Genomic DNA, 139,224 nt, shown 5'->3' with positions numbered 1-139,224 from the left:
AGGTAGCCAATGAATTTCCGAGATGATCACGTCGCCAGCGAACGGTGCCGACACGGTTAGCTAGGACCATGCAAAATCAAAACAAAACAACTAGAGTCAACCCTTACCTCACAGAACCAGAAAGGCTCCCTTGAACTGGGTCGTAGATCCACATGTGAATGCTAAAAGTATGAACCTTCGGAGATAAATAATAGAAGACAGCCTTGGTCGCCTGGAGTTAGGCAAAGATTTCTTAATTGGGCCCCAAAAGCATAAACCATGTATTTTATTTATTTTTTTTTTCAATGTTTATTTATTTTTGGGACAGAGAGAGACAGAGCATGAACGGGCGAGGGGCAGAGAGAGAGGGAGACACAGAATCAGAAACAGGCTCCAGGCTCTGAGCCATCAGCCCAGAGCCCGACGCGGGGCTCGAACTCATGGACCGCGAGATCGTGATCTGGCCGAAGTCGGACGCTTAACCGACTGCGCCACCCAGGCGCCCCATAAACCATGTATTTTTAAACTTAGCAAATTAGATTTTGTCAAAAATTAACAACGTTTCCTCTTCAAAAGACACCATTAAGCCAAATGAGAAGACAAGCCATAGACTGTGGGAAAATGTCCGTAAAACATACCAAGGCTTTCTGTCTAGAATATGTAAAGAGCTGTTACAACTCAATAATAAAAAGATAATCCAATTTTTTTAAAAGGAGCAAAAGATTTGAACAAGGGGTTCACCAAAGTAGCTGGGGCGGCGGTGGGAACAATAAAAGATGCTCAGCGTCATTCACGCGACAGAAACGCAAAGGAAAGCCACAGTGAACTACGATTGACAAGAACAGAAGCGACGAGACTGGACGCAAAGGAAAGCCACAGTGAACTACGATTGACAAGAACAGAAGCGACGAGACTGGTCATACAAAGCGTCGGCGGAGGTGTGGGAAGAGACCGGAGCCTCAGACACCAGCAGGAGGACCGGAAAACAGCCGCTTTGGAAAAGCACAGTGCAGAGCAGCACGTCCTGATCGGCTGACTGAGCAAGCACACGCCGTGCCCTTCTCAGGAGAGATAAGACACGCGTGTCAGCACCAGCATTAGGCGTGAACATTTAGTGCATACTCACTCATAATATCCCAAAGCGAGATACAGTGCGAATGCCCGATGCCCGCCCCCGGGGGTGAATGGATACACAAATTGTCGTAGATCCCGCAGAGGAACGCCCTTCCAGAAGGAAAAGAAACAATGTCTGAATCGCTTGCCCGCACGAAGGATCCTAAAAGCATTTTGTTATGGGAAAGAAGCCCGAGGCGGACTGGACTGCACACGGCTCGGGTCGCCATGGAATCACCGAGGAGGAAAAGCTAAGGGCAAAGCAGATCCGTGGCTGGTGGTCGCAGGGAGAACTGGCTTCAGAAAGGCAGGAGGGGGCTCACTGGGGTGATGCAAATGTTCCCCTACAACCTGGGGCTGGTTACAAGACTATAACGCTCTGCACTGTGTGCTTAACATGATGCATCTCATTGTGTGTAAACTATACCCCCATAAAACTGACCAAATAAAGAGGAGAAAAGAATTATCTTTCTAAAGTATATTCTTTTTTTTTAAGGAATTTCTATGCCCAAGGCGGGGTTTGAAGGCAAGACTCCCAAGATCAAAATTTGCATGCTTTACTGACTGACCCCGCAAGGAACCCCCAAAGCATATTCTTAATTCAGGGCCACTTTGGAGAAAGTTAAAAGGAGGACAATAGTTTGAAGATCAGATTACATTTGGAAGGTCTAACCTAACAATGAATCAGCAGTAATTCGATGCTGGAGGGGGGAGGGGGGGGGAAGGGGGGAGGTGTCCAAAATTGGGGCTGCAACACCACCTAGTGGTCCGATTGTGCATTTAAACTTTGATAATCTTGTGAAAGATACATATAAATGTTACAGACTTGTATTGGCTTGTCTAGTCAAGGTCTACTAAAAAGTATTTCTGGTAAAAATTTTACCAAAAGTAATTTAATAACATTTAATATATAATAAGTAAAAAGTCGAGAAACCTAAAAAGAAGAAAGTATGACCTACCTTTGAGCAACAACCAAAACCACACTTCAGAGATATTCTCACTTTCGTTAGAAACAAAACAAAATTGCCTGTCGCCACGACTACTTAACATTTTTCTGGAAGTTTTAGCCAATGCAGAAGATTAAAAAATAGATAAAGCAGGAGCAAGACACAAAATTATTTTAAATGTATTTAATTTAATTTATTTAATTTTTTTTAAATTACCACAACGGGAAGGTGATGGAGTAATGCACTTAAAACGTAAGATGAATTCTCTTAAAATCCTTACAGTGCGTTAGGTGATCAGGTTCTAGAATAAAGGATAGAAAGCAATAGCTTTTCTCCAGCGGCAATCACAGAGTATAAGTTATACTGAGGGGAAGATTCTATCAATGACAACAGTAGCAGCAGCAAAGCGATACAAAATGCCCTCAGAGGATCCCAAAGCCAACGTCTGGTGCCTAAGGAAGAAAACTGTCAGCCCCTACTGAATTGAACATAAAAAAGCTTATATGGTGAGATGTACACCATTTCTTGATGGAGAAACTTCCAGCATATGCATGTCCTGTCTCTTCAGTTTATCTTATTTATTTTATGGAACTTCACTCATATATACATACGTAGGATTTCGATTAACTTCAATGATACGAACAAATTCCCAAAGCAATGCCATAACCTGAAGTTCCATGTGACTGAAGTTAATCCAGATGCCGCACGTGTGTATGTCCGTAAACAATGCTTGAACCCAGGAACCGTGAGATCGTGATCCGAGCCAAAGTCGGACGCCCAACCGACTGAGCCCCCCAGGCGCCCCCTGACTTGCCTTCTTGTGCACGAAATCACCTTTTCGAGATGCAGTTGTGTAATCGTGTGTGGTGCTGTGCTGGGGGCGTGCACCCCCATTTATCCACGCTCCTATGGAAGGACATTCATGTCACTGCTGGCAGTGCAACTGTGACCACTCCTCATGCCTCCAAGCACAGGTGCACACATGTGACAGCAGACGCACTGGGACGCGGGCACGCACCCCTTCACACACCAGATGTGGGGAGACAGTGCACGCCAGCCACGCAATGATCCCCTTTCGGGGCTAAAACTGTGCGATGGGACTGAACTGTGTCCCCCAAATTCACATGGAAGCCCCAGCCCCAAGTGGGATGGTATTTGGAGGTGGGCCTTTGGGAAGTGAGAAGGATTACTGGAGATCGTGAGGGGGGGGCCCCGTGACGGGATTAGCCCTTTATAGGAACTGACACCCGACAGCTTCCTTCCTCTCTCTTCCCCTGTGTCAACGCACAGCAGAAGGCGGCTGTCTGCAGCTGGGAGAGTTCTCGCCAAGGTCTCAATCCACCGGCACCTCCCAGCCTCCAGAATGGAGAGGAATAAACGTCTGTTGTCTGAGCCGCTCAGTCTGCGACGTTCTGCCGTGGGGGCCCCAGCAGATTACTGCAATATACCTCAGCTATGAAACCATGCATTTTGTTAGTAATAACTAAAATGTTACTGCCTCGATTAATAATGCTTTCCAAAACTGTTTGCTTGTTTCAGCCAGATAATTTCTTTTGCAAGAAGTTGATTCCAGGGGCACCTGGGTGGCTCAGTCGGTTGAGCGTCCGACTTCGACTCAGGTCACGATCTCACAGTTCGTGAGTTTGAGCCCCGCGTCGGGCTCTGTACTGACAGCTCAGAGCCTGGAGCCTGCTTCGGATTCTGTGTCTCCCTCTCTATCTGCCCCTAACCCACTCGCATTCTGTCTCTGTCTCTGTCTCTGTCTCTGTCTCTGTCTCTGTCAAAAATAAATAAACATTAAAAAAAATTTTTTTTTAAAGTTGCTTCCAGAAATTAACAATGTGGTGACATGTCCGTATCAATATTTTTTAAAGCTCTGTTATTAAATAGATCATGTATGAAAATATTCAGTTGTTTTCAACGATGCAGGAAAAAGGTTGCAGATTCTGGTAGGTTTTTCTTTTTTTTTCTAAATTTTTCATTTCCTTTATCAATATCCTTCCATAATTTTTGTTCCCAGGAGCATATGTCAAATGTTTTAGCATATGTAACTGATCCATAATGTTATTTTATGTTTCCTCATTGATGATTGCAAATTTTATTTGCACGGCAAATTTACCAGGAGTTTATTCACCATTCTAATAAAATGTCAATGCTTTCTACTGTTGATGACTTTCAGGTAACATTTGCATGCGACATTTACATCATTAACCATAAAAGTAAGCCCCTCATTTTTCTTGAAATTAGCAAGTCATTTCCAGGGCCAGGGAGGACGGTCTGGGAGCAGCTGGGGCGGGGGGAGGGGCTTGAGGGTTTGACACCACGCTTCCCTGCGGCACCTGCTTCCTCCACGACCGGGGATGTCTCTGCAGGTCCCAGGCCCTCCGCATTCTGCCCTGTGAACCCACCAGGCTGGCTGTCCTGGCCCAGCAAGAACACAGCCCCCTGAGACTGCCTGCCCCTCGTCCCCTCCAGTCTTACGTCCACCACTCGAGACGCACAACTGCCATTTTCCTGCTGGTTTCTCCCTTCTGGGTTTTCACCCCCATCCGTCCTTTTCTTTCCTGCCTTTGGGGAGAAAAAGAGAGGCCGAAGTAAGCCTATCTTTTTCTGTACTCTGGGTGAAATGATTTGTTTTTCCTGAAATGAAAAGGTACAACTTGTTAGTTTCAAGAAACATAAGCTTGTTTTTTGTTGTTAATGATGCTGTTGCCAGATGCAAATGTTACGCAAAGTGGTAAACATTTATTTTATCAGAATGGGCAGGGAGAAAGTCCCTGGTGCAAATAAAGACCATTTGTAACCATCAGCGAGACAACATGTAACAACATTATGAATAGATTACACACGGTAAAGCATGTGGGGGAAAGCTCGTCAAATTACATTAATAAATCAAATTACTTTAAAGTTTTATTTGAGAGAGAGAGAGCACGAGCAGAGGAGGGGCAGAGAGAGAGGGAGAGAGGGAATCCTAAGCAGGCTTCGTGCTGTCAGTGCAGAACACGATGTGGGGCTCGATCTCACAAACCAGAGATCGTGACCTGAGCAGAAAAAAACAGGAGATGGGCACTCAATCCCCCTGAGCCACCCAGGTGCTCCCCACCTTTTTAAAAATTTTTGTAAAGTTTTATAATAAATCAAAATACTTTAAAAACGCTGTTGCAAGTTAAAAGTTCCACTGTGGAGAAACGTCGTACATGCTAATTTATGAGGGTGAGCATTGCATAATGTATAGAATTGTCAAGACAGGGGCGCCTGGGTGGCTCAGTCGGTTAAGCGTCTGAGTTCGCCTCAGGTCACGACCTCACGGTTTGGGGGTTCGAGCCCCGCGTCGGACTCTGTGCTGACAGCTAGGAGCCTGGAGCCTGCTTCCGATTCTGTGTCTCCCTCTCTCTCTGCCCCTCCCCTGCTTGCACTCTGTCTCTCAAAAATAAATAAACATTAAAAAATAATAATAATAATTTGGCACTTTCAGATACTAGACATTAAATAGAATTTACCAGATAATAGGCACGTGGGTCTATCACCACAACCCAAATTCATGGAATCACTTTGTTGCAAAATTTATACCTGACGGAAATAAGAAAATAATTCTGGAGAAAATACATAAAGCAGAAAACCTTCGGTCCCATCCAACGAAGCCGCCACCTTTTGAAATACAAATTCCCTTAACAATTTCCTCAAATGTAAACTCCGAGATTTTCACGGTGATGAATGGTTTTGCGGCACTGTAAGATATCTGAAACCATGTATCGAGCTCTGTCGTCAGTGCTCATAAAATTTGGGCTCAGGGACCAGTGTTTATACCTGTGCCATGTCTGCCGTGTGGATGCTGGAGCACAGGACTGCAGGGAAAATACAAGTCCCAGCAGCGGTCGGAAACACGATGATGAGTTCATATGGCGTCAGCCACAATGCTGTTCGTTTACCTCTGAAAAATGCCATAAAAACTATAAATCGGGTAACTCACTTTATCTTTTCTTGATAAACTTTATGTTTTCTACCCCATATATAGTGAACCCCAGGGGGTGAGGGTTAAATAATATGTGTGGCAGGAGCGTGTTAAGGTCTTGAAAGCAGGAAAGCCGTCCTGGGCGTGTAGGTTCAAGCCCACAGAAATGTGAACCCACAGTGGTCGAGCACCAGGACACAAAGCCTCTCTTTTTTTACTTTACCGGAGGAAGGGCCGGCTGGTGGGGGCGAGGGGGTGGGCCTGTACCCAGAAAACAAAACATGTGCAGGGAAATGAGGCAGGACTGGTCAGAGCCCCGAGGGACCATGATACTCCATTCGGAACAAAGCGAAATGAAATACCGTTCCCAAGAGGAGAACGATCAGGTTGTCCATTACACAAAACTACACGGGTTGTTACTGTTACAAAGGTAGAAAAACACCGAACCAAAAGTCCTTTCACGCTTCTGAATCATAAAAGTAGGCCACCTTAAGGATTGCAGATTGGAGGTAACAGAAACGGGGCAAATCAAGCCAACTACATAAAGCTTGTGCTCTGATAAGTGGGGTCCCCCGACGTAGGCGCTCACCTGCCAGCAGCCGTGCTGGACATCAGCGGGTCCGGGCGGGGTGAGGTTGGCCGGTCAGGTCTCCAGAGGTGAGCTAGCAGCCTGGGCGGGGGGGGGTGGGGGGGGGTGGGGGAGTGGGGCTGGAAGACAGGAGGTCGGGAAGCCCCCCCCCCCCCCCCACCGTGCTGCTCTGAGGTGTGGCCGCCAGCCCACAGCCTGGGAGGAGCCCGATGTGCAGGACCTCTCTCCCTCCACTAGGGCCTGGAGGCCCCTCTGAACGAGCTCAGTCCCCTCAGTCCCCTGAAGGTGGTGCCCTTGACCTGCATTCCCCGTATCCGTCCTGTCTCAGAAGTTACTCTTGGACACACGGTCCTGACTCTGACGTTCTAAGGGCACAGCAACCAGACCAGGATACTTGAGGCTCCCTGAAGACACACGTGCTTCTGTGCACGCTTTTCTTGCCCAGCTGGGATGCTCGGCCCACTGCCCTGCCCAGGGCTAACCCCGACTTGTCTTGCAAAACCCGTGCTGAGAGCCACTGTCTCTGAGACGGCTTCCTCGGGAGGCGGGGGGGGGGGGGGGGGGGGGGGGGGAGGCTCTTCACTAGGAAGGGAACATCCATGTGACCTTTCGCATGCAAGCAACAGAAACGGAATCTGGTGAACGTAAAACACACAAGAGCTTCCGGAAGACCGTCGGGCAGATTGCAGTCCCGGAAAAGCTGGGCAGCCTCAGAAGCGTGGGGTTGTCAATAGAAGGGCCACAGATACCAGCTCTTTGGAACTTTCTAGAGCATGGCTCAGCTATAACCCCTCTCTGCTGTGGCCTTAGCCCAAGATGCGAATTTCTGAAGAAGAATCTGACTGGTTGCGTGGGGTCCTGTGCTCACCACCCCCCATTAGGGTCATGCATGGGGACAGGGCGTTTCTCTTGCCCGAGGGTCTGCAGACGTTCACTGTAAAAGGGGTGGGTTTGCAGGAGCTTCCAGAAGGGGTTCTCCAGCTCTCCCGCGTCTCCGCCGAGAGCTTATAGCGCCTCTGAGTTTCCGTTTCTGCAGGTGCATCGCCTGCCTCGCGGGACGGGCGAGGGAAGCAGAGAGGAATGTCAGCTCTGTTTCTTATGACGCCAGGGTGGCCTTGCCTGGGCCTCTGCAGGTGGGTTCCCGCATTGCAATACACAAGCCCTTCCCTTCATCCCGGGGAGGGGGGGAGGGGACAGAGACCCCGCAGCAGAACCTCAACAGCAAAGAGAAGACGACCTGGGGCTCATTCTTACACAGCGGAAGAGTTGGAAAATCACGAGAAAGTCAATGGATATGACAAACAACGACGTTCATCTTGATTATTCTTCAATTACAATTTGTTTAGCAATGTCACACAGCATGAGGTAGAGGTCTGATTCTCCCGTGTCCCTGGCTCGTCTCAGAATTACTTGAGGATCTGCTCCTCCCCCACCGGTAACCAGTGTCTCCATCTGAGATGGTTTCGGCCACGAGGAACAGAAAACCCAGAGCAAGTGGGCTCTGTGAGTGAGAACGCGCTGGGGCAGGGAGGCTTGGGGCCAGTGTCGCACCGAGAGCCACGTCTCCTTGGACTCTGCCCCACTCCCTGCCACAGCGTGGCTCACTCAGACCACGTGGCCCCTTCTTCCTCCAGATGCTGCGTCCTTGGAGCAGAAGTGGCAGCCGTGGCCCCAGAAGGCACAATCCTACCAGCGGCATCCGGAGGACATGGGTCTGTGTCACAGAACTCCCCGACCGCCCCCCCTCGGGCTCTGTGCCAGGGGACAGGGACCACGTCCACCTGTGAACAGTCAGCGTGGCCACCAGCACGAATCTGCCGAGAAGCGAGGTCTCCTTCTCAAGATGAGGACGGCTTCACCCTCCCCATGACCCCTGGTGGAAGAGGGGGGTGTTAACAGGTGCTGAGGAAGTACACAGGTGCTCACAGCACTCTTGCTTCCCAGGTGAGGCCTCGGAACCCGCCGCAGCGTCCCGCTCACCCGGGAACTCGTTGGACCTCGGAGTCCGGACGCCCACCCTCCACCCCGGAGCTCGGAATCTGCATTTGACGAGATGCCCGGGGTGTGGGATGGCGGCCGGCCCCCGGCGGGGTGGACGGCCATGCGCAGAGGTAGGCTGGGTGCGCCACGGGGGAGCAGGAAGCCTATCTTCACGGCACCAATTTGCCACTGGGAGTCAAAGGCAAGGTCGCCAGCCAAGAGAGGTGTAAAGAAACAGGGTGCGGCCCTCGAGGGGAGTGGTTTAGACAGCAAGGGAGAGAGCGGACCATGGCCGCGGGTGTGGATGACTCATCCTTACTGAGGACACGTGGCGGAGAAGAACACGAATGTGTCCCCCACCCATAATGCTGGCGATTTCATCCACCTGTGCATACATTGTAACCTAGACGTGACAGTGGGGTGTCTGTTGCAAGCTTGGGAGGGTTGCACAGCCTGTGTGGTCAAGGGGAAGAAGGCAAAACAGCGGCTGAAATTCTGCATGAGCTCTGCGGGGGAGGAGCTCACTAGGGGGGCAGGGGGACCGGCGGGAAGGACCACAAGACTCAGGGCTCAGCGCTGTCGTGGGTCCAGGGACGTGGGAGGGAGCACCTGAGCACGGGGGAAGGGGGGGTGACACAGGACGTGGTGCACTGGAAATCCAGCTCAGAGACAGTGCATCTGCAGGAGGGGGGGCCACCGCCCTAAAGCCCTGGCTGCCACACTGCGATCCTCAGCGCCTGCTCCTGACCCACTGCAACCAACACACATTAAATCCGGGCTGAGCCATCTCAGAAAACAAGCCAGACCACAGCCGCATATCCCGCTAACAATGCAATTATTCACCTGGCGGAGAAATAAAAACCTAATTACGTACATTAAAAGAGAGGCGAGAAGGCCCCTGAATAACGTTAAGACGGTCCGCAATAGAAGATGTGATTTGACCGGACACGAGTGGCAGGTTTTCTGGTCGTTGTGTCCAGATTTCTAACTAACATTTTAATTATTTCTGAACAGTTAAATGAGTGTACGTTGCCTACACAAGCAACCAGCTCAGAAAGAAGCCTTCCTGGAGGAGGCCATGAAAACTCTGAGTAAGTTAGCCTGGAATTTAAATACTGGGGACCAAGAACCACGTGGTTAGTGCTTAGCCCGGTCTCCGTCCAAGGCAACAAGATAGAATGTAGCCGAGTGGAGAAGGGAATTTGCTAAAATGGTAAGTACGACCTTCAGGACTCCTGTACCCACAGCACCCACCTCACGTGGCATCTGGCCTTCAACGCCCTGTGCAAACAGGTCATTCGTTCTCCCTGGGGCCCTGCAACATGGGAAGTACAAGAGCTACTGTGGAGTCAGCACTGGGGACTGAGGAGCTGGAGGGCAGGTCTCCCCGGGAATTTCAGCTGGCGGGGGCGGGGGAGGCCAGGCAGCCCCGGGACAGGAGCGGCCAGCAAGCCCAGCAGAGAAGTTAAGGGACTCACTTGCTCCTGCCCATTGTGCAGGTGCCCAGGCCCAGTGGGAAGCACGACTGGGCAGCGGGGGCGGGGAGGTGTAACCCTCACAGGCCTGGCGGGTGGAGGGGGCCTGAGTCCACATCGGGCCCGCCCTGCTCCAAGCAGGCAGAGCACCACAAACACCCCCTGGATGACCAAGCCTGTTCATTGAACTGAAGACGTGTCGGAACATTCCTGAACGAAGCTTTTGAAACCGTGAGGGTCGCGGGCCCGAAGAATCCTCTGGGCAATCGAGAGCAGAGGCACCGATGGCAACGGGACTGCTGAAGACAGTCCCACGGAAGTCTGATTGTTGGGAGACTCTTGTAGGGGCTGATGTCACCGTCAGCTTGACTGGACCACAGGCGACCAGCTGTGTGCCAAACAGCATTCCGGGTGCATCTGTGAGGGGCTTCTGGGTGAGGTTCGAACCTGAATCCGCCCTCCCCCGTGAGGGTGGGCCTCGTCCAGTGCGCTGAGGCCTGAATACGGCAGAAAGGGGAGTGACCCCTCTCCTCCTGGCTGCTGAGCGGGACCCGGTCTCTCTGCCCCAGGACCAGAATGTGCACCTGCTGTGCTCGCGCTCTAGGGCCTCCCGCTCGGGTTCCGACCCACACCACCAGCTCCCGGGTCTGTGGCAGGCCAGCCGCAGGTCAGGGGGCTCCCAGCCTCCATAACTGTGTGAGCCGATTCTTTGTAATAAATGTTGCATGTTATGCTTCCCGGGAAAACCCACACTAAGACACTCATGTTCATTTCAAAAGACAAGACTCAAAATTACATTTGCGTTACTTTCCCAATTTTCACACTTGATGTACATAAATTCACACATACACACATGTGACACAGTTTGGGAAGAAATACAGCAAAACAGCCTGGTCGTTACAACTGAGTACTGGGGACTCTGAAGAAATATTGCCTCTTCATCCTTTATTCTAATTTCTATGTGTGGTACGAGCATAATTTACTTTCTTCAGACCATAATAAATATCCGTTTTTCTACACTCACACTACCCACTGTTAAAGGCGTTTGTTTGCAGTCATCACAAACATGGAAACCACCCACGTGTGCCTCCAGTGCCACCAGTGCCCCTCTACTGGTAAATGAATAAACCAAGAGGTAGGACCGTGCATACGAGAGGCCACATAGGAAGGCGACCGCAGAGATTCATAGCTGCCCGCCATCTATGTCGGGGAGCTGAGGCCACAACGCGGGGCTCAGTCTCGTCCAGAGGATGTCTCTGCCCCCTGTGCTCACTGGCCGTGATGAGTGGCTGTCGGCAGTCGGGTCCCAAACCGGGACAAAGCCGTAGAAGAGGCCCCACTTTGCGGGTGGCAGACAAGCCTCTGCGGGGTGGTGAGCGATCAACCGATGTCCCTCTCGCTTCCTCTCTTCAGAGCCAAAGAAAGGGCCGGGTCCTTGGGCTGTGAGCGCAAGCCGTTTGTGGCCAGGACGGGAAGGAGCATGTGCCGGCTCAGGCTCCCCGCGGCCGGCCCGCTGGCCACGTCCTCTTTATCACAGCGCCACTGTGCAGGGGACAAACGTGCGGTCCCCGCCCTTCCAGTCGCACACGCTTGTGCTTTTAGGCCCTAAAGTCGTTCGAAATCCGCATTTTGCCCCTGGAACCTAGAACCTGCAGCGGGTCGCGTCTCCGAGGCAACTGACTCCCACGTGCGGAGAGCGCCCACACGGACGCCTGGTTTCCCCTCTGAGCCTCGTTCCACAGTCATTGGTATTGTCATTAGAGGGGTGGGACCCTTTGGAACAAGAGGGGCTTCTCTTGTTGAATTCGGCCAGCAGTGAGCGCGGAGATGCCCGGGGCCGTGAGCCTGAGCTGCAGGCCCCCAGCGGCAGGGGCGGTCCCTGCAGCGGCCGCAAGCCCCCCGGAGGCAGGACCCCTGAGAGACGGTGCCCGACCATCTGGGCCGTGAGGCATATGTGCTGTCTGCTGCTTCCTCGCTCCTCTGGGTACTGCCTCCTCTTTCTCAGACCCGAAGCCCCAGGGAAGCAGACGCCTGATGTCCCTGCACACCCTCGGGATCCCAGGCTCCCCCAACACGGCGGGTGCACAGAGACGGTCTCCCCCCTGCTCATCGCTCCCCCTCTGCCACTCCCCCATGCACCTGCTCTCCTCCAGCCACCCCGGCCCCACAGTACACTTAGCCAGCGGTCATTACCTGTGGAAGCGGATTTTCACAATAGCAGCTGTGGGTTTGGTCTTTTTTCAATTTTACCACTTACGCTTTGTATTGTCTGTAATCTTTTTCCATGAAGAAAATAGCTTCTCCTCTGATGTCAGAGGCCTTGGTCCGTTAGCTTGTCCCCTTGAGGACAACTAGAAAAGCTGAGAAAACTGAAAAGTGGGGCCCGGGCAGCACAAAGCAAACGTGTTGGTGAACACCTCGATGGAGCTCAGCCCGCAGGAGGCTGCCCATAGTGCTGGGCTCAGCTTTTCCACCAGGCTCTGCAACCCCTCGGAGGCAGCGTATCCCGGGTGGGGTGTAGCATAGCCCATGCCTTGGAAGGGACCCTCCCAGGCAGTCTGGTGCCCCTCTAGACCTGGACCCCAGCTCCCAGTACATCTCAGACCCCGCAGGACACCGCGATCCCTGTCTTCAGAGCCAAAGAAAGGGCCAGAACGGAACCTCGGCCAGTAGTCATGAGAGAGACATCCTCTCTGCGGGAGGCTGGTATCATCTTCTACCTCTGACTGTGTCGATTCTCCGGTTTCCAAATAGAGAATTCAGCACACAGGTGCAGCAGCAGCAGGGGAGGGAGGGGTGAGTCCCCGAAGGAGAGGGCAGGGGCTGGAGCACCAGGTGAGGCTGTGTGCCCACTGGGCTCACAGGAGGACATTCTCTGCGCTGGGCTGTGGGGTGTGGGGGGTCGTGTAGGGTGGTCAGCCGGCCCTGAGTTCCCCGACGACTGGAAAACCTCCTCCCAACTCCTGATCAATCACATGTCCTTGCTGTCACCTACACAGGTGACCAGAGGAAACCACTGTCATCCTCTAAGGCATTAGCATCTTCAGGATGAGGCGAGTCAAGGTAACGGCGAGGCCAATGGCTGCCTTCTTACAAATCCTCAGGACAGCGTGTTGATGAGCAAACCCCTCGCATGTGAGTGTGGTCAGTTCCTGCCGACCTCACCGAGAGCTCTCACTGGGGCTGCGGGACAGGACTGGGGCTGGGCCCCACGTCAGCCAGGCTCATGGTACCTGGAGCACGTTAGCTTATTAACTAGCGGGGAGAAGAGTCGGGGTGGGGACCCTCCTCGCCAAAGCGGGAGCGGGTGCCACAGCCTGACTGCCCACGGCCCCTGCCCTGCCTGCTTCTTTCCCCCCCTCCCCCACCTCCTCCATCTCTCCGTCCCTCTCTAGAACGCTTGTGTTCTGGCCCTTGCCCTGGTGTGAGTCAGAGTGCACGGCCAGGCAAGTCTGTGCCTTGGGGAAGGGGTGGAGGGTGCTGTCCAGGAGACCGTGCAGGGCACACCCCTGAGCGGGCAGGGTCCTTCACTGTCCTGCTCCCCGACAAGTTCTAAACCCTGTGAGCAGGACCCAGCTCACCGTGAGTGCTTAAAGATTTTTGGTGAATAGATGAGTATATTATTAGATCAATCTACCTGGGTCATCAGCTCAGATTATATATATTTACTAGTTTCCCTTTATATGTACTAATTAAACATACTTGCTAATTTATAATTACTAGCCAAACTTTATTATCTCTTCACCTAAGAGTGTTAACCCTCATAACATACCTCCAGTGGTCGATACAGTAAGATTTGATTTGGGGACTTGCAATGTTAGACTAGGACATTCAATCCAATCTTTCTAACGAAGGCAAGGGGAAAAGCTGGGCCAATTATTTCTAAAGGCCTGAAGGCATCAGAGAGCTGGCCAGGAAGGGAGCAAGCAGGAGACAGAGTCGAGAGAAGCCATATTTGCAGGGACATAGGCCTGGATTCGGGCGCTTTTGCCCCAGACGTGACTGAGTGGGTCAGCAGTGCCTTTGACCTGTGGGCCTCATATTATTTCTAGAAGGAATTTTTAAGGCAATGTCTAGGAAACGCTCAAATCTAGCCCGACATGGGAGGAGACCAGATGACATTAAAAGAACAAGCAGAGGGGCGCCTGGGTGGCGCAGTCGGTTAAGCGTCCGACTTCAGCCAGGTCACGATCTCGCGGTCCGTGAGTTCGAGCCCCGCGTCGGGCTCTGGGCTGATGGCTCAGAGCCTGGAGCCTGTTTCCGATTCTGTGTCTCCCTCTCTCTCTGCCCCTCCCCCGTTCATGCTCTGTCTCTCTCTGTCCCAAAAATAAATTAAAAAATGTTGAAAAAAAAAATTTAAAAAAAAAAAAAAAAAAAAAGAACAAGCAGAAAGAACCAATGACAGAAATAGGCCCCCGGGGGATCAGAGATTAGAATTCCAATATGCAGGGACACCTGGGTGGCTCTGTCGGTTGACCGCGTGACTCTTGATTTCAACTCGGGTCATGATCTCGGGGTTATGAGGTTGAGCCCTGCGTCCAGCTCCACGCTGAGCACAGGGCCTGCTTGGGATTCTCCCTCTCCCTCCCTCTCTCTCTGCCCTTTGCCCACTACGCACGCGTGCACGCGCATGCCCTCTCTTTCTCTCAAAATAAATAAATAAAATATGAAAATAACAGGAATTAGAATACGCGTCCTTGACTTCAGTCCAGGTGTTTGCCCCCCTGGACAGGACAGCCTGGCGAGACAGTCTATGGACACCTAGTAGTGGACCCCTTCACACAAAATGTGAGCAGGTGTAACTTAGCAACGACATTCCACACCACTCCCCTGCTGTCTCTCACGCTCCCGTGACCATACGCCTATCTTCTACAATAGCTGAGCACTTCTGCAAAGGGTTTATGCTATTCTTCTTTATCTCTGCCTTTCTCCTCCTTTATTTCTCTTTCTTTCTGCCGTGAACTGAATGTTTACGTCCCCACAAATTCCCATGTTGCAGCGCCCCCCCCCCCCCCCCACCGCCAAGTGGGATGGTGTCCGGAGGGGCCTTTGGGAGGTAATCAAGATAAGATGAGGTGTGCCAGCGGGAGAGCCCTCACCAGAAGCGACCCTGCAGCACGCTGACCTCCAGGACCAGGATGAATAACCGTGTCGTCTGACCAGCTCAGTCTGCGGTGTTAGTTATGGTGGACTGAGCCAAGACACCTTTTCAAACCTTTCTTTCTCTCCTTCTCATCTTTTCCCTTCTCCACCCTTCTTCTCCTTAATATTCCATCTCGCCTTACGCTCCCTTGCTCCTAATTATCTCAGCATGTTTCCACAGGTACGGCCATCTCTGGGCCTGTGTGGGCCGGGGGTGGGGGGGTCCCCCACATGCATGCACCTCCTTGGCTTCCAGAATCTGTCCCTATTTGGACTGGACCTGACTTGCTTTAACTCGAGTGTGTCCCATCCGATTTTCTAGATCGGACCCTAGCTGTCCAAGCATGATTTGCTCCGGGCGTTGAGTACTGCCTCCTTTTTGAGCATGGCTCCAGTCCTAACCAACGTCTGCGGTCCACGTCTGTGTCCTTGTTAGAAGGTGGATTTTAAATGGGCGGCGACCACTTTAGAGAGCATCCCACCGTTTGCCCATTTCTTCTCTCACTTGGACTCGAAGACCAGGGTGTGAGAGAGGCGCCGATATCCTCATTTCCAGGGCGGGAGCGCCAAGGTTTGCAGACCTGAAGGGCACGTGCTCAGGGTGAACGGGCAGCTCGGGCTGGAGTGGGAGGGAGCACCGGGTCTCCTCCAGTTGATGAGGAAGAAGCGTCTCAGTGAATCACACTGGTCCCCCCAGAGCCAGCATTGGCCAAAAAAGGTGCGATACTTGCCTATATTTGCCAAGAGCCTAGAACGTGGAGTTTTCAAGAAGACCTGTTGTCACGTTGTTCTGTGACCGGAGGATCAGTGCTGTGGCAGTAAAGCTCCAATAACTGCCTGGACGGGAGCCCTGACGCCCAGATTCCTGTGGTGTAAATGCTCCCTCCGTGGCCCACCCCAAGCTGCCTTCATGACGTCACTGGGGCCAAGGGGGGCAGAGACGCAAATAGCCCATCGTTATATTCTTTCTATCCCACTAATCCAACGGAGGTGAACATCCCCAGGAGCATGGATAATAGTAAAACAATTGCGAAGACATGTGAGTGTTTATTACCTTGGTTTTCATACGATTTAATTGTAAGTTTATACCATCTGTTTTTTCATGACGGCTGTGTGTAACAGCCGACTGGTGACTTTCCTGATAATTCCACCACGAGCCGGCCCCGGCACGCCATTGGCTCTGAGGTCAGCACGAGCCAGCCCCGGCACGCCATTGGCTCCGCGGGCAGCACGAGCCGGTTCCGGCACGCCATTGGCTCTGAGGTCAGCACGAGCCGGCCCCGGCACGCCATTGGCTCCGCGGGCAACACAAGCCGGCCCGGCACGCCATTGGCTCCCCCGGCAGCACGAGCCGGCTCCGGCAGGCCATTGGCTCTGAGGTCAGCACGACCCGGCTCTGGCACGCCATTGGCTCCGCGGGCAGCACGAGCACGAGCCGGCTCCAGTGCTCTCTCGGCTGTGTTGTCAGGACGAGCCGGCTCCAGCGCTCCGTGGGCTGCGTTAAGGTGCTCGGAACCAGGAGACACGGGAGCAAAGGTCAGGTCACAGAAGTCGACACCAGTCCAGTTGTTTGGGTTGGTAGTTTGGGCGGTTTCTGCTGCAGCGCACCACGTGTAATCGCACAGGGCGGGCGCTCCTGCAGGGGAATGGCTCAGGGCGCCTCCCAGGCGACACACGCCCAACGCCTGCACAGCTCCCCCTGGGAGCCTGGGCGCCACCCGCAGCCTCTCTGGCCTCAGGCTCCGAGGTTGCGCCCCCTCGCTCGGGAAAAGGTGGAAAACTGCGCCCCGGGGGAAAATGAGAACAGAAATTATCGACGTAGAAATCAGACCTGGAATAGAAGCTTATGAAAAAGCCGATTGAGAGGCATGAATTGCCACTTAGGTAAATATTTACCCATCGTGCGCTGCTTATGTTTGTGATCACCGTGATTGCGTGTGGAAGGGCTTCACCGGGTGTTTATGTAAAACACTCAAGAGCTAGTGATACAGCCATTTGTGATTTTAATGAAGTGTTCAGAAGCGTTTGAGTTTGCAATCAGCGTTTCAAATTTTAGGGACACCTGATCTTTGATGCACCAGCTGGAGAGTGGTGCGTATGGAGAGAGGTGGTTCTCAAAGTCTGGTCTCCGGGCCAGCAGCGTCAGCATCACCCGGGAACCGTTAGAAATACAAACTCTCAGGTTCTGCCCCAGACTTGCTGACTCGGAACCCCCGCCGGTGTGTTTCAGCGAGCCTTGGGGGTTCCAGTGCATGCTCGAGTTTGAGAACCGTTGCTCCGTGGGGGGGTTGATGATGACTTTAGGTAAGTAAACTAGATGTTAGGTAAAGCGCAAAAGGTACAGGACGGCCCTTTTCATGCACTTAGCCTCTCGGACGTTAAGGAGTCTGCTATGGTCACCTGGAGATTTCTCTCCCAAGCCTTTGGTTCTCTGTTAGCCCTCATGACATGTTTCCTGACATCCATAAAGTGCAGGATGGAGCACATACCACAGCGGCTTCCTCCCCAGCTTTGGGGAGTGGTGGCGCTCGGCCGGGAAGGGCCAGCACTCAGACTCCCTCAGGGCTTGGTCCCTCTCCACCTCCCTCAGCCTGTTCAGAGCCCGGCGAGCCCTTATGTGTCCTCAGCACTTCGCAAGGGGCACCGGGCACTGTGGAAAGTCGGTGTTTCACTGTGTGCAAAGGGTGTATAGCTGTTTTGTGTGTGAGTGCGCGGGGAGGGGTGTGTGCATGGATGTGTGCGTGGCTCCTGGTGCATAGGATGGTGTGTGTGCATACGTGCGTGCATGCGTGGCGCGTGCATACACGTGTGTGGTGTCTGTTTTAAACCCTGTGTCCTTGGAGAGGTGCTGCTGGGCAGACTGGTGGAAGGGGAGACCCAGGACAGAAGAGGACACAGCGGGTCTGAGGGCCGTGATTCGGTGACCACCGTGCTTGCCGTGACGGTGCCCTGCGGAGTGACACGGTCCCCAGGGGAGCGTCCTGTGTCGCGGGCAGACGGCTTCCATCCTCAGCCAGGGGCCGGGGTGGGTGCTGGGCAGGACATCCGTGTGTGCCCCAGCTTCCCCGAGACCTCGACACGGCCCCACGTGGCAGGAGAGGGAGACTGAGGGCCGGTTCGGGGCCAGGTCCACGTGGTTTCCTTGCATGTCTGTGAGGGCATCTGGACTTCTGCCAGCCTTGGTTGGTTCTTGGGGCCTGGCCTCCTCACGGCCACACACCCCGTCTTGCTTCTCTGCCCAAAGCGGGCACCCTGGGCATGCCCTGCACCGGGCGGCTCTCCTCCCTCTCGTTCCGGACGGAGCACCGCAGACTCACGCGTGAGTGAAGACACCCTTTGTGGCTGCAAACCCCGCCCTCAGCGACTTGCTGCTTCTCCCCTGCAGGTTGGTGGGACAGAGTGCTGATTCCCAGGGTGAGGGTCTCCGGGAGAGCACGGACCCCGTGGCCAACAGCCTCGGGGCTCGTTCCCACAGCCCCGCACGCGGTGTTGGCTGAGCCCCAAGTGACCTGTGTGTGTGCAGGAGACTGTGGGCCCGCTAGCGTTTTACTCATCGGTTCCTATCCTTACACTTTGGAGAAGTGAGCCCCCCCCCCCCCCCCCCGCCACAATCGGAGCAAAATTCTGTTTGGGGCTTGCCCTCTGTCTTCTCCCCGGATTGGCTGTGTTCTGAGTGCATGGGGCAGACTAAGCCAAATCAGCCTCGCTTTCCCTGCGTGGACTTTCCCACCGCTCTTGTCCTCAGACAGCCTTTCCCCACACCGAAATCGGTGATCTATTAACTGCTTGTCCGTCTAATCGTTTTGTGGTGTGGCTAATACACAACTAGGTTTATTTTGGTGTGCGCAGCACAAGACAGAACTCAGACGGATCTCCTTTGCCTGACTACGTGGCCGACACCCTCACATCATTTGTCAAATGATCCAGTTTTCGTTCCTTTCTGTACCATTTTTTTTTTCCGGAAGACCAGCATAACGCACACACCACACAGTTCACCCGTGCCAAGCATACTGTTCAACGCATTTTAGTACGTTTGTGGATTTATGTAATTCTCACCACATTGCAGGTTCAGAACATTCCCCCCCCCCACCAGACATGCCCTGTGTCCACCTGCTGCCTGTCCTCGCTGACACCCGCACCCCCAGGCAACCCCTGGTCTGCTCTCTGTGTCTGTGAATCTGTCTTTTCTGGGCGTTCTGTGGCCGTGCAGTCATGCTGTACCCAGCCCTGTGGTCCTGGCCTCTCCCACATTGCATTACCATTTTTCAGGTTTATCTGCGTTGTAGTGGTCTCTTCCTTTTATTTTTTTTTTAATTTTTTTTTTAATGTTTATTTATTTTTGAGACAGAGACAGAGCATGAATGGGGGAGGGTCAGAGAGAGGGAGACACAGAATCCGAAACAGGCTCCAGGCTTTGAGCAGTCAGCACAGAACCCGACACGGGCTCGAACTCATGGACCGCGACATCATGACCTGAGCCGAAGTCGGACGCCCAACCGACTGAGCCACCCAGGTGCCCCGGTCTGTTCCTTTTATTTTTTTTTATTTATTTATTTTTTCAACGTTTTATTTGTTTTTGGGACAGAGAGAGACAGAGCATGAACGGGGGAGGGGCAGAGAGAGAGGGAGACACAGAATCGGAAACAGGCTCCAGGCTCTGAGCCGTCAGCCCAGAGCCCGACGCGGGGCTCGAACTCACAGACTGCGAGATCGTGACCTGACTGAAGTCGGACGCTTAACCGACTGCGCCACCCAGGCGCCCCTGGTATGTTCCTTTTAAATGTGGAGTAGTATTCCAGTTTTTGGATAAGCCAGATTTACCTCCTCATCGGTTTGTTGGACATTTGGGTCGTTTCCGCCTTTTGGCTGTTGTGAATAGCGATGCTGGGAATAGTCACGTACAGGTCTTTGCGTGGACGGATTTTTTTATATCTCTGCAGTGAGTTCCCGGCAGTAAAATTCCTGGGTCATATGGCAAGTTTATGTTTAACTTTTCACAGGAACTGCCAAGTTGTTTTCCAAAGCCTCTGCGCCCTGCTACGTCCCTGCGTGGGTGAGGGCTGGAGGCGCTCTGTGTGCTCATCGGCACTTACTGCTGTGCACCTATGAAAAACGTTTGCACCCGGGGCTCCTGGGGGGTTCAGTCGTTTAAGCGTCCGACTTCAGCTCAGGCCATGACCTCATGGTTTGTGAGTTCAAGCCCCGCGTCGGGCTCTGTACTGACAGCTCAGAGCCTGGAGCTGCTTTGGATTCTGTGTCTCCTTCTCCGTCTGCCCCGCCTGTGCTCACACTCTGTCTCTCTTTCTCTCTCTCTCTCTCAAAAATAAACATTGAAAAAAATGTTTGCACCTGTTTCTTTTTTATACTTTTTTTTTTAATTTTTTTTTCAACGTTTATTTATTTTTGGGACAGAGAGAGACAGAGCATGAACGGGGGAGGGGCAGAGAGAGAGGGAGACACAGAATCGGAAACAGGCTCCAGGCTCCGAGCCGTCAGCCCAGAGCCGGAGGCGGGGCTCAAACACACGGACCGCGAGATCGTGACCTGGCTGAAGTAGGACGCTTAACCGACTGCGCCACCCAGGCGCCCCTCTTTTTTATACTTTACGTTAGCGTGAGGGACGTCGATTTCAAGTTATGGTCTGAGGGGTCCTGTATTTTCAAATCCTTCCCTGGCAGGGCACCAGGGGCCTTCCCCACCTAATGCATTCTTGTCTCGGGCGGTGCTAACTCTCATGGAGTGTATGTCCCTTAGAAGATGAAGAAACGTTAAGTATTTATTTCTCACGCCTTGCCCAATGCCTAAAAACATAATTTGAATTCGGAACCAAGGACATTTTGACTTTGACCCTTGAGCTTACTTCTTTGGGCTCTGGAGATGACAGAAATATCACCAAAGTATCCTGAGTCTTAATGCCACAACGTCCTTTTGGACACTGGGGCCTGAGCAAGACGTTCCTCCCTGTTAATCATTCAGGGGGTGCTCCATCGAGCATATTGTTCTGGGACCTTGACCCCAGCTTTGGAGCTGCCTGCCAGGCCCTCGGGCTGCTCGGAACAGGTCCTGGGAGGCTGGTGTCCACGCAGAGACGCGGGCGCCCTGGCCACACCCAGCTCCCAGCCAGCTCTCGGCATCTGCTGGAGTGCCTCGCCTGGGCTCCGCCACGCTGTCCTTTAACAAAACAGTCTCTCCGGCGAGGGATGGAACTTTCTGTTCCCTTTGATCTCCCGTCCACAGACTATGTGCCACCTGACTGGAAGGGTCAGGCACAGAGCGCCCTGCCCGATGCCTGTCCCTTGGTCGCTGTTTCTTGCCGAGAGCTGTCTCTCCAGGACGCGTAGGTGTCTCCCTCACAGCAGGCTCGCAGAGAGCGAGGCGGATCAGTCAAGAGCAGGCATGTGTCACCTGGGAAGCTGCTCTTTATTTCTGCAAAGTCCTGTGAACACCAGTCAGACGGCATAATGGGGCAAGAGGTGTTGAACGGTGGGTCCTCCCCCTGCGTAGCCCTGAGCTGGAAGCCCGGGTCCCTGGATCGCACAGTGGGCAGCCCCGCTCTTTCCAGAGCATCCTGTAGGCAAGTGTTAGAGACAGTGAAGAAGCTTTTCTGCTCTTAAAAATACAGCTCTTGGGGCACCTGGGTGGCTCAGTCAGTTGAGCGTCCGACTTCGGCTCAGGTCACGATCTCACGGTTTGTGGGTTCAAGCCCCGCATCGGGCTCTGTGCTGACAGCTCAGAGCCTGGAGCCTGTTTCAGATTCTGTGTTTCCCTCTCTCTCTGCCCCTCCCCTGCTCATGTGCTATCTCTCTGTCTCAAAAATAAACATTTAAAAAATAAAAAGACAGCTCACTTATCATTACCATCTATTTAAAAACAATAAACCACTTCATCCATGGTTGCAGGATTTTTTAAAGTATCATACAGCTGACCCTTGAAAAAGACGGGTTTAAATTGCATGGGTCCACTTCTTTTTTTTTTTTTTTTTTTCAACGTTTATTTATTTTTGGGACAGAGAGAGACAGAGCATGAAAGGGGAAGGGGCAGAGAGAGACGGAGACACAGAATCGGAAACAGGCTCCAGGCTCTGAGCCATCAGCCCAGAGCCTGACGCGGGGCTCGAACTCACGGACCGCGAGATCGTGACCTGGCTGAAGTCGGACGCTTAACCGACTGCGCCACCCAGGCGCCCCATGCATGGGTCCACTTCTACACAGTTGTTGTTTTGATAATTACAGGACAGTACTGTAAATGTACTTATTCTGATTTTCTTAATACCATTTTCTTTCCTCTAGCTTCCTTTATTATAAGAACACAGGACATGTACAAACTATGTGTTAATCGACTGTTTATGTTAAATCAGTAAGGCTTCTGGTCAACAGTCAGCCATTGGTAGTTGAACTTCGGGGAAGTCAAAAGTTATACTTGGATTTTTGACCACACTATGGGGGGCGGGGGGCGGCTCCCCAACCCCTGGGGTTGCTCAGGGGTCAACTGTGTATGTATTTTCACATCTTCCTGTTGGGGAATAAGATACGCATCCAGAAAAGTTGAGAACACTCAGGACCTGTGGCTTCACCGCTTAGTGTAAACCGACCCCCTGTGTCAACACCTCCAGTTCGGGAAGCTGCAGGTGGCCAGCGCAGTGCCCCCTCCGCGTCCCTGGCTCCTGGTTACCCCGCCGGCTGCTCAGGTGGATGTGGCGATGACTTGTCACCTCCCCAGCTGCAAACTCCAGTCGCCCGTCGGTGCTTTCTCAGTGGTCAGTACTGAGGACCAGAAGGCTTTATTTCAACACAGGGAAGATTTCTCAGCATCTTCTCTGGTGCTTGCTGCTGCTTCTGTGTGGTTCGAGAAGTCCTTGCCGACCCAAGGCCTTGAAGGTAGGCCCACGACCCCTAGAAGCTCCCGTCGGGCCCCTTTGCAGGTGGACACCCGCCCCCTGGAGGCACGTGAAGCAGGGGCCATGGCTGGGGCTTGATCCCGCCGCTTGCTGCCCCCCCCCCCCCAGCGCTCTGTGACCCCGTGCCCGGGGACAAAGTGTGGCCTCACTCAACCCTTCTGTCTCTTCCAAGCCCCAAGCTCATATCTCAAGGTGTTAGTTCCTGAGCGCTTCTCACAAATCCCGCGGTCTTGTCAAACAGGTTCTCCCGCCCGCAGGCCCTGCCGCTCTCCTTCCCCACACCACTGCTCTCCTTCCTCAATTCTAGAACCAGCCCGGCAAGTGCCACACGCAGGTGGTGAGGTGGTGTGGAACCACGCTGACTTCACAGTGTGTTGAGAACTGACGTCTTTACCCAAAACGTCAATCGGTGAGTGGGGTAGATCCCTGCACTTACTTAGGATGTCTTCAAATTCGTAATGTTGGTTTTGCTTCACTGTCTAGATTCTTGCTCCTCGGGGTGTGTCTACGGGTGCCCTCTGGGGGCTGAGCGCGGCCCCGGAGCCCCCACCCCACTTGCAGGGTTGCCCCTCTGGTTTCCTTCTCTCCCCTTCCCACCCTGACTTGGATATGAGTCTTGACTGAGGAGGCTGAGGACAGGGCAAACTCCTGGCCCCTCCAGGCCTCGGTTTCCCTGGCTGTAAGATGCAGCACCTAATGCCTGAGTGGCGGACACGGGAGGGTAAGTGTTTAGTCCAGAGTTTGGAATGTGAGACGCATTCAGTTATTGCTAATCAAAATAACGCAAAACACGACCAGGGAAACAGGCAGTCTGTAGGGCAGGCGCCATTCAAAGGGAACCGGCCCCGCGTGAGGACACAGAGATGTCTGGGGGCCGCTTTCCAGAGGACGTGGTCCCGGAAGGATGGATGGATTGGCACGTGGGACCGAGGGGGGAGCAGTCCAGGGCCAGGGCCCCCAGTCCGCACCCTCAGCCCTGAGGAGGGCTGTGGCTGCGGCCGCCGTGGCGAGCGGAGCCGTGGGGTGGGTGGGTTGTCCCGTCGCAGGAGGGTGGCAGCCGGCGCTGGGCGTTCTGACCCTGCGCAGGTCGGGGACCTGCTGATGTCGCCGTGCACCCCCTTAGTCCTGCAGGGGCAAGGAGGGTTTCGATAACCGCAGGGGAACCGAGTCACGGACTGTCTGGGACGCTCGCAAGCCCCACTCCTCACGCAGAGAAGGAGCCGGAAACTCTGGCCTGGCTTCACGGCATTTCCCAACTTGCCAGGGAATTTTACAGGCAACGCTTAAACTCACGGTCATAATGATGATTCTGAAACGGAGGCCGTTTTATAGCAGGAGAAATGGAAGGGCGCGTCGTGGGGGCGGAGCTTGAGTCGGAGCTTGTGAGTCCAGGGTGGTCCCCTGACAGCGCGGCTGCCCAGCCCCAGCAGACGTGTGCCCCCCCCAGGGCAGGCCCTGTCCCAGCAGACCCCTGCCTGTGCCCCCCCAGGACCCCTCCTGCCCCCCACAGAACCCCTGCCCCCAGCCTCCCACACAGAACGTCCTACTGCTCCCCACGGTGTGAAGGTTCCAGGCACCCCATGGTGTCGAGGGGTCTCAGGAGTGGCTGCTTTGGCTTCCAGATGAGAAATGTCGACTCGGGGACAGTGTGACCCCCCTGAAATGGCGCGGGGAACGCAAGTGACTTCCCATCCAGGCGGGGGGTGGGTTGGGGTGGGGAAGCTGTCTCAACTCACTCCTAGGGACCTGAGGCTGGCTCAGTGTGTGAGAAGAGGGACGCGGCGATGCTAAGGGTTTAGGGGGAACTTGGCGAGTGGGCCAGCTGGCCTCGGGCAGCCATCCCTGCACCACAGACCCCCGGGTACCCCCGTGCCAGACGGGCTGGTGAGCACTGGGACGCGGTCCCCAGTCCCCGGCAGATGGCCACCCCGTGCGTCCTGACTCCTGTGGCGCGACAGCTCACAGAACAAGCGACACAAGGGCAGATGAGGAGAAAAACAGCCAAGGGAAGAGGCCAACGGTGTGCCGAGTTGCTATTCAGGAGCCCCGACGGGGCAAATTGACAAGTGCGCGCACTTGACACAGAGCCCTGAGTCTGTTTTCCGGTCTCTGGACCCGGGCATCTCTCCCAGGAGAGGCACAGGTTCCGGCCATCGGGAGCCTGCAGGGGGAGCCTGGAGAAAGGTGAGTGCACAGGGTCCACGCCAACGTCCCCGCTGTGTGCCGAGGGGTCAACACGCCTTGGGAAGCCAGTTCCCTCCTTTGACACATTTACAAACAAAACCCAGTTGCGGACAGATGCCCACGTCCTGGACTCAAGGTCGGAAGGGACCAGAGAAGCGACTTCATTCTCAGACAGACGTCCCCGGAATCTGTCTGACTTTCCGAGCCAGGCAGGACACCAGACAGCCTCTCAAGTCAGCAGACACCGAGGGACCGTGGGATCCAGGGGGGATGGCGAATGACACAGCAGATGTCCTGCCCGGGGCTCAGGGAGCCCCCCCCCCCGCCTCGGAACCCCCCCGCCTCGGAGCCCCCCACTGAGCTGTGACATGTAGGCAGGCGTTCTTGACATATTCTTGAACACAGTCCTTTGTCATACGAAGGATCCTCACTGTGTGTGGATTCCACATCTGAGAGTTCACTTGCTCACTTTAACGAATCTAACCCCAAATTAATCCCTCGGGTCTTAGCGTAGTCACTTGTGAACATGCGCGGAGCAGGGAAAATCGGCCCCTTGACACGCAGTTCATGCTGCCTGTGCCCCTTTCATGGTCTGTTTATTGCCTCTGTGTGTGTGTGAGATTTTGTGCTTTTTCTCGGTGACACTCGGAAACTCAAGGACTGTGCTTGCAGTGCTGTCCTGTGTCCCTAAGCTCCAGAAGGCTGTGATGGGTCTCGTGCAGATATGTGTGTTTCTCACATAAGCTTCCTGCGGGCATGAGTGTCGTGGGCCCTGAGCTCAACATTCACAAATCGTCAACAGTCATTAAATCAGGCGTCCTTAAACAGAAACACACATGAAGCGAGGCCACACGTGTGAACTCAGCGTTCGAGTGACCTGATAGACCACAGCTACTGTGGGTCCCAGGAATCAACTGTGTTTCCCAAATGTTTTCTCCCCATAGGCGACTTACCTGTTCTTTCTTTACTGATGTCCCCTGATGAACAGTGGCTTTGCATTCTGATGGAGGCTGACTCACCAATATTTTCTTCTGTGGTTTTGCTTTGTGTGTCTTGAGAGGTCTCTCTACACCTTCTCTTCTAGAAGCCTTATGGTTTCAGTTTTACTTGGGACCTAGAAGCCATCACACGCTTACCATCGTGTGTGTGTGAGGCAGTGTCCACACTGAAACAATGCCATGATCCCACTCTTTCCCCCGGACACATGAGGACGCACAACCCACTGAATGCACCTCCTGTTACTGAACGCCTCTGACCGTGGCCTCTGGGATCAACAGCACATTTCATTGGGAAGAGCTGGGCCACATGCTTGTGACGTCCCCTTTGCCAGACATTAACCCCCCTCTAATATGCACGCTGGAATCAGGCTGTTAACTTGTTCATTGATTTAACCAATATTTATTCATCTCCTACTACGTGCCAGGCACTCCACTGGTTCTGGGGGTCATCTAGGAGCTCCCATTCCTGTGGGAGGGTGAGACACCAGGTGGTGAATGGTCTGACTTATGATCTATGTTAAAGTAGTGATAAGTGGTTTGGAGAAGCACAGAGAGCCACGTTCTGGTCCTGCGGGGAAGGCAGGGGAACCTCAGAGGCAGTGACACCAAAACTAAGATCTAAAGGGAGGTGAGGGATTAGCGAGATAGGGAAGAGCATGTGCAAAGGCCCTGGGGTGGAAAGGGATCCTGAGCACTAAGGATTAGGGTGCTAAGGAGGAATGACGGCTGTGGGTGTGAGGAGCACTGGCGGAGGGCGGCTTGGAGAGGCTGGTGCTGTCCGGCAGAAGGGAGCGGTCCACATCAATGACATCCAGCACGGTAGCCATCAGCCACGTCAAGCTGCAAGCCCTCAAGGTGTGGCTAGTGGGACCGAGGAGCTGAGGTTTCGATTTTAAGTAAGATTTAAGGAGCGCGCGTGATGCGCTGGTTTCCGAGCAACAGCGGACAGTCCAGAGCTCAGAGCGGGTGGATGACACGATCTGACCCGCACCTCACGTGTTGCTTGTCTCTGGCGCCAACGTGAGCAGCGAGCAGACCAGCGGGAACGTCACTGTGGCTGTCCGGGGAGAAACGGCGGCTTCCTGACCTCAGAAATGGGTAAATAGGTTCAGGGGTGGATTGGAGAGAAACGGGTAGATTCACGCGTGGACACGGCCCGCTGACCAAACGGCAGGAGGAGGGGCTGTCCGACCCCTTTCCAGGCTGCTGACCCCGAGGACCAGGAGATCCCCGTGGGCCGGGACACTCGGTGTCCACGTGGAACAGGCTGTCGAGCTCTGAGGCAAGGCTGAGGCTGCAAACTCTCTGAGCGTTCAGCGGAAGCTCGGTGCTGATGCATCAGCGTGGAAGTCACATGAACACAAAAAGGTGCACTGCAAAATCCAGACGCCCTGTTCCCCGGATTCCTGGGCAGCGCCGGCTGTGTGCTCACATGCTTTGCCCCCGGCTCCGTGGTAGGCAGGTGCCAAAGTCCTGTTCGAGGCTCAGAAACACCCAGACCCACGCAAGAGCCTCACAGTGCTAACGGGCACGTTTCCACAGAGCTGGGCTCCACACCGCTGCTCCCTTCACGGTGTCCGAGTCTCCCGGGTGTGCCCATCAGATTGCCTTGGGCTCCTTCTCCCGCTGGGGTGCTTGACTCTCCCCAGCACCGTGTCCCCACACGGGGCAGGCAGTTGACAGGGCAGTCGGCGAGCACGTCATCCACAGCCGTGGGCATCATTCACAGTGGTGACCCCTCAACGCAGGGCCAGGACATCATCCCAAAGACCAACGGGAAGCGAACGTCGACTGCAGGCAGAGGCTCGCCGTGGCCCGTCTGTGACGGGGACGCTTCCAGCGGCCGGCCCAGCATGCACTGGGGCAGCCCGAGTGCACACCGGACTGCAGGGGACAGAGGGACTTGTAGGGCCCTGGAACCACATGGCAAAATGCCCTCACATCGCCGGGGACATGGGAAGCAGCCCCACGATTACAACGGTCTCTCAGGGGTCCTGCCTCCCCGGGGGCTTGCGGCCGCTGCAGGGACCGTCCCTGCCGCTGGGGGCCCGCAGCTCAGGCTCACGGCCCCCCAGGCGTCTCCGTGCTCACTGCTGGCCGAATTCAACAAGAGAAGCCCCTCTTGTTTTAAAGGGTCCCACCCCTCTAATGACAATACCAATGACTGTGGAACGAGGCTCAGAGGGGAAACCAGGCGTCCGTGTGGGCGCTCTCCGCACGTGGGAGTCAGTTGCCTCGGAGACGCGACCCGCTGCAGGTTCTAGGTTCCAGGGGCAAAATGCGGATTTCGAACGACTTTAGGGCCTAAAAGCACAAGCGTGTGCGACTGGAAGGGCGGGGACCGCACGTTTGTCCCCGGCACGGTGGCGCTGTGATAAAGAGGACGTGGCCAGCGGGCCGGCCGCGGGGAGCCTGAGCCGGCACATGCTCCTTCCTGTCCTGGCCACAAACGGCTTGCGCTCACAGCCCAAGGACCCGGCCCTTTCTTTGGCTCTGAAGAGAGGAAGCGAGAGGGACATCGGTTGATCGCTCACCACCCCGCAGAGGCTTGTCTGGCACCCGCAAAGTGGGGCCTCTTCTACGGCTTTGTCCCGGTTTGGGACCCGACTGCCGACAGCCACTCATCATGGCCAGTGAGCACAGGGGGCAGAGACATCCTCTGGACGAGACCGAGCCCCGCGTTGTGGCCTCAGCTCCCCGACGTAGAGGGCGGGCAGACAGTCCCCCTGAAGGGTCTGCATCCTCCCAGACCCCGCACAGCCTGCAGGCATGAGGCAGCTGGGGGCTCAGAAATGCCCGGGTAACGGGGCTGCGGTGTCCCTACCGTGTGGAGAGGACACTGAGCTGGCCTTCTCCTCAGATTCTCCCCCCTCCCTTGGACCTCAGACCTCCTCAGACCCTGCATCTCTTGTGGTTCTTTGAAGTCAAACACGTGATGACGTCCTGGTGGCCACTGTCACCACCTCCTGCCTGCCATGCTGAGGGACAGCCTGTTGGCCATTTGGGGCTCCCTGGGCAGGTGGGCATGGGTGTCCCTGGGGGCTCACGGCCTGCAGCCCGGGCAGGAGTTCCTCACACCCCTGAGCCTGCCCTGAGCATGACACGGGCTTGGCCGTGACACCAGCGCAGCTCCCCGGGAACAGAAATGTGCCCGTTATCGTTGGAAAAACCGTCAACAATGTGTCAAAGCTCGGTGTCCAGTGTGAGGCGTACCGAGAGTTCTATACACACGCACACCCCCTACACACCCATCGTGCCCATTCCAGGCTCGTGCTTCCCGCAGTGTGAGCATGGTGTGCAGCCCATGCCCCGTCGGGAACACCCGGGACCCTCAGGAGCTGCCCCCGTGGGCCCGAGCGTCACTGACTTGCTCCCTGTGACTACAGCCTGGAGGAGGGGGCGGGGCTGTTCCTGGTGGGGGTGAGGGTGAGCCATCACGAGGGCGCCTGGAACAGGAAGAGACACTGTCCTGACCCAGGGGTGAGTGCTGGGGGCCCAGGAGACTGAGGCCTTGGCGGAGATGGACATCTGGGTGAAACGGAGCCCGAGAGATGAGGAGTGTGTTGTGAGGAAGGCAATGTTTTCGGTCTCCACCATTGTCTCTGGCGTTGCCCGTATGACCCGTCATAAATTGTGCAAACTTGTGCAGGGTTATGGTGCAAACGTGTGTTTATGTAGATCCTGGGAGGACCACACACACAGGGAGAGATGAGCATCTACGTAGGGGGCTTTGCTTCCTTACCATCCTATTCCGGGAGACTCTGATCTAGGCAAACGGCTTCATCATTCATGACGAGAACTTGCCACAAGACCCATCGACTCTTCAGCGGAAAACATCCAGACATTTGGACACGAAGATCCTGAGATTGTTCGGCTTGCTGTTCCCCGGATCCCTGCCTGTCACCCAGTCCTAACCGAAGCCACCTTACCCTGGATGACCGATTCTCCACGGACTCTGACCTCACCGCTCCTTGGAGGCATCTTTGAAGCCCTGGGGTCTCCTTCCCCGAGCAGGACGCTCGGCTCTCCTCACCTGCGGGTGCTGGTGGGACATCTGGGGTCTGGCCCCCAATGCTCGCGTGCAGATCAGGGGCCTGGCTGTGGCCGGCTGTCTTAGGATCCAGCGTCACCATCCTGGGCTGCTGGGCGTGGAGTACCGTGTGCCCCACATGAAGGTGACCCACCCCGCCTGACCCAGTGCCCTGGGGGGGTGGGGCAGCCTCAGGGGTGATGGGGGACACTTGCTTCGCTAACTGCCTTCCAGGTGTGTGCATGCCCATGGCAGGTGGCCGTGTCGATGACATGAACACTCACGGAGGGCTTGTGTGCCAAGCAAAACTTCCAGGTCAGAATTCAAATTACAAGTGGCCACCTGTGTCGTCAGCATCGTGACAAGCCATCCTGTGCCTGCTCAGATGGGCGGTCGTGTCCCACTGCCCTGGACCGCAGGATCTCCCCAGGAGCCCAGGCTCAGCCGGGACGTCCTCACCAGCCCCGTGTTACCACCGTGACAGCAGGGTCCTACCCAGGGGCCTCCGTCCCACATCTTCCTCTGGGACCCCCTTGCTTGGTTACAGGGCGCTGCAGTTGGAGGGAAGAGATGCGAGGCCGAGCTCTGGCGGGGAGAGCCGGTACACCTGCAGGGAAGGACCCCGGGCACCACCTCCCGGGGAGGAAGAAGAGGTGCCCAGGCCTGCGGCAGGTGCGGCGAGCCCCTGACACCCTGAGAGGCTGCACAACACGACTGGAGCCGGAGAGGCTCTCATCTAAGTTGGATCATGACGAGGAGAGTTTCCCTCGGGATCCTTCTGGATTCAGGCCCTACGTTGCTGGAGGTTTATCTCAGCGGAGAGCCCGTGAGTGAACTTGTGACTTGTCCCGTAACGTCCTCCCCGGAAGAGCGGTCTGGACGGGTGACAAGCTGGTTCTTCCCCGCGGCGGTGGGGGCTGTGGGGCCTCCAGGTGGGCGCTGCTCTGCCCTCGTGGTGTCCCTGCCCCCTCCCGTCCTTCCTTCTCCTGGTGTCCGTGCGACAAGCAGAGACATGGAAGAGGCCGCGTCCCCTTACGTGCTCAGCGCCGTCAGACCTGACGCACACGTGATCGCGACCGTGCGTGTGGTCAGAGGAAACGCCCACGGACCCTCACGGGCTGTGGCGCGGATCATTACTGACGATCAACCGTCGGCAGCTTCAGGGTCTGGAGCGGGTCCCCCTGAGACACACCGACGTGTCTGATGGCCTGCTGCCCGCCAACGTTCACGGCGGCTGGGAAGGCGCACGTGGCAGGGGCCCGGGAGGAAGCCTGGAGACCTGGCGCCCGACTCGGCGACGTGCCGACGGCCCTGGACCGAGTGTGCGTGACCTCGGGTGCCGTGACCCCACGCAGACGGTCACCGAGTGGGGAGAAGGCGGGTCCAGAGCTGGGCTCCAGCCATCACGTCGCTGGTCCGTGTGCCTCCCATCACTGTACGAACACCTTCAGCAGACGCGGTTCTCGCTAAAATGTTTTAAGCTTTCAAAGTGAAATGAACCAAGCAGCCTGTGTGGGGATTTTAGGGGCACGGGTGCCAAGTCCAAACGTCAGGCCCACGAGAGTATGTCTCTCGCGCTCACTTCCGTGCCGAAGGTGTCCCGAAGAGGTGGTGCCGTTGCCGCCCTGCAGGGACTCCAGATAGCCAGGGAGACGTGGGTCGATGCAAAGGCAGGGCCGTCACCTCCTAGGACTGCAGTCACCCGTGAGCCTCTGTATGCTGAGCTGGGGGTGACGGGAGGGAGCAGGCACCCCATCCCGGCCCTCCTGGAGATCCACCTGCGCTGGACCAGATGTGGACCAGATGGGCCGCAGATTCCGCCTCAGCAGGTGCGTCACCTGTGCTGGTCCCCACACTGGCTCCTCGGATGGGAGGGGGCCCAGGGGAACCCCCCCCCCGAGACCCCTGCTGTGTGGGGAAGCTTGGAACTGGAGACCCCTTGTGGGGAGTTCCTGACATGTGCGGGGCCCCTGATACCCCACTCAGGCCTGCCAGGGTCTGAGGAAAATCAGCGGGGACCCGCTCGCCACATACAGAATCGTGCAAAACAGATCGTGCCATTTGCTTCCATCTGGGCATTTCGGTGGCTTGGATGCCGTGGTGAGTGACCCCAGGAAAGCCCAGTTCGGGGGTTCCAGCTCAGCTGCCCTTGATGGCATACGTCCCCGTGGCTCTCTCACCAGCCCTGCCCTCCCCAGGGCAGCTTCCAGATGCCTAGAGGGCGGGCTGAGGGAGGAGGGCCGCGTGATGGATCAGCTCTCTTTGCTCCACTAACATCGGGACCCCCAACAGCCCGAGATGATTCTCGGTGCAGTGGCCCCAGCAGCCCCCCCGGGACACAACAGCACGTCCCCAGTCAGCAGGGGCGGCCACCTGTGTGTCTCTCTCAGTCTGTCTCTGTCTCTATCTCTCTCCTTATGATCCCTCTGCTGGTGCCCGCAGAATCCAGCTTGTCACATGGACAACTACCCGATCAGGTGTCCCAAAGGAAGCAGGCACAGCCGCAGGGCCTTGTCGATGGAGCCTCAGGAGTCCCACGGGCCACAGAGCCCACCTGGGGAGCTGTGGGGGATCCAGGAAGAGGTTGGCCGTCCCAAAACCCTGCCCCCCCCCCCCGCCCCAGCACACAGCTGTCTGGTTACATCCTCCCCCACCTGCAGGTGGATTCTGCAATCCACAGGGCCCGCGGACAGCTTCCCGGTCCTCCTGCATCTGGAGGTGACACCCCCAGGTCCCCTGCTCCTGGCCTGTCTGCTGACAAACGATGTTTACAGGACGAGGGATGGAAAACGCAGCAGTTCTATCTGGTTGGACAGGGATGAATACGTCTGTGTGAAGCAGCACGTACTCAGGCTAATGTTTTGTAAAGCCATTTCCAAACGAGAGGTTTGGGCTGCAAATACGAGAAAGCCCATCTCAGAGGGGCTCTTACAGCAATGGCATTTAGTGGTGTCGCAGAAGAAGCAGAGTGAGGTCGGAGATGAACGACGCCCCACAGCCGGACACGTCCTGACCTTCTGTTTCGATTCCTAGCACGAGGACTTTTAACCGTCATGCTGGCTGCCTCCTAGTTACAAAATAGCTACCAGAGTTCCAGGCATGACCCCAACATCCCACACTGGAAGGAAGGGGCAGGGGGAAAGTTGATGGAGTCCCCAGGTGATTTTTTTTTTTTTTTTTACCTCGCTGGGTCCCTTTCACCCCTGGAACGATCGGTGGCAAAGGAAAGGGGCATAATTGCTGTGACTAACTTATACTAAAGGGATGTGGGAACCTTCTCTTCTCTGAGCTCAAGGGCTCTTTGCCAGCTACATAAATGCAGAATTGGGTTCTTCTGGTAGGTGAAGAAGTGAGGAGCCAGTGAGTAGGAAAAGGATGGTTCTTCCATGAGTGTAGAGTTGGGTGGGGAGGGTCCCAGATATGGCTTCTTATGTTAGGCAGGGCCTATGTTCAGAGCTCGTAAATAAGGTCAAATCTCGACTCTGTTTGGATTAGAGAAGGAAGAACGTGGAAACGTGAGCAGTGAAGCCAACGGTAGCCTCTCATTTGAATCCCGCATCCCGCGCTTTGTCTTTGAAACAAAAGTGATCCAAGGAGTTCGTGCCCAGTCTCCCCTGACCAGAATCCTGCTGAGGCATCAATGGCCTCGCAGACCCTCTCCGGAGGGTAAGATGAGGCCAGGTGGATGCAGGCAGGGCCAGCTGCGAGGACAGCTTCTTCGGGAGCTCCCCAAAATGGGGATCAGCCCGCATATCAACTTCCAGCTAATCTGGGTCAGAACCCTGTGCAGACGCGTCCGAGACTCGGATCCACCTGTCAGCAGGGTATGCCAGGCTGGTACGTTTTCTCCCACCACAACTGTGAAAATTTCCGTCACCATATACAGTTGGGACATGCCAGGGGCCTCTCCCCGGACGTCAGCCCCAGCACGGATGGACGTGGGGCAAGCCAACAGCAGGTGCACTGGCCAGGACCCAGCAGCGGAAGCCGAGTGCGGATGTGAGTGTAAGCGGTCGGGTCACCGGGCAAACAGCTGGCAGCTTCCCCTGGAGGGAAGGGCTCACCTGGCCTGTTAACCGGGACAAATGAAAATATGTGCCCCCCCCCACACTGACCCCTGCCAAAGACTCGGGTAAGAAAACGTAGAGCAGCTGTCCTTGTAGGAGCGAAGACGTGGAAACATCCCGAGCCTCCAGGTAAATGGGAAATGTTTCTGAGTATCTCAAAACGTGCAGGCCAGGACGCTGAGCAGGGAGCTATAAATGCCCCGGAAGGCGGCAGCTCCACGGGGAGGCCCCGGGGCAGGGCACAGGCCCCCCTGACAGGTGCCAGAAACGGTCTACTGGTCTACCTTGGCTGTCTCGGATTCCGGGACTCACAGACGCTCGCGTGTACGCAAGACTGGCTGGAAAAGTCGCGAAACTCGGCCCCAGATAACAAGCGTGCACTTCAGTAGGACCTCCTGGGACGTAATTCCTGAGCAAGGCTGGCCGCCCACGGCTGTGCTTCCCAATTCCAGGGCTCCTGGGGGGCGGGTCCCATTGGGGCGTCCTCCCCAACCGCGCGGCAGCCTGGCAGTCTTCTGTGGTCTTTTCTCTCCGGGCTCTTCTTCGTTTCCTCGCTCTGGTCTCTCTTCCACTCCCGAAAGACCTTTCCAGGACCCTTGTAGGTTACGTGATCCCAAGAAGGCACTGGGATGAACTCACGGCAGAGATGAAGTCGTCCGCAGAGCACACATGTTTTCCTCGTCTGCACGGGCTCGTGGGAGAGGAGAGAAGCCTCAGATGCAAAAGGGAGAGGGGTCCAGCCCGTCCCTCTCCTAGTGCCCCCGGAGCATCCGTTGTCCCAGACCCTCCTCAGAGCCACCGAGAGGGGGTAAGATCCCGGCACAGATGCACTCAGAATCGCTGGCGCTGTTCGCATCAGAGCCCGAGCCCCGAGGACATGCTCTCCGCAGGGTGGAGGAGGCCTTCCCGGCTGCCCTAAACCCGCCACCTCGAATCCGGGACCCCCAGAGAGGCCGAGGGCTGCTCCCTGGCCCTGGCAGAAGAGCCCCCGCAGGCTGCATTCAACGTGCTGGGCTCCCCTCGGCACGGAGGAACGGAGGAGGAAGAGGAGCATCCCTGATGAGAGCATCCCGCCTCAGGAAACCGGAAGGAGCGAGTCCTGAGCAGCAGGAGAGCAGCAAACCCTAAGGGCAGCAGGACCCTTGGTCTCAAGGGTCACCACCCCCCCCCCACTGATCTCAGGGACAGCACGGCCTTTGGGCATAGAAACGGGGTGGGGGCAGGAAGAGAGGGGACGCGGTTCCAGCTCGGGCCAGTGGCACGCTCTCAGTTACAGGGGCGCAAGAGTTGGTAATGACCCAACGAGATTAAACGTGCAAACCGTCCGAGCAAGTTCGCCCAGAAAGTGTGTGTTTTACAGACCACGGATGGGTCTGTCTTTTGCCCCCAAAGTGGAACCAGCATGCCACTACAAGGTGACCTTTGTACAGGGAGCAACACTGCAGGTGGCGGCATCTGGGGACCCTCATCACCTGCAGGGCTAGTCGGGGCGGGGCCACGGGGACTGCCGTGGGGGCTGGAGCAGGTCCCCGAGCCGTGAGGGAGCCTGCCGTATGTGTCCCTGGAAAACACATTTAGAAGGAGGGCTGCCCCCGTCTGAACCGGATTTGCTCCTGAACAACCTTTGCAGTGAATAGACCTGCAGCCTTGTCCGTGACAACAGTCACTGGGGCTCTGCTGGGCCGGCCCCGCTCAGCTGGGCTCCACTGTCCCGGGGCCCGGGGACACCCGGACCATCAGCACATCCACTTGGCGGCTCTGCAGACTGCTTTCCATGCCTCTGCACACAGGAGCAGCTCAACCCCAGGCAGTCCGCAATCCCCCATCTCTCCTGAAATGTTTCCAGTTTGCACCTGCAAAGATTCAGTTGTGTGGTGTAAGCCAGTGCGGTAAACCCTTGGATCGCAAGTAACTTGTTCTGTGAGCGTTCCGAGAGGGCAAACGTTTCCGATATATTTTAACTTGATAAACGATTGATCCCTTGAAATACAAGTAGTACGTGATGCTGAATGTCACCGGATCACAACTGAGCCAATGGTTCCTCTCTCTCTCTCTCTCTCTCTCTCTCTCTCTCTCCCCCTCTCTCTCCAGGATTGTGATTGTCTCCCATGCTTGGATGCTTGGTCTCAGGCTATAGTGTTTGGCAGAAATCGATGATTTTTCAGAACATTAGAAGGTGCCCCCAACTGGCACTGGTGTATTTTTTGTCACTTCAGAGCACTTATGGACAGCCCTTTGCTTTTCCATACAAGAGTGAGCTTAGGAATGCTTTGCTTCATTCTAGGTCAGGCTGCCTGCAGATAGAGACCCTTTCCTCTGCTGCCTTATTGCCAGTTACATTAAATACAGAATATGACAAGAGCTTATTAATGCTGTAATGTAGTCAACATTCGTGCGAGTGTGCGAGCGTATACAACGGCCCCCACGCAGAGAAAGACTCCATTGAGCCGACAGATAGCAGTGATTCCGTTACTGATAGTGAAAGTCGTTCGGCACAATAACCCTCCTCCCTTGTCTCCCTTCACGCCAGCCATGAAGGTTTTCGAAGGGAAGTGCAGGTTAATTTGTTTATTTTTCTTTGTATTTTGTATTTTCTTTATTATTTTGTTTTATTGTATTGTAGTCATTTTTATATGAAGATTTTTGGGTTGTGAACACGCGAATCTTCTGAGTCTCCATCACAGTGAAACTTGGACTGAGAGGAACTTGTTCTGCGAGTGTTCCTCAAGGCGAGCAAACATTTCTAATAAATTTCGACTTTAAATTTCGACTTGGTAAACGAGCGACGTCTTGTGATACGAGTCGTTCGTGACTCTGAACATCACGCGATCCCAACTGAGGCAATGATTCTTGAAATTTGCCTTGATGGATGAGTGCTTTGGATTACAAGCATGTTTCCGGGACGAATTATGCTCGAAAACCAAGGTACTTGTGTACTTTAATATTTCCTCTATCTGCTAAAAAACAGTTTTTGTTGAAAAAGAGAGGCTGGGGCTGAGAAGCGTCTTCACTAAATATTATTTACTAGAGGGGAGAATATTTTGAGGTTCAGGATTTAGTCTTGCCTGGGCCTTGATAGTTACTTCTACGTCACTCACGATGGGCATCAGAGAAAACATCAAGCCTTCTGAGCTCAACAGTGTATAACCAAGAGCCCCAGTACAGTACCGTGGACCAGAACCCTGTCCGTAGGAAGTCTGGCGAGGGCACATTCGTCTCCCTTTTTTGGGCTCTACAGTTTCCCGAGAGCTCTCGGAATGTGACAGTTTGAACAGATGGTGACAACAGATGGGGAAAAAATCACCATCTGATTTTGGCGTGACGTGGAGAAATGGGAGGTGGTGAACAGTAATTAGAGAGGCCGTGTACAGCCAGAAGAGGCCGTCTACAGACAGTGAGGTTCCCCGAGGCTCACAGGAGGCTTGAACGCCGTGAAGGAGGAAGGGAATGACGTCTGCCTTGCCACCTTTCACACCCAGGTCCCACTGACGTCCCAGAGAACCCCCGAGCTGGGCATGTGAACTGTTTTTATACAGTTCAAAACCTCCCCAAGAATGCAAGAGCCCCAGGGGGCGCACAGACCCTCAGCCCTGATCACGCAGCAGCACAGGAGACAGGCCTCACCCGAGTTACCTGGGGGAAGATAGAGGGCAGGGAGGCAGGGAGGCAGGGGCTCCTGGGGCGGCCGTGGCCGTGCTGGCAGCCTTTGTCCTGCACACAGGTATCGGCTGCATCCTCTTTCAATACCGTTTGTATGTTGTAAACACTTCGTGGTGACATTTAAATCTTTGGACACGGAGTTTACTCCGGCGTGCGGACCCTGCGTGCACTCCGTGGAAATGGTGCTTTCAGCTGTCATCAGTCTTTCACATGCAGGTGTGCAAAGGCACAGGCCACCTGAACTCCTCAGACGCTCAGGAAAACCCTCGGCGTGGGCGCTCGTGGCTCCGGAATCCGGAGGGAGCACAGAGGGGGGGCGGAGCTCCCTGGTGCCCAGGGCGGGGCGTGACAGGGACAGGCAGTGCTTGTCCGGACTCGCAGGAGCTTGGAGCCAAGACCCAGGTCTGCGCAGTATGATGAGGGCCCCCGCTACTTGAGCGAAGCCCCGGTTTCACTGGGCAGGCAAGTACCCTGACTCGTTAAGTAGCGGGAGGTGCATTCACTTAACACAGCAGGCGTGACACCGTGCGTACCGTGTCCAGAAACGAACACGTGGGAACCGGGAGACTAAATAGAGGCATCCCTGTAGAAGTGAGTTCAAACTCTCTAGGTGGTCACATCGGTGGGCGCGTGGGGGGCGGGGAGGGGGCGGCGGGGCTGCGTCAGGAGCACAGGACCCCGGGGGCGGCAGGCAGGCACTGTGGTTTTGCCTCTTCTGGGAGAGCGCGAGGACAGTCACGGTCTTTGGAGCCCGGCAGGTGCCTGTGACGGGGGTGTGTGGCAAGCTGCAAGCCCGGGGTGGGCTGGCCCACGACCTGCTCTCCCCACCCGGGGACGGATTAGCCGAGGGAGCATCCGGCCGGGGAAGCGAGACCAGGGAGGACGGGTGAGCTGCGGCGCGGGGCGTCCTCCACCCCTCGGAGCCTCGCGCTCTCCGTGCCTCACTCTGCCCCCGAGCGGTGTGGCCCACGCTCACCCGCGCAGTGTGGGGGGCCTGGCCGTGGGGACTGCATTGTGCCGCCCACCCCGTGGTCTGGTGGAGTCCAGCCGCCTCCCCCCCCCCCCCCCACTTGCACACCCCCAGCCTGGCCCGCACGGCATCCCAGGAACCTCCCCACTGGGAAGGCTGACCCACCTGCCGGAGGACAAAGGAGGCCACGCCAGCCGCCGACACGTGTTACCCTCCTCTTCTGCTGACAGACGACAGACGACCAAGGCTCACTGGGCAGCAGGGAAGACCCCCAACCCCCCGCCCCCAGAGAGGAGCTGCTGGAGCCTGGAGGAACCCTGAGAATTGGAGAGACAGAGGAGAACGTGCCTCCCGACCGGCTTCCTCAGACTCGGGAGACGTACCAAGACCACGACGGGACACAAGCTGAACTGGAAACGTCAGGTGCTGGGGAGCAGTGCAGCGCATCCTTAGTTCAAACTGCGGGTTTGAAAACGGACGGGCTGGCGGCCCGAGACGCGGCTGCAGGGAGGCGCGACCCAGCAGGCGTGGTGGCGACTGCGGACGAGGAATTCCCGGCGGGCGTTCCTGAGATTGCTGTCCAGCTCCTGCGGCTTCTCCGTCGGTCTGGGGTTCTCCCGCGCAAGAAAGGGGCAGTCAGGGTGTGAGAGAAGAGCTGACGGCAGTTGAAACATCAACGGCATTTTGGGAGCTGGAAACAGCTGGATACAAGTCGCCAACGTGCAGGCCGGGCGAGCGGAGGGCCAGAGTCACGTGGTTTGGCCGCAGAGTCGAGGAAAGTGTTAGGGATCGCAGGTCCCTGGGAGACGGGAGGTCCGTGGCTGGGGGCTGGGTCAAATGTACGAAGCAGTGGGACTGCCCACGTGCACTCAGAGACACGGAAAACGGGGCGTGGAGGTGACAGTCCGCTGTGGGGGGCGGGGCTTCCTGCCCAGGCTGCGGGCTGCCGGCTGACCCCACCGCCGTCCCCGGGCAAATCACAGCCGCGGAGGAGAGACACAGAGTTGGGCCCGAGGAGTGGCCGGCCCCTGCCTGAGTGCAGCACTGTGGGTCCTGGGTCACCAGTCAGGACGTCAGGGCTCACACCTGATGCCCCGGGTGAGCGCAGGGTCGCCGTGAGGGGCTGCTTACGGCTGAAAGAGAGAAACAAATCAGCCCGCTAGGAAGGAACTTGGAGGAGATAAAGAAGGTCACGTGGAATTTAAAAACCTCCCCAACAAGGAAAATGAAAACCCTCGGAGGAAAGAGATGGAGTGTGTTTGTGACATTAAAACCAGACACAAGAAAAGGGCACCTTCGAAAGCAAGAAGGACTCTTGGAAATTGAGACTCGGATCTCGGAATGACAAGGTGGCAGAGAGCTGGAGGAGGAAACAGGAGTGCACGAAAGGCCCGGGGGGGGGGGGGGGAATCAGGAAAGGAGCGATCCAGGAGGTCTGCCTAGAGAGAAACACATGGTGGGAGCCACCCACCCCTGACATGTCACGGGACAGGACCTCACGGAACTGGGGACAGATAGAGGACCCCGAGCAGTTCCAGCAGGAACCAGATGACAGTAACTGCACTGTCAGAGCAGGCGGTCACCCCTTGAGTGTGTCCACCGAGGATTCTGCCCTGGGCACGCCCTGGGGGTGGGGCGCTCCGTCCAAACCAGCGAGCCAGCTAGGAAGGGGCAAGATGGGCTCCAGCCAACAGGGGAAACAACCCCGGACAGGGGCAGTCTGTCCAGGGTGGCCCTGCCAGGAGCGTGACGGGGGGGCAGCAGGTCTCCAGGACGACTCGGGGTCACAGGTCAGGCGCGGTCTCAAATTGACGGGACAGAAAATCTCCACTGGGTGGAGGCGTGCGCTCAAGTCCAGGAGAACAAAGAGGCAAGCACAGAACAGCTACGGGTCGGGGCGACCCCAGGGGGCGTGGGGGAGGGCCAGGAGCCCTGCCGCCCTGGCGGGGGGACACCCCTTCGCAGCCCAGGTCGGTGGCCCAGGGCCGCCACTTCCTTCCCCCCTTCCCTGGGTGGTTCTGGCCCTCCCCCTTTCTGCAGGTGTGGTGGCTGCGAACGAGTGATCCCGCACGTGTTTTTTTCCACGTTGTGTTTTGCAGACACTTCAAGATCCAAAAGCGACCCTGTGGCAGGTGGATGGGGTCAAGGGAGGGTGAGCGTATCAGAGGGCAGCTCTGGTCTGTCACCTCATTCGGCGAAGCTGCCGTGGGGGGGGAGAAAGCACCCGTTGGGCCCAGGGTTGGACAATGACACACACATATGTTCTAAAATGTAGGGGGGACCAGAGACATGAGCCGCTGGGTGTGAGGTCGCGTCTCGTCCCAGGATGCGGTCAGCTCCTGTCTGAGGCTGACGCCCCAGGGCACACAGACGGCACCTTCTGTCGGGCAGTCCCCGGCATGGAAAAGGGGCTCCCCCGGAGCATGGGCTGGCAGGCAGGGTGAGAGGCGCTTCTCACGGTACCTCAGGGTGTCGGGTTGAACCGTTCTTTCCCCCGTGCGCGTGGTTTGCCCTGAATCCGGAAGGCATGGAGCAGAGCCGTGTGGCTCGCTGACGGGTGAATTGCGGGGCGAAGTTCAAATCAGACCGTCTCGCTGTTCAAACGAACAACAGACGGAGGGAGAGAAATTGAGGCCAGCCCCGTGGAGAGCAGGGGCACGCTGACACCTCGTCTGCAGGGCAGCGCGGGCTGGAGGAAACGCACCAGGCGTCTCCGATTGCTCATCCCGGGAAGCGCGGGGAGGAGGGCTGGCCTCTCTGGGCCTGCTCACGTCTGACGCATGGGTGAGAACGGTGACGCGTGCGCAGATGGGTTCCACGCGGGACACAGGGCGATTCCTGTCGAAACCGAGGCTTTCCCCAGCATCTCCTTGCAGATGTCTCCTTTACTCTCGCTTGTGCTTTGCCTCCACTGTAGAGAACCGCACCTTAATTCTGCTTTAAACTAAATCTTTGCGAACATACTCTTTCAAAATGACTTTGGCCGGGGCGCCCGGGTGGCTCAGTCGGTTGAGTGTCTGACTCGTGATTTTGGCTCAGGTCACGATCCCAGGGTCGTGGGTTTGAGCCCCGCATCGGGCTCCACACTGACAGCGCAGAGCCTGCTTGGGCTTCTCCCTCTCCCTCTCTCTCTGCCCCTTCCCTGCTCATGCATGCTCTCTCTCTCTCTCTCTCTCTCAAAATGAATGAACTTAAAAAAAAAAAATGACTTTGGCTCTGTTTGAGTAAAATGCCAGTCAAGCGTTTGCAAGGAAGCGCAGAGAGCTGACCCCTGCAGAGGTGTCCTATCCCCGAGGGAGCCAGGCCCGGGGCCGTGGAGGGGGCCGGGCCATTGTCCACCCCACTACGGCAGTGGCCTGACTCGGAAGTCGCTTGCTTCTGCAGGCAATCCCAGAGTCCGTACAGCACGCTCCATCAGCCAGGCTTCTTCGTAAAACCCTCCTTCGGAACAGGATCGGAACAGGTAGGCTGGGGTCGTTTGCGGGCATGCGGCGTTTCCATTCGAGGCTGCTGCTTCCTCTCCTTCTCCTCTGTGCCACGGAGACGAGCCACACAGCGTTCTCAGCGGACAGTCGGCGCCTCCACCACTATGACTGAGCATCTTGAAGGGAAGGAAAGCGGCAGGTGCAGAGACCCCTGGGGCGGGTACGAAGTGAGCGCGGCCGTGCGAGGTGAAGGCTGTGTCTCAGTGCGAGGTCATAGCAGTGGTGCAGAGGCCTCCAGTTTTCTCTTGGGAGAACCCGGTTCCTCGTGCTGTCCAAGCCCTGCCGAACCAGAGGGGAGTCTGGGTCACTGAGTTTCCTGTCCCCGGGGTCCGCTGACCCACTGGTGGCCGAGGCGGGTGCGAGGTTGCAAGGCGGCCTCCGGTCCCTGGGCAGGGGACTTTACTAGCACGTGGTCCCATCATTGTCCATGTTTGCACAAACCCTCCGACGTGTCTGTATGCAGAGAGGCACCAGCAGGAGGTCTGAACACCGGGGTCCAGATCCTGCCTCAAAAGGGCACAAACGACGCAGAATAAATGCAGGCCACCCGCCCCCCGTCTGGACAATCACCCGACAACGAGGCCAGCACGCCTGCCTGGCGGGGTCGCAGGGTCGCGGGGAAACCCAGCCCTGGGATGTCAGGCACAGTGCCGGCTGCCCACCGGGAGCACTCCAGTCGGGGTCGGGCCTCTAACGAGACGCGATGGGCGTGCAGACTGCACTTTCGGGTGGGACTCCTCACACTCAGAACCGCGTCTCAGAGGTTCCTCCATTTCCTGGCGTGGACCCTTCCTTTTCCGCTGCTGAGCGGTGCTCCACCGTGTGGACGCCTTTCTGCTGTCGTCACTTGGATGGTTCTTAATTTGAGGCTACGATAAAGCCGCTACGAGCATTCTTGCACACGCCCCGTGGTGAACGTGTGCCCTCAGTTTTGCGGAGGAAACACCCAGAAGAGGGACGGCCGGGTTAGAGAGCGCGTGCCCGTCTGCCTCGGAGGGTGCTGCCGAAGCGATTTCCAAAGCGGGCGGCCGTTTCATGCCCCCACCAGCTGCTTCACAGCCTCGCCAGCACGCGGTATCGTCAGCTCTAGAATTCTCGTGGGTGAGCAGTTTCAACGTATGTTTGTCACAGCGCTAATTACGCTAACGTGCAGGGGGGCAGTTCCTAATTGTGCCCTCGGATCTATTTCCCCTTCCTTAAGGCAGTGTCCTTGTAGCCGGGCTCGCGGTCACTCAGCTCGCGACCGCACATCCTAGCTTCCTTTTCAGCTGCAAGCGGCCCCATGACTAAGTTCTGGTCGCCGGTATGTGACAGAGCCGATGCGTGCCACTTCCTGTCCCACTGAATCGGTGAGCCTGCCCTTCCCCCCACAGGTGCCCACGCTGCCCACGGTCGGCCTGTCCACCCTGGCAGTGTTATGTTAGAAGTAAAGAGGGGCGGGGGCGCCTGGGTCGCTCAGTCGGTTAGGCGACCGACTTCAGCTCAGGTCATGATCTCACGGTTGGTGGGTTCCAGCCCCACATCGGGCTCTGTGCTGACGGCTCGGAGCCTGGAGCCTGCTTCTGTTTCTGTGTCTCCCTCTCTCTCTGCCCCTTCCCCATTCGCACTCTGTCTCTCTCTCTCTCTGCCTTCCAAAAATGAATAAGTGTTTTGAAAAATGTATACATATACACATACAAAGAAGTAAAGAGACGTCCACCTTCGTTAAGCCCCTGTATACACTTCAGGTCTATTACGGCAGTAAACCGTGCCCCCAGAGGGTGCACCGTGCTTGCACGTTCGGCCTCTGGCTCTAACACAGCGGGACCTGTGCTTGTTCCGTCTGCTCAGCGCCATCCGGTCACCAGGGTGCCGCTCCCACCCAGCCCCGAGGTTCTGTGAGATGGTGGACACACCCTGCCCGGGCGCAGGCAGGTGGCCCAGGTCTGACCGGTCGTGGCTCCCCATCCTGTTCAGGGTTATAAGTTCGTGCGTGGGGCCTGAGACCCAACCCTAGCCCTCCCATGAGACTCTCGGTATGGTGATGAGAGTCTTTGTCATTCTTGCGGATTGCGGCGGGAGAGGGAAACCAACACCCCAGCAGAACCAGAGGCAATCAAAGGGAGGGGAGGAGGAAGCCTCACAGAGAGGGGAGTCTCAGCCGCCGCGTCTAGCTGTACCTGCAACACCTTTAGACGTAAGTGATCCACGACTGTGAGCTGAACTTCTGTCTCTTGCGACCAAGAGTCACATCTCCTTCACTAATAATAATATAAACACGTTTGGGAGTGATTTTGTGTAAGCATTGTGCTAGGTGGGTATATAAAGTCTGGGGATACCTTTGAAATGGTCGTTCCTTTTTTTTTTTTTTTTTAACGTTTATTTATCTATTTTGAGACAGCCAGAGCATGAGCCAGGGAGAAGGCAGAGGGAGAGAGAGGATCCCAAGCAGGCCCCACACTCAGCACGGAGCCCGACTCGGGGCTCGATCTCGAGACTCTGGGGTCATGACCTGAACTGAAATCAAGAGTCTGATGCTCAACCGACTGAGCCACCCAGGCGCCCTAAAGTAGCAATTCTTAATCTGGAGAGACTTTGGAAGGTCTACACGGATGGAATGGATGGGGGAAGAGAGCTATATTTTCCCCCCTACTAACCCTAACTAAAGTTAGGCATTTCCTTCGAGTGTCGATGCGGCGACAGAGCCCAGCCACGTCAGCGGGACGTGTGGCCTGCCCCCGGCAGGAGTCACAGGTATCTTCACGTCACATCTCAAAACACCGAGGAGCTCACTCCCACTGCAAAATTACAGGTTATCACACCCGATCGCTGCTAGAGTGTGTTACTCAACCTGTAAACAAAGGAGCAAGTCTGTCACCGTTTAACACATGCTGATAACCGGATTTCAGTATAATAGGTTTGCTTTCCAATCCTGCATTTTATCTTATACATTTAAGACCATTATTCTGAAAAGAGGTCCACAGAGGTCACTAGGCTCTAGAAGCTTAGAAAAAGACCAGACGACAAAGAACACACCAGGACTCAGTCGTTGCGGCCCCTGGAGCAGGCCTGATGGAGAGGGGTGATGACGTGGCTGTGAGGGGTGCGCTGCCCCGCCCGGGCCGTGGTGGGATCGGGCTGGGGACACGATGCTGGGGCTGAGTCTTGGCGCTAAGTAACAGCGGGCGGGCCTTGGCAGGAGGGCGGGACACAGGGAAGCGTCACAGCTCTGTTGCTGGCTCAGCAGGGGGCTCTGGGGGTTCGGGAAGGCACGGCTGGTGCAGGTCAACCGAGGACAGCGGCTCTGGTGAGGCGACCGGTCAGCTAGGGCAGCACGCCAGTGGCCTGTTCAACTGTCCCCGATTCCCACTCTCTCGGATCCAGCTGGAGAAGTGCTGGGCAATTCTGCGAGCCCCGCTCCCTGGAAGGTTTACGCCGTGTGCGCATGACAACGGAGTGAAAAGTGTGCTTGCGCGAAGGCTGGATTATACTCCTTCACCAGAGGAAGCTGGCGCTCGGTGGTCTGACAGCTAAAACACCGGGGGCGCCCGAAACAACTGCGAGGGTTCAGCAAGGCTTTCATTTTACGCGGTTGCCTGAACGCAGCCTTCTAGAAAAGAACCCTTGCATCTGGTGTGATCCTCTTCCGCTGAAGAGGGTGCTCTGACAGTGAGGTGACCGGTGGAGACCCCGGAGGATCCTTTGCCTTATGGGGGCGGGGGGCACCGGGGAGGTGGGCCTGATGGGCGGGGGGGATGGGCAGGGAGGGGTGGGGTGGCCATCATGGCGTCTGCAGTCAGCACTTACCTGCACCGAGGGCCCGTCTCCGCAGGGCCCACGCGTAAGCCCTGGCTCACGGCCCCGGGGGGGATACACCTGCAGGCACAGGTGGGCCACAGCGCACCAGCCCTTCCAAAACACCTCCTCCCTCGCTCAAACATTCCCCGCGTGGCCGGCTTCAACCTGCTCGGAGACGACTGCATCCGTGTTCTGCTGTGCCTGGAGGCACGGAGGTGGAGGGGAGGGTGGATCCCCCCATGTCCTCACCGGCCAGGGTGGAAGCCCAGCAGAGCCCGTGATACTTGAGCAGCTGCGCGGGACCTCCCTTCATAGAGGATGTCATATCATCTGTGGCCTCGTCATGCTCCCCCCCAAGAGATGGTGCTCCCCCCACGTAGATAGTGCTCCCCCCACGTAGACTGTCCTCCCCCCTCGGAGATGATGCTCCCTCCCCCCATGTAGACGGTGCTCCCCCCACGGAGATGGTGCTCCCCCACGTACACGGTGCTCCCCCCACGCAGACGGTGCTTCCCCTCCGGGGACAGTGCTCCCTCTCCCCATGGAGATGATGCCCCCCCATGGAGATGGTGCTCCCCCCACGTAGATAGTGCTCCCCCCATGTAGACGGTCCTCCCCCCTCGGAGATGGTGCTCCCTCCCCCATGTAGACGGTGCTCCCCCCACAGAGACGGTGCTCCCCCCACGGAGATGGTGCTCCCCCACGTAGACGGTGCTCCCCCCACGCAGACGGTGCTTCCCCTCCGGGGACAGTGCTCCCTCCCCCCATGGAGATGATGCCCCCCCCATGGAGATGATGCTCCCCCCCACGTAGACGGTACTCCCCCCACATAGACGGTGCTCCCCCCACGTAGACGGTGCCCCCCCCCACGGAGATGGTGCTCCCCCCACGTAGATGGTGCTTCCCTTCCGGAGACAGTGCTCCCTCCCCCCATGGAGACGATGCCCCCCCATGGAGACGGTGCTCCCCCCCACGTAGACAGTGCTTCCCCCACGTAGACGGTGCTTCCCCCCTTGGAGATGGTGCTCCCTCCCTCCATGGAGACGATGCCCCCCCGCCATGTAGACGGTGCCCCCCCACGTAGATGGTGCTCCTCCTCCACATAGACGGTGCTCCCTCCACGTAGACGGTGCTCCCCCCATGTAGACGGTGCTCCCCCCACGTAGACGGTGCTCCCCCCACGTATAGGGTGCTTCCCCTCTCGGAGACGGTGCTCCCTCCCCCCATGGAGATGATGCCCCCCCATGGAGATGGTGCCCACCCCCCCTCCATGGAGACAGTGCCGGGGAAATGCACAGATGCTCCACACTCTGTGACCTACGCGTCCAAGCCCTACATTTCTGGAGAAGCTCCAAACACATTGGTGGGGAATGGAGAAGCTGTCAGTGATTCGCTTCAGATTAGCACTGGGGGGGCAGAGGTGGGTCAGAGGGGACACAGGATCGCTACCCTGTGCACAGGGCTCATTTGGCTACTCTCACGCACAGGTTTAAGATGTCCCATAACGGGGGGCGCCTGGGGGGCTCAGTGGGTTCAGCGTCTGATTCTTGATTCCGGCTCAGGTCATGATCTCACGGTTCGTGGTATCGAGCCCCGCATTGGGCTTCTCGCCGAGCATGGAGCCTGCTTGGGATTCTCTCTCTCTCTCTCTCTCTCTCTCTCTCTCTCTCTCTCTCTCTGCCCCTCTCCGCCACTCATGCTCTCTCTCTGAAATTTAAAAAAAAAAAAAAGAGTGTAAACTGGTGACAAGAACAAAAAGACAAAGTGGGTCACTCCACGTGCCCCAGGTGGGGCCGCTGGGACCGGAGGCCCTCTGGGGGCCGGGTGGTGGGGAGTGACGGTGCTCACGCTGAATCCTCCCCTCTCCCCTCACACAAATGAGGACACAAGCCGCAGAGGGTCACCACATGCGGTGCCGACCCGGACGCACCCGCTCCAGGTCAGGGCGCTAACGAGAGCGTGGCACGGGTCCAGCGGCTGGGACAGGCTCCGGAGGTCACCCCGATGCAGGCCTATCCAGCAGGCTCAGGCGGTGGTGGCCCCAGGTCACGTCTAGACGGCCGCCCCTCTGGCGGGCGGATCGGCCAGCAAGCCCTCACAGTGAGTGGAAATCTACGCTCTAATCTAATTTCCATCCATCTGTCCTCCTCGTCCTCCTCCTGCCCTTCATAACCCCACAGGGTAATCCTTCTTCCCGGACGGTTTCGCAAATATTTGGATTCCGCCCTCTCGTGCTCACACATCCATTTTTCAGGCTGAAGGCTCCTGATGTGGCGACTCCCCTCCCGCGGCCTGCTGGTGGCTGTCCTTGGGCGCCAAGCAAGGGCATCATGTTCCAGACGTGTCCAATGAGTCAGGGATACAGGGGAGCGTCGCCCCCACCTCTGAGTGGGCCCCTGCTCAGCCCCTGGGATGCTGTCAAGACAGGCCCACCCGAATCCCTTCCTGCCGAGCTTTAACCCCGATGGGAAGGGGACCTAGATTCACGCCCCCTCCAGCCAGAAGGAGCTGGGAAAGGACGTCTCCCCACTTCCCCGTACTGTCACCAGCACTGAACGTGGATCACGCGGGGCCGTTCTCTCGGCAATGCCCGGCCAACCTCAGGGATGGCCACCCTATCCTCACCTTGGGGAAGGTGGGACGGGGCTCCCAAGGTCACCTTAGAAGCATGGAAGGAAAAGAACTGGAAACTATCAGATTCCAGGACATGACCCCCGCCACCACTCCAGAGGGAGGGGGGCGAGGTCCCACCCACCCCCGCCTGCACCCTCAGCACTGGCCTCACCGTCTTAGCCTTTGCTGGCCCTCATGGGTCCACTCGTCCTAAGGCCAGTCTCCTGGGGCCCCTGCAGGGAAAGGCAAGAGGCCCGTGAAGGGGACTGAGGCTCTTGGGCTGTTGCTAATGGTTCAGGAAAGGGTTCATTTTGTAACTGTCACTCTGGCTCTCTGTAGCAGGTGGTTCCCTGGAGAGCCGGCTCTGGTTCCCTCGGAGGGTGCTGCAGCCCAGGCAGCTCCGGCCAAGCCCGGGGAGGGAGCCCGACTCCTACGGGTGGCGAAACCCCCGCTGTTTCACGGGGAGCGGCGTTCCTCTCTCTGGAAAGCGTCCCTCGGCAGTCCTGCTGACCCCGCCAGCCACCTTCCCAAGGTCACGTCTCCCTCCAGGGCAGAAGGGAGCAGCCTTCTGAGGGTGCCCAGGGAACCACACCCCTGCATTAGTACAAACGTGTCACCAGGGGCCACACTGGGGAACTCTTTGCCAATCGGTGCACAAGACAGTGGACGCTTGGCAAACGGGGCACGGGGCACAGAAGGGCTGTGGAAAAACCTAGATGGGAGAAGGTGACTGCCCACCTCACCCTGGGGAAATGCGGGGGGACCTGTTTGGAACCTTCTTGCCCGTAGATTTACTAAGAAGCAAAGCAACAACCACACCCGCCTGGGGGCCCACACGGCTTGTCCACGCCAGGTTCCCAGCAGAGCCACAAGAGGGCCCCCGGGGGTGCAGGAAACCTCGGGGGTCTGGGGGGCCTGGAAAGGGTGGGGTCGGGCCAGGCTCCCAGAAGGGGCAAGCTGGTCCATTAACAGGTGGGGAGGTGGAGGGTAACCCGGCACTGGGTCAGAACCGGTGCCGCACCCTGCAGAGGCCCGGCCGGAGCCGGGCCGGCCTCAGGGGCCCCGCGGGCGGAGGAGGAGGGAGGGAAGAGGAGAGGTGGGAGGAGGGAGAGGAGGAGTGGAGGAAGGTGAAGAAAGGGGAGGGCAGAGGGGAGGGAACGAGACGTGGGGGAGGAGGAGTCGGACGGGAGTCGGGCGGGGAGGAGGCGGCGGCGGGAAGGGGGGGCGGGGAGCGGGGGAGGGGCCTGCGCGCGGCCCCGCGCCCTCCCTCCCGCGCCGGCCTCCGCGCCCTCGCGCGCCGCAGCATCCCCGAGTCGCCGGCCTCGCTGCCCCTCCGAGCCCGGCCCGAGCCGCCGGCAGCTCCCGCCCTGCCGCCGCCACCACCGCCGCCGCCGCCGCCATTCCTGCGTCCGCGCTCGCCGGGCCGGGCTCCGCCGGGACGCGCCACGCCAGGTAAGGGCCGGCGGGCGGCGGGAGCGCGCGGGCCCGGCAGGTGCGCGGGGGCGACGGGCCCTCCCGGAGACTGCGGGTCCCCGGTGGCCCCCCCGGAGCCCCCCCGCACCTCGCCAGACCCTCCCGGAGTCCCCGCTCCGGAGCCCCCTGACTCCTCCCCGGACCCCCGGACCCTCCCGGAGTCTCCCTCCTCGGACCTTCCCAGAGTCCCAGCCCGGGACCCCGGGACCCCCGGACCCCTCCCGGGACCTTCAGGGCCCCTCCCCTCCCCGGCACTCTCCGGGCCCGGCGCGCAGGTGGCCCCGGGGGGCGCAGGGCGCGCAGCCGACCCTGGCTGGCAGCGGGGGCGGCGCGCGGACCAGGCCCGCCGCGCCCCTGGCCGCCAGTCCCCCGCCGGCTCCGGCCACTTCGGCCTGGCCCGGCCTCCGCGGGCTTCTATTTCGGTCCAGGGGCCGCGTCCCCCGTGAGCCGACCGGAGGCGCGCACTCAGACAGGTGGGGCAGGTCAGGGCCCTGGCGGTGTGAGTGCTGCAGGCCTCGCCTTCCTTCAGGGTTTTGGCAGTGTGATTCTAGAACAGCCAAGGAGACTCCCCAGCCTTAGCTGGGGCTGCACCTGTTGCAGCCGCCTGGTGAGCTGCACGGAGCTGAATCCACTGGGGTTTTGCCAATGCACGCATGGACAGGAGACTTGGGTGGTGGTCGTTCTGTTCATTTGCTGGATTTAGTGTGTGTGTGTGTGTGTATGTGTGTGTGTTGGGGGGGGGAGGTGCATGTCAGTCTGTAGGTGGGCAGTGCCCTGGAAACAAGGCCTGTTGTCAAGGGCCAGGCCCTGCTTTCCAGCCCTGTGCCATCCAGAGCTGCTCTGCTTTTGTTTTAAAAACCTCCCCTTACCTTGAGCATGTCCAGGCCAGTGGGTGGCCAGGCCCCTGCAGGCCAGGCGGGACCTGGGGCGTGTGGCCAAGCAGCTGGCCCTCCTGTTCTGAGTCTATTCAGATCCACCAGGCGTCACCGAGAGGAAGTTTCCTTTGCAGGGGGTGAAGTGACATCGTGGCCTGTCACCTCCTATCTGCCCCAGGCCTGGGGCCAGCCTGCTGGCTGCCTGGGCACCGTTATTTGGGAACGTTGACTGTGTCCCAGAAACAGGCTGCCTCAGCCAGCGCCGGGGCCAGGATTCTGGTGGAGATAATGCCCCGATTGTCACTTGAACGGTTGGTGTCTATGCACATCGTCTGCAAAAATAAAGAAGAATAAAGCCAGCCCGCTCCGAGTGTCTTCGGCACCATGTGTTCCCAGGGATGAAACCCCAGGAATGAGGGGACGGTGGGGGGACACACGGGGCTATTTCTGTGGGCAGGGGCTGGCCGCCTGGGACCCTGACCTTCACTTCAGACTGAAGTTTGTCTGCACCTGCAGATGAATCGAATGAGGGGATGAAACTAATCAGCGACGCTGAGAGGTAGCTCTGCTGGGTCCCTCCTTTGCACGGTGTGGAAGGACCATGAGCTGGGTGCCGGTGGGGGTGCCCAGCCCCCCTTATGGCCTTTGTCATCTATTCGTCTGCCTTTGAGACAGCACCATGGAGCCCAGTTCCCTGCTCAGGGCCCTGGCAGGCGGCGTGCTCGCTCGGGCTGGGGTGTGGGGTGCAGCACCACACCGCACAGCTGTCCAGTGGCTCCTGGGGGGTGGGGAGATGACCTTAATGACATCGTTCTCTTGTGATCCCCACCGTGAGGGTTATCTGAGGCAGATTGCATCTTGACGGCCTTCCCCGCACCAGGCAGGGCTGTCTAGGCCGGTCTTGGGAGTGCACACTAATGGCCGTCTCTGGTGCCGGAGCATACAGCAAAATCAATAATGCATTGCAAAGATCGAGAGCCCTCTGTGCTTCTGGAGAGAGTCCACCTCTCCCACACCCAGTGTGGACGGGCCCAGGCCTCCGGCCCCTCCCTCTGGGCCCCGTTTCTGGTCATGGGGGAGGGACGGGCAGGGCTGCGGGGTGGCTGCAGGGCCTTCCCTAGACGCTGTGTCCTGTGTGGTGAGTCTGGGGCAGAGCTCCCGGGTTGGCAGCTGGGACCCCGTCCCCGGGCATCCCCACTGCCAGCTGGGGTAGGCCCCTGCTGTTGTGGCAGTGAATTCACTTCCTGATGGTTCATAATTTACAGTGACTTTCCTCTTCATGCTAAGACTTTGCCTGGTTGAAAGAACTCCCGGAGGTCAGGTAGGAGGCGGCGGCTCCTAGCACCCCTGTGCCCCCAGGCTCCTCGGGGAGCAGCCGCGGTGGGCCGTTCACTGGCCAGGCGTGCGGGGAGGCTGCGCGGGGAGGCTGGCCACGCAAAACGCGCAGGTTAATTTGCTGTCGGCTGATGGTCGAGGGCCGGCGCTGGGAGAAAGGCAGGCTTTGCAGTCCTGAGGGTGGCGGGGGGTGGGGGTGGGGGGCAGGCAGTGATTTCTCTCTGGACCTGTCACTGTGGTAAGAAGGAAAATGACCGAGCAGAAATGACGGGGCCCCGGAGGGAGGTCCCGTCTTGGGTCTGCCCCGGGCTGGGCGGGTACAGCTGCCACAGTTCTCCCGCACCACCGGGCCGTGGCCGTCTGGGGACGTCTCGGGGCGTCGCCCGAGAGCGGGGCCGGTCAGGCAGGCTCCTTGGCACCTGAGACTGGGCACAGCTCACGGCCATTTCCAGGCCACTGGCTTTCAGGGGCTGACTCGGGGAAGCCAGGATTTACTAGGAGGAAATAGCTGCTGATTCGAAAGGGCGCGTGAGCGGACCGTGCCTGGAGCCGGGGTGGTGTTTGTCGGCCCCACGATTAAGGTGATTTGGGGCTGAACGAATTGGCCCATCCCAGGTCTTTGATGGCTCACTTTCCAGCTTGCCCGGCCCTCCCTGAGCGCACAGACGATTTTGCTGGTGGTGCTGTGACCGGGCCGGCTCCCCACTGCCCTGTCACAGCCCCTGGGCATTGCAGCGGCCCGGGGCTGTCCTGGGTGCCTGGGTACGCCTCCACCCGAATCTGGTGGAAAAGTCTCAGATGCTGCCCACGAAGGCACAGACTGCCTCTGCCCGGTTACTTCTAAGCAGCTCCCTGGGATTGCGGGCGGTCAGACTAGCATTTGACTCAAGAATCGTTCCTTTCAAGAGTTCTGGCGTTTATGAGACAGTTGATGTTTTTTGAGTGAATGAGTTTTAAAGAATGATCATGTTCCTTAATAACAGTGCTGTGGTTTTATGCTGAGATGACCTTCACCTGTTAGCACTGGGCTCAGGAGTGTGCGTGGGGCGGGGGGTCGGGGGGGGAAGAGAGGGTGCTTGGGGTCAGCTTCCATTAGCATGGCGGGGGGAGTGAGTGGGCATCGAGGGGCCCCCTTGTCTGTGGGTGGATGGTTGTTGCGTCTGGGGAGGGTGCCTTACGGCTTGCCGTTCTGTTGTGTCCACTTCCGTTTATTTTCAGAATTCTCAGTGATAAAAAGTTAATGGTAATCTAAGAACTACGAGTCCCCTCCCAGAGAGACGCCAAAGGGTCCTTCTCTTCACGAAATAGCTCAGGGGTTTACTTCAAAAGAAGTGCCCACACGTGAAGTAAAAACACTGCTTCTTAGCATAGAACGTATAGAAGGAGCCGGTTTTCGAGTGCGTACCTGCCGAGAATTATCTGGAAGAGGACACAGCGTTTGTGGAACAGATAATTATGGAGTGAGTGCTATGGACAGCAGGGCTCCAGGCCCTGGGGCCAGGGCTGGGGGCGGGGCGTGTGCGCATGAGTACATCGTGCATATGTGTGTGTGTGCGTGTGCACGTGTGTGTGTCGGAGGAGGAAGTGTGTGTGAGTTTTGGGGGAAGGACGAGGGAAGGGGGGCCTGCACTGTTCCCTTCTATATACTTCTGTGCGGTTCATTTCTCCTATAAAGGAATTATTTTTGCAGTTTAGGAGTTAATTTTTTTTTTTTTTAATTTTTTTTTCAACGTTTATTTATTTTTGGGACAGAGAGAGACAGAGCATGAACGGGGGAGGGGCAGAGAGAGAGAGGGAGACACAGAATCGGAAACAGGCTCCAGGCTCCGAGCCGTCAGCCCAGAGCCTGACGCGGGGCTCGAACTCACGGACCGTGAGATCGTGACCTGGCTGAAGTCGGAGGCTCAACCGACTGCGCCACCCAGGTGCCCCTAGGAGTTAATTTTTAAGAAGGGCGTCTCCATTAGGTAGTATAATATAGCCTCTTGTAAATGTTCTCAATTTCTAAATCTAAATTTTTTAAAAACGGGATGTGATTTGTTGCAATCCACGTTCCTACACAACGTAATAGGTGGTGTGGCTTACGTGAGACTCTCCTGAGTCAGTGGTCAGCAGCCCCTGAATGTGTGTTGGGTGGATCATGAAAAGACAGACATCAATGCCTTGCCCTCGGCAATAGGGGAGACAAGACCCAAACCCTGAATCTTAAACACCAGCAGACCACCCGGCAATGCCAGAGCTCAACAGAGGTTAGTCTGTGTGGTCCTGGGCGCTGAGTGCTGGCTGGGTCCTGAGTCGTGGGTGCTGGGTACTGAGTGCTAGGTCCTGGGTCCTGGGTGCCGGGTGCCAGGTGCCGGGCCCTGGGCCCGGGGGAAGGAGGACCTCGGCTCAGGCCAGTCCCAGTCCTGGTTCAGGTGGAGAAGATTGTTCCCCTCCGTGGCCCAGAAACAAAATCAAAGAGAGTCAAGAGCCTTTACCAGCAGGTGTCCACGGCTGTTGGATGCCCGGCCACTGTGGACAGTTCCACTCGTTTTTGGTGGTGGCTTGTTTTTTTCTTTTCATTTCGTAGAGGGCATGTTAAATAACTTCCGTCTATGCTAACAAAAAAGCATAAAGAGTGGAAAGCCTGCAAAGTAAAAAGTACAAATTGCCTGGCATTCTAAAGTTGTTTTCTTTTCTCTATTTTCCTAGTAGAGAAATTCCAGTGGCTTTAACAGCCAGAACAGAGTTTGCTTTGATCTGGCAATTGGGGTGGCGTTTGGCTCTGACGGGCGTGTTTTGATTGTGCACAGAAGGCCGCTGGTCCCGGGGCCTGCCATCTGTAAGGCCGGTGCTGCCCCCACCCCCCCCCCGCCATGTTCCCACCGCGTGTTCCAGAGTGCTGTTTATTTGCCAGTGTTCTCTGGGGCCGAGGGGGTGCACGGCAGCGGGGGTGGGGGGTGCCGCTCTGCGCCCAAGGTGGTGTCTGTGGGGCTGGGAGCTGCCCCTGTCGCTCTGGACGAGGCCTGACCCCTTCTGTCCTTTGGATCGGACGGTCCGCTCGCACATCCGTCCGCTTACGGAGCGCGTCCCCCGGCAGGTGTTTATTGAGCACCAATAAATTGCAGGGAGAGAGCGAGACACAGGGCTCCTGCCCCTTGGAGCTTGCGGTCAGGTGGGGGGTGGGGGAAGCCAACAAGGGAAGGAAGGGATCGGTGCTGAAGGGCACTTGGAACGACGGAGGGGTCGGGGTCCGGGTCTGGGTGACCCTGAGATTCTAGGTTCAGGTGACCGGAGGGGAGCAGTTGTGGGGCTCGGGGGTGGGGGCAGCAGGCCCCACGGGTGGCGCTGTGAGTGCGTGCCCTGCAGGTGGAGGTGACGAGCCTGCTGGGCGGGCGGCCAGGGCACAGGCATGGACCGTGAGTGAGCGCGGGGGCAGAGATACGTGGGCAGGAGACTCATGGACCTCATGGGGTGGAGGGCGAGACGGGAGGGAGGCTGTCTAGCTCGAGGGGCCCGGGGCGCGGGGACTCAGGACTGACGGTAGCAACCCGGAGGTCACGGGTGACCTGACTGATGGCTGTCCGGGGGTGGGGGGTTCACGAGGCAGGAGGGGACCTGGCCCCTGTCTGCCAGCTGGTCTTGCGGGGCCTGATAATGGGGGACGAGAGGGGGGTGGCCAGGGTGACATTCAGGTCTCTGTCCTGGAGGGAGGGATGGCCATGAAGGCAGTGTGGATGGGGCCCTCCAGGGGGGCCAAGGAGGTGGCCGGGGCCCCGGGAGTCTCCCTGCCAGGGCAGCTGGGCCCCTGCAAGTCCGTGGTGTGGCCCGAGGTGTGCAGCGTGCCTCTGTTTGGGCCCGGGGTGCACGGGCAGGAGGGGCCGGGGTGCCAGAGGCTGCCATGGGGGCTGCTGACGCCTCATCTGTGAGCAGGGCAGGTGCGCACGGGTTCCCTGGAAGGCCGCCTCCTAGGCTCTCGGGCAGGGTGGGCTGCCCTCCAACTGTGCGGGCAGGACAAGGGAGAGGGGTCAGGTCTCGGGGTGGCTGTGTGGCCGCAGGCAGACTGTGAACATCCTTCCGGGCGTAACCTGGCATTCGTACGGGTGGGCCCAGCAGCCGGCGACTTAATCCCGGGTCACCTGAGCTGGGTGAGAACAGGTGTCTGAGGGCGTGTCCCCGGAGCACATCAGGTGCACCCCGGACCGCCAGTCCACAACTCTGTGTTTCCCAGGCGGCCCAGGGGCTTGGACTGGCCTCGTGGTGGAAAAGCCGCCGCGCTGAGGCAGGGCCTGTCCCTGGGCGAGCGCTGGGGTGGACGGGACGGCCGAGACGGGTGTGCGCCCCCCGGGCCAGCGTCTCCTTCCCGGCTTTAGTGAGGCGTGGTTTCCATATGGGAACCGGTGCTCGTTTTCAGTGTGTGGGTGAGAGAGTGAGAGCTGGGCACAGCTAAGCACCTGTACCGCGATGGTGACACAGGCCCTGGGTCGCTGTCCTCGCTTCCCAGCCCCCCCCACCATCGGACCTGCCACGCCCACGCAGCCACTCACATGAGCGCCCAGCTGCAGGGTCGCGTGGGGGCGACCGAGACCGTTTGGCCCGTGAGCGCTCCCCACGTTCCCTCTTTCCCTTTGCACTCAACCCAGGCGGTCACTCGTCCGCGGAGGTTAGATGGTGGCCCGTGAGATTTGTTTCTTGAAGAGTCTCAAGACGGGGGCACGTGTTACATGTTTCGTGTGTAGCTGCCTTCGCTCAGCGCGGTGTCTGGGAGGTTCGTACGTGTCGTGCACGGGAGACCTTCACGTCTGTTTGTTGCCGAGTTCTGTGGGATTGTGGGGTGTCCCGGGGTTTGTTGATTCATCCACCTGTTGCTGGATGTTTGGATGGCTTCCGGTCTGGGGTTATGGTGAGTAAAAGTGCCCTGGGCTGCAGCCGACGCACAAGGAGAAGCAGTCCGTGAGACAGGAGCACACGTGTCTCCAGAGAAGATCCAGAAATGACGGGAAGCACATGGAAGGGTGTTCACCGTCATCCGCCACTAGGGAAGTGCAAAGCAAAACCGCGATGAGATACCACCCCCCACCCACCAGAAGGGCTTTTATCCAGAGAGGAGAATAACGAGGGTCGGGGAGCGTGTGGAGACCTTACAACCCCTGGGGCTTGCTGGGGGGAACGGGAAATGGCGCAGCTACTTTGGAAAGCAGTGTGGCGATTCCTCGAGGAGTGAAATGTAGGATGACCCTGTGATGTCTGGAGCCGGCAGGTCCCCGGAGACAGAACAGCAGCAGTTGCCTGTGGCTCGGGGGGGCGGGACGGGGAAGCTGTATAAGGCGTGTGCGGTTCCTTCTGGGGTGAAGACAGTGGTGATGCTCGCAGGGCGCTGTGAAGGTACTCAGTGTCACTGAATCGTACACTTTGAAATGGTGAATGTCAGGGCACCTGGGGGGGCTCAGTCGGTTGAGCGTCTGACTTTGGCTCAGGTCATGATCTCACCGTTCGTGAGTTCGAGCCTCGCATCGGGCTCTGTGCTGATGGCTCGGAGCCTGGAGCCCGCTTCGGATTCTGTGTCTCCCTCGCTCTCTGCCCCTCCCCCGCTCACGCTCCGTCTCTCGTTCTCTCAAAAATATATGCACATTAAAAAAAATAATTAAAAACATAAAGTGGTCAATGTTAACACCGTGTGTACTCTGCAGCAAAAACCGATATGCAGTGCGTGTGTGCGTGTGCACGTCTTGGTGCTGACGTGTGCTTTCTTCCTCCTGGGCAGCTCCGCACGGGTGCAGCGTCTGTTTAACCGTCTGAGGAACAGGCAGACGTGTCATTTCACATCCCTGTGCTGACGTGCCAAGGGACGGTTTCCCAGCCCTGCCGACGCTGGCTGTCACCATCTTATTCTTCGCTCTTCTGGTGTGTTGTGTGCTGTATGCTTAAGATTTTGGTGGAACAGCTTTTCCTCGTTTACTAGCTAGCCGTGAATATTCTTTTAAGTACCTGCGCAAAACTCCTGCCCACTTTTGAGTGGAGTTGTGTTCTTATGTTCTGAGAGTTGTTTACATACTCTGGATTTAGGTCCTTTATTTGTATTGCAGATATTTTCCCTGTCTTTAGCTTGCCTTTTTTTTTTAAGTTTTTTAAAATGTTTATTTATTTTTGAGAGAGACAGAGCATGAGCAGGAGAGGGGCACAGAGAGAGGGAGACACAGAATTTGAAGCAGGCTCCAGGCTCTGAGCTGTCAGCACAGAGCCCGACGTGTGGCTTGAACCCACGACCGTGAGATCGTGACCTGAGCCGAAGTTGGACGCTTAACCGACTGAGCCCCCCAGGCACCCCACTTGTTTTTTTTTATTCATGAACTCTTTCGAAGGGCACATGTTTTCAGTTCTGATTAAATCCAATTTTATCTATTGTTTGTAGTAATTTGTGTCCTGTTTACGAAATCTTTGCCAAAGGCGTGGTCAGGAAGATTTTCTCCTGGGTTTTCTTCTGAAAACATTATGGTTTTATCTCCTGCGTTTGGGTCTCCTCCACTGTGAGTTAGTGTTTAATTGGAAAGTGCTGAGGATTGGGGTTCGCTGCTTTCCACGTTGGATAACCGGCTGCTCCAGCTGTTTGGAAGAAACGGCCCTTCTCGTGGTGCTCTCTTGGCACGTTGGGAGGTGACTGAGTCTATCCGAGTCATTTTGTTTCTGGCCTTGATTCTGGCCCATTATGGCTTATTCCTCATCAGCCCCCAGCCGCTGTGTCTTTATGATGGCCGCCTTATAAAAAGTCCTGAAGTTGGGTAGTCTCCCAACTGGGCTTTGTTTCCAGGATGGTTTTGTCTTCTTCTAGACCCTTTGCATTTCCATGTGAATTTAAAATCAGCTTGTCAACTTCTGTAAAAACGCGTGCTTGGATTTTTAGGTGATTGCCTGAACTCCTTAGAGCGAGTTGGAGGAGATTGACATCTTAACAGAACCGAGTCTCCCAGCCGGCAGGCGTGGCCGCCCTTCTGTCTGCACGCACCTCCCCTCGTGTCTCTAGTGACCTGCCGTGGCCCGGGTGCGGGTTTTGTACGTGTTTTATCAGATTTGTTCGTAAGTAGTCCATGTTGAATGCTATTACGAATGGATTTCTTAAGGTTTTATTTTCCAGTTTCTTGCGAGTGTATGGAAATATAATTGATATTTTTATATTGTTTGTCCCGTGACCTTTCTAAGTTTACTTGAGTAGCTTTTCACAGAGCCCCTTAAGATTATGCACGTAGATAATCCTGACGGTTACGAAGAGGCACCGTTTTGCCTCTTTCTTTCCAGTTGGAATGCTTTTTGTTTTTCTCTTTTTATTCTGTTGTCTGGGGTTTTCAGTACAATGTTTCGCAGCAGTGACGGAAGTGGATGTTGTTCCCAGTTCCCAATTATGGGAAGAAAGAACTTAACGCCTTTTTCGTGAAATATGATGTTAGGTGAAGATTTTATGTAGACGCCTTTTACGAGGGTGAAGAAGGTTTCTCATTTGCTGAGTTTCTATCGTAAATGGATGTTGAATTTTGTCATATGCTTTTTCTGTATCTTGGAGATGACTGTGTGGGTTTTCTTTTTTTTTTCCATAATTATGGTGAATTATGTTGATTAATTTTTGCATGTTAAACAACCATGCCTTCCTGTTACAAACTCCAGATGGTCATGATGTATTATCTTTTTTATATATTGCTGGATTCAGTTTGCTACAATTTTATTAAGGACGTTTTTAACTATACTCATGAGGTATCAGTATCGTGTTCTTTTTTTGTAATACCTGTCTGGTTTCAGTATTAGGGTAATGTTGAACCTACACAATGATTTAGGAAGAATTCCTTCTTCATTTATTTATTTATTTAAGTTTATTTATTTATTCTGAGAGAGAGAGAGCGAGCGGGGGAGGGACAGAGAGGAAGACAGAATCCGAAGCAGGTTCCAGGCTCCAAGCTGTCAGCACAGAGCCTGACGTGGCACTCGAACTCACGAACTGCGAGATTGCGACCTGAGCCGAAGTCGGACGCTTAACCGACTGAGCCACGCAGATGCCCCTATTTATTTTTTTAACAAAGAGCTTGCATGGGGCAGTGTTGTTTCTTCCTTCAATGTTTGATAGAATTTACTAGCGAAGCCACCTGGGGTTCTCTTTTCAGGTATGAATTTGGTTTCCTGACCTAGGGCTGATGACATTTTCTGTAGGTGAGTCCTGGTGATTCGTGTGTTTTGAGGAGTCTGTCCATTTCCTGCAAGCTGTCAAACTTGTTGGAGTCGAGTTGCCCACAGTATTCCTTTATTATCCTTCAAATGTCTGTAGAATCTGCATGAGGTTCCCTGTCCGGTTTGAGCCTGGAGACTTCCGGTGCCGGGCCCCGTACCCACCCAGTCACATCCGAGTCCCGATGGGAGGGAGGGCACGGGCCAGTGGTTTTGCCCAGCTGCTCGGGTCATTCTGACACGCAGCCGGAGTTGAGGACCTTCGAGGTGCAAGGAGGAGGGATTCGTCTATAGCTCCCGGTGGTCCAGCAGGTGTCCCAGAGCGGGAGAAGGCAGAGCTGAGAGAGCCGAGCGGGACACGGGGCCCTCTCTCTGCACACGGGTTCTGTCTGGAGAGCCCCAGCAGAAGTGGCCTTGGGGGGCCGGGGGGGTGTTGGGCTGGGGCCTCGGGTGAGGAGTGTGTTCAGAACGTGCCAGACCCTGGAGGCCACGGGAGTGGGTGCCGAGGCCTGTGCTGCTGGGTGCTGGTTTGTGTTTTTAAGTCAGATTTCCTGATGTGTAATTTGTCTGGAGCAGAATTCACCCCTTGCCGCGTCCTGTCGTGTGAGTTCTGATGCACAATCATGTAACCACCACCGAATCAGGATGTGGAAAATCTCCTTCCGCAGACTTCCTCGTGCCCTCTGGAGTCAGATCTTTCTCCCCCCGCCCCCGACCCCCTGCAGATCCATTTCCTGTCCCCGTAGACTTTTCCGGAACATCACGTAGGTGGACTCATACAGTTAGGTTGCAGGCATCAGAGCAGGGATTGGTGCCATCAGGCCCAAGTGGAGGGGTGCATGTGGCGCCCCTGACTGATGCATTGGGAAGGCGGGGATGGGTGCGGGAGGCCGTTACGGGAGACATTATGGCTGTTTCCGTGAGAACCACATTGCGAGCGATGTGCCGGATGCATTCTGTCCCCGTCTCGCGGAATCCTGGCCACAGGACTCCCCTTTTTTATAGGTGAGGCCCTGGAGAACAGAGAGAAGGAGAAAGTTTTCACGGGGTCACTCAGCCAGGAGGTGGCGAACCCCCGATGCGGGCCCAGGGACTGGGACTTGAAGCCTGCAGGGACGTGTGCTTTCTGGACACAGCGTCCGAGGCCTTTATCGGAGAGGGCATTTGCCAGTGTTTGTAAAAGCAGAAGCCACCGAGGGAGGGTCAGAGATGACTAGTTACAGCGAAACCAGCGAGTCTCCAGGAATCACAGTGTAGAACGTGGCCACGGGTTGGGAGATCAGCAAACACGTCACATGGTACGACCCGCCCGTTCCAGGGCCGTAGATGCAGTGAGGGTCTGTGGTTCACCCTGGAAGTCATGGCCTGTGCTTTTGAAAATATCATAAATGCGCCTTCAACCTCTCTAAAGCTTGGTTTTCAACATGACACTGAGTTCCACGCGCCTCCCGTTTCCAAGTTTGCCAAGAAGGGGCCTTGCACTGTTGTCATTCCGTGGAGCTGATGGGTCTCGACGTCCTCCTGTGTTGCCCTTGGCGTGTGTCACCTGTCTCCCATTTCTCTTGAGCGTGTTACACACACACACACACACACACACACACACACACACACACACACACACATCAGTCCCGAGAGCCCAGCTCGATTCTCGTAGGCTCGTCATACCTGCCTCGCTGAAAGAGCAGGTGGGTGTTTTACTGTTTGTCGAACTCTTAAGCGGCGAACATACTGTGGGAAGCCGAGCGGCCACATTGGCCGGTGGGTGAGGGCCGGCTCCCGAGCGGGAGCGTGCAGTGACCGTGAAAGATCTCTTCTTGGCAAACTTGGAAGTGGGAGGCATGTGGCACTCGGTGTCATGTTTGAAAACGAGCTTTGGAGAGGTTGCAGTATCTGTAGTATTTTCAAAAACATTTTCTGTTAGAACATTAAGGGGCGCCTGGGTGGCTCAGTCGGTTGGGTGTCCGACTTCGGCTCAGGTCACGATCTCGCGGTCTGTGAGTTCGAGCCCCGCGTCGGGCTCTGTGCTGACACTCGGAGCCTGGAGCCTTCTTTGGAGTCTGTGTCTCCCTCTCTGTCTGCCCCTCCCCCACTCACACTCTGTTTCTCTCTCTCTCTCAAAATTAAGCATGCAAAGAAAAGTTAAAAAAAAAAAAAGAGCATTAAAACTTCACGGCAGTCAGGAAGCCTGGCTGCATTCAGACCCTGACGGTGACGCACGGGTAAGACGTGCATTTTATACTGTGACCAGTGCACAGGTGTGCATGCACAGCACACCCATGCACACAGTACATGTGCACATGTGCATACCTGACACGCACACACGTGCACACACAACACGGATGCACACAACACACACGTGTGTACATCTGCCAGCAGAACCAAAGTTTTCCTCGACAGAGCACTCGCCCTTCACTGCAGACAACACCTCTGATGTTTGCTCGGTCGCATCTTCTTTAGAAGCTGCTTCTGCCCACCCCCCGGATTGAAGACGCCCCCCCTGGTGTCCGACCCGGGGTGCGACTGCGTGGACGGTTAACACGCTGGCGTGACGTAATCTACGTATTTCTCATTATCGTTGGTCTGTCTGTGTCTGTGGCCAGGCGTGGGTTGGGACCACTGGCCACCGTGGAGCTGCACGCTCAGGAGCCACAGGGCTGGGAAACTGGGTCACGGCTGGGTCCCGGAGCTGAGCAGGCAGAACTGGACTCCCGGCAGGCCTCTGAAACCCAAGGGAGAGGCTTGGGTTTCAAATGTGGGATCCCGCGACTGCTTCCGGTTCCCTCGGGCCTCCTGTGTGGGGCCCACGGTCCCCTGGCTCTGTGGACAAGACCACACGGGGACGGGCTTGGTTTCCACAGCAACCCCAGGAGGTGGTGGGAATGTGATTTTTAAAATAGATTCTGAGTGCTGAGGTCCTGGAGAGCGGCCTCTGGGGAGAGGCAGGTCCCTGTCACCTGCACGGGCCCCGTGACAAGCCCCGAGCCAGGCGCGGGCCTGCCGGGAGCAGAAAAGAGCTCCATGTCCGATGAGCACACCTCTTTGTGCAGAAGGAGTAGCCAGCTCTGCCCTCGTCCCCTTGTCGTCCCCTTGTCGCCAGAGCTAATGCTGTCCCTCCTCTCGGCCAGAGAGGAAGCCGCCGGCACCCCGTGCGCCTTGTCCCGGGTGAGCGGGAGGCTCCTGCAGAGATTCGGGCCACGGCTGTTTGCAGGCCTTTGCTAGCACTTACTAGGTTGCAGATGCTAAACCAGACAGGAAGCTGTTTTCCAAACACAGCAGCTGTCGGGCTCCCCGGACCCCGGGCCAGCACGAAGGGCAGCGGCCTGGCTCGTTCGTCCAGAGCTGCCTCTGGAAGGGGCTTTGCCGGAAGCTGACGGACTTTGCGTGGCGGGGGCTCCCCGGAGACAGGAGCTGGGGCGACGCTGGTAAATGGTCTTTGCCCCTGGAAGGTGCAGACGCCTGTGTGCTCGGAGACGAAGGGGGATCGGTCTTGGGAGGGAAACGTGGCCGCGGCCTGGGTCGTCGTCTTCGCCCTCAGAGTGACCTCCTCCTGGCCATCCTGCCCTGGGGCAGCGAGAAGCAGCAACAGCCCACGGACAGCAGGAGAGCTCGTTCCCCCAGCAGGGGCCCCCGCCCTCCAGCCACCCCTGCCCGCGGCCACCCACGCCGCCTTGTGGTGCATCCCCTGCCCAGCTTGGTGGCGGCCTGTCCCCGCTTCCTGGCTTGACTTGAAATGCAAGGGAAGGTCACACCAACAGAGAGGGGCAGCCGCAGAACCATCCGACTGCCCTGCCTCCCTCTCTCTCCACCTCCCTCCGCGGGGAGAGGTTTGCACGCTTTACGGTAACACGCACACAGCCTGGCTTTGCTCCAAACGGAGCCCTGCCGTGCGGTGCCCAGAACGCCCCTGGGCTTTGCTCCGTGTGGCCTCTGCAACGCACACCCCCGCGTGTCGCCCTGCCCCCTGGCTCTGTCCCGTTGCTTGTGTGCGTCCCCGTTTCTGCGCCCGCAGGGTGGCCGTTACAGTGTGGCCGGCGGGTGTGAGTGGGGACTCACGCAGAAGCCGCAGGGTGCTGCGTGGGGACGAGAGCTGCGGTTGTACCTCCGCCGTCGCCGCCGGTGCAGGCCCGTGGTCTCTGTCCTCCCTGCGGGTCTGTGGCCTCATGCCCGCTCAGAGCCTGGAGCACTGAGATGCCACACGAGGGGCCCGCGGCCCCGTGGCTGCCGTGCCGTGAAGGCCACGCCATGGGGGACAGCGTGGCGGGCGGTCCTGGCCTCCGCGCCCTCCCTGCCGGGGACTGCCTGAACGCACGAGGGGACCAGCCGGCACGGACCGCAGCCCTCGGTGGGCGGATCTCCCAGCCAGGGACTCAGACGTGGGAGCCCGGACAGATGTCCCTGCTGTGGCCCACGGAGCTGGGAGCCCACGCGGGTTTCAGGGTCGGGGGTCCTCGGTCGTGCCGCGGAGTGGCGGAGGCACGGGCTCCTGGGAGAGGGCGGCGGCCGGGGGGTGCGGTGCCCCGGGAGGAGTGGAGCGTGGCCCTGACAGGTGCCGGGAACGCGATACTGTGGGTTCATCCCGCACGCTCCCCGGCTCTGGTGAACCGGCAGTGAGGGAACCGTGCCCACGCCTCCTGGAATCACATGCACACACGCGTGGTCCCGGGGCCGCCGTAGCAAGGCGTCACCAACATGGAGGCTTAGAGGACAGAAATGGATGCCCCCCCCCCCAGTTCTGAGGCCAGAAATCCAAATCAAGGTGGGGGCAGGGCCACGCTGCCCCTGGGGACCTAGGGGAGAGGGTCCTCCCTGCCTCTTCCAGCTTCCGGAGGCTCCAGACGTCCCTTCGCGTGGCCCACAGCCTGCGTCTTCATCCTCAGCCGGCCACCTCCCCTGTGTCTGTCCCCTGCGTGTCTCCCGTCAGGACACTTGTCAGTAGATTCGGTGACCACCCCGATGACCCGGGATGCTCTCATCGTAACTCCCTGATCTTGACCTAATTTCCCGTGCAAAGACCCGCGTCCACAGGCTCTGGGTGGGTGCTCTTGGCGACCTTCCGTCGCCCACCAGAAGGCCAGGGAGACGGTCGTGGGGCTGGTGGCCCCGGGCCGGCCGCCCTTCACTTTCTCCAGGATGTATTTCTGCGGGGCTTTATCAGCAGGAGAATGGAAACCGCGGCTGCTTTCTGCACCCGGGGGGGGGGGTGGGGGGAGGTCTACGAGCGAGAGCGCCGTGGAAAGTCGCTGCCGTGTCAATCGTTTTTTCACTGACTCAGAGGGGAAACAGGAAAGGGCCTCTTGTCTTTTGATGCGAGTTTTTATCTCTGCCGGTGGGGCCTTTTCTGTTAAGTGGCGCTTCTGCAGAAACACTTGTTGAATTTTTGGTGTGAACAGGAAGTCAGATATGCTGACTAACTTTTCCTTTATTTTAATGACATTTTTCTTCTCTGGAAAACGAAGCAAGAACGCGCCTCCTCGGGCCCAGGGTGTGTGCCGTTGACAGCTGCGTTTCAGAGTTCTGGCCTGTCACACACGTGTGCCTTCCCTGTCACACACGTGTGTGTGTGTACACGTGCGTTCATACAACATGGCGGTTTCCTGAAGGCGTGGTCACACCCTGGAGGGCGCGGCGCTGTGGTGTAGACAAGCGTGCTCGGAGACCTGCCGGGAAGCCGTGCGTGGTGCCGTGAGGGCCCTGCGCTTGGCGTCCCTCCCCCATGGTGGAGATTTGGGAGTTTCCCAGTCTGCCACATCCTTGACCACTTTTCTTCGTGTACCTCGGTGAGTGTTCTCATAGGGGAGAGTCTTCTGGGAAAGCAAGCAAAGCCTGTTTGTTTTTTTTTAATGTTTATTTATTTTTGAGAGAGGGAGAGAGGGGAAAAACTCAAGTGGGGGGGGGAGGGGCAGAGAGAGAGGGAGACAGCACCCGAAGCAGGTTCCAGGCTCTGAGCTGTCAGCACAGAGCCTGATATGGGGTTCGAACCCACAGACTGGGAGATCATGACCTGAGCGGAAGTCAGACGCTTGACCGACTGAACCACCCAGGCGCCCCAGAAGCAAAGCCTGTTTGAAGGCAGTTCACCTGGAAGTTGTTTAACAGACGCAGACGAGTCCAGATTGGAGACCAGCAGGGCCATTGCCTGCTTCCTGCGGCCCATCGGGGTGGGGTGTCCCAAGGGTACAGAGCCCCTCATGTCCAGTGCTCTCCGGCAGGCTTCGATCAGCCTTGGCTGTGTGGGCTGGGCCCCGTGGATGGTGGGGCCCAGAGAAAGGAGTTGGCGTTTGTCGTTGGCTGTGTGCGTGTGTGTGTGCATACGTGTGGGCATATGTGTGTGCGGGCACGTGTGTGCTCCTGGAAATTAGGGCGCAGCACATCTTGACTGCGTTGGAAGAGGCCTTCACAGGTTGAGGGGTGTCTGCCTGTTAGGAGGCTCGTGGAACTTGTTTTCGTCCGTCTCAATTATATTTTAGCCCAATGATAAAACTCATTGCCCACGTGCCTAGTGCCTCTCGCTTGTCTGGAGTGGTAGAGAATTGATCTTGACATTGTATGTGATGCAGCATGTCTTTCTGGGGGACAGCCGTGTGCCCACACGCTGGGTTGTGAGTCCCCTGTGGTTCACACACGCGGCTGTTCCTGGAACCGTTCACGGGGCGCCTGGTGCTCACAGGGGTGAGGTTCTGCTTGGGAGTGGGGTGGCTCAGGCTGGGTGGCATCTGGAGGGCTGTGTCCCATTATATCAGTCAGTCAGGGTTCTTTAGAGAAAAGGAACTGACGGGGTGTGTGTGTGTGTGTGTGTGTGTGTGTGTGTGTGTGTGTGTAGAGAGAAAGAAGCAGAGAGAAATGTGTTTTTAGGGAGCGGCTTACATGATCGGGGAGGCTGGCAAGTCTGAAATCTGCAGGGCAGGCCAGCAGGTGGAGACCCTGGATGCCTGGAGGCAGAATCCCTCTCCTCGTGTGTGTGTGTGTGGGGGGGGGGGGGGGGGGGAGGGACTCTTTTTTCTGCTTCAACTGATTGGACAAGGCCCACTCACATTCTTGAGGGTGATCTGCTTTACTCAAAGCATCCTGATTTAAATGTTAACTCCAATCAAAACATCCCTTCCCAGAAGCCCTTGGAATTGCTTGACCAAGTATCGGGCACCGTGGTCCAGCCAAACTGACACGTAAAATTAGCCACTGCGCCAATCAGTATCCCCAAGTGCCTCAACCCCGTGGCAGGCCACAGGTACGGTGAGTGAGCTTGCTCGGGGTGCTCACCGGGGATGACCCACCTGAGTGGGTGCAACCCAGGGCTCATCCCCAGACGACAGGGGAGCAGCCAGCCCTGGCGTGGAAGAAGGTGACATTCGTAGTCTGTGGGTGTTGGGAGCAGGCCGAGCCCGCGCTCACTGACCCGGGGCCTCCCTGGGCCTGAGCTTGTTCGGGCTGGCGCTGAGGGCCTCCCCGTGAGCCTCCGGGGATGATTCCTGTGCGCCTCCCTCCAGAACGCGCCGCACTCCCCACATGGACGCGGGGAGGTGTGTACTAACCGAAGGCCTCACTCCCCACGTGGACACGGGCAGTCCTCGAGAACACGCCTCACTCCCTGCTCGGACGCGGGCGGGGTGCGTACTAGCTGGAGGCCTCGGTGCTGTGCCTGCTGGTACTTTCTTTTTCTGTGAGAAACCTTTGTTCAGGTTGAGGTCTTGCCGTTCTGTCCCCACCCCTCGTGAGCTTCGGAGGCTGGCCTCCTGGCCTCCCGGCCCCCTCTTATCCGGCCTCTTGACCAGCCTGCTCATTTGACGATAAATAATCAGGGTCAAACAGAAGACGAGCAGTGTGGTGTCCTGGGGCGGGCACGGCTGGCCATTTTTGTGGGTTTGGAAGTGACCCCGCCTGGCGGAGCAGTGGAGGAAAGCAGGGAGAGGTGCTCCGGGCCCCCCCCAAAATGGTAAAGGAGGTGATTTCTGTCTGTCTTCCATCAGGTCTGGTGTTGGAGGGGAGCAAGTGAGAGAGCGGATGGCAGAGGGAGGAGGCCGGTCCCGGAGTCTGGAGGGGCTCAGTGGGGCAGGCAGTGCGGCGGGCACAGGTGTCGGGGCTGCGACCCCGGGGTCGGGCGGCAGGAACAAGCGTCAGTTGTTGGTATCAGACCCCAAGCGTACCATTGCTCAGGACTATGGAGTCTTAAAGGCTGATGAAGGCATCTCATTCAGGGGCCTCTTTATCATTGATGAGAAAGGTATCCTTCGACAGATCACAGTAAATGACCTTCCTGTCGGCCCGGCGTGCGTCTCGGCTCCCCCATGGGCTGAGGCTCAGGGAGGAGGGTCCTCTGACACCCAGGCCCACAGGCAGCCCTCACTCCTGGGTCTGTGAGGTCACTGCGTGGGTGCCACGTGCCCCGGCCTTGGACGCGTCCCGCGAAGCCTCTGCTCTCCCTGCTTTCCCGGTGGCCCGGGTGTACCTGTTTGTGGCTGCTCTGGGGTCCGCGGGCGCGGACCCCGGTCCTTCTGCGGGGCTGGTGGGCCGCCCCACGGGCCCCTGAACCTGCCCCTGCCCGCTGCGGGGGCTGATCGGAATGTGCCGGCGCTGGGGGACGGGGGCCGATGGTGACAGCAGGTGCCTGAGCGAGACGGCAGCTCCAGGCCTGCCCCCGGGGTCTAACGCCCTGGCTACTGCTCTCAGGAGTGCCTTCTGGAGTTTTCCAGGGTGGTCTGGTGGGGCATCCGGGGCTCCACAGCCGGCACCCCTGGGGGCACACCCGGGACAGACCTGAGACCTGACATCAGCCCCCGCATTTCACCGGGAAAGGTTCAGCAGGAGGAACGGGGCAAATTAAGTGAAAACGCTTCCTGAGTCTTGCTCCTCTTCGAGGGACACACGTCTGTGCGGACGTGTGCCTGCTGGTCCCCATGCTTTTTCTGCCCCAGCCTCGGCCAGGATGTTCTAGGCAAGGTAAAACCTGGAGGGGCTGACGGCGGGTGAGCTGGTCCACGAGCTCCGAAGCTGGGGTTCTGCGGGGAGGTCTCGGGGAGAGCGGCCTCGCCCCCGGGAAGGAGGGAACCAGATGCAGTTTACAGAGGTTATTTGCTGGGCCCTCTCTGTGTACGCGGGGCGGGTATTCCTGGAAATGAAGAACTTGGAGATGTTCGGATCGGTTTATATCTGTGTGTCCAGCACAATGTTTGTGATGTTCTTATTTGGATTAAAAGGACGCGATTTCTTGACTCGGGCACCAACGCAGAGTTTAAGGGGAAGTTGATTCCTGCAGAAGGCTTGCGCCACACAGAGCTGGATGCATGAGTCATACTGTGTTTATCTGTCGCTGGTTCTTGGTACCAGGGGTCCGTATGCTGCAGTTCGCATTTGCCCATCTTTGGGGCTAAGTTTCTCGGCAGCCAGTCGGGCTGGGCAGGAGGGCTCACGCCCAGAGGCTGGCGCCCGGGGGGCTACAAAGTGGCTGCAGGTTTTCCAAATCTGGAGTGTGGGCCACACCACACGGTGCGGCTGCTGGGGGTCCGGACCTGCTGCGGTGGGGGCACCACCCGCCTGCTTTCTCTGCCCCCTCCCCTGGGGAGAGCCCCAGGAGGAGAGGACACAGAGGGTCCGACCATCTGTCACGGACTGATTTGCCCGGAGTCTCTGTGGCCGTGTGTGTCTGCATGAGGTTCCGTGTTCTGGTCCGCGCAGTCGTGGCTGAAAGTGCAGGCTGGTTCGTCAGACCTCGGATGTGTTTTACTTAGGTTTTGGTTGCCTCCTGTAGGGAGCAAAGAGTGAGTCTTTGAAAATCCAGAGGATTGGACAGAGTGACCACCGGTCTCTGCTTTGGTCCCGGTGACCGTGTGAACAGACCCCGTCCCGTGCGTAAGGGAGCCTGCCGGCTGGACGGAACAGCGATGCGTCTCCAGCGAGAGCTGCCGTTCGAGTCTCTTCCTGCTTGCTTTTACGACTCGCTGTGTTGTTTTATTTTGATGTAAGTACAGTTTTGTAAACCTGCCATTGTAGCCATTTTTTTTAGTTTTAGTTATTTATTGAGAGGGAGAGAGAGAGATGGCGGGGAACGAGAGACGGGGAGCGAGTTTCTGAAGCTCTGGGCTGAAAGCAGAAAGCCCACTACGAGGCTCAAACTCAAGAGCCGTGAGATCACGGCCAGAGCCAAAGTCGGACACTTAACGGACTGAGTCACCCAGGCGCCCCTCTAACCATTTTCAAGGGTACAGTTTGGTGACATTAAGGACGTTCACATTGCTGTGAAACCACCGCCACCATCTGTCCCCAGAACTTTCTCATCTTCCTAAAACTCTGTCCGCATTACATAGTAAGTCCCCAGCCCTTCCCCAGCCCCTGGCGCCCACCATGTCTCTGTCTCTGTGAGCTTGACCCTCAGGGGACCTCGAACACATGGAATTACAAAGTATTCGTCCTTCTGTGTCAGGCTAAGAAACGAAAGCGTTTCTGAAAACATCACAATCCCACGTGCACACAGGCACACCTCCTTTTATTGCACTTTATTTTCGCGTGCTTTGCCGATACCGCGTTTTTTACAGACTGAAGGTCTGTGGCAAGCCTGCGTCCCACGGTATCTCCCGCCCTTTCCTTATCACGATATGTGTCACGGTGATCCGTGGTCCGTGCCTGCGACTCGCCAAAAGCTCGGATGACGGTTAACGGTTTTCAGCAGTAACGTGTTTGTAACTAAGGCGTGTGTGTTGTTTTTAAATTAAAAAAAAAATTTTTTTTTGACGTTTATGTATTTTTGAGACAGAGAGAGACAGAGCATGAACGGGGGAGGTTCAGAGAGAGAGGGAGACACAGAATCTGAAACAGGCTCCAGGCTCCGAGCTGTCAGCACAGAGCCCGACACGGGGGCTCGAACCCACGAACCGCGAGATCGTGACCTGAGCTGAAGTCGGAGGCTCAACCGACTGAGCCCCCCAGGCACCCCGAGGGGTACAGTTCTATTATGAGCGTTAGAGCTTGTATAGATCTGTGTGACCACCACCATGGTTGGACACAGAACAGTTCCATACCTCCCCCCACCCCCAACCTATCCTGTTCTCTCCCTTTGTGTTCACTCATAACTACCCACTATGCCCGATCTTCTCGGTCCCTGAGTTAACCTTTCAGGAACAGCTAATACGTGGAGCCGCGTGGTGGGTTGCCTTCCGCGCTGGCCCCTTCCACTCAGCATCGTGCTGCGTGAGGGACAGCGCATCTGTTTCACTATAGCATTCCATCGCATGCTTGAACACTTGTGGGTTCTCTGAAGGCACAGCTTCGTTTCCTTGGGATGAATGCCCAGGAGTAGAATTGCTAAATCATGGGGTAAGCGCATGTGTTACTCTATCAGAAAGCACCAGAACGTCTCCTGGAGTGGTTGCAGCGTCTTACGGCACGACGGCATAGTTGTTCAGTCTGCAGACCCAGCAACCATTCAGTAGCTCCACATCGTCACCTGCACTTGGTGTCACTACTTATTGCCTTTTCGGCCATCCCCGCGTGTGGACAGTGTGTCTCATTGTGGCTTTCATTGGCATGTCCCCATGGCTGATGACGTTGGCCATCTTCCCACGTGCTCATTTGCCATTTGTACATCCACGCCGACCCAGTGTCTGTCTGGGGTCTTTCGCTCATGTTTTAACTGGATCGTTTGTTTTCTTCCTGTCGAGTTCTGAGAGTTTGTCACGTGTTCCGAATACAAGTTCTTTATCAGATACATGATTTGCAGATACTTTCTCTGTGTTTGTCTTTTAATTCTTGTAACTGGATCTTTTACAGAGCATAGCGTTCTAATTGCAGTTAAGTTCAGCTTAGCAGTTTACTATCATCGTGGAGCACGCAGATGCAGGGCTCATTTCACATTGGGGACCTTGTGTCCTGTGACTTTGCTAAACTTTCTTGTTAATTCACAGAGCTCCTTTTTAGAGATTCCTTCGGCTTTCCAACATGAGATAATAAGGAGATGCCACAGACAGCCCTGTGCACACACAGCCCACACCGTGGAGGGGATACCCCGATTTCTCAGTAACCGCAGACCGCCAGAACTCACCCGCGAGGAAACAGACAGCCTGCCGGGTACCGTAAGCGCCAAAGCATCTGAATTCAAAGCATCTGAATTCACGGTGAGGAACCTTCTGAAAAAGCCATCTCCAGACCCGGATGGGTTTACCGGCAAATTGTACCAAACATTTAAGGAATAACAGCCATTTCACGCAATCTTTTCCAGAAAACAAAAGAGGAAAAAAATAAAAGAGGCAATCCTTCTGTCTCTTTATTTCATCTTTGCTAACTTGTATGTATTGTATATATTTTTCTTGCCCCCTTCCCTGGCCAGGCCTCTGCTGCAGAGTCAGACAGGAGCAGGGAGAGGGGACATCCGGTTGTCCCTGTCTCGGGGGAGAGCGTTCAGTCTCCCCACTGCGGTCCTCGTTGGCTGTGGGTTTCTTCATAGACGCCCTTTATCAGGGTGTGGGGTCCCCGCCTTTCTGTGCCTCGCTCGCTCATTTTATCGTGAGTGAACACCGAATTATTTCCGGGGCTTTTTCTACATCAGTCGATACACTCAGGTGGTTTTTCCTACGTGGACTCCCAGCAAGCTGTGTTACATTTACTGATTTGCATATGGAGCCAGCCTCGCGTCTGGGGATAAACTCTATTTGGTTGTGGTGTACCTTTACATACACATCAGATTCTGTTTATGGATATTTTCTTGAGGATTTTTGCATCTGTGTGTGAGGGATACAGGTCGGCAGTCTTTCCGTGCAGTGTTCGTCTGGTTTTGGTATCAGAGTACTCCTGGCCTCGTTTAGGTTGGAAACCTTTTCTTCCTCTTCCGTTTTCTGGAAGAGATTGTGTGAAATGGCTGTTACTCCTTAAATGTTTGGTGGAATTTGCCGGTAAAGCCATCCGGGTCTGGGGATGGCTTTTTCAGAAGGTTCCTCACCGTGAATTCAGATGTTCAGTTGCGTTGGCGCTTACGGTACCGGGCAGGCTGTCTGTTTCCTCGCGGGTGAGTTCTGGCCGTCTGCGGTTACTGAGAAATCGGGGTATCCCCTCCACGGTGTGGGCCGTGTGTGCACAGAGCTGCCTGCATTTCCTCAACTGTTCGTGTGTCTCTGGAGTCCGCAGTGATAACACCTCTTTCTCCAGATACTGGGAATGGGAGCGTATTCGATCTCATGTTTGAAATGCAGCCTCTGGAAGGAGGCGTCATCGCAGCCGGGGGCATTGCCCCATCTCCCTCAGCGCGGTTCCCTGGGCCCTCGAGATGTCCCCCGGGAGTAGCAAATGAGGGGCGGCAGGAGGAACAGGAAGGCTGTTAAGCCGCTGGGGCAGCAGTTGGTGCCCAGGGGCAGAAAGTGCATACGCGCCCCCCAGTGACCTGCACGTCCTCGTGTGTTTCCAGAAGCATCAGGCTGCTCCCGGGGAGAGTCTCCCCAAAGGACGGGGGGACGCTCGGGGACGCTCTGCGCCTGGTTCATGATGCTCAAGGGGACCCTTCCGGGCGCGGTGGCTGCAGTGCTCATCAGTTCCTGTTTCATCCGTTTCCGATCAAGGCTCACAAGCTGGGTTGCTCTTGAAACCCTGGCGAAGTGAGTCCACGTGGAACTTTCTCTCCAGGTTCGCGCAGAGCTTGCTGGTGGTGCTGGCTCACCCGGCAGGGCCAGGAGCCAGGGTGTCCACAGCACGTCCTCCCTTATGGGATGCCTCGTGAACCCTAGAGTAGACGTTTCTAGGCTGACGGGCTGTGGGTTGGGGCTGCTGTCTCAGTCCGCTCGCGCTGCTGTAACCAAGCCCCGCAGGCCAGCGGCCTCTGAACAACACAGCCTTGTTTCTCATGGTTCTGGAGGCTGGAGGCCGGAGACCAGGGTGCTGGCCCGGCCGGGCCAGGGCCTGCTTCTAGGTCTCAGGTCACAAGCTTCATTCACGCTGCATCTTCACATGGGGGTGGGGGGGGGGCCGGGACCTGGGTCTCCCGGGGTCTCTTCTAGAGGGTACTAGTCCCTCTGCTGGGGCTCCGCCCTCACGACCCAGTCACCTCCCAAAGGCCCGCCTCCTGACGCCATCACATTGCGGGGCAGGATCTGACACGTGAGTTCTGGAGGACACAGACCTTCCTCCAGTAGATGCTGATATTGTAGCGTCTTCCTATATGAGGGAAAAGGTCAGAGCTGGGGAGCGATTCACAGAGCAAGATTAATTTTGCTTCATTTAATTAAACAGTCTGTGTCTCGGGGTTTTAGAGAGTAGGAGAGGGATTTATAAGCAGTCGAGGGAACGTGTTTTGCGCGTGCGGAAAGACTGCTCCGGGCACGCCAAAGCGCTGTCCTGCGTGCGTGTGCGGTTTCCTACGTGATTTCACGGCCGGGCGACCACCCTGGTTGCTGGGTTTGGGCCGCCGTTGGCCTCGCTGTCCCGTGGCAGGTGCATCCTCCTGCCCCCCGTCTGCTGTAGGCTGCGTGTGTGGCGTCTGGGGCGGGGACGTTCCAGGCGGGGCGCCGGGAGGGCCGTGCGGGGTGCGGGGCGCCCCCTGCGACCTTGTCCCTGCAGCAGCTGATACGACTTACCGCCCTTCTGGGTGTGATTTCCGGCCTTATTCTAAGGTAGCACGTTTCCCGTAGAAAGTGCAGAAAGGAGGGAAATTAACATCGGCTCCTTGGCCGAGAGCGTCGGGGGGGAGGGGCAGCCCTTTGGTGCCCACAGCCCCCATGTCTTCGGGGCTGAATTGTAGGCACTGAACGCCTACGTGCTGCCTCGAGGGGCGTCCATGGGGGTCTGAGGTCTCAGAAGACGGGCAGGAGGACCGAGAGGGTGTGGAAGTGCGTGGGGGGCACACGCTCCCAGGAAGGGGCTCCGTGTCCGCGTCCATGCGTGGCCACCAGGAGGGAAGCAGGCAAGGGCCGTGGGTGGCGGTCCCTCCAGGAGAGGAGGGCCCACGCCACGTGCGGTTAACTCTGGGGATTAATAATTCACCTTCTTTCCAGCAGGTCGGCGACATTTTAGTCTTGTGTTGTGATTGCTTGTTAAAGAGGAAGGGAGCCCGCCGTAAGGCCGAGCTTTCTGGAGCTTGTGCCTTAGAACCTCGCGGTTCCATAGTAACGAGAGGGCTGGGGGCCGTGGAGACAGAGCCCCATCTTGAGGAAAGTTCCAGTCGTTGACGTCGGATTCACATTTGTCAGTGCCCTCCGACACACCCCAGAAGGCAGCCGCCCCCTGCAGCATCCCAGGAGAACGGAACTCGTGGGAACGCACCGGCCGTCGGGCACGCACCTGCCGTGGGGGCCCCGTTCCGGGTATGGATGAGCACACACAGCGCGGTGAGGGGTGCCGTCTGGCTGTGTCCTGGAGGGGTGCCCGCACGCACCGACCAGCTCGGGCCCTGACACGGACGTTCCTGAGCGTGGCCCCACACAGAGGAAGCCCCCACCGTCCCAGCCAGACCCTTGTGTGTGTTCTGGACAGGAGTGACCTCTCTCTTCCCCAGACGGCCTCCGGGGTGAGCGTGTGCCCCGCTGGAGCATGCTCACCGTTGTCATGTGGTCCATAGCCGTCAGCGTGTCTGGGCAGATGCACGCACGCTGGCGAGGTCTTAGGGGTGTGGGGACCCGGGCAAACGCATGTGGCTTCCCTGGCAGTGGTCTCACAGAAGGGGAAGCCCTCCCTCTGCTGTCCAGGGCTCTTAGAGATGTAACCTGGCGGAGAGTCACAGATTGGCGGGAAGAGAAGGCATTGAGCCGCCACTGTGTTTGTGTGAGAAGGAGGGATCTTTCCTTTTGTTCATGCCATTTAGCCTTTTATGTGTCCGGTCCCAGGCAGCTCAAGGCGGGGGGAGGGGCTGGTCCCCAGCTCGCCACCCCGACTCCCCTGCAGAAACACAGGAGTCCTTCTCGACCCCACCCCTCTCCATCTCCCCCTGCACCATCGCCCGGCTGGAGACCCCTTTCCTCCCAGGTCTCAAAGCCCCGCCCCTCCCCCACCCCCGACCTGAGACTTGGGAATGAGCAGATTTCTGGGGGAGCCTCTGGGGTGAGTGTTTGCACAGTTTGGTGCGATGCAAGAAATCAGTAGCCACAAGGACAGCCCCCCTTGGCAGGTTGCAGATGAATTCTGTCCTCTGGCCGCACAGTTGACTCCGTCCCGTGGGAAAAGCCATTCTGGGCCTGTCGGAGATCATTCCAGTATATTCCTTTACTCCACGTAATGTTTTATGGAGCTGAGATTCACATAACATAAAACGGACCACGCTGCCGTGAACAACCCAGGGGCATCCGGGACATTCACAGCATGGGGCGACCTCCACCTGGGTCTGGTTCCGGGACACTTGTCACCCCAGGGGAGCCCCGTCCCCATTAGGCAGTCACCCCCCCGCCCTCCCCCACCCAGTTCTCCACTTCTCCTTCGAAGAGAAGTAACACCTCGTTGGTTCCTCATGAATAATGAGTCAAATAACATTCTTCACATGTCATTTTTTTTACAACGACCTTTTAACAACCATCCTGCCCTTGGCTGAGCCTCAGTGCCCTCCATGGGGTGCGGGGGCTGAGAATCTGGTCATGGTGGGGGGGAGGGGGTTGGTGAGCTTCCCACGTGGGCTTTCCCCGTCTTGTCGCCTGGGCGAAACTGAGTCACCGTCCTGGCTGGGGCTCTGCCCCCCCAGGCGAGTGCGCACTGGTTCATCTTCCCGTGACCAGTGGTGTGTAGTGTGTGAGAGGTTCACAGCTGTGGAGAGGGCTCAGTGCCAAGAACAGAAATATATCTGAAAACAAGAAAGAAATCCCATAGTGTTCGGAGCCCACGAGCGTGCGCTGTAGCCATACGCGGCCGCTGAGCAGGGCAGAACCTCGCCGCGGAACGGTCTTGGCCCCCGTGGTGGTGGCCGGGACGTGGCCTGGCCTGTCCCCAGAAGGCTGCGGGCCGCCTGCACACCCTGCTCCCGGCAGACTCAACATGAAGCGCGATTTTATTTAAAGCCTCCACTTGGTGAGGGCTGAACCTGTAAGTGGCCTGAGTCACGATTAGTCTGACTCGTGGGCCCTTGCCCTAGCGGGACCCGCAGGTTTTGAACTCTGTCATCCGCGACCCTGGCTTTTCCTGCTCCTGCAGCCACGTGGGGACGTGGGGACGGGCCTGTCCCAGCTCTGCAAAACCGGCAGCTGCGGGCGGGGGGTGCCGACTTGGAGCAGGAAGAGAAAGCCCCCGGGGAGCCCCACGGAGTAGATTCAGTGTTCCGGGAGACGGAGCCTGTCTGTGAGTCGGGCCGGCTTGTTCGGAGGACAGACGGCTGGCGTGAGCTTCAGGCACATCCTCCGCTCAGCGCGGGCTGTGGCTGCATCGTAGGCGGCCATGGAGGGCGGCGTTGGTCTGCGGCCCTGAGTGACCCGCATCGCCGTTAGCCAAAGCCCAGGATCTTAGGACATGTTCGTTTCTTCAGGTTTTAAAGAAAAAAAGTTTATTTATTTTGAGAGAGAGAGAGAGAGAGAGAATGAGTGGGGGAGGAGCAAAGAGAGAGGGAGCAAGAATCCCAAGCAGGCTCCGTGCTGTCAGTTCAGAGCCTGATGCAGGGCTTGAACCCACGAACTATGAGATCATAACCTGAGCCAAAAGCAAGTGTCAGACGCTCCACCAGCTGAGCCACCCATGCGCCCCGTTCCTTCACTTTTCACACATTCTGTCATCTTGTAAAAACCTGTTTTGTAGGGAAAACAGGGCTCACGTTATGCAGGTGTGCCCCAGGGAAAGGCATCTCCAGGCCGCGGGACTGCTCCTGCTAGCTTAAGGGGAGACCGTGGGTGTCCACTTCCCAGCTTTGCAGGAGACACAAGGACCACAGGGCTCGTGACCCTCCCTCTGGGAGTTAGGAAGGCACCCTGTTGGAGTCATGGAGCGGAGTTCCCCACGCGTCCCGGCGTCTATACCGGCGAGAAGCTGAGTTTCCGGGATTTGCGACACAGCGTGGCCGAGCCATTTCTAGGCTTGTCCGGACCAAACCGAGTCCGGCCAGCTGCTGGGAGAGGCGGGTTGCTGAAACTCACCCCACCCTCTCTTAAATCCAACCCGCTAATCCACGGCTGCTGCAGAAACACACGTCAGCCCCAGGGCCAGCGGGACTCCCGGGTCAGAGAGGCTGAGGACAAGTGGTTTCTGTGCACAGGCCACTCCCCACGGGAGGAGGCAGATGGGGGCGGGGCAGCTTTTCCAGGTTTGTTTTGACAGCTTTCTCGTGTGGACACGTCTCGTGGAGGCTGGCGGGCGTCCCCGTTGTCCCCTTGGCTACTGGACGAGGTATGGCGGCCCGAAGGACACACACCCACAATTTGGTGGCACTGTGGTCTTTATGTCCCCTTATATATTTAATTCTTTGGGGACGTTGTTAGTTTAAGCTGTCGAGGGTCTACTGGGAAGGGAGTTTCGCTGTGAACACCTGCCCGTGTCCCATCCTCATCCATAGCTAACACAGGCCTCTGGAAGGTCCCGGATGGTTGTTGGCCATGTTCCTTCTAGAAAATGCTTCCCACTGACAGCGGGGAGCCCTGGGTTAGAGGCTAGTGCACATGTGTCTGCCTGAGCGGGAGCCCCAGAAGTTTTCCATCTGTGGGATATTTAAGTCACCCACCACGTCCTCCTCAGAAAGCCTGTCATGTGGACTGCACCACGTTCGGGGAGAGAGCGTTCTGCGGTCCCAGGGATCCTGGCCAGGCCTTCCCTGCCTCCGGGGGCCCAGGGAGCTCCCCTTCCATGTCAGGAAACCCCCACCGTTGTTACCTTTCACACTGTACGTAGTCTGCTTGCAAAAGGCAAATTGAAAGGAAATGCTTAAGAAGATTTAAAAACATATTCTAGAATGTGTGTCGAGGTGGAAAATCAGCTCATTTAAGGGATCAGCTTTTCCGGTTTGGAGCGGTTCGTGAGTTCCTTGCGCAGACGCAGAGCGGTTGTGCGCTTCGGTTCCCGCTGCGGCCCATCCGTGGTGAGGGTCCGGGGGACGCGGCCTGAACCCAGGAGGCCTCTGTGAGTCGCTGACCGCTGGCTGGGGTGTCCTCCCCGTGAGAGCAGGGACCGGGCCGTCCGCGAGGCTGGCTTCGAGGCTCGGATGGTCGGGGTCACTCACTCGTGCTTCAGACCTGTGCCCTCTGGCGCTGTGTCGACTCCCCCCGGGCGCGGGCGGGCCACGTGTGGCTGGTCAGAGCCGCGGGTGTGGACATGTGCCGCAGGCTGGGAAGACCTGGGCTCAGGAGGGGCTGTTCAGTACCCTGTTCGTGGCTGTGAGTTGCTTGTGATTGTCTTCGGATTTGCGTTGGGCTGAGTGAAAGATGCTGTAAGAACTAATTTCAGCTGTTTGTTTTTACTCTTTCAACGTGACTTCTGGAAACATCTGAAACCGCACACTTGGCTTGAATGTGGCTCACCGGGCGTCTCGGTCGGCAGCACGGATCCAGCAGGGGGGACCCTGTTTCTTTCGGTTCCTGCATCCGCCAGGCCCGGCCCGGGGGGCTGGGAGGCCCTGACTAGAAACAGACACTCAGGCTTTGAGTAAACCGCTGGACCCGCGTTAAGCGCCACCGTTTCCCCACTTCCGTGGACATTTGCGGACAGATGGCCGGCCCTCATCAGACAAGTGGGTTCGGCGTTCGTTTGTGTTTCTCCGGCGCGGGGGCCCCAGCCCTCTGCTTGGCGAGCGCGCTTGGGCCCCGAAAGGCCCCCCAGGCTCCCTGTTCTCCGAGCCTCCGTATCCCTGTTTTCCGTGGACGCAGCTGTTGGTGAGCCGAGCCCACGCGGCGGTGACGGAGAGACCGCCGTTTAACCCTGTCCTGCCCCCAGATGTGCGGCTGCATGGGCTTCCCTGGGTCCTGCTGACGGGGGCCACCGTGGGGGCCGCTGTGGGCCGCGCGGGAGTCCCGGGAAGAGGCCCGTGGGCGTTCCCACATCTGGCTGGGCTATTTATATCCCACAAAGGCCCGTTTTCCTCTGAAAGCGTGGGCATGTGGCAATGCTGTCATGCACACGGGCAGAGCCAGTGAAACGAGCCTTTCATTAAATGACTGGCTGGTGCGTCCAACACGTTCTCATCCATGTGCCCCGGCCTCGGGGCGTCACATCTGCCCTGCTGCGTGCTGCCGGCACGTGTACTGGGCGTGGGCGGAGTGCGGCCCCCAGGGGGGCCCCACTCCCAGTGTCCTGTGTCTCGATGGCATGCCCACGCCCCCCCCCCCGGGGGGAGGACAGGCCCCTGCAGACCCCCTGTCTGCACTGCAGTCCCGTGCAGGGCAGCGAGATGGTCCGGGGTGCACGGGAGGGAAATCCAGTGGGGAGGGGTGCGGAGAGGAAGAGCCTCATTGAGAAGGGCAGCTGAGGAAGGGAAGATAGCACCATGCCTGGGTTGGGGAGGAGCGCTCCAGGCAGAGGGGACAGCAGCTGCAAAGGCCCTGAGGCAGCAGTGCGCCTCCTGCGTTCAGAGGACGTGGGGAGCCTGGGGGCTTCTTGGCGCTGGGGGTCCTGAGATGGGAGCCGTGGAGCCAAGAGTTTGGAAAGGCCCGCAGGCTTCCGGGGAGAATGGAGTACCTGGGGTGCAGGGTGCCCGCGTAGGAGGCCGTGAGGTGGTCTGGAAAGAGGATGGAGACACAGGCGAGGGTGCAGCAGCCGGGCTGGGACGATGGCCCGATTGCCTCTTGCTGAAAGGTGGAGCCTGGGGTGGGTGGGGGTCAAGGATGCCCTTAGGTCTGGCCGATCGACTAGAGAGTGGAGGCCAGCCCCCCACTCCCCCAGGAGGTGTCGGCGGACCAGCCGGGGCAGAGGGCCAGTCTCCCGGAGGGTGGGCAGCCTGCCTGGGGAAAAGCCTCATTCGTTCGTCCATCGGCTGAGGTTGGCTGTGCGGGACGCGGGACGGGCCAGCCCCCGGGGAGCCCCCGCCACAACTGGAGAGACGGGTCAGGTGCACGAAGGTACGAAGGTGGGGAGTGGCAGGGTTCCCAGGGGTCTCAGCAGGTGGCTGTGTGCCGGGTGGTGGCGGGGGGAGCGGCAGAGGTCCTAAAGGGCACCCACTGAGCTCTGCGGGGTGCTGGCCGCCAAGGCATCTGGAAGCAGGGCTGGGAGTGTGGGAGAGGCAGAGGCCACCCATGGGGAGCCCTGGCCTGGTTTTCGGAGTCTGTGCAGCCTGTGTGGTTGGGGACAGGAGTGGCTTTAGGAAGGAGGCGCCTCCCTCCTCCAGTGCAGACCTCCTACCCTACCCTCCTCATGCCTGTCTTCCCCAGGAAGGGCAAGTCACCCCCCAGGGGCATGGACGGCCCCACCTCTGGGTCAAGCGGGGCCCTCGTTTCCGCAGGCACATCTGCCTACTGCCTCACTGTAAACCAGGAGGGGCCAGGTTGTGTTCATCACAGAGGAGAGTTCGTGTGTCTTGTGGTCTCGGCCGTATTTGGGGGAGGGGATGATTACTGACCGGCCGGGGCTCCCTCGTGAACTTGGACCGGGTCCTACTTGGAGCCACCCGCCCAGGCTCCGGGATTGGTGTTGTGGTCCCTTGTAGCATGCTGAAGAGTGGCCCCCAAAGAAGTCACGTCCCAGGCCCTGGAACTTGAGTGCCACCTTGTCTAGAAACAGTCTCTATGCCGCCGTGATTCAGTTATGGATGTTGTGGGGAGGTGACCCTCGGTTGCCGGGTGGGCCTGAAATGCCATCACAGTGGCCTTCTGGGAGGAGGTGGCAGGGGCGGGCAGGGAGGCTGAAACACAAGAGAAGGTGACGTGAACACAGGAGCTGAGATTAGAGTGGTTTGGGCACAAAGGCTGGTTTTAGGTGGCAGCTTGACGGGCTGCCGGTGCCCACGTACTTGGTCTGGCAGCCTTCTGGGCATGACTGTGAGGGTGTTTCTGGATGAGATTAGCACTTGAATCAGAGGGCCCAGGAAAGCAGACTCCTCCTCAGTGGGGGTGGGCCTTGTCCAATCAGGTGAGGGCCTGGATGGAGCAGAGAGGCAGAGTAAGGGAGAATGCCCTCTCTGCTTTGGGCTGGGTTGTGGTTCTGTCCCGCATTCAGGGCTGGACTGGACACACCATCTACCCTCCTGGGTCTCCAGGTTGCCGACTGCACATCTCAGGGCCGATCAGCCTGCATGACTGCGTGATCTGATTTATTATACTAAATCTCCTTCCGTGTACACGTCCTGTCGATGCTTTTCCTCTGGGGACCCCGACTAACCCAGTGGCCACAGATTAAGGGATGCGGGCAGCCACCAGAAGCTGGCAGGCGCAAGGGAGGGTCCCGTCCGGAGCCTGTGGAGGGGCCGCGGCCCTGCTGACACCATCGTCTCAGCCCGGTGAAACCGATTTCAGACTCGTGGCCTCCAGAACAGCAAGAGAATAGATTTCTGTTGTTCTGAGCCACCCAGTTTGCGGTCCTCTGTTCGAGCCGCCACAGGAAAAGAAGCCAGTATACACAGCCAGTGTAAACAGTGCTCCCCTAAATACCCTGGCCACACGCACAGGCTGTTATTCCGTGCGTGGATTTCAGGGAGCGGGACCACTGGGTCAGGGCGTGTGTCTCTTTGTTTTGTAGATCTTGCCAGAGAGGTTTGCCAGCGTATCTAACGGCTGGTCTTTTCCCCGTGAGGACGTGCGCCTGCCCTGAGCCCGGCCTGCGTTCTCAGCAGTGGGCGAGCGGGGTCTGTCTGACTGTCAGTGTGCGGGGGACGCGGCCGCGGCTTTGCTACGTGACGCGTGTGTCCCTGCGTGCTGGTGAGGTAGGGTCTCTGCGTTCTTGTTCCTCCCGGGCTGTGTCTATGTCGCCCGTTTGTAGGGCTGTTTGTTACAGGGACTGGTGATCCCTTGCCGCCTTGAACATGCTTGTTCCCTGCCCTGCTGTTCGCTGCTCACTGTCATCGGTGTGTCCTTTATCCTCAGGATCAAGTCCTTTTACGCTTGACTGTGTCTGTGTGTCTTCTACGACTTCTGGCTCCGGCGTCTGGGAGGCAGATCACACGGCTGTCCCTTGATTGCCTGTCTCGCACCGTATCGTCTTGTGTACTTGGGTCCAGCCCTCGAGCATGTCTAGGATGCTTCTGTACGACGTAGACTGAGGTTTTCGAGGGAGGGGAGTCTGTGTTTATGTCCTTCCAGTGTCCCGGCACGAATCGATAGTCCACCCTTCCACCTGTGAATCGAGCTTCCGCTCTGCTCTGCCCCTCTGGGGACTGTCCATCTCCCCCCCCCTCCCCCCCGCACCCGAGCCGTGCGCCAGCACCTGACGGGTAGCAGCCGTACCGGGTGTTTCCGTGTGGGTGAAGGAACCCCCTTCCCTGCGCTCCGTGACACGAGGGGGCGTCGCATGAGTGCGCGTGCACGTTGACGCGTTTCTCGTGGCCTCTGGGCAGAGGGTGGTCCGGGTGGACGTACGATAGTGTGGCCAGGGACAGCAAGGAGGACGGTGGGGTGGCGATGGGAGGGAGAGCCAGGCAGAAAGGGACACGGAAACTGTCGCGTCGTGTACGATTACCCCTCTGTGCACACAGGTTATTGAGCAAGGGAAATAGTATCTGAGGAACGAGGCATCAGACAGGCAGCAGGGTTATCCTGGGGGAGAGACAAGACAGCACATCCCACTGGCTCCGCCACTGTATCGGGATGTGCCGTGGCGTGGGTTTCCTCTGGGTGTGGGTTCTTACTTTGTGCACGGTGAGGCGTGCGTGTGGATGGTGCGGGTGTGGGGGGGGAGTGCACGTGCACCATGAGGGTGTGTGCGGGAGCGTGCGTGCACGGTGGGGGTGCGTGTGCGGGAGCGTGCGTGCATGGTGTGAGGGGGGTAGTGCGCGTGCACGGTGGAGGAGTGCGCATGCACGTGAGGGTGCGTGTGCGGGTGCATGGTGGGGAGTGTGGGGGGAATGCGTGTGCACCATGAGGGTGCGTGTGCGGGAGCATGCGTGCACGGTGGAGGGGTGCACATGCACGTGAGGGTGCGTGTGCGGGTGCATGGTGGGGGGTGTGGGGGGAATGCGTGTGCACCATGAGGGTGCGTGTGCGGGAGCATGCGTGCACGGTGGAGGGGTGCACATGCACGTGAGGGTGCGTGTGCGGGTGCATGGTGGGGGGTGTGGGGGGGAGTGCGTGTGCACGGTGAGAGTGGGGGGGGACTGCGCGTGCACCATGGGTGTGTGTGTGCATAGTGGAGGGCTGATGTGCACGGTGGGGCGTGTGCGTGCACATTATGTGTGCAGATGTACCATATCGTACACAGGTACCACGTGTGTGACTTTGGCTGCCCTCGCAAACTCATACCCAGGCACTGACTCGGACCCTGTGAACAACGGTCCCTTGCTTCCCCAGATGCCCTCTGTGCCCTGCTGTACTGCCCGAGCTGGGATGGCCCCACCCCTGCTGGGAGCCCGGTGAGGTCAAGGCCGGCACTTACCCGCCCGCGACCCCGGCCCCACCCACAGCACAGGGGCAGGGGCAGGGGTGCCTTGAGCATCATGCCCTGCACCCACAGGGCTGAAAGCTGGCAGGTCCACAGGAAGACACCGGCCTGAGCAGGCGTGGGGTGGGGTGGGCACAGGTGCCGCAGGCCAAGGCTCTCCAGTCCTGTTCTGCCCCCGCAGGCCCTCCTTCGGTGGCTGCTGGTGGCCCAGCCCGCTCCACAGGTGGCAGGCACGGGTGGGTGGGGACCAGGGTACACATGCCAGGCAGGCTTATTTCTTTCCCAAATACCCGGGTGACAGAGTCTCCACAGGAGCAGATTGTGGTACATCTGCTCCAAGGTCAGTGGAAGGTGAACTGGGAGCCTCCCTAGGGAGAAAGATGGGGGAGCAGGCCCCGTGGGCAGGAGGGGAGGATGGGGGGCGGACCCCATGGGCAGGAGGGGAGGATGGGGAGCAGGCCTCCCAGGGAGGAGAGGACAGGGAGGAGGCCCTCTGGGGAGGACGGAGAGCAGGACCCCGTGGTCAGGAAGGGAGGGTGGAGAGCAGACCCTCTGGGCCGAAGGGGAGGACGAGAGGACAGGGAGGAGGCCCTCTGGGGAGGAGGGGAGGATGGGGAGGACGTTCTCTGAGGAAGAGGGGAGGACGGGGAGCTAAGGAGGGTTTTGCGCAGGCCCAGGAGGGAAAGCCAGGAGCAGGAATCACTAGACTGGAGTCTGAGATGAGAAGGGCTGTGATCAGTGATCAGGAAGCAGCCGTGAACACAGGGGGTGCCTCGGGAGCCGGCATTCGGGACCCTACGGCCCTGAGGAGGAGCCCCCAGGCCTGAGGGGTTGGTACCATCTCCTCTCTCCTCTGGGTTCCCCGTACCCCCTTGTCCAGCCAGAGAGCTGTCCAGGCTGTGCCCAGAGCCCAGCGTCCCCCCGGAGATCAATACCCCGGCCACGTGGTCCCCGGCCCTGCTGTGCTGGGCTCTCTCACCTCAGGGCCTCTGGGTTCTGTGCCTGGGAACTCACATCCTGGCGCGTGACTGGACGATGGCGCACCCACCACACAGACCCCCTGGAACATCCCCCGCGATGGCCTCTCCATCGAGGCCTTGGATTTCCTGGGGGGTCAGGGGCATGGTACTCGGAAGGGCCTGGGCTGTGTTTGAAGGGTGTGGAGCATGGCTTGCGTGGCTGATGTGTGGAGGGTGCCCCAGCAGAGGGCAGGGACGAGGTGGGGGGGGTCCACGTGGCCGAGAACGGCAGTGGCGCTGCATGGGCTTTGTGCAGGGGAGGGGTCTCCGGGAGAGAAACCTGTGCCCTGGGTGGGCCCAGCGAAGGTCAGGTTCAGAGAGAGGGTGATGGTCCATTGTCTGTCTGAAATGTTCTTGGGGACGCTGAGGCAGGATGTGCTCTGGGGCCGTGACTAAGACCAGAATTATAGGGGCGCCTGGGTGGCGCAGTCGGTTGGGCGTCCGACTTCAGCCAGGTCGCGATCTCGCGGTCCGTGAGTTCCAGCCCCGCGTCGGGCTCTGGGCTGATGGCTCAGAGCCTGGAGCCTGTTTCCGATTCTGTGTCTCCCTCTCTCTCTCTGCCCCTCCCCCGTTCATGCTCTGTCTCTCTCTGTCCCAAAAATAAATAAACGTTGAAAAAAAAAAAAATTTAAAAAAAAAAAAAAGAATTATATATGGTGTGTTGATGGGCCAAGTAGGTTGAATTAATGTTTAAAATTGAGGGGCGCCTGGGTGGCGCAGTCGGTTAAGCGTCCGACTTCAGCCAGGTCACGATCTCGCGGTCCGTGAGTTCGAGCCCCGCGTCGGGCTCTGGGCTGATGGCTCGGAGCCTGGAGCCTGTTTCCGATTCTGTGTCTCCCTCTCTCTCTGCCCCTCCCCCGTTCATGCTCTGTCTCTCTCTGTCCCAAAAATAAATAAAAAACGTTGAAAAAAAAAAAATTTAAAATTGATACTGAGATATGGTGAACCCGAACACAAGTCTGTTTTCATTTGGCCAAAATTTGTGCAGTGAGTTCTTTGCTACTTTTTTTATAAAGGAAAGTCAGTGCAGTACCTGGCCTGCAAATAGGGTTTTAAACAGTAGACACTTATGGGGCGCCTGGGGGGCTCAGTCGGTTGGGCGTCCAACTTTGGCTCAGGTCACGATCTCGCGGGCGGTGGGTTCGAGCCCCGCGTCGGGCTCTGGGCTGACGGCTCGGAGCCTGGAGCCTGCTTTGGGTTCTGCGTCTCCCTCTCTCCCTGCCCCTCCTCCATTCACGCTCTGTTTGTCTCTCAAAAAATAAACATTAAAAAAAGTTAATAGTAGATACTTCTCTTGCTTCTTACTGAGCTCCGGGTGAACTCCGGGGCCTGCAGTCGTCCTGAGATGTGCCTGCTGAGCGAGCCTGGAGTCAAGTGCACTTTTTCGATGGAAATGGGATCCAGTTCAAAACATCCTGTTCTTTAATTAGCCAGCGCAGGACTGTAAGTCTGTGAAAACATCCTCAAATTGCAGCGCGCACTGCAGACTTCATAAACGTCTCAAGATAGGTAAATTGTGTGCAATTGCGGTCAAAGAACATAATTCTGGAGTTCGTTGTCTCGAAATAGCTTTGAGGCCAGAAACATTCTTGGTCTGTCACAAATGACAGGATAAAGCATGTTCTTAACGCAGGTGTCCCTGGGGCCACTGTCAGCCTGCGATGCGGGGGTTTGCGTCTGGTTTCCTTGCGTCTGGTTTCCAGACCTGCTCAGCGCCCCCGGCTCCCCGGGCACCCGCCGTGGAGTGCGCCTTCTTGGACTTCCCACGCGTGCCGTCATGAGACCGGGGAGGCCCTGAAAGTTGCCCCAAACCCACGGGAGCCCGTGTGAGCTGCACCTGCTGTGGCCACCCTGCCTTTCCTTCTTCTCCTCCCCCTCCCCCTCCCCCTCCCCCTCCTCCTCCTCCTCCTCCTCCTCCTCCTCCTTCTCTTCCTCCTCCTCCTTCTTCGCCTGGTGCTGGGGGTGTGGTCACCCAGGCTCTGGGAGGGCGGTGGAGGAGGGAGAGGTCCCGGGGACAGAGGCCTGGAATCAGGTGGCCTGTTCCGTGCAGGGCCTGCCTCCTTCTTCTCATCACCATCTTATTGCGTCTCCTGCCCCGGCTGCTTCGCGGGTTCCTAGGTGCCCAGTTAGAAGGGGCAAGGGCCATCCGCTTCCCGGCTGGGAGGGACCTCATCTTCGTGTGCTGAGAGTAGGGATCTTAGACCCGGAGGTGGGGACCCAGCAAGTGTCTGTCCTGCCAGGCTGCACCCTGCACCTGTAGCACAGCGTCCGTCCATCGCGCAGACGTGGCCAATCCCTTTCTTGCTCATAACCAAGGCTCGAGCACTCGGCGTGTTGTGATGGTCACCTGTGCCCGCCCAGGTCACATTTCTGCTTCCTTCAGCGCTGGACACGTCAGCCAGACCTCCGTCCTGGTGACCGCTGTGACGGGAGTCAGCACAGGCTGTAGGGGGCACACGTAGGTCAGTGTCCAATGTCACCGAGCACCGCTGTGTCCCAGGCCCGCGTCCTCCTCTTGTGGAGGGTGGGGTCGCCCGCGGCTTCTGTGGGAGCCTGCCCGCCCACTGCCCATGTCCTTGGGCTTGTTCGAGACCAGGGTGGGTGCCACCGTCCCCTCCGGGTGCCTCTCTCCAGGCCTGCAGGGTCACACGGGTGCCGGTGCTGTGGGTGACGTGCACCCACAGGGGCCAGGAGGCGGCGCTGGTCCCTCGCCAGCACTTGGTTTGGTTCCCCGGGTGAGTCGCGCTCTGCCCAGCTGTGCCGTGGCCCGCAATGTGCAGGCGCTCTGCCTACGTCCCTGCCTCATCTGCCCTGACTGCAAACCCAGGCGCCCCGACCCTCCCCGTTTCCCAGGCCGGATGCTCGGAGGGGCCGAGGGGCTTCCTCAGGGCCCCTCAGAGCCTGCTTGCTCGCCTGTCCTCGTCCCGGAGCCCCAAGCCCTCGGTAACTGCGGTGGCCTGGCCTGCAGGACCCTCGGGCACTTACTGTGTGTCCTCACGTGGCTCTAAGTGGCCTTTCTCCTGGGGGAAGCACACCCCTTGTCCTTCCTCGGCCTGGGCCCTGAATGGGCCCACACACAAGAACAATCGAGCCCACATCGTGCACAGCCCGCCATTGATAGGGACGAGAATGGGGCAAGCGTGTTCCACGGCCCGAGGGAGGCTCACCGCACCGCCTTGTCCCGCTGCTGAAGGGCGCCTTGTGGTCCCCGAGGCTGGTCCCAGCGGCCCCGCCCAGGCTCGTCCCCGAGGCTCCCCCTCCCCCGCGTCAGGACCGACGCCCCTGCAGCAGAGGTCCCCGGAGGCGGAGGCGGCGAGGGCTGGGCCGGTGGGGTCCTGAGCGCCGTCCTCCCGTGGCCAGTGCGGGAGCGCAGCCCCGGGAGAGGTGAGGCTGGCCGGGCGGGCGGCAGGGGTTTGGCAGGCGGCCAGACGTCCAGTGTGTTTTCTTCTTTCCTGTTTTACAGAGGACATGACTTGTCACGTTCCAGTAGAAAACCCAGAGCTCGCTCAAAGCCCTGGGTACGAGAATGTGTGAAAATCCGAGCTCGATCTTGCTGAGTGTTTGCCGCGTGTGGTGGTGTTTGACCCTTCCCCGAGGAACGGGGGTGCTAGCGGCCAGCCCTGCCTGGCTGGCGGGGGACTGTGCACAGGGCGGCTGGGTCCCTGGCGCACCTGTGTGTGTCATCAGCCCTGCGGACGGACGGACGACGGGCTGTCTTTTTCCCGGCTGTCGTGGCTCAGGGGAGGAGGAGGAGACAGCTGAGTAAGGAGGCCGGCATCCTTCTGGCCCCCATGACCGAGGCACGAATGGCCAGCCACCCTTCCCGAGGACCGGAGGAGCCTGTCCGTGAGAAGTCCGTTTGTCTGTCCCGCTGGCCAGCAGGCGTGATTCTGGGCGGGCGCTCTGCTGGCCTGGGCGTTGTCCCGGGTCCCTGCCTGGGGGGCTGATTCAGGTCCCCGTGGACGCATCTCGTGCATACTCTTCAAGGAAGCTGGTGAAGGCCGTGGGCGCCGTGGGAGTGGCCGGGGGCAGGGGACACCAGGCCTGGCTGTCCGGGGACGGCGCTGGGGAGGGCCGGTGTGGGTGGGATGTGTAGGCCAGGCTCCTGACGCTGGCAGCTCTGTGCAGGGGAGCGGTGCGGCTGCCGTGCAGGGTCTGGGCTGGGTCGTGGTGGGCACAGCCACGTGCACGCCAGGCGCCCTGTCCAGTCTGGCCCGGAGACCTGGGGCAGGTGCAGTCCCTGGGGGGGCGGGGCTGTGGGAGAGGGCCAGAAGCACCGGGAAACCCGCAGCGCCTGCTTGAAGAGGCCGCCAGTGTTTAGGGGCCTCCTGAAAAGATGCTGTGCGGGGAGAGCCCGGGGTCTGGGAGCTGCTGGGGCTTGTTCTGAGCTTGGAATTCAGGCTGGAGGGGCTCTCCACAGGGTGCTTGTTAGCCTTCTAGAATTGGGGTAAAATTTGCATTTGAATGACCGCTCTGGCCAAGATTGCCTTGGAATGTGTCGGTTTCCTGGTTGTTTTGCATTTCGAGTGAACAGTCTCTTAGAGCTTTATCCTACCAGCAGTTCTTAAAGCTAACAAACCCTACCTGAAGGTTGCCCTTCTCCTGATTTCCCAGCGTGCCCGTCTGTGTTGGCACCTCCCACGCAGTGCAGGAACCCCTCCCCACCGTCCTGCTGGCCGGGAGCTTCAGAGCTCTCAGAAGGCAGACCAGTTATGTTCGGACTTCCCAGAATGAAAAAATCACGTGTTGATTACTTCTCGGCATCAAGAAATCAGAAGTCCACCAAAAAAAGTAGTTTGTTTTCTAGAAACAGAACCGAGGAGGTGTGCCCGTACGGGGCCACATGACCAAAGAGCAGGAGGGGTCTGTAGGGGCCTGCAGGAGGCAGAAGACTGGCTCCTGTGGACATCCATGTCCAAATCCCTGGGACCTGTGACTACAGTTCACCCTTGAACAACGTGGGGGTTGGGGGCACCGACCCCCGCACGGTTGGAAATCTGTGTGGAACGTTCGTCTCTGCAAAGGCTTAACCACTAATATACTGAGTGTTGACCAGAAACCTGACTGATAACCATCAACAGCCAATTAACACTTATGTTGCATGTTGCTTGTATCCCTGTGCTGTGTTCCTAGAGTAAAGGAAGCTGGAGAAAAGAAACCATCATTAAGGAAACGGTAAGGAAGAGAAAAGACATTTACAGGAGGAGACTGTATCTATTGAAAAAAATGAACGTATGTAGGTGGACGGTGCGATTCAAACCCGTGTTGTTGAAGGGTCAACTGTATGTTACCAGTGGAGGGACTTCACAGGTGTGATTAAGTTCAGGCTCTTGAGATGGGAGATTATCCTGGATTCTCTGGGCGGGGCCTAAATGTAATCACAAGGTTCCTAAATGAGAGAGAGTCTGGAGGGCAGAGGGGAGAGGGGGTGCTGTGGGTGAAGGGAGAGAAAAGCTTTTCCTCTACTCTCTTAGATCCTGTGAGTGGGGCCTGTGAATTAAACTGACAAATGACAGATTAACAGGAAAAAAGGCACCTACGTTTTAATACCGTCACATGCGCAGGAGCTTTTCAGAAAAGAAGTAAAAACCCAAGGAAGCAGTTAGACTTGGGGTCTGTGTAGCGTTGTAACCAAGGGCAATAAATTGGTAAGCGACGAGATAAAGGGAAGGCGATTTGGGCTCGTAGGGGCCGTAAATTGTGGGCAGGTGACTAGGAAACTGGTAAGTAAGGGATGTTTCGTAAGGTCCGGTCTGCAGAGTCATCTTGGTGCCTTCTCAGGGACACTTTTACGAAGGGAAATCTGTGTCCGGCTTTTATGCAGGACGCTATTTTGTCAGTTGCCTTCAGCTGAAAATAATCCTTCTGCCAAAGTGGCCTGCCTGGGCGTGGCCTGTTCTGACCCTCTTCACTGGCTCCTGAAGACAGAGGAAGGGACGAGATGAGCCCAGGAAGGTGGTGGCCTCAGGAGGCTGGAAAGGCAAGGGAATGGATTCCCCCGGAGCCTCCAGAAGGACCCAGCCGATTCGTGGGTGCTGGCCCAGCAAGCCCCATGTCAGGCTTGTGAGCTCGGAACTGATGTGTAACAGATTTATGTCGTGTGAAGCCACTGAGTTGGTGGTGATTTTCAGCCGTAGGAAACCAACGTGGCCCCTCGGGGTGCGGTCTTGCGCTCAGAGAAGCTTCGCGTCCATTTAGAGGGACACGGCCACGAACGTGGCCACGTAGTGGAGAAGATGTGAAGGCCAGCATGCAAGTGCATCTTGCGGGCCGGTGGTGCTCGGACCATAGCGTGTCTCGGGATCACCTGGAGGGCTTGTGCAGACGGGGGCCGTGGGGGGCGACCCATGTGCGTGTGCCCCCAGGACCCCGCTCGCTCCTGCTGCTGGTCTGGGACGGAGCTCTGAGCCACTCCCTGTAGGCGTGGGCGCAGCTGGTGCGTAGAGCGGCGGCAGCAGCTCGGGAGGAGCCGACGTCCCGCCGGTGGAGGACTGTACCCCGGGAGGGGACGGCGTGTGTCTTGGGACGTGTGTGGGGCTCGGCTTCTGTGAGAGGGATGGGGCGGGAGGGCAGGCCGTCGCTGGGCCAGGCCGGCCAGACCCCTTCCTGCCCCAGGGACCCGGCCGGCGCTGTGCACGGGGTGTCGTGCCGTCAGGGTCAGTTGGACGGGCAGGCCCCCCGCGTGCACGCGCAGAGGAGGTGTGAGCGGGGCCTGGGAGAGCGCTTCCCCGGGGCCACACGGGCAGCGGCCGATCCGGGCAGACGCAGCCAGCAGCCCCCGGTGCGCGTGAGGGCGGCTGCGGGTTCCAGATGCAAGAGCCCGCGGCCGACCCTGGGCGCCCCGCTGCTGCCACACTGCCCTGGTCGGATCGTGCCCCGTCACGGGTCCCCGTGTGTCCTCGCCCGTGAGGCCGGCTGGCTCGTACGTCCGTCAGCGCATCCTGACCTTTCAGTTCCACACGCAGCCCTAGTCGGACCCCAGATGTCGGACCCCCTCCTTCCTCGGCCACGGTTCACGACTTGGGGTGCCTGTTTTCCAGCTCCGTGTTTGCGGGGGACACGTGGGGGCTGCCATCCTTGCGGCTGAGGACTAGCTCTGTGTCAGCAAGGCCAGCGGATTTATTTCCTTTACGGTTGCTTCCGGCTTCTTCTGGAACGTCCTGGAAGCCAGATGATTGGAGCCTTTCTCCAGCACCCGGCCCCCGACCCCCTCCTGCAGGCCCGATCGCAGGACGCAGGACCCCCACTGTCCCCGAACTCGGGTCTGGGGGGAAGGCCATGCATAGGGTACGATCTGAACCTCGAGTTTGGGGGAGGTGGCATCATATAGGAGCGAGAAACGTGACACTTCCCGCCAGTCACTGTTGATGTCCCCAAGGGGGCCTTCAGGGGAAGCCCACGTCAGCTGCCTCTCCCAGACCCGTGGAGAACCACGGCTCAGCTGTCCCCCAGCTCTGACCCTGGACTCCCCTTGCTTGTCAGCTCCCGCCCGGTTCCAGAACACGCACACACAGAGGCACAGACCCATGCCACACACACACCCCACACACCTCCCACACGGCCACCGCGCACATGCACACCAAGCACACATATAGTGGCCGACCTCACCTCAGGGCTCTTCTGGACCTCAGCCTGGAGTGTGTGGCCGGGAATCTTGGTGGGAAGAAGGGTTCTTGTTCCAGAAAGCAGCCAGCACCCTCCTGACGGCCTCACTTCCTGGAGTCCGGCCTACACGGGGGCGGAAACCCTGACCCGCCCTCCACTGGGCGTCCCTGGGGGTGGTGGGGTGGTGGGAGGGGGCAGCCATGGGGCAGGAACCAGGTGGACGAGGCTGACTGTGACTGACCAGGCGGGCAGCCCGAGCGATTTTTCAGAAGTCTTACTGTGTCTCCCGGCCACGGTCTGCCAGTCCGGAAACTCAAACGGCTGGTGACAGGTGTCAGCCCTGGCCCCCAAGGGCAGTGCTGTGTGCGTTCTCCACTCACGGAGTTGGCCCTGGCGGAAGGGCAGAGTCACCGGGAGCAGAAGGTTCTAGAAGGGAGCAGACCCCGCTGGACCCTGCCCCTCGCTCCACGTGCAGGGAGCCGTGTGACCTTCCTGCCACTCCTGTGTCCCCTAGAGACAAGTCATGGAGAGGTCAAGAGCTGAGTGCTGGGCCCTGGGTGCCTGGTGCAGGCTGTGGAGCCCGGTCACCTTGGAGGGCACGGGAGGCACCTCTGACGCGGCTGACGGGGTCCCCGTTCCCTGCGGGAGGGGACATGATGCTCCAGCGATCTAGAATCGGCAGAAGACGTGTCAACAGGAGGAAAGCAAGTGGAATTTCATGAACAGGGGAGCCCCAAAGATCTGAGATGCTAAGAAGTGACCGAAACAGGCAGTTTTCGTACCGCCTGACAAAGAAACGGGGGGTTTGGGCTCCGGGAGCGCCGTCCCGCTCTGCAGCCTTCTCGGCCCCGTTCCGGGTCTCCGGCGACGCGGGTGCCTTCCCCCTCCTGGAGGGGGGGGGGTCCTTCACACGGGGAGTGCATTTCCCGCTTCAGAGGACAAGGGGATAGACTGTCTTTCTCGCGAGGGTGGTTTCTCAAGCCCCTTGAATTCAATGTGTGCGGACGCCCTCACCTTGTGTTTCTGCCTCCCGGAACGTGGGAGTGCCAGCACCCGTCTGAGCCCGTGTCCGCTTCTTCCGGCGGGCTCTCCATCTGTCTCGACTTGGGGCGCCAAACCCCGAATGGGGGCAGGAGCTGCGGGGAGGAAGCACTGACGGCCGCGGTCTCGGGGCTGCACCTGCTGTGGTCCGGGCGTGTATTTCTGTCTACACGGCCAGGCTCACCTGTCACGGGGTACGCGGTCAGCCCGGCTGGCTTTTTGTTTGCTCGCGGTGCTGTCATTAGGAAAGGCCCCCACCGCGTGTGCCTTAGTGTTTGGGGCTCTCACTGAGGCGGCTGTGATTGTGCCCCCTGTTAACAGCACCCCCTCAGATCTGGGCCCCCAGGTCCCCCTTAGCGTCCCCTCCTGGCTCTCCTCCGGGTGTGCAAAGCAGCGGCCCAGAGCATCACGGAGAGGCCACCCGGTCTGCTCTGACCCCAATCTGCCGGCCTGACCCCTGATTCTGTCTTGTTTGCAAAGGCCAGTGTGTACCCGGGTCCTCCCGTGACGGCCATTCAGGGCTCCCTCCCCCGACTGCAAGTGTGGGGGGGGGTCAAGCCTGCCTCAAGTGGGTAGGCCGGCGTGGGCCTCGGTAGATGTGGGTGGAGGGATGGAGAAACCAAGGCAGGGCAGGAGCTGTGCCTGGCCAGCCTGGGGCAGCCCTGGGCCTGGCTGGTGGGGATGGCCCTGTGCCAGCCCGCTGGCTGCGTGGGTGCTGGTGACACTTTCTCTCTTCCGAGGCTCACGGTCCAACCACTGACCAATTTCGAGATCCCGTGGCAGCCACGCCTGAGAGTGGGGAGGGCCCTTTGCTTTATATCCCCCGAGAGACTGCCTCGTCCCGGGGAGCCGGCCGGCTCATGCCCGTTACTAGACGTCTCAGGAACGTGCCTTCTGGGGAGTGCAGCGTCCGAGGCAGCCTCTGCTTCCGCAGGCCTCACTTTCCGGGCCCCGGGGCCTGTGCAGGGTGCGCCCACGGGGGACCTCCCTCCTGGCCTCGGCCTCCACTTGGCTTCCTGTGTGACCCCGACCACCCGCCCCACCCCACCCCCGGGTCTTCTCCCTCTTTCTGCCTTAGAGTGTGAATGTCAGGTCCCTGCCCGGGTCAGTATTCACGCCAGCAGCTCCGGCTGTCAGGGCCCCTGAGTGAGCAGGTGCCGCTCTGCCCGGTGACATCCCTTAGGACTGGACCTGAGGGTCAGAGGCGGAGACAGGAGCACACAGAAGCGCGATGACGAGGTGGCTTTCCTTGGCACCGAGGGCAAGCTCTCCCGCTCTGAGCTCTTTCCGGGGGGGGGGGGGGGAAGGCAAGGAGGTGTACAAAGAGCTCAACCTGAAACCTGGCAGGTGGTCATTTTGCGGCTCTGCTGCGATGGGAGCCTCTCCCCAGAGGCTCAGCAGACCCCGTTTTGTGCTGGGTCTGAATCACGTCATCACGGACAGCAGCAGTTCCGTCCTCTGTGCCGAGTGAGGGGTCTTATAAAAGCCCGCGCGTGCGTGAGGCCAGCTCTGTCTTACAGCTCAGAACCTGAGGGCCAGAGCACGTAGGTGGCCCGGGTCACACGGCTCGAACCTGGGTGGCGGTCAGGCTCTGATGCCCTGGCTCCTGTTCATCCCTCTTGGCGGGTAAATGGGTGGCCAGCCCTCGGCGGGCGGGGCAGGGCACACGGACGTGGAGGAGGAGGCGGCGTTGACCACGGAGAGATGAAGCCGTGAATGCCCCCTCCCGGCAGAGGGGGCCACGGGGACAGAAGTGGCCCTGAATGTGGCGGGAATGCGCTCCTGGGAGCTCAGGCCACCTCCCCATTCACTGCAGGGTAGCCTGAGAGGCTGAGAGACCGAATCTGGGGACACTGCAGATGTTTGCAAACAGCATGGTTGTTCTGGAGGAGAAACACTGAAAAGTGCATTTTCGAATATAAGAGAAATCAGGAGACAGAGTCCGAAGAAGGTATTTAGAAATGCCCCTGAGGTCGCTGGCCCAGAACTAGGTGCTGCTTGCAGCTGGCACCCATCCCCCACCCATCCCCGTGACAGGTGGTCACGGCCTGGCGCCGGGCCCGGAGATCAGGTGCACCTGGCCGCGGCGGGCTCACCTGAAAAGCAGGTGCGTGGGTGCTGGGTGCTTGGGGCGGGGGCCAGCCCGGGCCGCGCAGGGCGTGAGCCTCCCCGACCGCTTTTGACGTGAGTAAGCGGACGTTCGGTGCTGTTGTATCCTGTCCTCCGTGCGTTTAATGATACATTGTGTCCATCCGTCCTCGTCCGTAAGCGTTGACCGGATGGTTTGTGTCGCCTGCATACCGTGCTATGATGTTACTTACTTAGCCGGGTCCTGACGGCTACGCATTTAGATGATAAGTCTTCACTGATGAGGCCGCGTGGACGTCAGCGTTCCCGGCTGGCGTCCTTCTGAACTGCTGAGGCCGAGGACACAGGCCTCCGGCGCTTGTCGGAGTCCTCGGGAGAGCCTGGCCGCCGCTCCGCCCTCACCGGGTGGGTTTTGCAGCCTGGCGGCAGGCACCCCCAGACAGGCAGTAACTTGTTTCCCACTCAAGATTGAGGGGCCCTTGGGGCGCCTGGGTGGCTCAGTCGGTTAAGCGTCTGACTTCGGCTCAGGTCACGAACTCCAGGTTTGTGGGTTCGAGCCCCGCTTCGGGCTCTGTGCTGACGTCTCGGAGCCTGGAACCTGCTTCAGATCCTGTCTGTCTCTCTCTCCCCCTCTCTCTCTGCCCCTCCCTTGCTCACACTCTGTCTCTGTCTCTCTCTCAAACATAAATATTTAAAAAAAAAAAGATTGAGGGGCCCCAGTTCACTGACACAGGGTCCATGCAGGTGTGTGTGTGTGAGGGGCCGCCCAGCGTGCCTCTCCTCTGGCTTTTCAGGGTAGAGGAGATGTGGCCCCAGGGACTGGATTGGGGGAGGGGTGGGGAGGGGGGGTCGGGCAAGCTCGGGCACGTGCTTCACATTTGTCTGTAAGGTGACAGACTATTGTGGAAAAGTCCATCCGGCTCTGAAATTTTGTGATGAGTGCCCTCTCTGTGGCTGGGATTGCCATCCCAAGCCTGGGGCCTTTCCTGGGCAGCAAGGCGTGCCCACCTCCCTCAGGGCCACCCTCTCGGCCGCCCCCCGCCCCCCGCCACCACCACCAGGCCGTCAGGGAGGAGCGGCAGCCTTGGAGGTGCTGATACAGCGTTTGTTTTAATGAGGGTTTATTGTCATCTGAGCGTACGTCCCCGTCTTGAGACAGCTTGACATTGAACACACACCTGGGGACCTCGTTCTGAGCACGAGACTTGTTGCCCTTCATTCCCTGTGCGGTCATCTGTTGGGGTCAGTTATTTGGTCGTGCGGTGCCTGGTGTTTATTTGGAAAGGCACGCTTCCCAGACTCCCAGGGGGGGCCCTGGTGCGCCGGCCATGTTCAGGCGGTCCTTTATTTATTTGTCGTTATTTTTTTAATCTTTATTTTTGAGAAACAGCATGAGCGGGGGAGGGGCAGAGAGAGCAGGAGACACAGCATCCGAAGCAGGCTCCAGGCTCTGAGCTGTCCAGCACAGAGCCCGACACGGGGCTCGAACTCAAGAACCCCGAGATCATGACCTGAGCTGAAGTCAGGCGCTTAACTGACCGAGCCACCCAGGTGCCCCCTCAGACCGTCCTTTATGACGCACCTGCTGTGCCCCTAATTTGAAGCACGTTTAAGATATTGGCGAGAAGCTGGATTTAAAAGTGCCCAGTTAGGCCAGGTGTGTTTCCTAACTCGGGTCAGGGTCTCCTGCATAGGAGGGGCGTTTGCTCTCCGGCCCTGGGGAGTCCTAAGGTGGTGCTGGGGACAGTCTGGGGGCAAATGCCAGGTTTCAGGCTCTGAGTCCACTGCTGGCTGCTGGCATGACCTCCAGAAGTGTCCAGGGCTTGGTTTTCTTATGAAACAGGGATGGCGATGAGGACAGTGGTCCCTGGTTCATCGGTGTGAATGGAAGAGCCCCCAGAAACAGTCGGCACGTCCCTGGTGTCATTCGGTGACCTGACCAGCTCTTTTTCCCACCCGAGGAGGCTCGTGCTGGGAAGATGGGGAGGTCCGGCCCCCAGCTGTGTCTCCTTGGCATCTCACAGGCTGAGGGTAAAGGCACCGGGAGGGTGGGGGGCGGCTGCCTCCTGCGGAAGCTCGGGGGGCAGGGGTGTGGGGAGGCGAGGACGGGGGCTGCCTCCCCGCCGGGGCCTGGTGGTCAGGGGCCTGGTGGTCAGGGGCCTGGTGGTCAGGGGCCTGGTGGGTGGATGTGCTGTGTGCTCTGCGGGCCTCTCCCCGCCCCTCCCCCACACACAGCGCATCAGCTTCCGGGCCCAGAGCTTCCGGGACTAGAGGGTCCTTGAGGGACCCGGAGGCAGGTGGGGCGGGGCCACGACAGCCCCTGGGGAAGCCGCAGGCTGCTGACCAGGCCCAAAGACCAGAGGAGCCGTCTGCTTTTCCCGGTCGCCCCAGGGCCAGCCCGGCTGGGGTCTGGTTCTCTCTCCAGGGGTGCCCAGCACCCTGTGCCTGGAGGTAGGGCTGGACACGCTGCGGGGTCCCTGTACAGGTGGAGGGCTGGGTGGGGGGCCGGGGGCTGTCTCAGTTTCCCCCCCCGTCTGGAGCGAGGCTCGGGGTTCTCTTGCACCTGCTCGCGTTTGAGCCCTGTTGGGAGCCGTGCTTGGTGCCCGGCCGAGGTCTGCCTCCCTCTCTGCTGCCCAGCGGCTCCCCTGGGGCGGCCCTGCCTGCACTCGGTCTTCGGTGGGCAGTTGCAGGCCTGGCCCACATCCCTTGCTGTGTCCGGCACGCAGCTGCGCAGGTGTCCTCGCAGGGGCGTGGCTGGGAGGCTGAGCGTGAGCCCAGAGGGACTCCCGGGGAGCAGTGGTGGCGCCTTTGTGTCTCGACCGCGTCCGCGTGTATGTGGTCACGGGAAGGGAGAAGTGCCCGGGTGAGGCCTGGCAGCGGGTGCTACAGCCAGGAGGGGCCGTTCACGGAGGGGGACACGGCCGCGTTAGTCTGTGGTCAGCCCCCAGGCGTCCCCAAGTCCACAGGGCCTCAGCCCTCCCCCCAAGGGGCCCGGCACAGGCCGACCTGGTCCCACGGGCCAGGCCCCCGTGCCCTCCACCCTGTACCCGGTGTGAGGACGGCGGGCTGGACGCAGGCTCTCCAGCAGAGCTCTTCCTGGGCGGTGGCCGTCAGGGACCCGCGAGGCCCGAGCCGCAGCGCTCACGGCCCCGCGTGTCCCCGGGGCCCACCCCTGGCCGGTCCGCATGTATGCTGGGAAATATGTACCGTGCTCGCAGAGAGGGTGCCCAGGGCCGGGAGTGGGGGGCCCCGTGGGCGGCACGGCCAGCTGGCTAGGCTCCAGGTCCAGTTCTGCAGGAAATGGGGCCTCAGGCCAAGGCCCCCCCCAGTCGCCAGGCCCGTAGATGTGCGCGCGCGCGCGCACACACACACACACACACACACACACACACACACACACACACACACCACTTCCTGAGTCCCTGGCAGAAAGCAGGAGAGCAGCGTGGAGGGTCACATTTCCTCAGCCCTCACCAGCCCACGTGTCTCACCAACAAGGGGCCCAAAAGATGGGAAACAGAGGCCTCTCCTCGGGCTGGTGCTGTTCTGGACCCACGTTTGGGGTCCCCTCTGTTGTGTCCCCGAGTCCCTACCCCTGGCTGAGGGTGCCCAGCCTGTGTGGCCCTGCTAAGGGGCCACCACAAGCGGGAGGCGACCGGTCGGGGCCAAGACCGTCCTCCAGGGATGCCCCGGCGGGGCCATAGTGGGTGGGGGGGTGGGGGCAGCCCCATTTATCCTGGTGTGAGAATGTTCTAGAGGCTCTTCTAGATTTTTGCGTTGATTTTGGTTCCCGTGGATCATGCCTCCGTGCTGCTGGCTCCTGCCTGCTCCCTGGCACTGGTCCCGGGGGGGGGAGGGGGAGGGGAAGGCGCCTCCATGGGTCGGTGGGTCGATGAGAAACCATGAGGGCCAGGTCACCTCTCAGCTGGGGTTGTCCCACCTGGAGCTGATGCGTGACGGTGACACAGCTTTGGCTACATTTCCCTGTCTCGTGCGTTCTGAAGCACCTGGGAGGTGACACGGGGCTCAGAAAGGGGACGCCCCGCCTGCCACGGGGGTCCATGCCGTGGGAAGGACTGTGGGGCCAGGCTCCAGGGCACGTGATGGGGGATGGGACCGGGGTCCAGCGAGCCTGACCCGGGATATGAGGGGTAGACAGACCTCCTTCCTGTGTGGAGGCCGCAGAGTGGATTCCTGGAATCTGGGGTCTGGGCTTCACTTGACCTTCAGCAGAGGTCCCTCGCAGGCGCCTTCCTGCCATCTGGAGGGACGCGGGCACTCGATGTTCCCAGCGTTTCCAGTACTGTTGTCTCAGCTGCCCCCCCTGCATCATTTGATGTGGCCCTCTCCTATCCCTGACACTGAAGCTGGGCCTGGAAACATCTGGAAGCTGAGAAGAACCACAAGGGAGGGTCGATTGGAGGAGTGAAGCGGGCCCAGCATGGGGGCTCCTAGCGCTCCCCTCGAAGGTCACTCCGTGGTCATGCTTACACTGGGCTGTGCGTCTGCTGGTTGCTCGGAAAACAGAAGTATGATGGAGATTCTGGGTGTAGACCGTACGCGGGTGGCCGGATGGTGGGCGTCTGGGCGGCCGTGGAGAGGCCGGAACCATCCCAGGCGCCCACAGTATTTGTGTCCTTCTCCTCGGGCTGGGGGAGTGGCAGTTGCCTCGTCTCGTTCCGTGTGCCAGTCCACCTGCCCACAGTGGCCGCGTGACCCACCGTCGCTGGGGTGTGGCTGGGTGTGGTTTGAATATGGGTCGGAAGAGGCGGTCATGAGCTTTGCTGCAGGGCGCTCGGTCAGCTGCGTCCAGGGACCCGGCTGGCATTTCCGGGGGTCCCTTTGAGGGGTGTAGAATATGGTGGGTCGGAGCAAAATGTTTGTGTGTGGAGCGTGTGCCCAAAATAGCGCAGGGAGTTTGGCGTGGCGGCCCCGCGTGATGGCGTGGTGATGTTCCTCGTGTCCTGCCTGGAGGGTGGCCCCGGGGCCTTCCTGGCGCGTTTGCCGGCGCGTGTGCGGTCCCTGACGGGTTTTCCCAAGCAGAGAGCAGAGTCTGCGTCCCGGAGGGCGGCCAGGTGCACGGACAGGGCCTCGTCCTGGCTCAGCCTCTGTCGACGTGAGCCGGATGGCGGCCTGCGGTCCAGCTGGCCTGGCTCCGCAGCCCCGCTGTGTATTTTTGAGGAGTCGCTAAACATGAAGGCGAAGAGAGTGGCACTTTGTGGTTTTTTAGACCTAAAAAAGAAATCCCCGCCTGGACCTGGGCTTGTCTGGGCTCCAGGGCCCATCCCTCCCGCTGTGGTTGGGAAGAGAGACGTCTTGGCGGTTCTGCAGCTGGACTGAGGCCCACACGAGGGGCAGGAGCAGTCTGGTCCCCCGGAGAAACTGTGCGCACTCCCCGTGTGGACACCCTGTGGGAGGCTTGAGCACCTCGCGGACCGGACGCCGCCCCGGGTGGCCCAGGGTGCAGTCCTGAGCCAGCCCCGGATGACGGACGGTTTCGGGCAGATTGTGCGACACCTTCACTCCCTGGCAAGTGGCGAAGAGAAGGAGCCACCATTTCTGGAGGACCCGCTATGGGGTTGGGAGACCCGTCATCTCTGCCCTGAGCTCCTGGAGACGTGGAGCCAGAATGTGCTTCCGTAGAGCGTGGCTTCCATCCCTGCCTGCTGAGCCGTGGTCCACCCTGTCCCCGGGGCGATGGGCAGTTCCAGAGCCTGGGGACCTGCTGACCAGGCCTGCGGACGATTGCAGGACGTGGGAGGGAGGGAGGCAGTCCCAGCTCTGCCGGAGGCTCGAGACTCATACCTGCCTTTGCGAGTCTGTTTCTCCTCCTGGACAAGGGGGCCTAAAACCTGTCCCCTCAGGGCTCTGAGGAACTGGGGGCAGCAGGGGACACACGGCTGGTACCCCTGCGGGTGGTGTGGCAGGGCTGTGGCCTTCTGTTGCTGACTGAGGCCCAGACTGAGGGTTCCTTCAGAGGTCCAGCGTTTATGGTCAGACATGTGCGCGCTTCAGGGCGTTGGATACGGATAATGCGGGCAGCCTTCTGTCTTACAGCCATAAATGCCTGTGGGGGGGCTGGGGGAGCAGCTGGGGTGGCGGAGGGGCTGATGCAGGGAGTAGCTGGGGTGGTGGAGAAGCTACGGGAGTTGCTCGGGGACTGGAGGGTCAGTGACCTGTTCTAGTCCCCACAGCCGGGAGGTGGCATCCCTGGGCCTGGACGGGCAGGCTGGCCGGAAGCCTGAATCTCCCCCGCTGCCTCTCCTGTTCTGGGAGAATAATCACCAACGGGATGAGACCTCTGATTGGCTTGAAAGAAGTCTAAAATAGATGTCAGCTCTGTTTTATAGCAGAGAACATATGCCTTTTCGAAAAGAGCTCAACTCAGGGAAAAGCTTAGCAGAGTGGAGCGAAAGTAAGTTCTGGGGATTATGCGCGATGTTTCCCGTAGAGGGAGGCAGGCCTGTCAGGGCGATGCGTGTGTGCTCTGAGCCTGTTTGCTGCCCCCACTATTAAGGGACACAGCCTTAGGACCATCTTGCGGCTTCCCCTCTGTGGCACCTGGACCTCTAGAGTTAGCCTTTGGGTTCTGGATGGAAGAGCTTCTGGGTTGAGTTTCGCTGGTGGTTAAAATCACTTTTAAAAGGAGGGTTTATTTTTTAATGTTTATCATTTTTATTTTAGTTTCCGAGAGACCGAGACAGACAGAGTGCTAGTTGGGGAGGGGCAGAGAGAGAGGGAGACACAGAATCCAAAGCAGGCTCCAGGCTCCGAGCTGCCAGCACAGAGCCCAACGCGGGGCTTGAACCCAGGAACCATGAGATCATGACCTGAGCCGAAGTTGGATGCTTAACCGACTGAGCCACCTAGGTGCCGCTAAAAATGAGTTTTAAGGGGTGCCTGGGTGTCTCAGTAGAGCATGCAACTCTTGACCTCAGGGTCGTGAGTTTGAGCCCCATGTTGGGCTCAGAGCCAACTTAAAAAAAAAAATGAATTTTAAGTGGGAAATTGGCAAAGATGTGAATATCGAACAATTATCCTGTTTAATTATGGAACATCGAACAGCCATCAAAGGATGCTCTGGATGCCCACAGGATGCTGCCACACAGGAAACCCCAGAGAGCAAGGCCCAGTTCACTCCGAGACCCTGCACTCCCCTCCAGCCAGCCCGCAGGGAACACCTCTCCCACCCCTGCGCCCTGAGCTGGGATTCACCTGCACCCACGGACACGGCATCGCTTTCCTCTGTGTCAGAGTCCCTTAGGAGCAGGAGGTCCCAACAAATGTCAGATCCCCCAGAAGGAATGTAAGGTCGGTCTGCCCTTCTTGAAAACTTGGGTTTTGATGAAATCCACTTAGTAAACTTCAAAGAGGGAACCACATTTTAATAGCATATGACGTCGTGATTCAACATGTGCTCACCATGACGAGTGTCCCCATCTGCTCACCACACAGCGTTGTTACAGTATCACTGGAGATATTCCGTAGGCCATGCTTTTCAGCCCCGAGACCCACTTCTGTTACAACTGGAAGTTTGGACCTCTTCGTCCCCATCACCGGTGCCACCCACCCACCTTCCCTCTGAGGCCCACCGGTTTGTCCTCTGTGTTTAAGAGTGTCTGGTTTCTTGTTTCTGGTCTGGTGCTCAGGTACCACTTGTAAGTGAAATGTAGCATCTGCCTTTCTCTGGCTTACTTCGCTCAGCATCGTACTCTCCAGCTCCATAAACGTCTCCAACGGCGACGCACCAGGGTGCCCTTAGCCACTCTATTCTTCTTAGCAGCCGCATAGTATCGCGTCCTGCGGATGAGACGATTTACACCCAAGTAGTTCAGGCACACACAGTACACGTGTGCATACTCCGTTTCCAGAGCTTTCCTATTCAGTAGTCTCCTCCTTGGCATCTTCCGTGCGTGGTGTGTATTCACCTGAATGCCCGGGGGGAAGGCTGCTGGCTCAGGAGTCCTTGGCGTGTGTTGCCCAGTGCGTGTGGACGCGGCACGTACAGCCAGCCTGTCTCAAGCTGCCCTTCTCAGAAGTGGGGAATAGCCTCTGGCTTTAATGGACAAACTCACAGTAAGGGGAAGGAGAAGGGACTTTCGGAAGGCGAAGTCACATTTGCAGAACACAGGCCACATGCATGCGACACCCCACTTCGCCTCTGCTCCGTACTGTGGTCAGAGCGCTCATTGGACAGTGGCCACCAGGGCGTGGGCGTTGGGGCTCCCACACCCACCTGCACCATTGGGAGGGGGTATCGGGGGGCAGAAAAGGCCAAGTTTCTCCCTAGTGAGAGGGAAACATTTCTGCGACTTCTGATTAATTTCGTTCCTTTATCTTGCAAAAAAATGCCTGTTGAATTCTTTTTATGTGCCTCCCGAGACGTTATGCGTAGTCGAAGGAGATGCATAGTGAAAACAATACGATGTGTGCTTGTGTGAGGACGGTCTCTTGCATTCTTCAGGATGGCGGTACCTAATTATAGCTTGTGGGTCCTTCTGTCAAGAAATAAAGAACAGGCGTGGTGAGGAGAACTGGGGCCCAGGCCTGGCCGTTGACTGGGCCGGAAGCGTCTATTTTTACGCAGGAACCGCAGCGTCGAAGCTCCTTGGCGGATGCTGTGTCCTCGAGCGTGTGAGAGGACGTTTAAGAACACGGACATACACACAGGTGCCCAAACCTGCCGTGGTTGTTCGATGCCGTGAAATTAGGGTGAACACCACGCACGCCTTGTCCACCCGCAGAGTGCGCCCCCTGGGCTTGTATTTATGGAAAGGACGCAGGCTTATTGAATTTCTAGCAGGGAGAAGTTTCTCAGTTTTAAAATTCTTGGCATTCATCTTGTTTATCTAAACTTGCAGCTTACGTGTGATCTGCTTTCTTTGTCCCCGTGAGTGTTTTGGGGGCGTGTCCAGGTGGCCACTGTGCCCCGCCTGCCTGTGCAAACAGGTGAAGCCAGCACCCTGGGGTCTCATTTGCTAGGGGTTCACAAGACGTGTCAGCAGCGAGGAGCCCCAGGTGACCCTGGACATTGTGTGTTATAGGTGGGCATGTGGGAGCCAGGTACAGGCGTGTCTCTGTGCCGTGGGCGGGACTGGTCCCACTCGGGGCGGGGGGGGGGGGCACGTGGGAGGGACGGGGCATTGGCCGCTTCTAGGGAACGCCTCCCACTTCACAGTCTGTCTCCAGAAAAACGGCTGTACCAGCTCTTCAAGCACAAGAAAACCTAAGCTATTCCAACCACAAGAAGGTGCTAGCATCTGACAGAGGTTTACAAACCGTGCTGGGTCTTGCAGTCATAGAGGGGTTCCTGCGTGGATTTCCTCTACGCCTTGGCGCATCCTGTGCCGTGACTTGCTGGGCTGCCCTTCTGATTCTCTGTGACAGTTTGTCATGTTCCTGGACTCCGGCTCCCCATCCTGAGGGCTCCACCCCGACTGCTGGGTTTCGGGGAGGGGGAGTTCTAGATACATTTCTGAAGTTAATAGCTGATACTTTTTTGGCTAATGGTTAACCATGACTGTGGGTCATGCTCAGTTGCCTTAGTCTGCAGGTCAGTGGTTGGGGACCGGCCGGCTTGCACTTCCTTTATGGGCGAGCGGTCGCACACTTACCCCCTTCCCGTTTGCACAAGTGCAGGAATGCCACGCCCATCCTGGGTCAGAGCCAGCTGCCTAGAGGTTAAAAAGAATTGCAAGAGTTTCTTTCCAGTTCCTCTCCAGAGGTGATGCTGGGCTCACGTGCACGGGGAATTGAAGTGTTTCAGTTTTCTCCTTTCCCGTCATTTTCTGAGCTAAGATTTCTGAAGACTCCGTCCTAGAAAGGATTGAGGGACGTTTCCAGAGGCACAAGATACAGGTAAAATCGCTTCGTTTCTACACCTGTATCCCAGCCTAGCAAAGCTGACACCTCGTAGAAGCTTCGGTGGGATCCAGCAGAAGGTGGGTCCCAGTTCCGTGTGCGCTCTCGGGGGCAAAGATCGGGGTACGGCCCGTCTTGCCACATCCCACCCTGACCCCTGCCTGCCCTGTGTTTCTTTTTTGGCTCTCTCCGGGCCGCCAGCCCCTGGAGGCACTGAAAAGCTCCATTTTCTCTTCCGGGGGTGCAGGTGGGTTGTCGGTGAGGTCCAAGGAGAAAGGAAGGTTCTGTATGCCACGCGTCCCTCGCTGGGGACTATTTTGTGATTAATCTTCATTTCAACCATGTGTTTCCAGTTTTAGGGGAAAGAGAAAAACCAGCTTGGTTTAAAACCAGAAGGAAAGCCCCTATCTCCCTTCCTCCTTTTACGTGACTTCTGTTTGGTGGCCGGCCTGACAAGGCTGTGTCGCTCTGGCCTGGGTCTGCCCCGCGGCACTGTCACAAGGACCCCGCTTCACCAGTTTGCTGGGGCAGTTTTGGTGAACACAGCTTTACCTCTAGGAGTACTCAGCACTTTGTGTGTTTATTGCCTGGTCATACACACACGAGGTTTTTTTTATTGTTTTTAATGTTTATTCATTTTTTTTTCAACATTTATTTATTTTTGGGACAGAGAGAGACAGAGCATGAACGGGGCAGGGGCAGAGAGAGAGGCAGACACAGAATTTGAAACAGGCTCCAGGCTCTGAGCCATCAGCCCAGAGCCTGACGCGGGGCTCGAACTCATGGACCGCGAGATCGTGACCTGGCTGAAGTCGAACGCTTAACCGACTGCGCCACCCAGGCGCCCCTGTTTATTCATTTTTGAGAGAGGCAGAGCAAGCGTGAGCAGAGAGAGAGAGAGACACAGAATCCAAAGCAGGCTCCAGGCTCCAGGCTGTCAGCATAGGGCCCAACGCAGGGCTCGAACTCATGAACTGTGAGATCATGACCTGAGCCTAAGTCGGATGCTCAACCGACTGAGTCACCCAGGTGCCCCCACATAGGTGTTTTTACTTACACCTGCCCTGTCGGGCTGGGGCGCTGCTCTGCTAGGCTCCTGTGCCCTCGCTGCGCCCCAGGGCTGCCCGAGTCTCTGGGAGGTAGGAGTGCGCTCCGTGGGCAGGAAACTGAGGCTCGCCCTTGGTAACCCCCACCCTGCCCTCACCAGCACCTGCTAGCCCCCAGCCATCTTTTAAATTTCTCTCCGCCTCGTTGCAGTCTGTGGGTATTTTATTCTTAATTTTTTTAACTTTTATTTAATTTTGAGAGACAGAGACAGAGCACGAGCATGGGAAGGACAGAGAGGCAGAGAGAGAGACACACACACACACAATCCAAAGCAGACTCCAGGCTCCAAGCTGTCAGCACAGAGCCTGACGTGGGGCTCGAACCCATGAGCCGTGAGATCAGGAGCCGAAGTCGGACACTTAACCGACTGAGCCCCCCACGCGCCCCTGTGGGTATTTTATTTTCATTTACGTTTCCGTATTAGGGAGTTAAGCATGCTGGGGCTCATTCGGAGGTGGGACGGTTTTGTAAGCTGGGAAAGAAGGACATGAGTAGGTTCCAGTTAAGGCAGTGCTGTTCCAGTGTTTTCCCTAACTGCCTCTCACGCCTCCACCCGTGTCCGTGGCACTGCAAATGACCTGCCGGTGTCAGTGCTGTCCTCTGGCACTCTGGAAGCCCGTCTGGGGGTGACGTCTGGGGCTGAGACCCGTGGCACCGGCAGCCCCGTTGAGACGGCCGGGAGGCACATACTCCATGGGGCGGGCCAGCCATTTCCCAGGGCGGCCCCACTGTCCCCCACGAGCCAGCGTCCGGCCTGGACAGTCCAGTGGCCGCCCCGGAAGGAGCCGCCGGGAAAAGTCAGGCCAGTGGAGGAGAGCGGTTTATTGTCCCCAGAGCTGAGCTGGGGCCGGGGACGTCTGCAGGAGCCACACACCTCCCAGGAGGAGACGTGTTGTCTACGGCCGCGTGCAGAGGGTCTGGTGATGTCGTGCAGGTGGCCTGGCCTCTCTGCCGGGGCAGTCCCCGCCGCCCCTCTGCAGGCTCCCCGCCCATCTCTGCACCTGCCGGCGTTCCGACGGGTGGGCTGGTTGGTAAGTCCACGGCCCCACTGCCGTCCGTCTGCTCCCGGAGGCCCGTGCTTGGCACACGCGTGGCCGGGTTCAGGCGAGGGAACGAGGGTCGAGGCGTGTCGGGACGCCCCCGTGGCTTGTCTCTGCGAGGAGGTAGAGGGTGAGCAGGCGTCCGGCCGTCCCGCCAGGTGGGGCCAGTGGGACCCGGCTCCAGGGCTGAGCACACGCCTCGCGGTGGGGCTGGGTCATCGTCGCAGGGCTTGTTCTAAGTTCTGGGGAAACGGTGAACTGTTCTGCACGGGACTGAAGAGCTTCTGCGACCCGCCCTGAGTCTTGAGGGGACAGGGCCAGTTTTGCAAGGTGGTAACATCGGCCCCACAGCCAGGGGTGGGGCAAGGTTGCTGGGGGGTGGGGGGGGAGCCAGCCTGCGGGCAGGCGAGGAGGGACGGGGTTGGGGCGTCATTCAGGGAAAAGCACGGCGAGTGTGGCGGGGCAGCTGTGGAGTGGGAGGTCAGTCTGGGGGCAAGGACAGACACGGGGGCTGTGGGCCAGCCTGGGGGAAGGGATGGGGTGGGGGGGTCAGCCTGGGGGTGGAGATGGGGGGGTCAGCCCGGGGGCAGACACGGGGGCTGTGGGCCAGCCTGGGGGAAGGGATGGGGTGGGGGGGGTCAGCCTGGGGGTGAAGATACGGGGGGTCAGCCTGGGGGTGGAGATGGGGGGGTCAGCCCGGGGGCAGACACGGGGGCTGTGGGCCAGCCTGGGGGAAGGGATGGGGTGGGGGGGTCAGCCTGGGGGTGGAGATGGGGGGGTCAGCCCGGGGGCAGACACGGGGGCTGTGGGCCAGCCTGGGGGAAGGGATGGGGTGGGGGGGTCAGCCTGGGGGTGGAGATGGGGGGGTCAGCCCGGGGGCAGACACGGGGGCTGTGGGCCAGCCTGGGGGAAGGGATGGGGTGGGGGGGTCAGCCTGGGGGTAGAGATGGGGGGGGCAGACACGGGGGCTGTGGGCCAGCCTGGGGGAAGGGATGGGGTGGTGGGGGGGGTCAGCCTGGGGGTGAAGATACAGGGGGTCAGCCTGGGGGTGGAGATGGGGGGGTCAGCCCGGGGGCAGACACGGGGGCTGTGGGCCAGCCTGGGGGAAGGGATGGGGTGGGGGGGGGGTCAGCCTGGGGGTGGAGATGGGGGGGTCAGCCCGGGGGCAGACACGGGGGCTGTGGGCCAGCCTGGGGGCAGGGATGGGGGTGGGGATGGGAACTGGGACGGAGGGGGTCAGCCTGGGGGCAGGCAAGGGGGTGGAGAAGGGCCCGGGGTCACAGGGTCGGGGGTCAGCGTGGGGGCAGGTGAGAAGGCTGATCCCAGCTGGGAAGGGAAGGTGTGGGCAGGTGCGTGTCCTGTGCTGTCTGGGCTGCGGGGTTTTCAGGGAGAGTGACTTCGCCGGCCCTGCCTGGGCAGACCCGAAACGGGTCCTGAGACACTACCCACAGCGGTCACCTGGAAGCCCCCTCACAGACCCCCGGCAGTTCAGGCTAGTCAGTGCGCTTTCAGAGTTGCTTCACCCCTGCTGCTGATGGTAGCCCCGCCCTCCGTGGGGGAGGAGCGGTGTCCCCTTTGTGACCCACCCCTGTTGCCAGAGACGGTTGGTCCCCGGGTGTGTGTCTCACGGGTCCCCAGCTCGCGGTCGCCGATCACATCTGGGAACCCCAGATCGGAATTTTTATGGTGTGGCAGAGTGCACGCACACCTCACGTGCATGCACACACACACGTGTACGTATACGTGCACACGAACGTATGCACACATGTGGGTATGTGTATACGTGAATGCACACAGGTGCACATACACGTGCGGGTGTGTGTGGGTGCATTGCACACAGGTGTGTGGCTCACATGCGTGTGCACACACAAACGTGCATCTCATGCACATAGATCCGTGCACGCACACACCCACACATTGCACGTGTGTGCACACACACGTGCAGACGCGTGCACACTTGCGGGAACCAGACCTCACCCTTGCTGGTCTGCGGTTTTCTCTGCTGTGGGCCCCTGACTTGTTTCAGGGCCAGTCAGGAGTGGGACAGGCGCGCGGACGGCCTGAGTGAGGCTCTCAGTTCCATTCTCCTGACATTAGAAGGGGCCGTGCACTCCTCGTGAACCAGCACAGTTACGTGTAGGTAATGGGAGCAACGTCGCGGAACTCTGTCCCCCTGATGGGCTCCTGCCTCAGTGTCCCTCATCCCCACGGGGGATGGGAAATCACAGCCCTGACACCCGGCTCCCAGAGAGATGCCTCTGCTTCTCAGAAGCGCCCAGGAGAGCCACCACGATGGCACTTTATCCAGGTGTTTCCGTCCTGATGCCTAGGCTGTGATTCTTACCGCCTCCCGGGTTCCCGCGGCGGCACACGGTGGCGTTGTGTCCGGGTGCGCGTGGTGCGCGCCTGCTTAACGGTGCTTGAGTCCTGCCCAACAACGCGCGCTTGCTGAGAAGGAAAACGTCGAGCCCTTCCGATGTCATAAAGCAGACCGTGCAGCCCCCGCCCCCCCAGGGAGGGCATCGGGGTGGTGGGGGCCCTCTTACCTTCAGCTGTTGGTGTGGATTTTTTAAAGCCCGTTCTGGAAGGAGAGGCAGCGTCCGGCTGAGGCCATCGGGAAGCCCGCTGGCGCTGCAGCACCGGGAGCTCGCTCACGCCCTCCCGCGCGTCGGCAGGGTGGCCCGGGGTGGCCGGGAGCAAGCGGCCGCCGGGCCCCTGGATGGCAGTATCTGGGTGGGTCCAAGTTACAGGGCAGTTAAGAAAAATGCTTCCTCTTCTCACACTGACCAGCGTGAGCAGCCCGCGCAAGCAGCGTGCGCTCCTGCCGGCAGGAGTGGCCCTGGGGCCAGTGTCACTGTGGGGGAGGCCCGGCCACCAGGGTCAATGAAAGAATGTTCTGGAAGAAGGGCAGCTTGTGCCCAGGCTGGGGGCACCTGTGGGGTGGAGCACGGGATGGGACATCGGACTGCCGTGGAAGCGAGGGTGGGGTTCTCTGCCTCCCCGCCCCCTCTAGAATCCCCTGAAGGATTTGCTCCAGCTTCACCTGCACCCTCCGGGCCTCTGGCCCCGCACCCTTAGCACCCGCTCTGCACCACACGGGGTGTCCTGCTCGGAGTCATTCTTCCTTCTCGGGAAGGGACATGCGAAGCGGCTCCCTTGTTTTGCTGGAGCGCATCCCTCAGTAGCCCTCTGAGGAAGGGCGTCAGGGAGGTAAGAGGCTTGGGAAACGTTTCTGCGTACGCTCAGCTCACGTGTCGATAACTGGGTTCGGGACAGGATTCTCGGTGAGAAGCTTCCTCCTCTGGGATTCTCGAAGCATCCCGCCGCCTCCTGGCCGTCAGGGTGGCTCCCGAGAGGTCATTGTGGAAGCTCCCGGGACCCCCTCTGTCTCCGAGGGTCTCCGATGCCGGCACAGTGCGCCGGGTGCGGTGGCCTTCATTCATTCATCGTGCTGCTGGGGACTTTCGTCCTGTAAACACGTGTCTTCCTGTTCTGGACACTCTCTTCTTCTTTGTCGGCTAATCCCTGTGTCTCTGCTTCCCTCTGGAACATCCGCGAGCTAGGCGTGGGCCTCCGGACTCCAGGATCCAGCTCCCTTCTCTTTTCTCCCCCGGTTTTTATCTGGGTCACATTGTGCACCTTTTAGGAAATCTGAATTTTATCTTCCTGATGTTCAACTGGACATTTTGTGTCTTTAACCAAAATTTTAAGTTCTAAGTTCACTTTCATTTGCTCAGATGCTTGGTGGTCTCCTGTCACGGGGTCTGGCCACGGCTCTCCTTTGTCCACAGAGTCCCTTAAATACCAGCCGCGGTATGCGAGCACTGGCGGTGGGCGCAGACCTTATCAGAACCGCACCACACAGACTTCGATGCACGGTATTGCAAACAAAGAACTTGCCGTTCCCCGGTGCACGTTCCTGTTGCCTGTGCTATTACCCATCAGTGCCATGCTCTTGAAGCCACAAGCCTCCCGTGTCCGTGTGGCGGGAGGGCCGTGTGCTGGTGGCCACCGCGCATCCGTCCTGTGTCTGTGTTCGGTGACTTTGTGCTGGGAGCACAGAGGCGCCATTTACGCCCCAGAGATGGGCACGCGCTGCGAAGCCGGCTCCGCACCCCTGCCCCTTGTCCCCAATTGCCGGCACACCGCTGACGATGTTCCCGTGTCCTCTTTCCAGTTCCCAAGCTCTGTTGGATTTTCATGGGCTCACGTGCTGTCCCCATGTTTGCCCTTACGGTTTCTGTCCCTTAGATGCCACTTGATTGGGCTTGAGAGGAGACTGAGATGAAGCTCTGAGTGTGGGTGCCGTGTTGCACAGGGATTCTGCCGTCCCCTGCGTCTGGGTTCTTAGCCTGGCTGCGGTGTGCGTCCCGGGATGTCCCAGGCCAGTGACTTCTCTCGGGGACCTGAGTGGGAAGTCACTGTGTCTTTGGGCCCTTGCAAACATTTCTGCCAACGGGGGGGGGGGGGGGGGGAGGGGGGTAACGAAACGTGCCCCCGGACCTCGAGTCTGCCACCAGAAGGTGCTGCGGGCTGTGGACACGCTTGCCCAAAACCTCACACGCACACCTCTTGTGATCAGGAAGCGCCCCTGCGCTGGTGTGTGTTTTGGCTTTTAATGAACTCTGTTTTCCTGAGCACTTTTAGAGCCCCAACGAAACCGAGCAGAAAGTACGCCGAGTTCCCTCACACCCCGTCCTCACACACACACACACGGCCTCCCTGGGTCAGCAAGGATCCTCCAACCCCAGCACTTACCCCTCCTCCCCTCCTGCCTGCCCTGCAGCCCCCGGTCTCACCACCACCCTGGTGTGGAGCATTCCCGGAAACCCTCACCCGAGCGGGAGCTCAGAGTTACGGAGGCTCTGGGAGCCACTGCCGGGGACCGATCAGCCACACGGGGAGAACATCTTCTCGGGTAAACGAGACTGTGCCGTGGGCTTTACACGCATGATCTCTGGAGCAGACGCATTTGGGGATGTTGTGAATGGTGCTGACAGGTTGCAGACGGGCCCGTTCAGTGTGTCCAGCTGTGGCCTGGACAGAGAGGTGGAGGGAACGTGAGACGCAGAAGCTGTAAGGGAGGTGAACCATAGCTCCCCACTCAGGTTGAATCAGAGAGAGAGAGAGACGTCTTGTGTGGGGAAGTGACATGCTCTGATTTACATTAAAAACCTTACTGTGGCCACTGCTGCTGTTTCATAAACGTACTAGAAGGACGTTTGGAATTAATCGGACTGCTGGTAACAAAAACCTGCAAAACAGTAACTTAGAGATTATTTGCTTACTAACAAGTGAGGTAGGCAGAAGAAAGCAGGTGTGAGGTCTCCAGTATGTTGTGAGGGTCCCCAGTGGATTTCCACTCGGCTGGTTTTAGAATGAGACCCTTGTCTTCATGTTCACAAGGTGGCTGCCAGAGCTCCAGCCATCACATTTGAGCTCCAGGCACCAAACAGAGGAAAAAACGAAAGAGAAAAACCCGGCAAACACTAGCTGAGTCAGCCTTCTTCAAGAGCCTTCCTGGAATTCCTACCTAATAGCTTCTGTTCCCATGTCTTTGGCCAGAATGCCCCAGGGGAAGCTGGGAGATGAGGCTAGCTGGCCACATTGCCGTCCCGGCTACAGTCAGGGTTCTGTTCGTAAGAGCGAAGGGACGCGGGTGCTGGGACAAGCGGGTAGTTGTCTGCAGCACGCGGCAAGGACGGAAGCGGGGCGAAGGCCTGGGCAGCCGCGCAGAGGTCCGGCTGGGGGTGGGTGTTGCTTAGATCGCATCGTGATGGGGTGGCCCTGGGGGCGGGGAGCCAGGGGGCGCCCGGGGCTCCTGAGCCGCCAGCAGCATCCGCACAGACCGCTGCTCCCCCGGGCCTTGTGGGATTTCTGCAGGGGTGTTGAGCGCTCACCGGACACTGAGGTTGCGTCACGAGCGGGTCACGTCGGGGACGCGGCACAGTCGAGTCCCCCCCCTGGCCTGGGCTTCCGGAGCCGCCTCGTTCCCCTCCCGAGGGCGGGAGGGCGTGGTCCCCACCCCCGGTGAGCGCCTGCCGAGCCGCGGGGAGCCGGCTCCGTGGGCCACAGCCTCCTTCCCTCCCCCCGTGGGCTTCCTGGCGCATCTTGGGTTGCGCTCAGAGGCGGCCCCGCCGTGCTGCGGATCCCCGGCGCGGGGCTTGGCTTTCAGACCGGCGCCCGTCCCCGTAAGTCGTTTTGTTGGCACGCAGACACCCTCCCCCGTTCACGCAGCGGCTGGCGCTGCTTTTGCACCACCGCGTGGACCTGAGAGCCGGGACAGAGACCGCGGGACCCAAGACCCCCCAAAATAATGCCCCCCCGGCCCCCGCCCAGGAGGTGCCTGTCCCTGCAGAGAACGGGCTCCTCGCCTTCAGGGGCTGATGGTGGCCTCAGGCTGAGGGCAGACACTGGGTGGATGGGGCCCGCTGGGCGCGCCTTCTGCGGGAACAGGAGGTACGGAGCGGGTCCTCCCCCCCCAGGGAAGGCGGGCGAGCAGCTGAGGCCTGGCTGTGCCCGGTGTCAGCCCTCTCGCAGAGTCCCCCCAGGGGGCAGGAGCTCAGGACAGGAGCCCTCCCCTCCCCGCCGTCAGTCCTTCCCTTACCAAGTGGGGTGGGGCTGTCGCAGCACCCCATGCACGCGAGTGAGAAATAGACGAAGTTAAAATAGAGAAGACCCCCGGCAAGTCCAGAGTGATGCTGAGGACAAGCCGTGCTGGGCTTTAAGGCTCAGACAAGGATTCCAGGGGCAGGATGAGGGAGGAGCCCCGGAGGGCTTCCTGGAGGCAGTGGCTTGCCTAGGTGAAGAGAAAATGAAAACTTCTCCCAAGACTTTCTTGGGAGGTTTGGTTCGGCCTGAAGTGTCAGGGAGCAGCAGGGGCTGGTACAGCAGGTTGCAGGGGCCCCGGGGAGGCTGAGCAGGAGAGGAGGTGCGGGCTGCCCCTTGTATGTCCCGGGGGGGGGGTGGTGCCATCAGGGGGCTGAGGGGAGGGCTCCGGAGAGGGGCCCAGGGCTCCGTTGGACTGGGAGACCTGCGGGTGGAAGGAGGAGAAGGAGGTGAGCCGTCCCGCACGGCAAGGTCACGTGTGCGCGTGCATATGTGTGTGGTGTGTGTGTGCAAACACGCCCACGGCTCAGCCTCCGTGCGGCTCTCTGGTCTTTCGCCCTGGCTGACCTCGACGGGGTTTACGGGAGCTGGGAAGCCAGGGTCTTAGAGGGAGAGCGTTCCCTGGTTCCACAAATTTCCATCACGTCACGAGCTGGCCGCGCAGGGAGGAAGCTGGGCGGCCAGGCGGGCAGTGGCCCGGTCTGGGTCCCCGCGTCTGTCCCACGCTCTGCGGGCCCGAGGGGCGGGAAGCTCTGACCTCCTGGAGCCCCGGCCGCGCCCCAGGTGACTGGGGGACGCGGTGTCAGTGTGGTCAGTGCGGGGCTGCCCCCGGGAGCCCCGTGGCAGCCCCACCACCCCCGCTCCTGCGCAGACAGAGCAGGGGGCGGGTCGAGGAATGGAAAGCTGGTGTTAGCACACGCCTCCTGAGCCGTAACCTTTCTTCTCACTTGCTTCCAGAATTTCTCCGTGAGGCCGAAAGAAGCACACCGTGTAAGAACCGGCTGGCCTTTCAACGTTGGCGGTGGTGACCTTGCCCGGCGCCCGGGAGATGCGGGTCCTCGGGGCGCGTCCCGCCCAGCGTCTCCGGGCTGTGCCGTGGGTCACAGCTCCTAGGCTCTGAGCAGCGTCTGCCGTGACGCCCACCGTGGCCCCCCCGCCCACGAGCGTTTGCTGCCAGAGCCCCCTCTGCTGCGCCCACCCGTGAGGATGTGTGTCCCCGTCGGGGGGCTGCTGGCCACCCTGGCCACGGCGCTCGGGGTGGTGGTGGCGTTTGCTCCCGCCCCCAGGATCACCTGGGAGCACAGAGGTAAGGGTCCCCCTGCTCTTGGGGTTGACAGGTGGGCGCCCTTGGGTAGGTGGGTGCACGGCCGCGAAGGGGGAGGTGCCTGGGTCACGGGGAGCACGTGGGGGCTTGCTCAGGGCCTGCTGGCCAGGTTTCTAAATCGGGCCCCTGGAGAGGACGCGTCTCTCCCTCGCGCCTGGCGGCCGAGCACAACCACACTGAATGGCCTGTTTTTAGGACATTTAACCCGTGTGGCTGAGCTTCCGGCCGGTTGCTTTCATTTGCCCACGGTTCGTTTCTGATGTATTTCCCCTCCCGGGGGCTGTGTCTTGAGACCCCTGGCTGCTCGCAGGGGGTGCCGAGTGGTCTCGAGCACAACCCCAGGCAGCGCGTGCCGGGAGGGCCTCGTCCGCGTGCATCCGTGCCCGGCACGGGGAGGTCAGGAGAGCAGAGAGCGTGAGCCCCAGTGACACATGGAAACCCAGGTTCAAGGCGCACCCAGGGGCGCCTGGGGGGCTCAGTCGGTTAAGCGTCGGACTCTTGATTTTGGCTCAGCTCACGGTTCGCGCGTTCAAGCCCCACGTCGCGCTCTGCGCTGATGGTGTGCAGCCTGCTTGGGATTCTCTCTCTCTCCTTTCTCTGCCTCCCCTGCACGTGCGCACTCTCGCGCTCTCAAAATAAATAAACTTTTAAAAATCTACATAACGAAAGATAAAAAGATACGCGGATGCCGGACGGACAGAGCGGAGAAAGCGCTCCTTCAGAAGTAACGCCCATGCGTTCATCCTCCTCCTGAGGAGCTGACTGTTGAGTCTCTCGTATTCGGGGTTACGGATGCGGTTACCTGATAAGTGAGAAATCTTACTTGTTTCTCTGCTTGACAGGTTTGTGGTGGTTATGCCTGAAAAATGCTTGGGTTAAGGGACAGATTTAGTGAAACAGAGTGTTTTTTAAAGGTTTTGAGGTAAATCATGATTTTTCTGAACAAGAAAATCTTAACTAGCTTTATTCTTCATACGCCTGTTGCGCGTTACGGTTAAACACACGTAGACGAGAGTCTGGGAGACACGGCGGTCGGCAGCCTGAGGCGTGAGGACGGCCTGCGGTCTCCTGGGCGGTCACACGCTTGATGATCACGTTCCTGGGAGGTCACGTGCTTGGAGGTCACGCTCTCGGGAAGTCACATTCTTGGAGATGACTCTCCTGGGAGGTCACGTGCTTAGAGGTCATGCACTAGGCGGCCATGCTGCCGGGAGACCACACCGAGTGCAGGGCTTGAGGGAGCTCAAGGGATGTCGGGCCACAGTGCCGGTCGAGCGCAGTGGCTCTGGGGCCTCGCGGGGTCCCGCGCTCTGGGTGACCGTCCTAGCGGGTCTGCTCTCGCACAGGCGCCTGAGCTCTGGGGCAGCGAATCCGCCGCGGCCCTCGCGACGCGAGTGTGCGTGGAAGCAAGACGGGGACTCGGGAGGCACCCGGGCTCATGTCCTTCCTTCCCCCCCAGAGGTGCGGCTGGAGAAGTTCCACGAGCCGGGCATCTTCAACTACTCCGTCTTGCTGCTGAGCGAGGACAAGAGCACCCTGTACGTGGGGGCCCGGGAGGCCGTGTTCGCCCTGAATGCACTCAACGTCTCTGAGAAGCAGCACGAGGTGAGGCGAGGGCGCCCCGCTCTGCCCCCCGGGGCCGCTCACTGCGCTTCTCCGGGGGCGTCAGGCCCCTTCTGGGCTGCGGCCCCTCACCGGTCCCGCACGCCCACGGGCCGGTCACCCGGAAGCTTGCTTCCGGCCTGCGGCCGGGCCGCGTGTCCCAGGTGAGCCGGGCGGCCTCTGCCCTCCCTGGGCCGGCCACTCACCCGGGCCCCCCTTCTCCTCTTGGAGTTTTGCACTTCTCATGACGGCAAATCTCGGCCACCCGGAGGGCAGAGGAAGCGGTGACCGTGAGGCCTGTCCCCTCTCGGGTCCTGCAGCCAGGTCGCCCTCTTCCACCCCTGTCCTCGTGCTCTGCTCCCTCTGGAGGCTTTGAGACTGGTCCCAGGTGCACTCTTCATCATAGGGCTTCCCCAGGTGTCTCCCAAAGGAAAGGACTCTTTTTGTGCACGTAACCCAACCGCCATGGTCACGTCCAAAAGTGTCATCAAATAGCTGATGTTCGGGTATCAGAGACTCTCCTATGGATGCTTGAATGCCGTTGACGCGGGGCCGTCTGCAAGGCTCTCCGCTCTTCCCGTCACATCTGGACATCCGGCCGCCGTGCTGGCCCCTTCCTGGGAAAGCCACCGCTCTGCGCCCTCAGTGACGGGCCGGCCCCTCCTCCGAGGCGAGGTCCTCGCCCCAGCCCTGGGTCCTGTGCAGAGCAGGGCAGGGCCACAGGTGCCTCGAGGATCACAGAGCGGGATTTTCCCTTCTGTGTTGGGAACAGGAAGCTGTTGGTCTGGGGGGGGATGGGGGAGGGCACACCTATCTGCTGCTCACGTCCCGCGGGGCCAGCTCCTTGGAAGTGGCTGGATCAGCCCTTAGAATATTGGCTGTTACTTGCCAGTTTTTAATGAGTTCCTTCCCTCCAGAGGGAGAGAGTGGTGTTGGGATATCTGGTTTTTGAGAATGACCTTGGGGCCGTGTTTGAAGGGCCTGGATCCACGGGCAGCCGGAGCCGCCCCGATGCTCAGACCGTCCCTTCCCCGGCGGGCGGCCTCTCCCCCACCGCTGGCTGCTTAGCCGCGACCCCAGCGGCTGGGGTGGGCTGCTTCTCTCTGGAGTCGAGAATCTTGATTCTGCCCCAGACCTCGGTGTTCTGTCTCGTCCCCGACCGCGTGCTTATTTCCGCCTGACTCACGGACGGGGTTTTGTGGCCATCAGCCTTCGAAGATCAGGGGAGTGCTGACCCCGTGGGTGCCCCCAGAGCCTCCCTGCTCTGCTGATGCGTCCTTGTCCCCTGGGGGCCCAGGGCCTCGGGGACGTGACAGATACAAAGGGAAGCCTGGGTGAAACCCTAGGAACGTGACCGGGGCCCATCAGCGTGCACGTCCCGGGTCCTCGTGCACTTCACGCAGGCAGCAGTGAAACGGTTTGCGCATCAGCCTCCGCAGGAAGTCGCCCGTTGCCGGGACATTGCTTTTGCACGTTCCGGGTAGGAGTTCCGCTCAGACGTCCCGCACTGCGGATGCGGGAGGCGAGTTAGCGCAGGACCGTGTACAAGGGGACTCGCCACTCTGCCAGCGGGCAGCTCCGGGCGCATCCTGACCTCTGAGCACCCGGTGACTGGCTTCGTCTGGGCACCGGCCATGGGACTGTCACACGGGGAGGTGGGACGGCTTGGGGACAGTGAGGCAGTGTGGGGGAGCCGCCGTCCTCTGGAGGGCGAGGGGCTGGGGCACTTGCCGGCCCCCCATGATGCGTCCCCTGGCTCAGGTGCTGGGAAGGGGGCGGGGGGGAGCGGGCGCTCGCCCCCTCACGGCCACGGTTGCGGAGCTGAGGGAAGCCGGTCCTGCCGTCCACCGACGGCCAAAGGAAGCGCAACCCGTGTCCTTTTCTTCCCGCCCTCCGTTCGCTTTGGGGCGAGGGAGCCCGCGCCCGCTGTGTGAAAACACCTGTGGCTTGGCTCGCTGTGACGGACTGAAAACCCGACTGTCAGCCCTTTGAGCTTTCCTGCTGCTTTGCGGCGACTGACGGGATGCTGGGCGGCCAGGGGGGCTCCGATGGCTCCGGACCCCGGCGTCTGCCGGCCCAGCCTCGCTTTACAAAGCCTCCCTTGTGCGCTCTTTGTAAACTGTGCATTTTTACGCCGTATCCCCTTCCCCCTTGAACGGGAGCATGTGCTGAAACGGAGTCTCCTCTCTCCCCACAGGCGTATTGGAAGGTCTCAGAAGATAAAAAGGCAAAATGTGCAGAAAAGGGGAAATCGAGACAGGTAATTTCCGGTCTCGGAGCCCCAGCAGCCTGGTGACGTGGTCGTGCCGCATCCTGCCAGGCGCCCTGTGCCCAAGCGATGAGGCAGGGTCGCTCTGAGCAGGTGCCAAATGTGTCGGGCATCTGAGAGATGTTTTTAAAGTTTGGCTTCGTTGGATGCATTCAAGTGGCCCCAAAACTTGGTACCTTCTGGTACCTTCTTCTGGTGCCTGCTGGCCGACGGTGTAAAGGGCAGAGTTCAGACCCCCGCTGCATCCCAGAAGCCCGAAGGGGCGCCGTGGGATTTCTGGAGTTTGGGCAGCAGCCACCCCTTGAGAATCTGCTCCTTCTCCCGGGCGATGCCAGGCCGAGCGTCTGCCTCCCCCGGGGCTCTGGGCCCCCCCGCCCCCGCCCCCAACCGTCACCGGGCCCATGTCAGAGTCTCCGAGCATCGGAGCCCATCTTCCGTGGCAGTGGGGGGCAGGATAGCTGAGTTAAGGTAGATTTCAACAGTTGGCTAATTGCAGAATAATCAAAAATGAGAAAAGAGAAAGTTTTTGCTGAAGTTTTTTTAGCAGAACATCAGACACTTGTACTGAAGTCAGTCGATCCAAAGTTGCCTTAAGAAACGGGGAGAATGCAGGCTTTGTGATGTAATGACTGGGGCTGCGGGGAGGGTCTGAGAGCTGTCGGACCAAGGGCTCACCCGGCCCAGCGCAGAGGCGGCACGGGGACGCAGGCCCCTCCCGGCTCCTGTGGGCAGGACGAATTATTGCCAGCCAGTTGAAAACCGTCCTAGCGAAAAGAAACCCACGAAGCCTCGCCGAGCAGAGATGATTTCAGGCGAGAGCGCATGCCTCCCGGTCCACGCCAGCCCTGGAGAGTGTGCTCCTCAGTGACATCTGGTTTTCCTGCGGGCCCTCTCTCACGCGGAGCCGGCTCGGCCCCTCCCTCCCAGCCTGTCCCCTGCACTGGGGCCGGCGGGGTGGGGTCTCCTGGGGGCGAGGAAGGCTGGCGGGATCCCACCTACTTGCCCCTCTGCGGCTCTGGCCGCACGTGTGAGGCACGGGCTGTGTGTCGGGTGCGTGTAAATGCGGATTTTCGGTGGCGGGTGTCCGGGAAGACTTGAGTCCGTGTCTTTGCTGAGTGTCGATCGGCGGCTGAGGTGAAATCCCCGTGGCCCCTGGCGGCCGGCGGGGGGCACGCCGCAGAGAGCAGAGTGCTGGGTCCTTTGGGCAGACGCAGGTCTGTCGGGGGGACTGGGGCTCCGAGGCTGTGCCCGCCGCCCAGGCAGGGCCGAGCCAGCACGAGAAGACGGGGGTGTCCGAGGTGGCAGCTGAGGGGCGGCCGGGAGGCATGGCGTGATGAGCCCGCGTCAGGCACGTGCCAGCTGGCCCCCTGCCGTGCGGGTGGGTGGCGGAGGGCGGGCGTCCCCGGGGGCCGGATGACGGCTCACGGGCGTGTTTCTCTCCCGCAGACCGAATGTCTCAACTACATCCGCGTGCTGCAGCCGCTTGGCCCTGGTGCCCTGTACGTGTGCGGGACCAACGCCTTCCAGCCAGCCTGTGACCACCTGGTGAGGCTGTGCCCCGCCCCCGCCCCGCCCCTTGGCCCCCCGCCCCGCCCCTTGGCCCCCCGCCCCGCCCCTTGGCCCCCCGCCCCGCCCCTTGGCCCCCGCCACCTCGTCCCGGGTAGGTACTGCAGCTGGTGGGGCCCAGGCGGCGTCGGGGGCTCCCCGCTCTGCACAACAGCGGGCGTGAGGGTGTGGCCGCTCACCAGGGCGGGACCCATGGAGCCAGCAGAGCTGGCAGTGGGAGACCTGCTGGGAAGTGTGCTGGCGACACAGAGAAGCCCCAGGGTGCCACGGTCCGGCCTCCTGTGTCCTCTTTGCCACGTTTTGTGCTCTGCGGGGAGCCCTGCCGCGGCCTGCATCCTGGTCAAAGGGGGGTGTCAGGACTCTGCCCCAGAAGACTATGTGTTCTCGGTTCACCTGTGTTATGGCCCGAATGTGTCCCCCACATCCACACGTTGTAGCCCGAATCCCGCCATGTGTTGGCATTCGGAGGTGGGGCCTCTGAGGAACTATCACGGTTACATGTGGTCACAGAGGCGAGGCCCTGATCCCGCAGGATTGACAGCCTTCTGGGAAAAGCCTCCAGAGCCCCCTCTCCACCACATGAGGACGAGAGAAGGGGGCCCTCGCCAGGCACCGGCCATCCGGATCCCTGACCTCAGCCTGCAGCCTCCGGAGCCGGAGGGAATGGGCGTGTGTGCGGAAGCCGCCCGTCTGTGCCCGCTGGGACGGCCCGGCTGCTGTCCGCTCCTGGGGCCTCACCATGTGGGTCTGCCGTGGACACGGAGCCGCCGACCTTGGCCCCGGAGCGCACCCCCTCCCGGGGGCAACAGCACCCACGACTGTGCGAGCATCTCCCTCGCCCACCTGCATGGGTCCTGCTGAGCCGGGCCTGCCTGCTGCTGCACTGGGGCCTCTGCAGAGGGGCCCCCACGGCGTCCTCCCAAGGCCCTCGCTCCCGGGGCACGTTGGACGGCAGCGTCTTGCTGGGAGAAATTCCTTTTACTCGGGCACCTGATGAGCCATTTGTAACAACCACCGGGAGAAGAGAAGACGCTTTTTAAACGCACATGGGGATTCAGAGTGAGGCACGTGGTCTAGTGACCGTCCCCGACTTGGGACACAGAGCATGCATGCCTCAACCAAGAGCCTCGTTTGCTGGAACCCTGAATTAACTAGAATTTAAAGAAGATTCTCCAACCTTGAGTCAGAGATAAACGACAGCCCAAAGTACGGGCAGACGGAGTTTGCGCACGGACCCCCGGGGTGGGCGCACCACCCGCGTGGCCGGCTGGCGGTCTGAGCCTGCAGACGCTGGCTCTGTGGGGTGCGGTGCTCTGAGTCTGGGTCCTCAGGACAGACGTCGCCTGGTTCTGTGTAAGGGAAGAGCGTGCCAGGTCGTGTGAGAAACGCCCACACGTCACAGGGTTTGCTGGCTGGAGTGTAGCCCCTCCGAAGCTGAAAACGGATGGAGACTCCAATCCCGTAGTTGTAAAGGGGTCAGATGTTTCCTTTAAATCCGGGCCTGTTGTTCGGCCCCGTATTTTCAAGAAGGACGTTCACGCCGACGGGAAAGTGGATCCCGCCTGTGTATCTGGCACCTAGATTGCGTGGGAAGGGACACACGTGGGCGTGCGGCACCCTGACCCGCGTGACCCCTACATGCCTACCTGACCAACGCCAAGCCTGTCGTCACCCATGAAGATTTACAGTCATTCCCAACGCCCTCTCGTGTCCGCTCTGCCCCCCTCATTCAGGCGGCCTCCAGACCTCCCCTAGACGGGCCATCCGTTCATGCCCCAATTTGTGCTTTGAGACCCGAGAGGGGGGTCTGCCTGGAGAGGTGGGCCCAAGGTCCCCCGGCCCGTGAGCCCTCCCTCCGACGGGCGACGGGCCCGCACCCACTCCCCACCGCTGTCCGTGTTCCTCAGCTTCTCCGCACTGGAAGGCGGGAGGTGGTGCCCACCTTCATTCACGCAGGCACGTCCCGTCTTTCACGCAGGCACGTCCCGTCTTTCTCGCAGCAGGCGCGTGACTTCCCGCTCTGCCTCCGCGGCGGGTTTCTTCTCTGACCCTCCAGCTTCCCTGCACTGCGCGGGCACATTCCCAGCCGCTCACCTGTCCCCGGGCTCGGGGCCCCGTGTCTCTGTGCACAGAGCTTGCTCGTTCCTCACGTACTGGGGCTGCTCACGCCTTCCTTGGCTGCTTTCGGGCTCTCGGGTCAGGCCAGGAGGGTCCCCGACACTGAAGCCGTCCCCCGTGCTTTCTGTTGGTACGGGGTGGGGTGGCAGGAGGGGGGGACGCCGCTGCTTCTGCCCATGGGTCTGGTCCGCCACGGCCGTGGGTGCCGTCCTTGTTGGATGTGGTTGGCGCACGGCCTGCCGATGGCTCCCTGGGTGCCTCCCCCCTCCGGTCTGCCCTGGCTGCTCTGGGGCCCTAGAGCCGCCAGCATCTTACAGAGGAGTAAACCGAGGCTCCGGGGTCCCGCGCGGCTCTCTGGCGCCGGCGTCCAGACCTGGGACTCACGTGGCCGCCCGCGCGTGCTCTCCCCTCCGTGCCCCCGGGCGGCGAGTCTCTGAACGTAAATGGCAGGGCAGGAGGGTGCCGGGAGGCTAGGAACTCAGACACCGCGTGATGCCCGGTCTTCTCGTTCGCTCGCAGAACTTAACGTCCTTTCAGTTTCTGGGGAGAAGCGAGGATGGCAAGGGCAGGTGCCCCTTTGACCCCGCACAGAGCTACACGTCCGTCATGGTCGGTGAGTCCCGCCCCAGGTCAGCACGGGCTCGGCTGCCTCCCCCAGTTCCCGCCCCCTGTCCCGGCGGAGGAGACGCAGCCTCTCCGTAGACCCCTGTACGAGCGCTCGGATTCACTGCAGAAGGGTGACCGGCCACCCCCCATGGCCAGAGGTCACGTGTGTGGGAAGGGGTCATTTTGTGTCCCTCCTCTGTGCGCGTCCCGTGGCCCAGCTCACACCAGAACGTGTCACTTCCCGGGTGCGGGTCCCCTGGGGTTCCCACCCCAGCTGCTCGTGGAGCAGCTCTTGCGTGGAGCGCACAGTCGTCCACGCGAGGGACCGAGACGGAAGGCTCGCGACGCGGCATCCGTGGACTCCCCGCTTCCCTGGGCCGGGGGCTCGTGTCTGGCTGCCGACCACCCCTCCTCTCCTCTTTCTTCCGGGGCCGCTTAAGATGGGGAGCTGTATTCCGGGACGTCCTATAACTTTCTGGGAAGCGAGCCCATCATCTCCCGAAACTCGTCCCACAGTCCTCTGAGGACGGAGTACGCGATACCGTGGCTTAACGGTAAGAGGCAGGTGCCCCTGGGTCTGTCTGTCTGTCCGTCTGTGGCTCTGAGTCCCAGCGAGGGGCCGCAGACACCTCCGGGCTGGGACGGCCCCATGTGGGGTGCTTCTGGAGCTGCCGGGGCTCCGGACTGGGGCCTTCCTCTCCCTGAACACAGAGGTGGTGGTTCTTTGTGACACGAGAGCCTGGTGGTCCCTGCACCCAGGCTGACCGGCTCGCTCACCTTCGGATAACGTGTGCGTGGTGGATTCTCGCAGCTGCTCACACGGGGCTCTAGTTGGTGCCGGCCGGCGGGCCGTGACCTCCTGGAGGCGGGTGGTCTGGGGGAGGAAGGACCCCTGGCTTCCCCTCACTGTGGGGCGGGTCTGCTGGTCGGGGGTTGTCCGCTTGAGGCACGTGCTGTTTGCACCAGCAGATGCGTGTGTTCTGGCGGGTCTCTGGGATCTGGGTCCCCAGGGTCCCCAGGGTCCCCAGGCTGCCTGCCATCGGGAGGCGCAGCCTGGGTTCTCGGGGCCGGCCCAGACCGTGTGTGTTACAACCGCGATCTCCGGCACCTCCTTATGCCGAGGAGGACGGATGGGCACCGTGCCCGCCCCGGGCCCTGGGGTTTGTCTGGGGCGTGGTGCAGGCACTAGCTTGCGCCTTGGCCGGGAGGTGCCCGGGCCCCGCGCTGTGGCGGGGGGATAACCGGGTGTCTCTTGCCTGCAGAGCCAAACTTCGTCTTTGCGGACGTGATCCGAGAGAGCCCGGACGGCACGGACAGCGGGGACGACAGGGTGTACTTCTTTTTCACCGAGGTGTCCGTGGAGTACGAGTTTGTCTTCAAGCTGATGATCCCCCGGGTGGCGAGGGTGTGCAAGGTGAGCCCACTCCCCGATTCCCCTCTGGTCCCGGCTGGGCGCTTCGTGCCTCTGCAGGCCCGGTCTCGTGGCCCGGGCTCCAGGCCTCCTCCTCTGAGATGTCTGTTCACCTACCTCGTCGTTCTCCTGAGCCACGGAGGGGTGTGCGCGGCCTGCCCCCGGGCAGTCCGGGAGTCTCTCTGCGGGCCCCGGAGCATCGGTGCCGAGTGTGGCCAGAGGCCCAGCCTCAGCAGGCCTGCTCTGGACACACCGTCCTCGGACCTCCCGGGCCATATAGGAAGTTGGATTGTGTTCACCGTGTGAGCTAAATTCTGCTAGAATTGGGATTTCGGCGTTCCTGCATCAAGGCGGCGAGGGGGGTGTGCGTTCACTGCCCCCAAGTGAGGATGCTCTGATTCCAGAGTCTTTGGCATCCAGATCTCTGCATTTCGGGGCTCCCTCCAGAGCAGGTCACGTCAGGCGTGTCTGTGATTGTCCCGGGGGTGGGGGGGCAGCCCACAAAACCTGTCTGGGAGGGACCTGGCTGAGGCCCTTTGAAACGACTGCCTCCCTCTGGGACGAGGAACGTGTCTGGGGGGACCCCCGACATGTTGGCCTGAAGCAGACGGGAGCCCCCGCTCCGTGGCCCTGGCTCCAAGGCTGGCTCGCAGGGGTGGGGAGCACGGGGAAGGGGCGCGAGGCTGGCGGAGGTTCTGCCGCTGTGACGCTGTGCGCGGCCCACCAGGCCCTCCGGCCGCCTCCGGGTGATCCGCGAACAGGCCTTTCTTGGTTCTGTGTTTTAATCTGAGACCCCAGCCGGCGCAGACCGGCTGCTGTGGCCACGTGGCCATCCACAGCCCTTTCTTTCCCACCGTGGCCTCCGTCCACCGAGACGGGGACGCTCGGGGCCGCGTACGTGACTGACTCCCAGCTGCCTACGGGGAGTCAGCCCTCCCCCCACTACGCACGTCTTTGGGGTTGCAGGGGGACCAGGGCGGTCTGCGGACCCTACAGAAGAAGTGGACGTCCTTCCTGAAGGCCAGGCTCATCTGTTCCAGGCCGGACAGCAACCTCGTCTTCAACGTGCTGCAGGCCGTCTTTGTCCTCAGGGCGCCGGACCTGAAGGAGCCCGTGTTCTACGGGGTGTTCACCCCACAGCTGTAGGTGCCCCGGCGGGCCGGCGGGCGGGCGGGCTGCGTGTCTGCGCTCCCCCCACCCAGGACGGTCACCCTGCCCCCTCGTCCCCAGGAACAACGTGGGGCTGTCAGCCGTGTGCGCCTACAACCTGTCCACGGCCGAGGCGGTCTTCTCCCGCGGGAAGTACATGCAGAGCGCCACGGTGGAACAGTCCCACACCAAGTGGGTGCGCTACAACGGGGCCGTGCCCACGCCGCGGCCCGGGGCGGTGAGTGGGGGCGGGGCGGGAAGGGTGGGCCCGTTCCTGTTCCCGCGTTCCCCTCACCGCGTGCCGTGGCGCGGCTGTCCCTGACCGGGCCCGCGCCAGGAGGCTCTTCCGGCCGGCACGGGTGTTTTGTGGAATCAACGTTGTGATAAAAATAGGTCTGTCTCACGTGCTGCTTCCCGCCCAAAAGCACGGTTTCTCGGCAGTGGGCCGTACCCCCCACCCGTTAACGTGAGTCACGTTTGTGTCTTCCCGAAAGTAGTGACTCTTGTGTGGAAACCGGCATCTGCCCGTCATGTGGCTGGTGTGTGGGGCCGTGGGTGTGGCCGCGGTGGGGTCGTGGCCCCGGGCGAGTGGCCTGGGGCTCCTCCCTGGGGGTCCACACTTGCCAGCAGCCGTCAGTTCCCTCCACGCGTGTCATGAAGTAAATCATGGTCACGTGATTACGAATTTCGGTTTCCGCACTCGGGAGCCAGGACAGGAAAAGAACCCCTCACACGCTTGACCTTTGTGCTGTTTGGAACCGGACCGTTTTTAGTGATTTTAGCAGAGATGTCGAGGAAGAGCTATCAAGCGATAAGCCGTTATTTTTCAATTTCAAAAGCTTGATACAGTTTTCTTATATACAAATAGACTCCAGCAAGTTCGCTGTGTGTCGTAAAGCAGGATTAGATCTCGTGGACACACGCACGGCTGCCCTTCCCGACCGGCCTTCGGGCCACGTCTTCGGATTCCTGGGGAAAGGTCGCCGCTGACTTTCCCCGTTGGCAACAGCGCTCCGCATGGCGTTGTCACAGTCTGGGCCCCGCGGGGGGCCTGCGTGCGGGGCTCGTGCGGGCCGTGCGTCCGTGAGCACGCGCGTTGACGGCCGGTCTGCCCCCCGCAGTGCATCAACCGCGAGGCGCGGGCGGCCAACTTCTCCAGCTCCCTGGGTCTGCCGGACAAGACCCTGCAGTTCGTCAAGGACCACCCCCTGATGGACGGCTCCGTGACCCCAACAGACAACAGGCCCAGGCTGGTCACGGGCAACGTGAACTACACGCAGATCGTGGTGGACAGGACCCGGGCCCTAGACGGGACCGTCTACGACGTCATGTTCATCGGCACAGGTGGGTCCAGCCCCCCCGAGGACGCCGGCAAATGTAGCTCCTTCTTGCCGCGAGGCCAGCGTCTCCCTGCGCGCCCGGAGGGGTCTCCGGCAGGGTTTCCGAGAAGCCGCCACCCCTGGCTGGCCTCCGCCGTCTGACCGTCAGACCGCTGGGGCGCTGACTGAATGGCCGAGTCCCGGCCCCCGTGTGGGGATCCAGGCCCGGTGGGTCGGGGCTGGTGCACCGGGAGTGGTGCCCGTGCGGGCCGGTTGAGAGCAGGTGGCAGAGAAGTCCCACGTCCCTGCTGGCTCCAGACGGGTCCCCACCTGGGACTCTCACGCAAGCGTCTCTGGAAGGCGGGGGTGGGGGGGCTGGGGGGGTTGGGGCCGGAGCAGCAGCGGCCGGAGGGCGCCGGGGTCGTTCCTGGGGGCTCCAGCGTGCCCTGAGCCCTCCCCTCCCCGGGGCCTTCACCGCACGGCGCCCCGGAGGGCCGCTGGAGCCCGAGAGCCACCTCTCCTGTGATGTGGTGGCACCGTGTCGCGGTCCTGACTTCCACGGGAGTCAGCAGTGGGAGGTCCGTTTCTTTTCCAGGAAACAGCGGAGTGACCGGTGCCGCTCACGCTGTCCGCGTCGCCAGTGGCTTCTCCTTCCCACGTCCAAAGTGCGGACGGCTTCGGCTCCTCAGTGTCTCATCGAGGGGAGGAGCCGAGAGGAAGAACGGGGGCTGTCGGCCGCCGTGACCGTCCAGGCGCGTCCCTGACCTGTAGCTTTGCCCTTGCAGACCGGGGCGCCCTCCACAAAGCTGTCAACCTTGAGAATGACGCCCACATCATCGAGGAGACCCAGCTTTTCCGGGACTTCGAGCCGGTCCAGACGTTGCTGCTGAATTCTGAGAAGGTAGAGAGGACAGGCGGGCGGCCTCCCACGTCCCTGGTCACCAGGCAGACAGGTGGCCTCACGCGTCCCTGGTCACCGGCCAGGCAGGCCGATCATCTGTGTGGTCCAGATGAGCTGACCTCCGGGTTCTTACAGAGGGCCCCGTGAGCCCTGGGGTATGGGATGGAGGGAAGGCTAACTGGGGAGATGGAACAGTCACCTCAAGTTGACTGAGCGTCCCGAGCTGCTGGGGTTGACGCCCATCTGCAGGTGCAGACGCACCTCAGTCTTCAGTCTGCAGACTGCAGACGAGTCTTCTGTGGGCGCAGAAGAGCCCGCCCCAAGGGACGACGGTTATGTCTGTGAGCCTGCTCCCCCAACGAGGCACCTTCTCCCCCATCAGGGTCGGGATCGCGGCACCTTTGCCGTAAATGCCGGGAGTGAGCGTTTGGGGCTCGGGGGCTGTAGGTCCCTGCCGTTGTGCACAGGCAGCCGTGGGACGTCCGCACACGGGTGGGCCTGGCTGCCTTCCAGCAAAGTCTTTTTTATGGAAACAGAGCTCAGGAGGTCATGTAATTTTTGAATATCCTGAAATATTATTCCTTTGATTGTTTTCCAACCATTTATATAAGACATGTCATTAGTTGGTGGGTAGCATAGAAACAACCAGGGCCCTGGATCCACTCTGGAGGCCGTCCCCTGCCATCTACCCACGTGGCCTTGGGACACGTGCCTCCCCATTTACAGCCAGGGTGGAGCAGGCCGGGGCCCCATGATTCGTGGCTGCGTGAGCCTGGCAGGCCGGTCCTGCCTTAGACTCCTCCTCTGCATCTAGGGGTCAGCAGACCCGGGGTGGCCCGGCCCTGTCCTTTGACTGTGGCTGACGACCTCACTTCCTGTAGAGCACCCACAGGGCCTCGTGGGTGTCCCCACGCTGCGAGCCCTGAGCCGACGGGCTCCGGGGACTTGGCAGAGCCAGGGTCAGGGCCAGAAATGGGAAGCCCAGCTGCGAGCCTTTTCCCTGAGCTGCAGTCTGGCCGTCACCTGCACCCCGCCTGTAAAGGCTCGCTCTGGACACCAGGCCCAGCTGCCCCACCTCGCAGGGCGTTTCCCCGATGCCGAGGGTCTCCTGTCTGACCCAGCACAGTCCCCAGCCTCCCTCACACCTGGAGGGGGTCGGCCCGCAGCCCCTCAGGGCGGCCTCCCGGCCTGGATCCTGATGGGGGCAGCGGGCAGCAGGAGGGGGCGCCCGTAGCCAGGAGAGAGAGAAAGGCAGAAGTCGACTTGTCGGTCAGAGCCACCCGTGGGTCCCGCCATCGTGAGTGTCAGAACTTGGATCTGGTTTTCAAACTTCCGGGGTCACCCAACAGGGCCGTCTCCCCTGCTGGAAGGGAAGGAGACCACAGAGCCTAGGCGGGCTCTGAGCCGGCAGAGACGCGGCATCGGAGCCTCACGGGCCTGTTAGGCCACCCTCCCCCGCCCCTGCTCCCTGGCTTTGCTGTGGGAACAAAGAAGTCCTCCCGACCGCGGCCCTGCTGCTCGGGTGCTCGGCCGAGCTGGGGCGCGTGCCCTTGGGGCCCCCAGATTGTCACGTGTGCACAGAACAGAGGCTGGGCCCCCGGTGCAGACACTCGAGACCATAGCCCCGCTCGCCAGTGTCATCTGGGGACGCGGGCTTCTGGGCGTGTGAGCGCCAGTCCTGCGGGACGGGTGAGGTTGAGGAGGATCAGGGTCAGCCCTGTGCTCACCCGTCCGCCCGCTGGCCATGCGGGGAGCCACTGGCCCGTCCTCCCAGGAGCCCTGCACCGGGGCAGCCTCGGCTGTCTGGCCCTAGCGGGAAGGTGTGCGGGCCGCGGCCCCCGCCCTCTCTTCGGGCTGGCGGGCCTGGGTAGGCTTGGGATGGCGTGTGCGCCCCCGCAGTGGCAGGAAGCGGCTGTCCGGGGTGGAAAAGACGCCCGCCGGCAGGTTCCTCTGGGCCAGGACGCTGGCCTTTGCTGTAGAGGCCGGCCAGCAGCCACCGCTGGTCTGGGCCGGTTCCCCATCTGTTCTCATCTTGGTGGCCTGCTTAGTTGTACGGAATGATCCCGGTTTCCTCGTGCTCAGATGGGGCTGAGGGTGTGGGCACGTGCCCGTGGAGAGCACGGAACCCACCACGCGGGGCCAGGCCGCGTGTGCTGAGTTGTGGACGTGTGTTCAGACCCTGAGGGGCTAATGGTTGTTTGTGGAGGGACCGCAAGGCTGCCCCCATCAGTCCGTCCTGTCTGCTGACTTGTGCGCCCACCAGTGGTCACGGCCACCCCTTTTCAGGGTGTTTTCCTGTCCGCTTCCCTCCACGTCTGTTACTCGGTGGCCGTGTATCACGGGAGCCCAGCCCTGGGGTGGGGGTAGGGCAGGGATACGGAGCCCGCCCTCCCCACGGCCACGCCATGCACACAGGTCACTGTCGGGCGGGGCTTCCCCGGCAGAGTCGGCGTCCTCTCCCGGGTCCCTTGACCTCTGTGAACCAGACTGCGATCTGGGATGGCGTCCTTGGTCCTCACAGCCTGGCAGGCACGTGATGTCACTTACCTGGGTCCCTGCTGACCGCTGTCTCTCTCTGCCACTTGTCACGTGAGAATCTGTTACAGAAGGGACTTCCTTCCTCTCGGCTGCACTCGCACACAGTGGGTCACGGGGCGGGCGGCCCCAGGGCCTCAGAGCGGAGCTGGACTCGAAAGTTAACTCACAGCCTGTCCTCCAGGGGAAGGGCTGCGTGTCGTCTGGGTCGAAACCACCAAGTTCTGTGGAGCTTGGGAATGGCCAAGGTGTGTGCAGACGTCGGGGTGAGGTGTTGTGGGCAGAGGACGACGTACACGCAAGTTCTGGAATTGCCCCCCCCCCCCCCCCCCCGCGGCCAAGGCTACACGGCAGGCGGCGTCCCGTGGGGGATTCCCCCGTCCCAACTGAGCCCGGGAAAGCAGCCACCCGGGTGGGGGGTCTCGCACGTGCTGGGAGCCCGAGGGAGCCCACCTGGCCCTGTGCCCAGAGCACGGCTGTGGGTCTCCCCACACTGCTAGACGCGTGCTGGAATCCGCGCTCCGCCCACGCTCGGCAGCCCCTCCTTTCCTGGATTCGGACCCTGACTCGGGCTTCTGTGTGGCTCCCGTCGGGCGGGCATGAAATGGGGCTCTGAGCCGTGCCCTTCGGCCTCTGGCCTGTGGGGGGGGGGGGGGCCCCTCCACACAGAGCGGCTGACCCCCGGCCCCAAAGAGGGCAAGGTCTCGGACGGAGGCCCCGAGTGCTCAGTCAGCGTGTGGGCGGCCGTGACGCTGCCGCGAGGGTCTGTCCCGGACCCCACCCCGCCAGGCTCCGGTTCTGGAGGCTCCTGGATGAGGAGACGTGGGCACGCGGGCCCGAGAGGCGCACGCCGGCTGCCCCCCCACGCGCCTGTGCCCCCTGTTTCACACCTGCAGGGCGGAAGGCTTGTGTATGCGGGCTCCAGGTCGGGTGTGGTGCAGGCCCCCGTGGCCTTCTGCGGGAAGCACAGCACCTGTGAGGACTGCGTGCTCGCCCGCGACCCCTACTGCGCCTGGAGCCGGGCGGCCGCGGCCTGCGTGGCCCTGCCCCCGCACCAGACGGACGGCCCCAGCAGGTACCGAGGGCGGGGGACCCGCGCCGCGCACACCCGTCGGGGGGAGGGGGCGCGTGCCTGACCCGGGCCCGGTTATCTTGCAGGACCCTGATTCAGGAGATGAGTGGAGACGCGTCCGCCTGCCCGGGTAAGTCGGCCGTCCTCGCCGAGCTCCCTTGGGGGGCGGCCGGTCCTCGTACCCATCTCACGGTGCTTCGGTGTCGTGGCGTTGCGTCCATCCCGGTTCTCTTTCTCTGCTCCGAACAGAGGTCGGGTATCCGTGAGGATACGGAGGCCGACCCCCCGTGATCCGTTTTATCGCAGAAAAGGGCGTGTGAGGTCGTGGGGTGTGTGTGTTTGTTCCACAAAAAGCACTCGGCGTCCACCCTGGGACACCCGCTCTTGAGATGCTCCTCTCTTTGCTGAGCTCGGGGCTGGTTAAACAGACCCTGAGGATCCCACGTGGGCGGGCGGCGTGGCGGGAGGGGCGTCCTCACCCCTTCGTCCCCTCCCAGGCAGCCGTGCCCTGGGCTCTCGCGTTCCCATCCCTGACCCGACAGCTGTCGCCAGCTGGGGGAACTTCGGGGTGGGCCCCTCGCGCCCAGAGAGGCCGCGAGCCGGGAGCCACGAGCAGAAGCACGTGGTGCGTGGCTCCCGTGTTGCCGCTCGGCCCCCGGGGAACCGGGACGCCAGACGGGGTCCCTGCCGCTCGACTGTCTCCGACTGTCTTGTCTCCGACTTCCTTGTCCTGCTGGGCCGCCATCCGGGGCTCATCTTTGCTTTTCTGTCACGCATGTCTTTATCTCCTTAGTTGTTCTGGAAGATTCCGTGTGGCTCCAGTGGGTGGCACTCTCGTGTCCTCTTGTGCGTGTTGACCTATTTTTAGAAGGAGCTGAGTAGCGAGCCGCGTTGTTGATGCTGTGCACGTTTATTTTGATGTTCCAGATAAAAGTAAAGAAAGTTTCCGGCAGCATTTTTTCAAGCACGGCGGCACAGCGGAACTCAAATGCTCCCAAAAGTCCAACCTGGCCCGGGTGGTGTGGAAGTTCCGGGACGGCGTGCTCGACGCCGACGGCCCCAAGTACAGCCTGGTGGGCAGGAAGCACCTGCTCATCTTCAACCTGTCGGAGGGGGACAGCGGCGTGTACCAGTGCCTGTCGGAGGAGCGGGTCCGCAACGGGACGGTCCTGCGGGTGCTGGCCAAGCACGTGCTGGAGGTGAAGACGGCCCCGAGGGCCACAGACGCCCCCGCCTCAACGGGCGCCCGGACGGAAGGCGGGAGGACCACCGCCCGAGCGGTGACGGAGCCCGCCCGCGGCCCCCCCGCGCAGACCTCCGCTGCGCGGGTCCCCGTGCCCGGGGCCGTCGCCCCGCCGCCCAGCCCCGCACCCACGGGCACGTCCTGCGAACCGAAGATCGTCATCAACACGGTCCCCCAGGTGCACTCGGAGAAGACGATGTATCTGCAGTCCAGCGACAACCGTCTGCTCATGTTCCTCTTCCTCCTCTTCTTCCTGCTGTGCCTCTGCCTCGTGTCCTACAACTGCTACAAGGGCTACCTGCCCGGGCAGTGCCTGAAGTTCCGCTCTGCCGTGCTGCTGGGGAAGAAGCAGCCCGTGGCGGACTTCTCCGAGTTCGAGCAGAGCGCCAAGGAGACGCTGGTGGAGCCGGGCAGCTTCTCCCAGCAGAACGGGGGGCAGCCGCGGCCGGCCCTGGACACGGGCTACGAGACGGAGCAGGACACCATGGCCAGCAGGGTGCCCACCGACAGGGAGGACTCGCAGAGGCTGGACGACCTCCCGGCCAGGGACGGGCCCTTCGACGTCAAGTGTGAGCTGAAGTACGCCGACTCGGACGCGGACGGGGACTGAGTCACCGCCGGGAGCCCGCGTCAGCACGCCTGTCCTGTGTCTTGTCTCTTGCGTCGAGCTTGTGATTTGGTCTTCGTCCTTTCGGAAAACGGCGAGCATCGCACCCCGGTCCCCCGCCGGGCCGCGGCGTGAGACGCCCCCGCGGGCGGCGCGTGGGGCCGGGCTGTCCCCGGCCCGCGGACGCTCGCTCGCGCCTGGAGCGTCCCCTCCTCAGAGCAGCCACTGAAAGATCCTTGAATTCCAGATTGGAAATGACGTTTTTGTTTATCAGATTGGTAACTTATCGCCTGTTGTCCAGATTGGCACGAACCTTTGCTTCCCAGGAAATTATTTTTTATGGTTTTGCTTTTCTCGTGTTAGGTCGTTTCTGTTTTAAATCACCGAAGGAGACGTTCCAATATCGCGAAGATGTGCATCTTCCAGGTTTTGTTGTATGTTAGGGGAAAGATACAGCTTACGTTGCTTACGATTCTCAGGGATAAACTTACTTTGGGTAAATGTGTTCTCTACCTTTTAGACACGTAGACGAAACCATCTCTTGAGCACACGTTTTTTTTTTTTTTTTTTTTAATTTCATTCCTTGAGGGAAGCATCCTTTTCAGAGAGATTTTCTTTCTGTGGTTTTTTCTTCCCCCCTCTTGTTTTAACTCTTTCAAAGAACAGAAGACGGTGGAAGGCGGGCCCGTGAACCAGGCGGGGCCCTGAGCACGGGTCGGCGGAGCCGGCTGGCCCCGAGCGGAGGGAGCGTGCGTTTTGCCATCGGAGGCCCACGGCCACGGCTTGAAACCTCCCATGCAGATGGACGGACGGACGTTCACCGGGCATCCGCAGTCACGTCTGGCTTCTGTCTCCCGTCCACCGCCCACCCGGACGACCCGCTCGGCCGAACCGAGCTGTCCACGCCTTCCGGCAAAGCAGGACCGCGGTGGCCGGACTGGCCTGTGTCCCCACGAGGCCTGGCGGCTCGCGACCCCACGCCCCACGGCCCCGCGTGGCCCGGCGCTGTCTTCGAAGGTGCGAGTGGGCGAGACGGTTCAATCTCCACCTGTTGCTTCCCGTGCGCCGAGAAGGCTCTCTTTCCCGTGGCGAGGAGCAGTGACCTCTGGATCTGTGTGCCTGCGTGGACAGTGTTGTCTTAAGCATGATAGGACTCGACTGTTGTGGTGTACACATTTGTGTTTTATAAGATTTCCTTTGTTTTTATTTTTCTACTTTGAATTGTATACATTTGAAAAGTAACCGAATAAACGAGCAGCTTATATCCTCGGCGCGGGCACGTGGTTCGCTGCGGCGGGGACGGTGTGCTGACCGGCGGGTGGCTCTCGGGGCGGCCTCGGTCCCCTTTCTTTTCCTGTCTCTGCTTCCCTTCTCTGGCGTGCAGGCCCCGAGCCTCGTGACGTCTGCCTCAGCGGCCTCTCTCTTTTCTGTCCTCTGTCTCGCAGCCTCGTCTCTGCCCTTCCCTCCTCCGGGGTCCTCCTCCCTGTCCTGTCGGGGCCCCGGCTCATCTTCCTCTCCCCGAAGCCCCTGGCCGGCCTCGGCCTCGGGGCCTGACCGCAGCCCGCAGCGGGTCGCCTTGCTGCCGCCCTTCCTGAGCGACCAGGCCCAGCACGTGCACGCCCTGGGGACCTTCCACCTCTTCTGCCAGGCCACAGGTGAGCAGGGCGCCTGTCGGGGCGGCGGGTGGCGGGCAGGGCCCCTGACAGAACACTCTTCCTGCGGCTTCTCCCACGAGGAGCCAGATGTTCACCGTCGCAGGCCCGGCAGCCCACGGTCGGTCGGTCGGTCTGTCGCGGATCTCGGCCTCCGCAGCCCCGGGGCCCCACGGTGGGCCGGGCTTGGCCCCGAGACCTCGGGTTGCCAGTCGCCCGTGTGCAGGGCTCCTCGAGCGTCTTCCGACAACTCGGGGATCCACCTACGTGTCATTTGGAGGTTGCAGATGTCGCTCCGGAGCCTCCAGAAGGGGCGTCCCCACGGCTCGCGCGGCGATGCTGACGTGCACGGCGGGCTGGGAGGGACCCGGAGGCGTCTCCGCTGTGCCGCGGCCATGCCGCTGGTCAGTAGCTGCAGGGAGAAGACGGGCGGTGTGTGGTCGCCCCGAGGAGACAAGTAGGGCCGCTGAGAGAAAAAGAGCAGACTTGTTTCTTTTTGAGACTTTCGGCGGCGAGAAGCCGCTCCGGGTATGAGCCGGTCCCACGAACTCCCACGTGCTGGGGGGAGCGCGGGGGAAGTTGCCCGTTGGGTGGGGCGCTGTGGAGACCGACCTTCAGGGCGGGTCCATGTGGCCCCGGGTCGCCAGCCCCGGGCCGGGGCCCAGCCTGTGCTGGGTCCCCCACAGGGCTGTTGGGCCGGGCGATTTCCCGTGGGGCCTCCCAGGCCCTCCATGCAGGGGCCGCCGTCCTCCACGGGCACACTCGGGGGCCTCCCCGTCGCTGGGAGAGCAGGGGTCGCACGATCAGGTGAGGGGGCCCGGAGCCAAACGCTTTGAAATGTGGCTTCTCTAGGAGGTGCCCGTTAGCGGGCGCGTGTGCACTCGTGAGCCGTCCTTGTGACTCGGGGGCTGAGGGCGGTGTCTGGGCCAGAGCGGGGACCACGGGGACCCCGTGCAGGGCCGTGGTTACGGGGCTGGCGGCAGCCGGGGAGCAGAGGGGCACGGTTCCCAGGCAGCCAGGGCAGGGGGCACCGCTGGCCGTGGGGCAGGTCACCCGGAGCCACTCTGCCCTCCCTGCCCTTCTGCTGCTGAAGTGTGAGAGCCGGAGGGGCATTTCTTCCTCCCGACTTCCCGAGGATGGGGCCCACAGTTGGCAGCTCACAGCCCGAGGGGATGAGAGAGGTGGGCAGCGTGGGGTGAGAGGGCAGTGACGGGGTGGACTGAGCGGAGGGACCGCAGCCCCTGCCCCCTCCCCCCTCCCCCCGTGCTCCTTGCTTTGTCTCCCACCTGGACCTCCCGTTCCACGGGGCTCCCCCTGAGGCTGTGAGGCAGCCTGGGAAGGACCGGCCATTCCCAGGGGTCCCTATGTGTCCTGTCCCACCCAGAGGGAGGGCCGTGCATCCTCGTGAGGCCTGCTAGGCAGCGGTGACAGAGGTGGGTGCTAGAGACCCTGCAGTGGCCACCCCAGCCTCCCGAGTGCTCGCTTCTTTCTGCTTGGCCCGCCGAGCTCACTGGCGTTGGGTCCCCCGGTGACATGTGCACATCCAGACACCTGTTCCCCTAAACCCAGCCCACAGGCCAGCGCTAGCTGGTTGTGCGAGGGGTGGTCCAAGCACGTGGTGTCCAAAATGATGGCGTCTCTGGCCCTCTCTTCCCTCGGGTCAAGGACGGTGCCGGAACTCGGGACCAAGTTTCAGGCCGCTCTGGCTGAAGGCACCTCCCTCTCAAGGGTACTGTCCAGGCGGTCCCCAAGCGGTCTGCAAGCGGTCTCCCTCCCGCCTGGGGGGTCACTGGTGTCACAGTGGCAGGGGCTGCGGCCCGAGCAATGCCAGGTGGACTGTTGGGACGGGCACGGCCTCGGAGCCGTGACTCAGCGGGCTTCTCTGCTCACCGTGTCCCGGGTCCTCTCTGGACTGTCCCAGCAGAGCGCGTGTGTGCGTGCGTGTGTGCGTGCTGCGGCGGGCTGCGGGCTGTGCTTTGTGGCCACGTCTCTGTTCGTAGGGCCCTGGCCTGAGCGTGGGGAGGAGCAACCCGGGGTCCGGAGCGGGTCTCCCAGCCGCCCGCTCCCTCAGGGGAGCCGTGCGCGCGCGTCGGGAGGTGGCGAAACACGGGCGAGGGGAGGAGGGGGTCTCGAGCCGCAGAGACTCGGGCAGGCTTGTGGTCGTGTTTGGCGTTCCAGAAGTCACGAATGCGTGTTCCTCGTGGCGGAATTAGTTCAGATAAGCACAGAAGTCACCCGCACTGCAGGCGAGCAGGCTTAGCGGCGCTCGGAGACACGGGTGTAAGTCGCGTCTGAGGACGGAGCCCGTGATTCTTACACAAGCGGAATCTGTCGTGTCTGCCCCGCGGGCCCTGCTGCATCCCTGACG

The 139,224-nt window shown here is 59.5% G+C and overlaps 1 protein-coding gene and 1 long non-coding RNA gene across 7 annotated transcripts; one reads left to right on the top strand and one right to left on the bottom strand.

The window, feature by feature from the left end:
- Nucleotides 1-47,563: 47,563 nt before the first annotated feature.
- On the bottom strand, nucleotides 47,564-51,472 carry LOC147574663 (uncharacterized). The gene is made up of 2 exons (XR_015243387.1): nucleotides 51,201-51,472; nucleotides 47,564-47,952 (listed from the first exon to the last, which is right to left on the bottom strand). It is a non-coding gene; the product is annotated as an uncharacterized LOC147574663 (long non-coding RNA).
- On the top strand, nucleotides 50,111-136,473 carry LOC112868537 (semaphorin-4D). 6 transcript variants are annotated; one of them, XM_086684818.1, is made up of 15 exons: nucleotides 50,111-50,310; nucleotides 116,440-116,788; nucleotides 118,266-118,411; nucleotides 120,606-120,668; nucleotides 122,124-122,222; nucleotides 124,881-124,974; nucleotides 125,408-125,521; nucleotides 126,230-126,381; nucleotides 127,345-127,520; nucleotides 127,609-127,765; nucleotides 128,649-128,871; nucleotides 129,632-129,747; nucleotides 133,179-133,357; nucleotides 133,441-133,484; nucleotides 134,282-136,473. In XM_086684818.1, exons 2-15 carry the CDS (start codon nucleotides 116,689-116,691, stop codon nucleotides 135,205-135,207), a joined length of 2,589 nt encoding a protein of 862 aa, XP_086540944.1. In that variant the 5' UTR covers nucleotides 50,111-50,310; nucleotides 116,440-116,688; the 3' UTR covers nucleotides 135,208-136,473. The 6 variants fall into 6 exon arrangements, with proteins under 6 accessions (XP_086540944.1, XP_086540947.1, XP_086540948.1 ...); XM_086684821.1 differs by lacking the exon at nucleotides 50,111-50,310 and adding an exon at nucleotides 66,264-66,505; XM_086684822.1 differs by lacking the exon at nucleotides 50,111-50,310 and adding an exon at nucleotides 89,412-89,515.
- Nucleotides 136,474-139,224: the final 2,751 nt, after the last annotated feature.

This window comes from Puma concolor, chromosome D4 (genome assembly GCF_028749965.1).
Source record: "Puma concolor isolate L17-30 chromosome D4, mPumCon1.1.hap2, whole genome shotgun sequence".
Classification (NCBI taxonomy): Eukaryota; Metazoa; Chordata; class Mammalia; order Carnivora; family Felidae; genus Puma; species Puma concolor.
Note: the sequence above shows the minus strand (reverse complement) of the source record. Positions and strands in the feature narration are given on the sequence as shown.

Excerpts from the sequence above, each read along its gene's own strand:
- LOC112868537 (XM_086684818.1), top strand. The coding sequence starts at position 116,689 with ATGTGTGTCCCCGTCGGGGGGCTGCTGGCCACCCTGGCCACGGCGCTC. Across the intron at positions 125,522-126,229 it reads CGCGATACCGTGGCTTAACG|AGCCAAACTTCGTCTTTGCG; the intron begins GTAAGAGGCAGG and ends TCTTGCCTGCAG. Across the intron at positions 128,872-129,631 it reads CGTCATGTTCATCGGCACAG|ACCGGGGCGCCCTCCACAAA; the intron begins GTGGGTCCAGCC and ends TTGCCCTTGCAG.